The following is a 144,179-nucleotide window of genomic DNA, read 5'->3' as shown; positions in this document are numbered from 1 at the left end:
TGCTATCCTCAAATGTAGGCTTCTTGTCTTTTCCAAAGACTCTGGTTGGAACTGCTTCAAATACTTTGTAGTCCATAAGTGCCTGACACACTCTCACCACTTTGGCCCGAGGAATATCAACATCACCAAAGAATTTATTCTGAATTAAGTGAGAGTAAATAACGTCCACAGCTTCCGAGCCAACGAAGCAGTCATTGTGGCATTTTAAGTGGTGCCTCCGTTTCTTCACTTCCACTTGGGTTTGAAGGGCATTTATAATGCTGCTCCACACGTACGTGGCTCCAAAAGGCTTTTGGGCCACACTGAAACCTAAAAGGGGGAAAATCAGAGACTGTGCATCAGCAATCTGTCTGTTTGTAATGAATGTGGTGTAATTCTTAGAGAGAAGGTAGCAACTTCCAAAAGCCATATTAAAAGGAAATTAAAAGGGCATATTATTGAAATATTGTTATTGGTGGCAATTTATTTACAACTTTAGTGCCTGCAACATACCAAATGTTGTCCTATGTGGCAGACACAGAGGTGAACATAGAAAAGTCTGTTCTTGTGATTCAAACACTGTGGGCCGAGCCAAACAATATGTATGTGTTCCATCAGTGATGGAAAGAAAACAGTTGCTGGGCATGGCAGCTCATTTGTGACACCAGCACTCAGAAGGCTGAGGCAGAAGAATCAGGAGTGAGACTCTGTCAAGAGAAAGAGAGACAGAGAGAGAGAGAGAGAGAGAGAGAGAGAGAGAGAGAGAGAGAGACAGAGAGACAGAGACACACACACACACACACACACACACACACACCACACACACACGTAGGGGTAGAGAGGCAGCAACAGCTGAATAAGAGAATGCCATTTCATTACATTTATTGTGTGTGTGTGTATGTGTGTGTATGGGCTGTATTTGGGCACATGTGTGCCACAGCACTCACAGCGAGGTCAAAGGACAACTTGTAGGAACATGTTCTCTCCTTCAACCATGTGGGTCCTGGGGATCAAACTCAGGCCATTAGACTTGGCAGCAGCGTTTCTACATGCTGAGCCATCTTCATGGCCTGAGAATACTCTACATTTTTACTTCATGAGTGTTTTGCCTGTGTGGATGTATGTGCACCATGGACCGACTAGTGCCTGAGGAGGCCAGAAGAGGGTCTTGATCCTCTTGTGAGCTGCATGTGAGTGATGGGAAATGAACCTGGGTCCTTTTTGAGGGCAGTCAGTGCTCTTCACCACTGAGCTATTTCCACCCCCTGACAATGCTGCCTTTTTGCTTGGTTATTTGGTTGGTTTTCGAGACAGGGTTTCTCTATGTGACCTTGGCTGTCCTGAACAGGCTTTGTAGACCAGGCTGTCCTCCAACTCAGAGGTTTACCTGCCTCTGCCTCCTGAGTGCTGTGATTTAAGGCATGCACTACCACAGCCAGCTGAGAATGCCATTTTAAACGGAATGTCAGGAAAGGCTGGGGATTTAGCTCAGTGGGAGAATGTTTGCCTAGCAAGTGAAAGACCCTGGGTTCAGTCCTAAGCTCTGGAGACACAAAACCAGAAAGAACAAAGAATGAAAAACCATAGAAACTAGGAATCACTTTTCCAATAGTTATATCTAAATAGGGACTTGAGTAAAACAAGGAAGCGATCTGTACAGACACCAGGGGAAAGACAGAGAACAGAAAATCCAAAGGCCCAAGGGCATGCACTCTGCTGGAACCAGCAGAGCCAGAGTGGCATGTGGAGGGAGCCGCAGTAAGAAGTGAGATCAAGGGGCGGGTAGATCATCTGCCATCAGCTCCGATTATACAATTATCCAGTCTTCAGCAGCTAACCTGTGAGGCAGACAGCATCTTCAGTAAGAGATACAAAATGTATTCACAGGTTACAAGCCACTTCCAAGCATACTGAAAGTTTTTAAACTGACATCACAGGGGGGGGGGGGGGAGAGAGAGAGAGAGAGAGAGAGAGAGAGAGAGAGAGCTCGCACGTGAGAGAGAGCTGCAAAGCAAACTAAAGCTTCCTGTTTAGCAGGCTTTAACTTAAATACTTACTTAGTAATAAGCAGGGTAAAAGAACAGCAGGAGTTTATTAACTATTTCAAAAGATAAAGACAAACACAGAAACAAAGCAAAATTGTTTTGCCCCAACACACACACACACACACACACACACACACACACACACACACACGGGAAAATAAGCTCTGGCTGGGTGGTGTTGGCACAAGCCTTTAGTCTCAGCACTTGGGAGGCAGAGGCAGGCAGATCTCTGTGGTTCGAGGCCAGCCTGGTTTACAAAGTGAGTCCAGGACAGACAAGACTACACAGAGAAACCCTGTCTCAAAAAATAAAAAACAAAAAACAAAAAAACAAACAAAAAGAAAGAAAGAAAGAAAGAAAGAAAAAGAAAATAAGCTCTGACAACTTTCCTCTCAGGCTGGTGAGATGGCTCAGAGGGTAAAGACAATTGCTGCCAAACCTGATGACCTGGGTTCAATCCCCAGAACCAACATGGTGGAACAAGAAAGCTGACTTCTGAAAGCTGTCCTCTGACCTTTCTGTGTATGCTTTATAGGCATGAATTTTAAAAAACCTTTTTAATGTAAAAGAAAAAATTTCCAAGCCAGCAAGTGACTCAGCAAGTAAGGGTTTTTCCCTAAGCCTGACAACTGTGTTCAGTCCCAAAACCTACACAGGAGAAGGACAGACCTGACCCCCACAATTTGTCCTCTGACTTACATACACAGAAACACACAAAGTAAATTAAATTTTGAGAAAATTTCCCATGATATTTTTTTCCTTAAATAAAAGTGATTATTTGTCAAACGTACACATTAGAAAAGGAAAATCAAACGGGAAGGAAATAGGCCTTGGGTTTAATAGGGGGATGGAAGTGAACCGGCTTAGTTAAACTTATGCTCGGTGGCTGCGTCTGTTGCTCTCCCCCTCCCCCCCTTCTTTACGGAATCAGCATATGCTCTCTTATGAGCGACATTCTCAAGATCCTCTGACAATTCAGCAGGCCTATTTAAACCCCTGCTTTTGTTTAAAAAACAAAAAACAAAACAGAGGGAAAAAAACCTATTCCAGTTATGTGCAGGAGTCTCTTGGCAGAGAAGCGGGGAAGTTACTACCTCCTTTCAGAATCTGAATGTAAGGAATGGGGAGACTGAGCATTAAAGGAACCACTGCCTGAAAGGAGGGAAATGTAAAGGGTGTGTGTGTGTGTGTGTGTGTGTGTGTGTGTGTGTGTGTCTGCATGCGTGTGCACGCATACAAAGTCAGATGCAGAGGCAGGCACAGGATGCCTAAATTGCTATGTGAATGCTGGGGTCCACAGCCCAGCCCTCTGGACAGTGCAGCAAGAACTCCTGTTGCTAGGTCATCGTCCCAGCCCGTCTTCCCACACTTTTAGCAGAGAACACAACTCAAGACGACAGAAGACAACTCCTGAAGAACATTAAAGCTTTTTAAAAAAACATTCTGTAAGTGTGTGGTCATGTGCACGCTAAGGTACGTAAATGGAGGGAGGAGGAAAACTTGCAAAACTCCCTTGGTTCTCTGTCCAGTGTGTGGTTTCTGGGCTGTAACTCAGGTCACTAGGCCTGGTGGCAAGCACTTTTACTGCCTGAACCATCTCACTTACCTTAAAACTCATTTAAATGCAATGGCGACATTATTATATTCTGTTCTTTTTCTTCTGCACTGGGGTCTGAATTGAGTACTGCAGTGCGTGCCCAGCATGTGTTTTGCCATCAAGCTATACCCTACAGCCATGAATGTGGGACCTACCTTCTGTGCTGCAGTGTAAGGAGCATACTAAGTCATTGCACTACATTACTTAATGGCATGATTTTATAACTGAGCAACTGTAACATTTTTTTTTTTTCTGTGAAAATAGCACATATATAAAGCCCTTGGTTGTTTATTTGTAGGTTTTCAACACCAAAAGATGAATAATTTATTTCCTACTCTTTATTATGTTAGTTCAAAATGATCAGTGAGACTGTTTTCAATTTTAAAATTTAAGAATGAAGACAGCTGGTCATGGTGGTGCATGCCTTTAATCTCAGAAGCAGAGGCAGGTGGATCTATGTGAGTTGGAGGCCAGCTTGGTCTACACAGTTGAGTTCCAGCCAGCTAGGGCTACATAATGAGACCCTGTTTTAACAATACACGAGCCAGGTGTGGTGGCACAAGCCTTTAATCCCAGCACTAGGGAAGCAGATGCAGGTTGATTGCTGTGGGTTCCGGGTAGCCTGGTCTACACAGTGAGTACAGGACAGCCAAGGCTACACAGAAAAACCCTGTCTCAAAAAACCAAACCAAACAAAAATTAAGATACATTTTAATGTAGTGGAAAACAGGATAACTGTTGTCAGCCTCACAAGTATCAGGTGAGCAGTTTCAGGTGTCAGAGAATGGAGAATGTGAGGAACAGTCAGGTACCACACTGGCAGCAGTCTAGTGTTTCCTGCTCAGTAAAGCTGGAGGCGGTGTTGGGGGGACTCTTAGAATTGGTATCCAGAACTCAGGATTAGCTGCACTAACCCCAGCCACAAAGGGCTAATATCTGTTTCTCTCACCTCCTTCCTTTTCTGGGGGTGGGGGTGGAGCAGAGTCTCCCTACGTATCCCTGGCTGGTCTTGAACTCAGAGATCAGATCTACTTGCCTCTGCCTCCGGAGCACAGAGGCTAAAGGTGTGGCCACCAACCCAGGCCCAACAGCCCAAGTTCTTAATTTATCTAAAATACCAGAGATCACAATGAGTTAAGTTAACTTAATCTTGTCTTTCTAATCTTTCAAATGTTTTTTGTTTTTGAGACATCTTTTTTGTTGTTGTTGTTTTGAGACAGGGTCTCTCCGTATAACCCTGGTTGTCCTGGAGCTCATGCTGTAGACCAGGCTGGCCTCGAACTCGCAGAGATCTACCTGCCTCTGCCTCCTGAGTATTGGGATTAAAGGTGTGTGTCCCTGTCACCCAACTTGAGACAGTGTTTCAATGTAGCCCAGGCTGGCCTGGCTATTTCAGTGTAGTAGCTTGGCCTTGGCCGGATGATCCTCCTGCCTCTCAAAGTCTGAGACTGCAGGTGGGCTTCAAGTCTGCATGGTATCATTATCAGCAACACCTAACATTTGAGTACATCCAGTATGGCAAACTGTTTTCTCTAATTTAACCAGATACATGTGTCTAATCCTTCTATTTTAAAAACAAAACAAAACAAAAAACCCTGAGGTTCAATGTGTTAAACTTGCCCAAGTTACACAGATAGCAATTAAATACTAGCTTCTCCTAGTACTTAACGTATTTTTATTATAAGTTAGTTATTAGGTGCTGGGGATACAGCTCAGTTGGCAGAGTGCTTGCCTAGCAGGCACAAAACTCTGGGTTTGATGCCCAGCACTTTGGTGGTGCAGACCTATGTCCACAGCTCCTTAAGATTAAGTCCTAGAGCAATGGTTCTCCAGTTCCCCATGCTGTGGTGATGCCACCCAAACAACGGGTTTCCTTGCTGCCTCATGACTGCAAACAACTCAAAAGCCTCAAGAAGTGTCTGAAACCGGCCAGATGCACTTCCCAAGGTAATATAAGCACTAAGGACTTCTGAGGAGGCAGAGATCGCCTGAGCTGCATCAGGTGTGCAGTGCGCTCCTGAGCTTCTGTGAGCTGGGGTGGCCTTCTGGGGTTGCAGCTGCTTCCATCCTGCAAGTAACCCTAATAAATGCACAGGTGTCACACGGCAGCGGGTCAGCCCACACACTGACGGAGGCTAGAGCATCAGAAAATAAAGGTCACCTTTGGCTATGCATTAAGTTTAAGGACAATCTGGGCTACATGAGACTGTTTCAAGAAAAGCCAGTTACAGGATACAAGATTAGAATTCACCTTTCCTTGGAGATTCCAATAAAGTAAAACAATGAAATAACCAAGAGATTGGAAGAAACAAATTCAACAGTTTTAAGATGTATGAACCCTTTCCCAAAGTATTTATAAACACTGGGAAGCCACTTCTAAAATAAGGTAGAATATTGTGAATTCTGTAATATATACTATCCATAGGAGTAAGACAGGAAAATAAGATAAGCAAACCTGGAGAGATCAAGTTGGCTTTCTCATTAAGTGAAACAGACTTTAAGACCAGCAATTTTCTTTACTTTTTAAAGACAGAGCCTCGATATGTTGCCCAGGCGGGCCCAGTGCTCCTGGGTTCAAGTGATCGTTGTGAGCCAAGTGATTGCTTCTGTACAGGCACTGCTCTCACACCCAGCTGGGCTAGGGACAGCATTAAAGATACCAAAGTTAAGACACTTGAGCCACACAAAGTAGGCTACTACAGGAATCCTAAAAAGTAAGGCGAAGTCGCTAATTTTAAATTAATAAGACAACTGAAAGATGGGGAGAGGGAGGGGCAGGCAGTCCTAGCAGCACAGAAAAAGTTAAGTAAGATGTGAGGAGCAAATTTCCCCATATTAGCTTGCTACTAAAATGTGGGAAATCAGGAAGTTTTACAGGCTGGATAAGACTGTAGCAAAGATTAAGGAACAGGTTGGAGCAGGGCAGTCTGCACCTGTGTGCCACATGATGCGTCCAGAGCCCTCCAGGCATGGCAGAAGTCAGCCCTTTCAGGTCCCCGCTGTGCTGTTCTCACTGACCATTAATTCCCACACTACATTCCCGGATATTTCCCCTCAGGCATCACCACCCTCAGACCCAGAGCTCAAGTTCGCACAGATACAGCACTACACAATGTACCTTGGACTTGACACATTAATGTGGATAACCAGTTTTCTTAAGTGGTGACTTCACCAGTTGACTACAGACCCCCCAGTGCTGGTTAGGAAAGTTGCCTGTCACCCACCCAGACCTGGAACGACCTTTAGCAGAGTAAACCTGACTTGCTGTGCTTTGTAGACAGACATCAAGAGACGGAAAATATACCATGACTGTTTTGTAAGTCCAGCAGTCGTAATTGAAGCTTCGGTCTGTCCTCTAGCCTCTCCTAGCATTTGAGCCAGACAACTCATGAAAATCGTGTATCTTGAACCCAAGGATTGTGAACCCAAGGATTAAGTGTAACACTTGGTGGGCGGGGGCAGGGGCGGGGGCAGGGGTGGGGGTGGGGCAAGGGCAGGGGCAGGCTGATCTCTTGAGTTCTAGGCCAGCCAGAGAGCTACAGTAAAACCTTGCTTCAAAAATAAAATCAAATAAATCAAATAAATAAATAAATAAATAAAAGTCTACATCTTGAAGCTTTCTAACATTTGGTCAGCTGTGTTCTAAACCATCATGACTTGGGCTGGCTCGGTGGTTAAGAGCACTGGCTACTCTTCCAGGGGACCTGGGTTTGAGTAGCAAGACCTACATGGCAGCTCACAACCATCTATACCTCCTGTTCCGGGGGACCTGACAACCTTTTTTGGCTTCCATACACATAAGATGCAGCCATACATGCAGATAAAAAGACCCATACACATGAAATAAAAATTACTTTTAAACATTTTAAAACATCACAACCAAAGGAATATAAGAGTCTAAAGGTAAGCTTCAGTAACTCTGGTTAAGAGATTTAACTTCAAGCCGGGCATGGTAGAGCACGCCTGTAATCTCTCCAGTCAGGGAGGCAGAGGCAGGCGGATCTCTGAGATCTCTGAGTTTGAGGCCAGCCTGATCTACAAAGCGATTCCAGAGAGCCAAGGCTACACAGAGAAAACTTGTCTCAAAAAACAAAAACAAAACAAAGTAAAGAGATTTAACATCTCTAGTTAGTTCCATCACCAACTAGTGCAACAGGTGAATATATAGTTAGGTTTGTGTTCACTTATCTACACTGCTAATTATAAGAATGTAAAGACTGAGGTTGCACTTCCTTTAGATATTGACGCTGAATATCAAACAGAATGGGCTACAGGAAACAAATCACGCATGGAGACACACTGAACCTTGCTGGGTACAAAATGTGCTGGACTAACAAGAGAGGCTCAGGAATCGTTTTAAACTAGGTCTCTAGCATTATAGTCCCCTTTTTGTTCTTGTTGAGACACCGCCTTGCCATCCAGGTTGACCTCAAACTTGCTATGAAGCTGCGGCTAGCTTGAATCCCCTCCTGCCTTTATCTCCTCAGCAAAGTTCAGGCATGAACTGCCATCCCCGTGTTGCACATACCCAATTAAAGCTAGCCTACTGAGCATTTTTATTTGCTTGAAAACAACAACAGCTCTTTGGCAAGACTCATCTTTCACAGATAGGTGAATTCTAGCCCCAAAGTTTATTAACAATAAGTTACATTTTCAAGATCATCCCAACCTCTAGTCATTTATTTGAAGCACTGAGCATCATCATTTTTAATAATACATACTAATTAACAGAGTTCTGTTAAGAAACACTGTCTCAAAAAAAAAAAGCCAACTCATAAATCAACCATGGTAGGACAGTGGTACACTTACTCAGGAGCAACCATGAAAACAGCAGTTCATCCTTATGGTGAAAGCTAGCTAAAGGAAAAGCAGCTCTAATCACACAAGCTCCTACAATAGATCAGCACACATGTTCTATACCCAGATTGTGACAGAAGGGTGACGTGCACACAGAACTGTAAATGTGCTATGTCTTTGTTTCCTTTGCTCTTGAAATGGTCTCACTGTGCACCCCTGGCTAGCCTGAAACTCCTCACCACGTAGACCAGGCTGGCCTTGAACTCACAGAGATCTGCCTGCCTTGGCTTCCCAAGTTCTTCCAACATGTACTACTTATAAATAAGCATGTAATTACACTTCCATTCTGAGCTTTGGACTGAACTTTTTAAAAGGCATTGAAATAACTCATTTCTCCCTACCTCCCATAAAACCTTAAGAAATAGAGCTAGTGCATATTTTCAAGTTTTCTTACAGTTTTAGCGGCTTTATGGGCTATCTTGATGTTGCTTTACCACTGCTTAATGAACATTTGTTAGTGTAGACTATTGCTAGCTACTAAAAACCACTTGCAAAGGCTAACCCAACGGTTCTCAGGATCAGTTCATCACATGCTCATCAGACCTGTCAGGAGACAGTTTTTACTATCACAATGGGAAGGGGCTATTGGCATCTAGAAATGCTGCTAAAAGTCCTACAATGCACAGGATGGTTCCCACAACAAAGAAAGTGTCAGCAGTGCCTAGGCTAAGAAACGCTGGGCTGATGAAATACTGTTCAGCTATGGGACCTTGTGTAAAGGCATGGCACGCCGCTATATGCTACAGACACAGACTGAAACAGCATGGGAGTCACAGGGACCTGTGTTTCACTCTTCGGCCCATCCTTTATTAATGAAACCCAACCTCTAGCCAAGAGCCTCTCTTTTGTACAATCATATATGTTAATATGGCTACCTGTGTACAGCAAGGAGCGGAGTCCAGCTAGAACCAGAGAGGAAACAAACTATCAGTGTCTACAGGAGCCAAGGAGACCTGATGCCTTAATGCAATAGTTATGATATCCTCCATAGACTCATTGAAGAGAGATGAACAGAGAACACAGCTAAAGAAATCTGGGAGGGCTGGAGAGATGGCTCAGTGGTCCTGAGTTCAATGCCCAGCAACCACAAAGTGGTTCATAGCCATCTGTAATGTGATCTGATTCCCTCTTCTAGCCTACAGATATACATGCAGGCAGAGTACTATATACATAATAATAAATAAATCTTTTTAAAAATACACACACAAAAAGAAAAAAATCTGGATAAATCAGGACCTCTTTGGTTGACAATCATCTGTCAATAGGGATTTGTTCACCAAGGACCACATGCATGGAAGATATTCTTTCCACGTGGACAGTGATGTCAAGTTCCAAAAGACACGCAGCCAAAGGGTAAAAAGACTCGGAAAACGTAACAGAGGACTTAACTTTTTTTTTTTTTTTTTTGAGACAGGCTCTCACTATGTAGCCCTGACCAGTCTTGAACTCAGAGACCCACCTGCCTCTGCCTCCCTGGAGCCAAGACTAAAGGTATGCACCACCATTAAATCATTTAGGATTTGAGAGAAAACTTTTAGGAGATATAATACAGTCACCGAACATAACTGTACACACCTGCGATCTCAGCACACTCAGGAGGCTGAGCTAAGGGTATGTCCAACTTGAGGCAAGTTAGAGCTACAACAGACAATCCTGTCCATGTTCTCAAACAGCTAGAAGACCAGAGAGATGGCTCAGAAGTTAAAGCCCACTTGCTGCTCAAAGGACCTTAGTCCAGGTGCCAGCATCCACATGTGGTAGCTCACAACCACAGTGACTCCAGGGCCCAGAAGATCTGACAGCCTCTTCTGGCCTCTGTGGTCACCTGCTCTCATGCAGCACACACAAACTTAAACATACACATAATAATTCTTTCAGCCTCCCAAAATAAAAAGATCTGGGGGTGTAGTTCAGTGAAAGAACACTTGTATAGAGTTTTATCTTTATTTCTTCAATTTTATTTCATTATTTTATGTGTATAAGTGTTTGCATGAATGTATGCCTGTGCATCGTGCGCATGCCTGGTGCCCGCAGAGGCCAGAAGAGGAGGTCGGATCCTCCTGGAACTGGACACCCTTTAGGGGATGCTAAGAGTCAAACCAGAGTCCTCTGGAAGAGAAGCCAGTGCTCTTAAGCACTGAGTCATCTTGTAGCCCCTTGACAGCAGTTCTAAATACATTACTCAGGCTAGAGAGATGCTCAGCGGTTAAGAGCACTTGCTGCTCTTGCAGAGAACCCAGTTTCAGTTCCTGGAACCCACATGATGGCTACAACCATCTGTAACTCCAGTTCCAGAGGACCCTAGGCATCTTTTGCCCTTCTTGTGCACCAGGCAGACACTTGGTGTGCATACATCCAAACAGGCAAAACACTCACACACATAGAAAAGTGAAATAAATTACTCTTAAGTTACTCAGAAAAATGTTTAACAGATGATAACTGAAACTTCCTGAAAACAGTAAATGTCACAGAGGTTTGTGTTTCCACTGGGCAGCTGAGGCCAAGTGGGAAACTTTCTGATACCACAGAAACAGATAGTGCAACTTTTCCTGGATATTGCCCTCGACAGTCCAAAGTTTGCTTTCCTATTTGGCATCAGAGAGAGGCTGCCTCTCAGATGCCTCCACAAAGGCTGACTACAGGTACAGAATAAGGCTCTACTGACAAGAATGATTTTAACACATGCTAAAAGGAGCATCAACAAAAGCAGACATTGGCCCCCAATTTAATTCAGAGATTAATGAGAAAGCATATGGGACGTATTCCGAGCTCCCTGGAAACAGGACACCAGGCAAATTCAGAGACTTAGGTTACAGTATAAAGAGATAACAAGATAACATCCCACTTTCTTGTTGGCCTGTATTATACAGGTGTCTTAAGTTCTGGCTGAAGATTAGCACAAACCCCTTTTTCTTCCTCATAAATCAGGTTCCTGTTTGTGCTTATTGCTGGCTAAAAGTATAAAGAGTTACTAATCCCTGGAGAGGGGAAAGTACAAAGCTGCTTGCCAGAGCACAAGGAGAGGGAACGGCAGGGAACCAAAACCCTGGGCTCCCAGTTACCTTGCTCATAGACTATGACAAAGCAGCTTAGGGTGGAAGAGCCGTAAACAAACACTAGCAAATAGGAATTCCGGCCGCAAGAGACTGAGAACAGGCAGCAGACCCCTCAGCCCTATGTTCTTAGTGCAAAGGACCGTAAGCAGGCTTTTCCTTCAGTCAACACTTCCTTCTGAGGACTGTCATCTGAATGTTCTAGAATTCATTCCCTCTCTCCATCTAAAAGCCTGCTCACAAATATCCAAAGCCCAGAGCTGACGTTTCAGCTGTTAGAAAAGACCTTCAGGTTTAAGTAGGTGAACGCGGAAATCTCACTTAACCAGAGAGAGCCTAAAGATATCAGCAATATTCAGTATCATTTCAAGTGATATAATGATGGAAACCTTTTGGGTGAAAGCAGAATGTGGCCAGCTTTTCGTTTGCTTGTGTTTTGAGACAGTCTCATGTTGTAACTCTGTCTGGCTTGGAATGCAGAGACTGCCTGCCTCTGCCTCCCCAGTGCTGGGACTGAGGGCATGCACTGACGAGACTACAGCTGCACTGGGAAAGCACAAACGACAAGCGGTTTCCCAGCAAAAGCCATCATTAAGATTTCGGAGTTCACGTGGAGCATTTAACTACTAAGTCGAACACAACCGGCAGGCCACTGAGATACACTCATCTTACGACGACGTAGAGGAAGGAATCACTGTTTCACAAGTTGGCATTTTACAAACGAAAAGGTTTGGTAGAGAGCCAACGTCTTCAGCCCTTTACCCTGAAGCTCCAGAAAGGGTAAAAGGTGGCACCTTATCCAAACAAAGCCAAATATCCCAAGTCACTCTATTAGAGATGTGACAAGAGTCGGGATTTTAGAACGGGTTATCTGATTCCGTTCATGAAAGATCTTAAACCCGCGCTCAAAGATTCAAAAAAGTGTCTCCCTCCCAAACGCTCGCAACTATCAAAGGTGGGGAGGGGGATGGGGGAGATAAAACGGATTCACTGAGATACTGCTTGTACAGAAAGTGTTAAATTTACACAATATATACTTCATCTTCAGAGTCTCTGGTCCTACCAAGCCGTCAGAGTTCGTGCTCCAGACGCTCGCCAGGAAACTATCCAAAATTCCGCGCTTGTCACCAGTCAGGCTGTGGAGCCTAACAGGGGTTCCACTGCGAGCGAAGCTTGGGAAAGTTCCTAAAATGCCGGGCTCTGGCTGCCGCGGGGTCGGTGGGCCGCTGCCCACCCAAGGAGAGAAAGCGGATCCTCGCGGCCGCCCAGCCCCGCGGTGCGCACCGCCCGCCCACAGCCCGCGCCCGCCCCGCGCTGCCGCGGCCCTCCGACCCACCCGGAGGCCTCTGCGCGGGGCTGTGCAGAGCCGACAGGTTCAGCGCCGCCGCCTTCTCCCGAACCGTGGCCATGACGGCGGGCGGCTAAACTCCACTGCCCACGCCGCTGCTCCGCAGACTGCGCGCCCGCGCTCCAGCCTCCGGTTAACTGGCCCCGGGAGGCGGGGCTCCCGGGGGGCTCCGCCCCCAACGATCACGTGTTTCACTGGCCAGCTCCAATGCTGCCGCCTCTGCACTCCAAAACGCCCCAGGCCACTTAAGGCAGGCGGTGCCCAGGTGAAAAGAACTTGGCGGGGCGGGGCCTTTCGTGCTAGCCTGCACTACCTCGTGGCTAGACCCGCTGGGTCTAAAGTGTCCCCGGAGTCCGCCTTTGCCCCGGCGCGAGGTTTTGCTGCCAGTCTCAGTTCCCTCACCTGTGAGTATTAGTACCAGGCTGGCTGGGCATTTAAGTGAGGATTACCTGAACCGACACAAATGCTTCCACGTGTGTTGTGATACTAAGTACTTGGAGGTTTTTTTCCATCCCATTCCTCTGAAGAACAAACAAAGCCTTATCTGGCCCAGGAGAGCAATGTCTAGAGGTCAGAGGACTGCAGAGACGGAAGACCATGGGGCTGCCTGCCAAGGAAATCTGTGTTGGTTCTAAATTAACCCTGGTGAGCTTTGGGCCATGCTGCGGGTGCGGGAAGGGGAGAGTGAGGAAAGCAGGCTGGAGGGGGAGGAGGAGAGAGACGGTTTTTGCTAGAAGCGCCTCGGTTTCTTGGGTAGTTGAGGCACGGAAACCAGGTGCCCAATGCTGGGGTAATTTCGCAGGGTTGAATGGTGTAGGAAGTCATTAAGCCTATTGGGTTTTTGTTTTTGTTTGTTTGTTTGTTTTTCTTTTCCTTTCTAATTTTGAAGAAAGACAGAGTCTTGCTATATATCCTGGCCGGGCGTGACGGTCCTAGAATTTGCTCTGTAGACCACGCTGGCCACGAACTCGAAATTTTCTGCCTGCCTATGGTATGTATCCTGAGTGCTGGGAATAAAGGAATGCAATCACATCGCTGCCGGCTTCTCTAGTTTCCTACCTCTTTGAGGGCGGGGCTGGAGAGATGACTCAGCAGGATCAAAGTTCGGTTCCCAGTACCCATGTATCTGCTCGCAACCACGGGTCTGTAACTACAGCTCCAGAATTCTGGCTCCCTATTCTGGTCTCTGCAGACACCTCAACTCGGGTGATGGTTGCACGGCAAGTTCTCATAACCACTGAACTATTTCTCCATCCTGGAAAACAAATCTTGACAAATACTAACATTGGATCTATTGAAAAAGGCCCGTGAGCCTAGTGACCATTTTGATATTTTGTGTATTCCCGAGGCATTCCCCTCCCCCACGAGTTTGTGCTGTGTTTGTCTATACTAAGCAGAATGCGGGCATTTTGTGTCTTGAATGTACCCACCTTCTTCACTGCACAGATTTTTCCCTCTATTTGTAGCACTTACTAAACATTATTATTCATTTGTATATTTTGTTTTGAAGTAGAGTTTTGCTATGTGAATGTGTAGTTCAAGCTAGCTTCAAACTTACAACAGCCCCCCTGCCTCAGCCTCCCAAGTGCTGGGATTATAGGCATGCATCACCACAACCCAGTTCCCATTTGTACAGGTAAAATCTAATCATTTCAGCACACATATATCTTAATTGCCTACCATATTGGAAAATCACCCAGGTAACTGAGCATATTTCAGCCTCTCGGGTTTCACCCATCTGTGTAGTCTTAGGATTGGAGTAGATGCATTTCCACTAGGACAATCAAGCATCTACTCCAATCCTAAGACTACACATTAGTTTATGTTTGGAGGTTTCTCTTACACCCCCCCCCCACCCCCACCCCCCCCACCCCCCCCCACCCCCGCTCCACATGTAGCCCAGGCTGGCCTCAAACTTGAGACCCTCAGCCTCTCAATGCTAGGATTACAGGCACATTCCCACCCCGGGGCTGGCTCATGAGGACTGGTTTTTATTCCTTATACCGAACGCTTTAAAATCCCTTTCAGCGTTAGCTATTTCTCAAGCCGGTCAGTTGTGTTAGCCTAAGGGGGAGAACTTGACTTGATGTGAAGTGGCCTCAGAACAAGTCTGAACCAGTCAGGAGGTAGAAAACAGGGCAGAAAGTTTATGATTCATTCATCTATTCTGTTCTGGCACGAATATAAAAGGAGAAATCTTCTGTTTTCTCCAGGAGCGCAGAGCAGTCATGGAGGAGGGGCATTCCTTTGTAGTGTTGGTTTGTCTGGTTTTGCAGAGCTTGGGCTCCAACCCTAGGACTCAGGTGTTGACAATTCCCCAGCTTCAGGCAGGTTTTATCTTATAATTTCTTCTTCAATTTAAAGGTTTTCTGTTTTTACTTGTTTGCTTATTTTAGATAGGGTCTCACAATGTAGCTCTGGCTGACTAAGCACTTTCTTTTTTTTTGTTTGGTTTGGTTTTGTTTGGTTTGGTTTTTTGAAACAGGGTTTCTCTGTGTACCCTTGGCTGTCCTGGACTCGCTTTGTAGACCAGGCTGGCCTTGAACTCACATCGATCCGCCTGCCTTTACGTCCCGAGTGCTGGGATTAAAGGCGTGAACCGCCACGGCAAGCTAAGAACTTTCTTTTTTTTATTTTTTATTTTTTATTAATTTATTCTTGTTACATCTCAGTGGTTATCCCATCCCTTTTATCCTCCCATTCTTCCCTCCCTCCCATTTTCCCCTTATTCCTCTCCCCTATGACTGTTCCTGAGGGGGATTTCCTCCCCTGTATATGCTCATAGGGTATCAAGTCTCTTCTTGGTAACCTGCTATCCTTCCTCTGAGTGCCACCAGCTCTCCCCCTCCAGGGGACATGGTCAAATATGAGGCACCAGAGTTCGTGTGAAAGTCATATCCCACTCTCCACTCATCTGTGGAGAATGTTCTGTCCATTGGCTAGATCTGGGTAGGGGTTTAAAGTTTACTGCCTGTATTGTCCTTGGCTGGTGCCTTAGTTTGAGCGGGACCCCTGGGCCCAAATCTGCCTATCATAATGTTCTACTTGTAGGTTTCTAGGACCCTCTGGATCCTTCTATTTTGCTATTCTCCCATGCTTCTCTCATCTAGAGTCCCAATAGGATGTCCTCCCCTCTGTCCCAGTTTCTGTGTAGACCAGGTTAGCTATGAACTCACAGAGCTCTGCTTGCCTCTGCTGAGAGTGCTGAGTTTAAAGGCATGTATGTATAGGTTGGCTTTGAATTCCTGGGCTCAAACAATCCTTCTGCCTCAATCTACTCACTAGCTGGGACCTACAGGTACTTACTACCTTGAACACTCTCAATTGAAAAAAGGCATCTGTAAGATCCAGCTGTAGGCAAGCCTGTAGGACTTTTTTTTTTTTTTAAACATTTTCTTAATTAATGGTTGGTGTGGGAGGGCCCAGCTCATTGCGAGTGGGGACACCTCTGGGCTGGTGGTCCTGAGTTCTGTAAGAAAACAGGCTTGCCAGGCATGGTGGCACATGCCTATAATCCCAGTGCTTGGGAAGGCAGAGGCAGGAAGATCTCTGTGAGTTTCGAGGCCAGCCTTGGTCTACAAAGTGAGTCCAGGACAGACAAGAAACCCTGTCTCACGAAACAACAACAACCACCAACATAAAAAGAAAAACAGACAAACCAAAAACAAGAAAAAAAGAGCAAGCAAGCAAGCAGGCTGGGAAAACCATGAGGAGCAAGCCAGCAAGCAGCACCCTCCGTGGCCTCTGCGTCAATTCCTGGCTCCAGGTTCCAGCCTTGATTTCTCTTGGGTGACGGGCTATGAGATGAACTAAAATCTTTCTCCTCAAGTTGCTTTTGGTCATGGTGTTTCATCACAGCAATAGAAACTTTAACTAAGACAAGCTCCCCTCCCCTCCCCCCCCTTTTAAGTCAGAGTAATAGGATCTGGAAAGATAGCTCAGTGGTTTAAAGCACTGGCTGTTCTTCCAGAGGTCCTGGGTTCAATTCCCAGCATCCACATAGCAGCTCACAATTATCGGCAACTCCAGTTCCAGGGACTTCTAACCCCCTCACCCAGACATACAGGCAGGCAAACCACCCATACACATAAAATAATATTAATAAAATTTAAACCAGAGCAATATCCCAGGATGTCACATTTTCTGTTCATCTCTATGCTCCATCTCAGATCGCCCTCACCCCCCCTCACCACCCAACTTTGTATGTGCTTGAATGCGCTCTTGTGTGTGCACTTGCTCTCAGTCTCTTAAATCCATCAGGCCTAGTTTGGTTGACGTTGGATCTGCCCCCAGAGTGTGGTTCATATCCCAGGGATTGAACCTTTAAAGAAAACTGACTCTGTTTCTCCTAGCAGGTATCAACAGCCAATAGTCCTGGCCTGTTGGTGCTGGCTCGTACCTCTAATCCCAGCACTCGGCAGGTGACGGATTCAAAGCTAGCCTGGTCTACAGAGTGAGTTTCAGGACAGCCAGGGCTACACAGAGAAACCCTGTTTGGAAAAACACCAACAACCAAAGCAAAACGAACAAAGCTTCTCAGTTTGGAGTGGGACTTTGTGCCCACCTCCCTCCCTCCATCCTTTTTTTTTTCCTTTCTGTTTTTCTTTTTCTTTTTTGGCTTGAGTTTGGACAGGGTTTGTCTAGAAACCACAGTTGATTGTCATCCATGTGTCAATATATTCATTCTCTGTCTGTCTGTCTGTCTGTCTGTCTCTGTCTCCCTCACTGTATTTTGTTTGTTTATTTATTTGTTTTTTGAGATAGAGTTTCTCTGTGCAGCCCTGGCTGTCTTGGGACTTACTCTGTCGACGAGGCTAGCCTTAAACTCACAGAGATCCATCTGCCTCTGCCACCTGTGCGCCACCATGCCTGGCTATTTCTAATTCTTGATGCTTGTGAATAATGTTCCAGTGAATATGGATGTGCAAATATCTCTTCAAGAGTCTTATTTTTAGAGCTGAAGAAAGTTCACTACTAGAACAGTTGCTTAGTATGTATGAAAACAAATTCCCGCCCCAGCAACTCAAATATACACCCAAAGAGATTCTTTCTTTGGATGGTTATATACCCAGAAGTGAGATTTTTGGATCTTTCTATAATTTTCTTTAGGTTTTGTTTGTTTTGTTTTGTTTAAGATATATTTATTACATATACAGTGTTCTGCCTGCACATGTGCCCGCACACCAAAGAGAGCACCATATCTCATTATATAGGTGGTTGTGAGCTGCGATGTGGCTGCTGGGAATTGAACTCAGGACCTCTGGAAGAGCTGACAGTGCTCTTAACCTCTGAGCCATCTCTCCAGCCCTTATTTATGTTTTTGAGGAACTTCCTTTGTCTATCAGCAATGGTCATGCCATTTTACATTTCAACCAGCAATCTACCAGAGTTCAGGCTTTTCCACATCACTGACCTTTTTTTTTTGGATTTTGGTTTTTGCTTTTGTTTTTGTTTTTCCGAGACAAGGTTTCTCTGTGTAGCCTTGACTGTCTTGGACTCACTTTATAGACCAGGCTGGCCTAGAACTCACAGCGATCTGCCTGCCTCTGCCTCCCAAGTGCTGGGATTAAAGGCGTGTGCCACCACTGCCTGCCCCTGACATTTTAAAAAAGATTTATTTATATGTATGTATGTATGTGTGTATGTGTGTATGTATGTATGTTTATGTATGTATGTATACAGTGTTTTGCCTGCACGTATGCCTGCATGTATGCCTACAGGACAGAAGAGGGCACCAAATCTCATTATACATGGTTGTGAGCCACCATGCAGTTTCTGGGAATTGAACTCAGGACCTTTGGAAGAGCAGTCACTGCTCTTAACCTCTGAGCCATCTCTTCAGCCCCCATCACTGACATTTTAAGATTTGCAAGTCAGGCTGGAGGGGGATGGCTCAGAGGTTAAGATCATGGTCTGCTCTTCCAGATGACCTGAGTTCAATTCCCAGCAACCACATAGTGGCTCATAACCATCTATGATGAAATCAAATGCTCTCTTCTTGTGTGCAGGCACACATGCAGGCAGAATATTGTATACATAATCAATAAATCTTTAAAAAAAATATTTGCAAGTCTTTAGTGATTTAATGGTGCCAAGAATCTTTTCCTTTTCTTCCGGTGCTTGAGCTAGAATTCAAAGCCTTGTCATGATTAACAAGCACTGTGCCACCAAGTCATAGCCCCAGTCTTGTTTCAGCTTTGGCTTTTTTTTTTTTTTTTTTTTTTTTTTTTGGTTTTTTAAGACAGGGTTTCTCTGTGTAGCCTTGGTTGTCCTGGGCTCACTTTGTAGACCAGGCTGGCCTCGAACTCACAGTGATCCACCTGCTTCTACCTCCCAAGTGCTGGGATTAAAGGCGTGCACCACCACGCCACCAAAGCTCTCGGCTTTGTTTTGAGGTGGGGTCTTACTTACCACATACCACAGCTGGCTTCAAACTTGGGATCCTCCTGCTGTGACCTCCTGCATGGTGGGATTGCAGACATGATGTTGAGAATCATTTTGTGTATTTATTGGCCATTTTTATATCTCTTTGTGAGAACTGTATCTTTTGCTAATTTTTGAATTAGCTCACTTTTGTCATTTGTTTATTTTGTGTGGACGTTTTGCCATTGTGTATGTCTGTGCACCGTGTGAGGGCCTGGTGCCCCAGGCCATAAGAGAGTGTTGGATTCCTTGGAACTGGAGTTACAGTTGTGAGCTGCCATGTATGTTCTGGGAATTGAACGCAGGTCCTCTGCAAGAGCAGCCAGTGCTCTTCTTAACCAGTTTGTAAGCAGGGCCTCATATAGCCCAGGTTTGCCTGAAACTCAGTGTATTCTCAAGGACAACATTGATTTGCTTTTTGTTTTGGTTTGGTTTTTTTGAGACAGTGTTTCTCTGTGTAGCCTTGGCTGTCCTGGACTGGCTTTGTAGACCAGGCTGGCCTCGAACTCACAGTGATCCACCTGCCTCTGCCTCCCAGTACGCCACCATGCCCTGCTCAAGGACAACTTTGAACTTTTGTGCTTTCTGCTTCCTTCTCCTGGGTGCTGGGAGTAAGCACCAGGCTACCGATTGAGCTAATATACCTTGTTCCCTGTCACATATGCCATAGGCTTTAACTGTACCCACAAGGTTGATGTGTTGTTTCCACTGATGTGCAAGTGTCTTTACAGCCCATGTAAGTCCCTCTGGTTTTTTTTTTCCTTTTGTTTCCTGTGTTTTGGTTGTGTATGGCACAAGGTTTGGTGTAGGCCAGACTGGCCTCTTACTCCCTGCGGAGCTGAGGGTAACTTGCCTGTGCTTTTGTTTTATTTGTTTGTGATCGGGCTGGAAGCTCTGGCTGTTCTGAAACTCCCCATGTAGATCAGGCTGGCCTTCAACTCGCAGAGGTCTGTCTGTCTCCCCCTTCCAAGCGCTGGGATTAAAGGTGTATGACAGTACCTGGCTTCCCCGCACTGCTGTTGTCATATCTTCTAAGATGATTTCTAAGTCACTGCCAAGTAGAACATCATGAAACTATTCACTTATGTTTTCTTTGGGGAATTTTATAGTTTTAGGTCATAGATTTAGGTTGTTAATCCATCTTGAGTTAATTCTTGTGTATGATGTAAGGTAAGGAACCAGGTAACTCATTTTAAGATGGCTATTCACTTTACAAATGTTGTTTAAATGATAATAACTTTCCTGTAGTGGAGCCTTGGCATCCCTGTCCAAAATCATTAGACCGTATACTCAGGGTTATTTCTGAGCTATTTTGATCCACTGTTCTATCCCTAATGTGTTGATACGACAGTAATATGTTTGGAAGAGACAGCAGTTTTTTCTCTTTTGTTTTCCTGTTTTGAGACAGTATCTCCCCTCTGTAGGCTACCCTGGAGCTTGCTGTATAGACCAGGTTGGCCTACAACTCAGAGAGAGCCACTTAGATAGCAGTTTTGGAAAAGTTATTATTTCTCTTATTCAACGGATGATTTAATAGAAACCATTCAGGGATATTGCGATGACTCATAGGCTATTTCCCCCTACATTAAGAAAAATAGGCCAATTTAAGATATATTTTAGCCTGGTGCAGTGGTGCATGCCTGTAATCCTAGCACTCAGAGAGGCAGAGGCAGGCAATAAAACCAAAATAAAATATATTTTATGCTGGATGTGATGGGGCATGTCTTTAACCCCAGCACTTAGGAGGCAGAGACACTTGAATCTCTATGAGTTTGAGGCCAGCCTGGTCTAAATAGTGAGTTCTAGGCCCACCATGGCTATATAGTAAGACTTTGTCCCAAAGAAAGGAAGAAAGGACACCAAAACAAAAAACAAACAAAAACACTATAAACATACATATTTTTATTTGTTTGTTTGTTCATTTATTTATTTTTTTTTTTTTGAGATAGGGTTTCTCTGTGTAGCCTTGGCTGTCTTAGACTCACTTTGTAGACCAGGTTGGCCTCAAATTCACAGTAAGCCACCTGCCTCTGCCTCCCAAGTGCTGCAATTAAAGGCATACACCACCATGCCTGGCTGATTTTTTTTTTTTTAAGATTTATTAGTACTGGCATGATGGCACATGCCTTTAATCCCAGCACTTGGGAGGCAGGGGTAGGTGGATCTCTGTGAATTCGAGGCAGCCTGATCTACAAAAGAGAGTCCAGCCAGGCAGTGGTGGCACATGCATGTCTGGTGTGTGTGTGTGTGTGTGTGTGTGTGTGTGTGTGTGTGCATGCCCGTTCAAATGCGTGTGGACACGAATGCATGTGAGGCCTGAGACTGACACCAGGAACTCTCTTTTATGATCCCCCACCTTGTTCATGGAAACAGAGCCTGTCAGTCAATTCTAGAGCTCATGACCATGTCTAATCTGCTCAGGCACTTTGCTTGGGGATCACACACCTTTGCCTTTTGAGAGTTGAACCACAGGCAAGCCGCCACACCCTCCTTGCATTTTTACATGACTTCTTGGTGTAAAATTAAAAGTATGGGCTTTTCTAAGCCCACTCTAACTCCCAAATAATGATACAGAGAACTTTATTTATTTTTATTTATTTATTTTTGAGGCAGAGTTTCTCTTGGGTATCCTTGGCTGTCTTGGACCTGCTTTGTAGACCAGGTTGGCCTCAAGCTCACAGCAATCCACCAGCCTCTGCCCCTACTGGGATTACAGGCATGCACCACCGCACCCGGCTGATCTATTATAGTTATTCATAATAGCTTTTGGCACTATGGCTGGGCAGATAGTCATCTAGTCTAACCTGACTATGCTGGCTTGGCCTACTTCCCAGCCAGGTGCCTGTTACCTGCCACTGAAGTCTCTCCCTGGCTGTTCCTGCTCCATCCTGTTCTTCTTGGTGGCCTTCTCCTCTCCCTCTCTCCATCTGGAACCAGAAGTCCAACTTTAACTCTCATGCCCAGCCATAGGCTTTTCAGCTCTTTACTAAGCAATCAGAATGATTTTTATACAACACTGAGACAGGAGATGCTTCATAGAATGGACAGTGACAATGTCCAGCTGTAACCAGATCTCTGGGCACAGAAGTCAGCATTTGAGTCCACAGTGCACAGACCACCCCCTAACATCTTAGGATACAAACTCTGGTCAGGTCTTCTTGTTTGTGCAGCACTGTAACCACTGAGCTGTTTCCCTAGCTCCCTTGTTTTTGTTTTCTTGAGACAGGGGCATGCTATGTAGCCCTGACTGGCCTACACTAAAAATGTTCCTGTCTCAGCCTTCCAAGTACTGGCTAGGGCTGTAGGTGTAGGCCACTATGCCAAGTTTGTTAAGGCCACTTTACAGAACGCTTCGGCAGCTTGTCAGAAAACTTAGTTACCATACAGCTTAGACGGGCCAAGGTGTATGCTCAAGATAACAGAAGAAAGATGGCCACCGCGAGCTGTTACACGAATGTCCAAAGCAGTCCTGTCTGTAATAGCTAAAAAGTGGAAGCTCCCCAAGTGTTCATGATAATGAATGAGTGTGGCAAATCTATATGGGAGCATTTAGCCCAGAAATCGAATGAAGTACTAATGCAGGCTGCCACATGAATGAATCTTGAAACTATTATGTCAAGTGAAGGGGCACAGACGTAAAAGGCCAAATGGCCGATGTGTCAGTGTAATCATCTGAAATGTACAGATTCATAGAGAAGGCAGACAAGTAGCTCCTGAGAGGGTGATGGGAAGAAATACATTAATGAATATTAATAGATAGGGGATTTCCTTCTAGACTGATGAGGTTTTCTGGAATTAATGGTGACAGTTGCAAAATGTTATAAATCTACTAAAAGCAACTTATTGTATGTTTGTTTGTTGTTTGGTTTTTCAAGACAGAGTTCCTCTGTGTAGCCTTGGCAGTCCTGGACTTGTAGAGCAGGCTGGCCTTGGATATTCAGCGATCTGCCTGCCTCTGCCTCCCAAGTGCTGGCATTAAAGGTGTGCATATTCATATGCACATGTTCAGCTGTTTTATAGTATTTTAATATTTTTTGCCTTATTCCTTAAAAACGTAGCAACCATAGCATATAAAAACTAAAATGTGCAGCCTGGCCTACAAAGTGAGTCCAGGACAGTCAAGGCTACACAGAGAAACCCTGTCTCGAAAAACCAAAAAAAACCCAAAAACAAACAAACAAACAAACAAACAAACAAACAAAAAACTCTAAAATGTGTCTCGAAAAACCAAAAAAACAGAAAACAAAAACAAGCAAAAAACTAAAATGTGCTGAAAAGTGGTGGTACACATTTACTCCCAGCATCCTGTAGCCAGAGGCTGGCAGATCTCTCAATTTGAGGCCACCCTGGTCTACAGATCAATTTCCAGGACAGCCAGACTACACATAGAAATCCTATCTTCAAAAACTCAAAACAAGGTGGCTGGAGAGATGGCTCAGTGGTTAAGAGAACAAGCTGTTCTTTCAGAGGTCCTGAGTTCAATTCCCAGCAACCACATTATGGCTTATAACCATCTATAATAAGATCTGGTGCTCTCTTCAGGTGTACAGACATACATGCAGACAGAATTCTGTATATGTAATAAATAAATACATCTTTTAAAAATTTCAAAACAAAACAAAACCCTGAAGAAAAAAAAAACTCCTAAAATATGTACTCAATGCAGTGATATCTAAGAGATTTTGGGGGTAGTTATTCAGAGTTTTTTTTTTTAATCACTTTTGTTAAAAAATAAAAAGATTTGTAACTGGTTGTAGTGGCATACCTTTAATCCCCTTGGGGAAGCTGAGACAGGTGTATCATTGAGAGTTCGAGGCCAGCCTGGTCTACAAAGCTAGCCCAGGACAGCCAAGGCTACACAGAGAAACCCTGTCTCAAAAAGCCAAAAAAAAAAAAAATGTATAGATATAAAATATGAAGAGTTTGATAGTTGAAAGTATAACATTTCTCCAAAGATAGGTCTGTATTATTGCTAATAATATTCCCTGTCATACACTACAAAGCCCAATTTGAATTTTTCCACTGAATTTGTCCAACATTTAGTTAAAACTTTGAATTTATTACTGTTAAAAACCTGATGAGCAATAAATAAATAAATAAATAACAAAACAAAACAAAACAAAAAAACCTGATGAGCATGGCTGGGGAGCTAGGTGGCAGTTAGTAAAGTGCCTGCTGGGCAGGTATGAGTGTTACTGTGCAGGCGGTCCCACTAGCCTGCCTTTCACGGCCCCAGCAACTTCTTACACCATCACCTGTTGCTACCATCAGGTTTGTGCTGCCACCACCAAATGTGTGCCAAATAAAAGGTCACCTCTGCTCCCAGCTCCTCTCTCCGTCTGGGCCTCCCCCACCCCCCTAGCGAGCTCCCCCTTCCCCCCCCTCTCTCTGTGCCCTTCCCCCTCCCCCAACACGCCCTGTCTCCCCACTCCTCAGCTTTCTCTCGGTCTGTGCCTTCGCGCCCCCTCACCATCTCCCGTGCCTCACCAGCTCGGTCTGCACCCTCACCCCCTCACCTCTCTGGATCTCCCTGCTCTCCCTCTGGCTTCACATTTTCTCTCTTCTCTCTGTTCTGCCCTCATGGCTCTGTCTGCCTGCCTGCCTGCCTGCCTGCATGTCCACTCATCCACCCCCTAAATACTATCCCCTTCTGCTTCCCCAAATAAACTTTCTTGTACAAGATGTGTTGCGTGGCATAATTGTATACTATAACAGTGAGGACCTGCTTTGATTCCTAGGATCCTAAGTAAAAAACTGGCTGGAAGCCAGGCATGGTGGCACACGCCTTTGATCCCAGCACTTGGGAGGCAGAGACAGATGGATCAGCCTGGGCTACAACCCTATCTCAGAAGACCAAAAAAGCCAACTATACAAACAAACAAAAAAATCCCGCTGGGTGTGGTCGTGCACATCTTTGATCCCAGCACCGTGGAGGTAGAGGCAGGAGGATGTCTGTTAATTTGATGCCAAACTGCTCTGCATAGTGAGTGAGTTCCAAGGCAGACAGGACTACACAGTGAGGCTGTATCTCAAACCAACAAGTAAATAAAAACTGAATAGGATAATGCTCTTGGGTTTTGTTTCTTTGTTCTTCAGCAAATGCTTAATTCTCAATTGAAGGAGTTTTAATTGTTCTTGGAAAAATGTCATATCTTGTGAGATTTAACATTTATGTACTATATGTATATAAGGAAAACACTGAACATGAAAACAAAGTAAAAGATATATTTGTTATTTATATATAGCACCAAAAATCATAATATTGTTATTGCATGTGAGCTTATATTATTTATATTAGTTTATTCTTATTCATGGTTTGATCCTTATTATCACAAGATTATATATATATATATATATATATATATATATATATATATATATATACATACATGTATATAAAATTTATTGTGTGTGTCCACAAGTATGTACATTAGTGCCACAGAGAGAGAGTGGAGATCAGGGGAAGATGGCAGGAGTCCACTTTCTCCTTGTACACTGGGGATTGAACCTTACATTGCAGGGGTTGGCAGCAGGTATCTTTACCCACCAAGCCATCTTGCTGGCCCCCAAATCATCTTTCTCTTTTTGTTTTTATGAGACAGAGTATCTCTGTGTAGCCTGGCTATCCTGGAACTCACTCTATAGTCTAGGCTGATCTCAAATTTAGAGATCTGCTTGCTTCTGCCAAGTGCTGGGATTAAAGGTGTGGACCACCACTGCCCAGATTAAATTCACCTTTTGAAACAACTGTTTAAGGGAAAGGGTGGTTCAGCAGTTAAGAGTATCTACTGGTTTTCCTGAAGACCTGAGTTTCCAGCACAGTGTCAGACAGCTGAGAATTCCTAACTCAGGCCCAGGGGATCTGATGCCTCAGGCTTTCTTCTTTCTTTCTTTCTTTCTTTCTTTCTTTCTTTCTTTCTTTCTTTTGGTTTTTTGAGACAGGGTTTCTCTATGTAGCCTTGGGTGTCCTGGACTCTCTTTGGAGACCAGGCTGGCCTCAAACTCCCAGTGATCCGCCTGCCTCTGCCTCCGGAGTGCTGGGATTAAAGGCGCCACCACTGCCACCACTGCCCGGTGCCTCAGGCTTTCTAGGGCACCTATATTTATGTACACATACCCACATATGGACACTCCCACATATACTTAATTAAAAATAAATGTTAAGAAATATACCTAACCAGCCAGGTAGTAGTGGTGCACGCCTTTGATCCCAGCATTCAGGACACAGAGACAGGTGAATTTCTATGAGTTCAAGGCCAGCCAGGACTACACAGAAAAACCCTGTGTAGGGGCAGAGGAGGGTGACAAAAAGATAAAAACTAAAAGAAATAGAGCTGGAGAGATGGCCCAAAGTTAAGAGCAGAGGCTGCTCTTCGAGAAGTCCTGAGTTCAATTCCTAGCAACCACATGGTGGCTCACAGCCATCTATATAGTGAGATTTGGTGCCTTCTGGCCTGCACGTGTACATGCTGACACAATATTGTATACATAAGACTGGGTATGGTGGTGCACAGCTTTAATCCCAGCACTCGGGAGGCAGAAGCATGCAGATCGCTGTGAGTTCGAGGCCAGCCAGGCCTACAAAGCGAGTCCAGGACAGCCAAGGCTACACAGAGAAACCCTGTCTCAAAAAACAAAAAACAACAAAACAAAAACAAGAGTTGCTGTGGTCATGGCGTCCCTTCACGGCAATGGAACCCTGACTGAGACAGACTACTCAGTCTCCAAAAGCCAAAACAACAGTAACAAAAATTAACCTTTTCTAAAGGAACTGATCTTCCGTGCAACCAGAGAGCAAAGAACCAAGCCTCTCACAAGACACAAAACAGCAGTGTGGTTGCATAGAGAGCACACTGAGAGGAGAAGACAGTGCACTCAGAACAAAGTTGTTTTTTTTTTTAAACTTTTTATTGATACTTTGTGAATTTCACATCATACACCCAATCCTATTCATCTCCCTCTCCCTTCATATCCACCCTCTGCCCTTGCAACACCCACCAAAAGGAAATAAAAAACAAACAAAACACCACCCCCACCCCCACAACAACAACAAAAAGAAAAATCTCATTGTGGAAGCTGTAGTGTGTCAGTCACAGTGTCCCACAGTATACCCTATTGTCCACATTTCTTGGACAGTTTTTCTTATAAAAGACCTGCCTTAGAAGCAGACCATCACAGTTTGGCTCCCAAGTCCACTCTGTCCCTAGGCATGGTCAGTCTCGAGGTGTGGTGTTTTAATAAACCATCAGCATCTCGCTGAGTGGTTTGTGTGGCAGTTCTTACACCACAATACCCAGTGCGGTTACGGGCTTCCCAAAGAAGGGTCACTTTATTTACTTTACTACGTTTAGGATTCAGGTGGGTTTTGAAATCACTGTCTTCAAACAGTTGCTAAGGAATTTAATTGGTTCTTGAGGCATGTCTGACAGGATACAATTAATAGGTTAAGAAGTCTAGCTTTCGCTGGATGTGGTGGCGGATCACTGTGAGTTCGAGGCCAGCCTAGTCTACAAAGTGAGTGCAGGACAGCCAAGGACACAGAGAAACCCTATCTTGAAATAAGCACAAAAATTTAGTTCTCAGTCATTTGGGACTGGAGATCTTCATTTGAAAATCAAGTAGTCTTGTGTGGTTCCTAGCAGAATGTCCTAAGGCCACAGGTGGGCACATAGACTTTAAGTGTATTGCTGCCATTTTAACATCTTACAGATTTATTTGTATTTTTGTTGTGTGTAAAGGTGAACAGGGTGGTGTTTGTTCATGTCTGTGGGTATCTGTGGAGCCTAGAGTTGGTCCATCTCTTGGAGCTGGAGTTAACAGCCATTGTGAGCCTCTTGACATGGGTACTGGGAACTGACTCAGGTCATCTGCAAAGCACCGGATGCACTGGGAACTCTACTACCACCATTACTATGGGATTTGTTATCCACCCTTATTTAATTTTTGTTTTGATTTTGTTTTTAGAGACAGGGTTTCTCTGTATAGCTCTGGCTGTCGTGGAACTCACTCTGTAGACCAGACTGGCCTTAAACTCAGACAGATCTGCCTGTTTCCATCCCTCCCCCACCACGCCCCCCCCCCTCCAGTGCTGGGATTATAGGCATGTGCCATCACGCCCAGCTGAGGGAAGAAATCTTAAAGAGGGCCGGGAAAAAGTGATGGAATGCATGTGGTGTGAAAACAGAAGACAGGACTATCTGAAAAGGGGACTAGCAAAAGAGAGGAGGGAGATGAGAGAGGGCAGTGGGTTAGGAGGATGAATAGGATCAAAATATTATATAATATATATATATCCTATAATGAAACAAGTTACTTTGTATGCTACTTTTAAACTTTAAAAAGAGGTGGGGAACTAGAGAAGGCTCAGTGGTTAAGATAACATTCTGCTTAGTTTCAGTCCCTAGCACCTTCATATGTGGTGGCTTACAGCTGCAAGTCTGGCTGTAGGAGATCCAGAGGTCTTCTAGCCTCCTCAGACACCAGGCACAAAGTGCACGTACATATATACAAACAGCCCCATACACATCTTTTTTAAAAAGAGGTGGTCAAAAGTAACAAAGGGTTGTGAAGGCAGTGGGAAGTGAACTGATTTTTGTCATTTTCTTGTCCTAAATACATCTAGAAGCCAAATTAAATAATAATCTCTTTAGGTAAAAACAAGTCACCTCCCCAAGCAACACAACTATGTGTAAAACGCGTAACAAGGCAATTTCTTGACTCCTGATTAACATCGGAAAATAGATAAGGTTTAGCAGACCAAAAGGTAATTGTACCTTCCCGTCATTTGAAACCACTCAGCACTGAATTATTCATCATAGCTGAAGAGGAGATATATACATAACTAGAAATAAGCAATCACCTAGCTAGGCTTCATTTTGGAGTATGCCTTTCCTTTTTCTTATTTATTTATTATGTATACAGTGCTCTACCTGCATGCACACCTGCAGGCCAGAAGAGGGCATCATATCACATTATAGATGGTTATGTGGTTGCTGGGAATTGAACTCAGGACATCAGGAAGAGTAGTCAGTACTCTTAACCGGAGTATGCTTTTCATTTTAACGTGGCTGTTTTTGAAACTGACGCTTTAATTAAAGCTGAGCCACAGAACAGAGTAATCCACAGTGCCAAGCCTTGTGACTCCCCATGTTGGGAACTAAAGGCATCTTAGGCCTTTTGTCAACTCTGTGGAGGAACATTATCTACTCTTCCCCCACACTGACTGCTTCCTTTGATTTCATTAAAAACAAAGCAATAGGGTTCTTTTTTCTAATAAAATATTTCTATCTTTAAGACAAAAATGTAGATGTATTGTTTTTTTAATGTTGTGTATGATGGGGTACAGGGTGCAGACATGTCAAGGAGCACGTGTGGAGATCTGCGGACAGTTTTGTGGCGTCTGTCCTTCCTACAGCTTTACATGGGCTCTAGGGATCAAACTCAGATCACCAGCTGTGCAAGGAATGTATTTTAGCGGCTGAGCCACCTTACAGGCCCAGAAATATTATCAAGAACAGGGTTAAAAATAGAGCTCAGAGAACTTCTCTGATACTCAAAGTAAGTTTTAATAAAATGCTAGAACCAGACAGTAATGAAACAACAGAACAATGGTCTAAGCTACCCTTTAGCTTTGCAATACAAATCATCTTTTTTAGTGTTCGGTGTGTGTGTGTGTGCTCCTTGTGTGTGCCTGGTGCTGGTGGAGGTAAGACAAGCACGTTAGAGCCTCTGGAGTTATGGATGCTTGTGAGTAGCTGCCTGGGGGGAACTGGGAGAGAAGCTGGGTCCTCTGAGAGCAGCAGGGCTCTCTCCAGGCCACAAATGACTATTTCTAAAGTATTATGTGGAAAATACTAGAATAAGCAGCGTTTTCAGAGCTAGTAAAGTAAAGTATAGGCTGTTTACAGGATCTTGAAATACTTTGGCAGGTAACTGATTTTTTTTTTAATTTGATGTATTTGAGTGTTTGTCTACATGTGTGTTTGTGTATGTCTTGCATACCTGGAGCTTGTGGAGGTCAGAAAAGGGTATCAGAGCCTCTGGAAATGGAGTTATAGATGGGTGTAAGCTGCCATGTGGGTGTTGGTAATCAAACCCCTGCAAGAACAAGTGCTCTTAACGGCTAAGCCACCTATCTGTCTAGCACTTGTAAGACCCTCTCTGTGTAAAGGGATGAAGAGCCAGTGTTGTAAATAATAGCCTACCCTAGTTACAAGAAACTACACATTGACAATAATGTCACTTGAAATAACAGCGTTTGGGGTTTGAGATAGGGTCTCACTATGGAGCCTTAGCTGGCCTTCAACTCAAGATGTGTCTGCCTCTGCCTTTCAAGTGCTGGCTCTATATAGCCTAGTCTGGTAATACTTTATGCATTCCCTAAGAAAAACATGATGTATAACTTTTAGTTCTACAATACCTGCTGCTTTTAATTCTTAAAACAAAAGCGTAAAATAAACCAAACACATTCTGGTTTTGTTTAAAAAACTGTTTTCACTTTAATGATCTGCGTTAGTAACAAATGTACAAAATTGTCTTTCACATTTCCATACATTAGGTATAATGGACCAACTGAAAATTCTGGACTACAAATGCAGGTTTCTTTGTATCCTTAGCCTTAGTTGTTTTTTATAGAGGTGATTTTCAAAAACATGCATTTGTGAACACAGATGTCAAAAGCTGGGCCCCTGAGTTAATGCACAGACAGGAGTTACATATTATCATCCATGTGTGCAGGTGTGTCAAAGATGCCTGACACAGGAGCAGCTGTCCTACGCTACTTCACTGTATTTGAAAAGCATTTTTGTGAAACAAAACATTAAAAAAAAAATGCATCTGCAAATACATTAAGACTTGTTATCTGCACATCTGAAACAAAGCTATATTAGTAACCAAGTGCTGATGTCATTAGGGAATCCGTGAGACTCCCTGCGTAGAGACCGCACGCTAAGGAAAATGCAAAGGGGACCCTTTCTTTAGCCACTCGTCTGAGCCACTCATTGTGTGTAATGGATGCCAACACACAAAACAAAAACAACTTTATGGGTGTATCTTTAGAGCCATAGGTTGGAATTTATCTGCTTCAAGAAAAGTAAATAGTAAATTAATAGAAATTTTTGTTTAAAAATGCAAAGCTTTGAAAATAGCCCTAATGTGTAAACCCATCTATAGATTTTCAAGTTTTAGAAATTTAAATTTAGAGCTTTCAAAATTGTAGAAAAATTTATTAAACATTTAAAAACATGATTAATTCATACCTTTCCAATATTTTCAACTTGGCAAAAATCATAGCAAAATGAAGTTTCCAGTTCACCATAAACTTAGACTTATTAGGGAGCAGGTAACGGCTAGGACGTGTCAATGGCAAGGAGGCAGGCCCCTTTGGCAACCACTTGTCTAGTAACAATTATCAACACAGAATACCTTTTACATGGAATTGCTCCAGATGTCTGTGTGTGCTTGAGGGCAGGGGCCGGGGAAGGAGCCCAGGGCCTCAGACATGCCAAGTGCTCTGCACCGAGTTACATCCCCAGCCCTCCAGATTCTACAGCTAGACTCCAATCTTTCTTAACATTTTCCTGGCTTACGGCAACCTGTGCTTCACCTCTTTTTCTATAACCTAAAGGTTTTCCTATATCATACATTTCAAATTCCCTGGCAAACACTAACCAACTAAGTATTTATTTAGCTTCCTACAGAGAAAGGACTGGTGTACGGTTGTAATATAGTCCTACTTTTCTCTAAGGCCTGAGGTTGATGTTTTCCTATGCTATATAGAATAAATGAGGGGTGACAATGCATCTAAATAACAGGGTCTCTGAGGGAGGATCATAGGACTTGGCCTTCTACATTGTGAAATGTGTTTTACTAATGGGAATACAACTGTAAACAGGTTGAGGGCAACTGCAGTTCAAAAGGAAATGGAAATTAGACTAGTGGCTCACGCCTATGATTGCAGCATTCTGGAGGCTAAAGCCGTGAATTTGGAGCTAACATGGACTAGACAGTGAGTTCTAGACCAGCATGGGCTAGGGTGTGAGACCTTGCTTTAAACAAGAAAAACAAAAAAGTAAAGGGTATTTCTGTAGTAAGATTTACCTTAAAAGATTTATTCATAAAAATGAAGTGCAAACATGTACCTTATACTTTAATTCAAGATAAAGGTAAAGGTGTATAGTCATATCAGCTCCATGGTGGAAAGATGCTGTGTCCAGGGTCAATACTGTCAGAATGGGATATGGCTGCTTCCTGCTTTCCTCCGCTTGTAAATGAATCCCATGATCCTCCTGCCAATGGCATCGCCCATATGAGTTATATAAAACAGGCCTAATAGGTGTTTTTGTTCTCAAAATAAGCTTTGTAAAACTTTCAGAATGGAACATTTGACCCTGGAAAGAAATTCCCCACTTAGTACTGCAGAGTCCACCAGCAGGTGCCAATGTTAAGGGTATTGCTTAATAAGGTAATTACCAGAAATAAACATGTAAGCCTAACTGATACTCATCTTCACCCAGTGTTAACAGGGTTTGATTCTCAAATCAAGTGGCATGTCAACTTCAATTCCTGTAGTTTACTGAAGTTTCAAGTGTAAGAATTGCCTGTTCTCAAAACCAAGATAACAGGTTTGTCCACATAAGTACGTGTTATTTAAGCATTGAACAGTAACACTGCTTTCTATATAGCGAGTAAGGCACTAAATGGTGGTAAAATAAACAAAGGTATGATGATTTACAACTTCTTTAGAATCCTAAAAAAGGCGATCGCTTAGAATGACACTATTAAGTCTTCTTCATAAACAAGGCATCCTGTTGGCAACAAAAATAAACACAAGGTCACGAACCTAATACATTCACTGTATCAGCTAAACCACTTGAAATGCTATCAAACTTAAGAAAGCTACACTAGTGTGTGTAAGGGTTAAAGGCACCAAAAGAGAAGTCCACTTCCAGTTCTGAGAGCTACGAGAGCTGTGTGTAACACTGCATACCACCTGTGTGTGTGTGTGTGTGTGTGTGTGTGTGTGTGTGTGCGCGCGCGCGCGCGTGCACACATAGGCACACGTGCACATCTCCACGTGCATGTACATAACTTCTGCAGAAGTTGGCTCTCTTCTTCCACAGTATGGGTCTTGGAAATCAACTCAGGTTGTCGGGCTTGGGTGCACATGCCTTTACCCACTGGGCCATCAAAATGTAGTAGTAGTTAATTTTTTTTTCTTGGGAGAGGGGGAAACAAGGTCTCAGTATGTAGTCCTGGCTGGCCTTGAGCTCACAGAGATCTATCTGCCTGCCTCTGCCTCCCAAGTGCTGGGATCAAAGGCATGTGCTACTACGCCCGGCAATAGTTAGTTTTTACTTTGACAAATCAGTATAAATCAAGTGCTAGTTTGGTAAGAAATTTATTTTATGAAGTATGAAATTAAATGCAGTGTTTCACACAGTCCTATTTATAAAGCTAAACTAATTCTAGCACCGAATGAATATTCTGAGTAACACTAGGGCAAAACTGTATGAACAAAAATGGTCAATTCAAGACAGAATCTCCAATGCTAATGACATGTACCTACGGAGGGTTTACTGAAAACAATGAAGTACAGAGAGAACAATTAAAACCTCATTTTCTTTGTGAAAAATACAACTATTAGTAAAATAAAATGTACAATTGAAAACTCTCCAAAGGAAAAACACTATTAAAAAAAATACTTTTCTTTGAAACGGGGAAAATAGTACATACGTCACTTTCTCATCACAATTCAACTTGACACAAAAAGCAGTCACAGGATTGCACAGTTCCACACCCAGTTTCCTGGCCATGTTAAAGGAGTCCATGGAGCAGAGCACGGCTTCTGAGTTTCACGTTTTACACTGAGGACATTGTCCTACGGGATGCCACAGCACACTAGATCCTTTACACAGCGCACAACGCTCTCTGCATTGTGGCCAGACACCAACGCTTTATGCCACTGTTCATTCTGATACCAGTCACAGGGCAAAGTCCAGTCACTTCAATCTTATTTCTCTAGCAATAAAATTATACTTAGTGCATGCTTTATCATTTGCCAAAAGATGTTTCTGAAAATAAAAACTCAATCACCCCACAGCTTTGAAAGTAGAAAAACCATTCATTAGGATAAAAGGACTGGCTTCCATGGCAGCACCACTGTCCTCACCAGAGGTCTGGTCCAAGTTCCCCATGCAGGGGGGATGCTGAAAGAGGCCACTGCGGGAGGCCTGATTATCTGTGACACTATCCCTCCACATTTCATTAGTGCTGTAAAAGGTGGGATTTTGTGGAAATGTTAGGAACACTTCTGTTGTACATGATTTAGAAGTTCTCCAAATTTTTCAAATAGGTCCTCCACCCACTTTACATTTTTCATACAAAGCTGAACAATTTCTTCCTGTCCTAAATCTTCATTTTTTTTCTGCACAGATGATATCTAAAATAAATAAATAGTTGCATTAGTTTATGCATATCACTTGAAACGTAAATCCTTTCTAAGGCCTTACAAACATACCACAGGTACTATCTTCGTTTTGTTTTGCTTTGTTTTGTTTAAATGAGACAGAAGGACAGGAGAAATGGCTCAGAGGTTAAGAGCACTGACTGTTCTTCCAGAGGTCCTGAGTTCAATTCCCAACAACCACATGGCGGCTCACAACCATCTATAATGAGATCTGGTGCTCTCTTCTGTCGTGCAAGTGTACATGCAGGCAAAATATTGTATCCATAATAAATAAATCTTAAATAAATAAATGAGACAGGGCCTCATTATGTAGTCTGTGCTGGTCCAGAACCCACTATACAGACCAGTGTTTGAACTCACAGCGATCCTCTTGCCTCTGCCTCCTGAGAGCTAGGATTAAAGGCGTGAACCTACTTTTGGACTGATCATTTTCATGCACCCTAATTCCCAGCCACAGCAAATGATTTTTTTCTGATAAATTTAGATGAGATCAATTCCTGTTATTTTGGCTACAAAGGGCAGAATAAAAGTCTTAGAGAAGTACTTCATGCTCTTTTTTCTTTTGGTTTTTTAAGACAGGTGTCTCTGTGAGCCCTGGCTATCTTGGAACTAGCTCTGTAAACCTGGTTGTCCTCAAACTCACAGAGATCCTCCTACTTCTGCCTGGGATTAAAGGTGTGAGCCACCACTGCCCAGCTACTTCATGCTTTCTTAATTCCTTCCAAATTTATTAAAGGACAATGACAAATACTACTTTATATAAATGAGTGTTTTGCCTGCATACAACTATATGCATTTATGTGCTTATAATGTCTACAGAAGCCGTAGGAGGATGTCAGAGTTCTTGGAATTGGAGTTATACATGGTTGACATATGGGTGCTAGAGAACTCAGGTCTCTAAACCTCTGGGCTATGTCTCTAGCACTCCCAAATGACAAATGCTGACGTCATCTCTATCTCAGGGCACTATAAAAATAGGTAATATCGTTTGCATCTCCTTTAGATTTAAGAGCTTCTTTCTATTCAAGGTTGTTACCTAATATATCAGGTACAGCTCTGTGTTAATGTAATCTGATAATTATTAAACTCAGTCCTATGAAGCTGGAGAGGGCTCAGCAGTTAAGAGCAGTTGTTGCTCTCAAAAACTTGAGTTTGGTTCCCAGAGGATCACAACTGTTTGTCCTCTAGTTCTGTAGGATCTAATGCCCTCTTCTGACCTCTGAAAACACATTGCATGCACACAGGCATATATACAGGCAAAACACTTAAACACGTAGAATAAAATTAAATCTTAAAAAAACAACAACAAAAAAACCTTATAGTACTGATTAGAATAGGTTTTACTGAGGCAGGCAGTGGTGGTACAAACCTTTAATCCCAGCGCTGGAGACAGAGGCAGGCAGATCTCTGTGAGTTTTAGGCTAACATGGTCTAGAGAGTGAGTTTCAGGGCAGCCACACAGGGTTCTCTACACAGAGAAACCCTGTCTCAAACAAACAAACAAACAAACAAAAATTCAACAACAAACCCAAACAATGAAAATTCAGAAAAACATGTTACTTCATTTTAAACAAATAAAAAATTACCTCATTCTTACATATCAGATAAACATGGTATTTATAATGATGGAGTGAATGATATAACGAATATAACTGTATTTTCTCTGGATCAACAGCAAACTCCTAAAAAAGAAAGAAGTTTACAGGTACTTTTCATGCAACATCAGAGCTAAGAATACTAGATCCAAAGTTGAATGACAACCTGGAAAATGTCTTATATGGCTAGGACTGAGGCTGTATTAATATACACAGGAACTTAAATTAATTTTAACTCATCTATTATATACGCTATTTGAAAAACAAGCTAGCATTATAAGACAATTTAAATAGAAACATTTCAGATAACAGAAGAAAGAAGCTACCTCCTCCTGCTGTTGCATCAGGCCTGGGACTCAGATCCACCTGCCTCTGTGAGGATCTCTGTCTCCTTAAAACAGCCATGAAGCCTGGTGTGGTGGCGCATGCCTTTAATCCTAGCACTTGGGAGGAAGAGGCAGGTGGGTCTCTATGAGTTCGAGGCCAGCCTGGTCTACAAAGAGAAACCCTGTCTCAAAAAACTTTAAAAAGTCACGAGAGGTTGAGGCTGGACTTGAACTCCTAATCCTCCTGCCATTTGCCTCCCAAGTACTTAGATTATTAAGAATGTAATTGCAACCAGGAACTATCATTCCAGGTGCAGAGTAAAAGACTTTTCTTATGGCTTTAGAGATAAATGTGGCCGATGGCATGTTACACAGCCTTTCCTCTTTTCCTCTAGGCTAGGTTTAAATATATACATTTAAGTAACATTAATTTTCTGACAAGAAAGGAATCACTCAGTACAAACTGACCCACAACATCCACTTCACACTAGTTCTAACATATTTTTTACCTACCTACAATCTGGTTAATTTTGTGATTATTGAACATATATCATTCTATCCTTATCCCCTAAATAGAAATTATATTAAAGCATGTATTTTTTTTTACTAGCTTTTACTATGGTACCCCTAGTGCTTTGGATTTATTATTTTTGATTATGTATAAAACTGTGACTGAGCCATCTCTCTAGTCCCCCAGTACTTAGAACTGTATTTGACACACTATAAATACACAAAGTATTTTGTTGTAGTTGTCTGAGAGACAATCAATGGGTCTATTCTTCTTTGAATAAATTAAATAATTTTGAAACAAGGATGGTATATAGCATATGAATCCCAGCACTCCAGAAGCGTATCTGTGAATTTTTTTTTTAAAGATTTATTTATTTATTATATATACAGTGGTACACATATACACCTGCAGGCCAGAAGGGGGCAACAGGCTACATTATAGATGGTTGTGAGCCACCTTGTGGTTGCTGGGAATTGAGCTCAGGACCTCTGGAAGAGCAGTCCATGCTCTTAACCTCTGCGCCATCTCTCCAGCCCCCCTACCTGTGAATTTTAAAGCCAGCCTGGTTTACACAGCAAGTTCCAGGCTAGCATCTTAAGACCTTGTCTCAAACAAAAGAAAAATAATAAATACCACAGTTTTGTTTTGTTTTCTGAGATAGGGTCTCTCTACATAGCCCTGGCCTGTCTTAGATAGAACTCACAGAGATCCCACGGTCTCTCTCTGGAATTAAAGGTGTGACACCAGGTCTGGCCCTCTGGATCTTTTTTATTTTGGCCACCCTGTTTACTTTATTGAGTCCACAGTAGACAGATGCGTGAGGGTAACATTTGCAAATGTGTATGGTCAAGGTCTGAAGCTAAGGATAGGGCCAGATGTGGACAGTGGAGCGCGGGACAGGATCAGAATCCAGAATGTGGTTTCTTTGTGAAAAAGCTTGAAAGCCTGCCACAGAGGTGGTGAGGACAATCACGTTGCAGACAACGATGCCGAAGATTAGGGAGCTGATGTTCAGGCACTTGGCAGTGGAGGCATAAGCCTGGGCTCCATTCGCGTTGTCCACATCCTCCTATCTCTGGACTTCACAGATAGGACAGACAATGAAACCCAGGCAGCAGAAGTTCAAGAAGAGTGCACTGAACAGGCCCAGACTACACAGTCAGGCACAGAGACCTCTCTGGATATGTTGATCACGGTGGGTCTCACAACAGCTGAGTTGTGGGGTTCCCCCAGCTCAGTCACCCCATGCTCTCTGATTGTCTCAGAGCTTGGACAAAGTTCAGCATTGGGGGTCAAGAAGGCTCATGGTAAAAACTCTGGAACCTGGATTGTTGTCCATATAAACTATTTTGCAGTAACTACATACCTTTTGCATTTGTAAATGTATTTCTAAAGAAAATAGGGGTTTTTGTTGTTGTTGGGTTTTTGTTTTGTTTTGTTTTGAGACAGGATCTCATATAGCCAAGGCTACTCTTGAAATTATTACATTGCTGAGGCCATCGTCAAACTCCTGGTCTTTCTGTTTCCAGCTACCAAGTGCTGGGATTCAGGCATGCACCACCATGCCTGGCTTACAGAATATTCATTTTATTGCTGTTCATTTTTCTATTTTGAGACAGGGTTTCTTTGTATAGCCCTGGCTGCCCTGGAACTTGCTCTGTAGACCAGGCTGGTCTCTAACTCAGAGATCCACCCACCTTTGCATCCTGAGTGCTGGGATTAAAGATGTGCCCCACCACCAACCAGCCCTGAATAAATTTTTTATACTTCAAAACATGTTACACAAATATTTTTAATAAATTAAAAATATTTTAAAACTATACAAACACCTAACCTTCAACATGGGATACTTTTGCTGGCAGTCACAATTTGCCAGGTACAGTTCCGGGCATACCCAGAACAGAAAACAACAGTGTGCCTGTTCCTCACACCACAACTGCTTATTCCTGCCTCACTGACTTGACCCTTCATAGTAACATATTTATTTGTTTCAGTGGGTTCATAGGGCTGTGTTAAGTGGAAAAGGTATACATTCATTAAGCAGTATATTCTTTCTTACCTGTGCAGACTTAGTGGTTGTTTTAGAAGTCCTTAGAGTTTTCTTATTATAAGTTTTGCCATTCATTTTGATTTTAGAAATAGCAGATCCTCCACTTTTTGCTTTAGAGTCTCGAGTAATAATTGTTAGTTCAGGAAAACTTTCCAAAGCATTCTTTAAAATAATGAAGGATAACAGACATCAGAAGAAATTGAACCTGAATTTCTAGCCAATCACAATTTATGTACACACAAGCACACGCATATACACATGTGGATGGTTACAGCCGGGAGGCAGTTACAAATTCACTGTGCCTTCTCCCACAGGGTGTGGATTCTGTCTCCCCACTCCTTGAATCTGGACTAATTACATGGCCTGATTCATTAAACAACAATAGCATAGCATGCTGAAGAGCTCATGAGTTATTGCTAATAATGCCTCTCTGACTGGAAACTAGGGAAACCAGGGGCATTCACATTTCTTCAAAGCACACACCACTTAAGCCATGACTAGCACCCTGAACCACAGGCAAATTAAGCTACAGTGAAATCATCGGATTCTAAATGAGGATGAGGAGAGAAGACAGTGAGACTAAGGCTGTATTTTTCCTGCATCGCTTTTCTTGCTTCCATGGGCTGCACAGAAAGCACTTGTGAGGTAAGATCCTGAACCAGAATTTGATGGTGTTATGTCCACTGCCAGGGAGCCACCACTAATATACAGTGGCCACATGGCAGAACCAGTCTTGGTCTATTCTTTAAAACCCACTGACATTTATGCCCTTACCTGCTGGGTAAATCAGTGTGACCTGAAAAACTGTACATAACAACAGAATAATCCCTGCAGACAATTGTGGCCACTTTGGTCAATTTTCTAAGAGTCCAGTTAGTTAGCAGCAGTAACGGGTTACACGTGCTGTTGTTATACTTAAATCACAATGCAAATTAACTTCCACTGTTCTCTTCCAGACTGACACTATCTATAAACTAATATTGTGAACCTGAAAACAGTACTTTTTTTATTTGTTTGTTTGTTTTTTGTTTTTCGAGACAGGGTTTCTCTGTGTAGCCTTGGCTGTCCTGGACTCACTTTGTAGACCAGGCTGGTCTCGAACTCACAGCGAACCACCTACCTCTGCCTCCCAAGTGCTGGATTAAAGGCGTGCAAAAACAGTATATTTTAAAAACAAAAATATTTCTTAGGTCTAAGTGTAACTGGGAAATGTTATTTGAAAAACATAAAACTTTTGATATCTACTAAAGTGCTATCATCAGTTTTCTACCTCATTCCTTTCTCACGTTACTTGTGCTCTTTGTTAAAAAACAAAAACAAAAAACCCTGATTAAGGCAGGCATGGTGGCACATGTCTTTAATCCCAGCACTTGGAGGTAGAAACAGAAAGATCCCTGAGTTCAAGGCTAGTCTGGTCTACAGAGTGAGTTCCAGGCTAGCCAGGGATACACAGAGAAACCATGTCTTGAAAAACGAAAAAACTAACAAAATAACAGAAATAAAAACAAGTCAAAAGCAAACAAACCAAAAAACAGACTATAAATTTGAAACCTATTGACAATAGGCCATTGGAGACAAAAGGAGAAAACTTACATTTTCCAACGAGGATAAGATGCTTAAGATCCTAAAGGGTGAAGACAGAGCACTACTAACTCTAGAAGATGCTTAAGATCCTGAAGGGTGAAGACAGAGCACCACTAACTCTAGAAGATGCTTAGGATCCTGAAGGGTGAAGACAGAGCACCACTAACTCTAGAAGATGCTTAGGATCCTGAAGGGTGAAGACAGAGCACCACTAACTCTAGAAGATGCTTAGGATCCTGAAGGGTGAAGACAGAGCACCACTAACTCTAGAAGATGCTTAAGATCCTGAAGGGTGAAGACAGAGCACCACTAACTCTAGAAGATGCTTAAGATCCTGAAGGGTGAAGACAGAGCACCACTAACTCTAGAAGCTTTAGGACATACTTTTAAAGTTACAACCTTGGCACTAGAAAGGTGTCAGTGGTTAAACACTACTTGCACAGAGGACCAGGATTGGTTCCTAGCTTACACATGGATGCTTGCAACTGTTTGTAATTACAAGGGAGATCAAACACTGTACTCTGACCTCTGAGGGCACTGCATGTCTGTGGTGCACTTATATGCATGTAAAGTAAAACACTCAGAAACATAACAGATAAATAAATCTATATTGAAAAGGCACCAAGTTTATCACAGCAAGTGGTGCTAATATTTTACTTTTCTTTTCTTTCCTTTATTTGGGAGTTGTATAGAGCACTGAACCTGGAACCTAATGTGTTTTAGGCAAATATTCCACTAAACTATATACCCTACTCTATTCTACACATTCCTTTAGTTTGTTTGTTTACTTCTTAAAGATAACGATTATGGAGGCCACTCAGGCCTGGAAGCCATGGTCATGCTCCTGCCTCAGCCTCTGGAATGCTGGACTTACAGCTGTGATCCAACATGTTCTCATGATGCTAATTATTTCTCTTTTTTTTTTATAATTTTATTTAATTTTTAATGTGCATTGGTGTGTTAAATTTTTTTTAATAATTTTATGATGCTAATTATTTCTAAAGAAAATGTTTCTTAATTTTCTATCTGAAGCATTTCAAGATTAACTTTTCTTACAAATGAATGTAATTACCACCAATGGAGACAATAACAAGCCTTTGCCTAAGTAGATATATGCAGATAGTTTATGGTGTTGTTACACATGAAAAAGAAAACCTGCCAAGTTTTCTGGACTGAGTAGCTTTTATGATAAAATTTAAGAGTTCAGATTATCTTTCATTTCTGTATTTCAGGTAACAAAAATAGCAACTTATGTTGCTAATATACTTTAATAGTAAAAACTAGAATTCCTCATCTTCCTGCTTCCACCTTACAAGTGTTGGGATTATAGGTATGTTTCCACAACCCAGTTAATCTTTAATTACAGATATGGTGTTAAGTTTTAAATTTCTTAAACTTATTTTTAAGATTTTACTTTTACTATTTTATGTATTTGAGTATTTTGCCTGAATGTATATCTGTGTATCATGTGTATGGCAGAAGAGAGTATTGGATCTCCTGAGACTGGAGTTAGAGATGGCTGTGAGCCACCATGTGGGTGCTGGAAATCCAGCCCGGGACCTCTGGAAGAGCAATGGGTGCTCTTATATGCTGAATCATCTCTCTAGCCCAAAATATTGTTTTTAGAAATTTTATGAGAATTGCACATACATTTTGCAGAAAGTACTTGTAAGCAAAACACCAATCCATACACAGAAAATAAAAATATGTCTTTGGAAAAAAAAGATATAAAAGGAATACAAGACTTGAATTAAGAGAATTACTTTTGGGAAACATGAAAATATTTTATATTACATTACAAATAAATGACTGAAAAATGAATTTAAACATAACATACACACAAAAAGCTAAAAATGAGCTAAACAGACCCATTATGAATAAATAGCATATCTTGTTACATTAAAAAAAAATTGCAGGGAGCTGGAAACATGGCTCAGCGGTTAAGAGCACTGGCTACTCTACAGAGGTCCTGAGTTCAGTTCCAAGCACCCACATGATAGCTCACGAACATCTATACTGGGATTTGATGCTCTCTTCTGTCATTCAAACACACATGCAAAGAGGGCACACATATGCATAAATTACATAAACCTTTTTAAAAATGCAGAAATGAGAATGACTTTATAGTCAATTTATCTTTCTATTTGTTTGGGACTGACTGCCCTGAGGTTTGGTAATGCATCATCAAGTGGAGGTACCTTGAATGACTGGTCCAAATGAAGATTCACAAGAAGTCTTTTCCGGTTATCATTCAGCATTCCATCTATTTTTTTCATATGTGGTAAAAGTAGTTCATCTGAAATGTCAATTTAATAAGATAAACTATCAACATAAAAATGTGCTAACACCCTCTTTTCCCCCTTCAAACCGTATGTATCTTAGAAGACACTACACTTGTTGGCTTATGTAAAATACAGCTTTTAAGACACAGGCATTTAGCTGGGTGGTGGTGGCGCATGCCTTTAATCCCAGGACTTGGAAGAGGCAGGAGATTTTCTGTGAGTTCGAGGCCTGCCTGGTCTATAGAGTTCCAGGACAGCTAGAGCTATACAGAGAAACCCAGTCTTGACTAACCCACTAGCCCTCAAACGAAACAGGCACTTAATTAAGCTGGAGGTGGTGGCATAGGCCTTCAATAGCATGCTGGAGGCAGAGGCAGGCAGATCTGTGAGCTTGAAGTCAGCCTGGTCTACAGAGTGAGTTCCAGGGCAGCCAGAGCCATACTGAGAAACCCTGTCTCCAAAAAACAAAACAAAAGGCTTTCAGAGCAAAGGTCAGCCTGCAAAGTAGGTTTATTAAAGCAACGAGAAAGCAACTCTGCACAATAGTGGCCCTGTGGCCAAAGTCCTGCTTTTTACTTCTTTTTGGGGGGGACAAGTCCTCATTCTGTAGCTGGCGGGCACAGAATATGCTATATAGACCAGATTAGCTCCCATCTATCTGCTTCTTCCTCTCAAGTGCTGGGATTAAATTTGTACACCACCACACCTGACGCTTTTGCTCACTTAATATATATATGGGGAGAGAGGAGACAGAGGGGAGAGAGCGGGGGAGAGAGCGGGGGAGAAATAGAGAGGGGAGAAATGGGAGGGAGAGGGGAGGAGAGAAGCAGGAGAGGAGAGAGAAGAGAGGGGGAGGAAGAGGGGGGAGAGAGAAGAGAGGGGGGAGAAATGGGAGGGAGAGGGGAAGAGAGAGAAGGGGAGAGGAGAGAAGATGGGGGAAGAGAGAGAGGAAAGAGAGAGAAAGAGAGAGGGGGGTGTGGGGAGAGAGGGAGACCACTAAGGTGATGATTAATTTCTCTAAACCTCATTTATGATCTAATAATAGCACTGCTACAAAATACAAACAAAGTAAAATTCTGTAAAACACTGAGTATGAACAAGACTTGTTCTTCTGGCTAATACTAGAGACGGAGGCAGGGCCTTGACATACTAGTTAGTTAAGTGCCTTGCTATTCCTTAACTACAATCCCACTCAAAGACTTCATTTGTTGTTTGAGACCGGGTCTCACTATGTAATTCCAACCAGCCTAGAACTCACAGAGATAACCTGTCTCTGACTCCTGAATGCTGTGACTAAAGGTGTGTACCACCACACCCAGCTGAGATAGTCTTAGTTCATTCTAATTTCGGGCAAAGACAAAGGAGGGGAAGAAAAATAAGTATAACCCATTGTCAAAAATGAGTCAAAAAAAATGTTAGAAAAGGGGAGAGTAAAAATGACAGTAACAAATTACTCATTTTTGATAATGTATTAAATACCTGCAGTTATTAGACTGTTAATTTACTGGTACAGTGCTGGCATATATTACATATACCATATACATATAATTAAGTAACAGGCAAGCATTAGGGGGAAATGTCAAGCATGCTGGCATACACAATACTTAGCACTTGGGAGGCAGAGACATGGGGATCTCTGAGTTCAAGGCCAGCCTTGTCTACACACGAGACACTTTTCCAAAACAAACTTAAAAAAAAAAAAAAGAATAAATAACAACACAAAAGAGACAATAGTGAGAAAATTCAATTAACAAACAAAGAAGTTTTAAGTATGCTTCTCAACAGGCCATACCATTGCTCTTCTCTAGGGCTTGCATGGTGTCAGGATCCAGAGCAATGCTAACAAGCAATTCCATGTAACTTTTGAAAGTTTCCTTCATAGCTCTTGTGTTCAGAAATCGAGTGACAAAGGGAGCTGGAGGATCAAATTCTAGGATGAATAAGAGATAAGATACTAAATTTTTCCTTCTGTGTTGTGCTTAATTTACAACTATGGTCTAATAAATGTTTATTATTAGGGTAATTATTGTCAGGGCAGTATTTTCTAACCCACTATCAATCAAGGAAAACACAGACACCTGATGTATTTGAGAACCAGCCTTTACCAGCAAGGCAGACGCTACCTCCTAAGCCGTCCTCCAGTAACTCCCAGTCTCCATCCCATTCCATCTGCTTCTAATGATTTCTATTCGAGCTACCTCCCACCCAGAATCCCAAAATACTTGCTAATGTTCTGCATCTCTTTCCATGTGGAGCTTCAGAGTCCCTTCTCTGGGCCACGCGGCTCTATTCTGGTCCCATGGCAATTCTCCTCCATCCTCTTCCTCTGTCCTGTCTCTCCTCTCTCAAGATTCTCTCTGTCCAAAGAACCTTTACTCTGTATCCTTCTTTTGCCTTGCCCAGGTATAGTTATTCAGCCAATCAGGAGGCAAGGTTCCAGGCAGTAACAAGATCTTAGGGGCCAGCAAATAGCATCAGAGTACATCAGACCAATCTCCAACACTTCTTGACAATTTTAATATTATTTTTCTTTATATTTATATTAGTAGCCTGAAGACAAGACTGAAGACATGATTTCTCCTAAAGTTGAGCCTTCCTGATTCTTTGTGTAGAGATAACCGAGGCAGGGTTGGGAGATGGCTCAGTCAGTAAAGTGTTGTCCGTGAGGCATGAAGATCTAAATTCAGATCCCCAGTTACTCACATTAAAAAGACAAGGGTAATGGCACACACTTTTAATCCTAGTGCTGGGAAGATGAAGACAGGAAGATCCTTGGAAGTTTGCTAGCCAGCCAGTCTTGCCCAATCATTAGGTTCCAGGTTCAATGGAAGTCATAAAAAATAAGGAGACACCAACCTCTGGTCTGCACATGCACATCAACATGCACATGAATATTCAAACACAGAGACAAACACATCACAGATGAACTGAATTGTGGTGGTGCACACCTGCAATCCCAGCACTTAGTAGGTAAGGCAGGAAGATCAGGAGTTCAAGGTCATCAACAGTGACTTACCAAGTTTAAGGCTAGCCTGGTATATATAACACATTCACTGCAGGGCTTGTTTTGTTCTGTGCACTCAGCAGTCTTCAAAAACATCAACCTCCCAAGTGCTGAGATTATAGGTTTGTGTCATCAGGCAGCACTGTGGAGCTTGTAATACAGAACAAAGCCCAGACTGGTAGCTTTCAGAAAAGGAGCATTGGTAGTGGTGGAGTTAAGAATGGTGTTAAAGCTTATCCATATAAAAAGCTTCCCAGGTGACTGAGGCCTGGCACCACTGTAGCATCTGACACAGGCCAGGTGAGAGCCATTTTCTCTTCTGACCTGTCTCACCACAGACACCTGGCTGTAGTCTCAATGACTTGTCTAGTACAGAATCCAAGAGTGGACATGGTGATGGGAGGCAGAGGCAGGAAGAGTTCTATAAATCCAAGGCCAACCTGGTTTGCATGAGCTCCGGCCAGCTAAGACGCTTGTTTCAAGAAACCAAACAAACAAAACACTACCAGCCACCCACAAACAAAGATATTTCTTCTTTATTTCTACACTTAAAATTATTACAGAATCCTAGTGACATGTATAGCCTATTCATATATAAATTCCATGGCAAAACTTCAGGGTTAAATGGGATTGGTGGTGCATGACTATAGTCCAGCACTCAGGAGGCCTCTAGAGACACGAGGATTAAGAGTCCAATAAAGGCCAGAACTGGAGATGGCTCCGCGGTTAAGGGCACTGGATGCTCTTCCAGAGGATCTGGCTGAAACTGGAATTCTAAGAGAGCCAATGTCCTCTTCTCACCTCTGTGGGCAGGAGGCCTGAATGGTGTGCATATAAATAAATGCAAGCAAAACAGTCATATATATAAAATTAAAATAAATCGTAAAACAAGACAAAAACTAGTACAGGAAAGATAGATCAGCATATACTGTTCCTGGAGAGCATGCAATTTTGGTTCATAACACCCATGGTGAGCAGGTCACAACTGCCTGTGACTCCAGTTCCAAGGGATTCAATGCACCCTTTTGACCTCTGCAAGCACAGTATATTCAAATGCACAAACCCATATTCGGACACCAGCCAATTATGGAACACACACACACACACACACACACACACACACACAGCAGTGAAGTTCATTATAATACTGATATATATGCTTTTACCTTTAATATTTAATTTGCACTTGTTGTAACATATATGTGCTGATTGGGGGACAACTAAAAATAACACCACCACAAACATACTTAATCCCAGCATTCAGGAGGCAAAGGCAGAAGGATCTCTGTGAGTTCCAAGACAGCCTGGTTTACATAGTAAGCTCCATGACAACCAGAGCTACTTAGAGAGACTCTGTTGCAAAACAAAACATTTAAAGTAGATTTCAACACAGAGGATTTTTTTTTCCCCACAGAGGATTTTATATATATTATGGCTCTAATTCTAATCAAGTATCTTCCATGAATAGCTCTCAGACAAACCATTCTAGATATCAACTCTACCTATGTCCCCAACAACCAATGAACTCCTCATCTAAGAGCTAGAAGAGCACGCCCTCAGTTTCAGTTGTCTCCTCTTCCATTCTGTTTTCACTACGTAGGTTCTGGTACCATTTATGCCTGAAACTAGGTCTAATAATTAAATTTCAAATTTCATCATGTTGCTTTCTACTTGAGTTCCTCCAAAAAGTCTTCTTTATTTATAAAGATCCTAAACTTCTCAGCTTTAGTATGACTTGAATGGCCTTTCACTTTCCCTTCATCTTTCTTCACTATTATGATTTAGAGGAATAAAAGTAAAATTTCCTGTAGTGGATACTTTTTGTGTTTTTCTGGTCAAATGGTCTCTGTAACAGCAACTCAAAGCTGCAACTATATAAAATCATGTATTTCCAAATAGTGTCTGTGAGGCTGTATTCCAATAAAATTATTCATGAAAGTTGGGTAACAATCAGACATGCCTGCAAACCAGTCTGCCAACTTCTGTCCTCTGCTGAACTGTCTGAAATTTCTTATTTATACTATATTCCTTGTTTTGGTAGCTAATGGAATGTGTGCTGTGTATTTTTGCATTGTACATGTTTTAAACTCTAATATAGCAAATATTGATAGATATGCTTAATATATCATGCTATCATATTATATTAGTTAATTATAGTTTGGATTGTTTCATCCTAGATTTGTTTGCTTTTTTCTTTTAGCATAAACACAGATAGAGAATTTAGGGACTAAGGATTTCTTTCTTTTTGTAAAGATTTATTTGTTTATTATATATACAGTGTTTGGCCTGCATTTACACATCCCTGCCAGAAGAGGGCAACAGATCTCACTATAGATGGTTGTGAGCTAGCATGTGGTTGATAGGAACTGAAATCGGGGACCTTTGGAAGAGCACCTGGTGCTCATAACCTCTGAGCCATCTCTCTAGCCCAAGGATTTTTAAAAATTTATTTCTTTTTGCTTATGTGCATATATATGTGCCTCCATGAGTTTATGTGCACCATGTGTGTGCAGGAATTGGAGTTATAGCTGTTGTGAGTTGCCTTGATATGGGTGCTGGGAACTCGCAGCTCCTCTTGGCCACTGAGCCATCTCATCAGTATGAGGACCAGATAATTCTTAGTAATCCCCAGACACAGAAGACAATTGGCATTCCTCAAGCTAGAGCACACCAAGGTGAATTCTGCCTTTCTTACTTTACAGAGCTACATGTGTAAGCCAAATGTGTTCTGTAGGGTGTGATTTGTATAAAGCATAAGGAACTGTACAATAGCATTAATTTGCTAGTAACAAATCTGATCTGAACTGTCACCATCATTGTCTCCCTCCGTTCCTACACATTGTCTGAAAGTCTCAAAATAATAATTTCTTGGGGAACTCACCCTCATCCTCACTATTGATAGAACGGACCTCAGGAGATGATTCAGATTGTGATGATGAAAATTCTTCTTTCCATTTCTTCCTTTTCTTTGGTGGTGGCTCAGCCTTTATTTTGAGCTGTTTAACTTTGGGTTTTGTGGAAGGGGTTTTTGTAGTTGTTTTTGATACTGGTGGGTCAGAAGTTTTACTGATACTACTTGGCTTAGACAGAACATTTCTGCAATGTTAAAACAAATTTCAATTAACATCATTAAACCTTTTGAAGACTTGAAATAAGAAAAGTGACTTTTATGATTAATAAGAAAAGATTAAACATACTCAGACCAACACTTCTAAGATAAAATCCAAGTAACTCCCATAGTATTTTCATGAAATAGATCGGCACCAACACTCTATGTTCAGTTATTAAGGGGCTATTAACTCAATCTTTACCCCGCCAAACGCCTTATCAATTGACTTTCCAGAGAATCTGAAGTATGGAAGGGCAAATCTAGCTGTCTGGTGTACTAAGTTTTGATGTAGAAAAGCAAATGCATCTGTCTGAGAACTCCTGAAGATTTGTCCTATGCTGAATTAAAAAATTTATGTGGTTAAAATCTACCATGACAACCGGGCCAGCAGCTTGAAAACAGGTGATGGTCTTAGTTAAACTAACCAGATAACACTGGATTGATTCTTGAGAGGATGTAGGGTCATGCCCAAGCACACTGATCTGTGATAGGAATTCTACTGTGTGCTGACCTAGTAACGCACAGGTCTGTGTGTGCCTCAACCCCCAGTTAATTACCCTGCTGTAAACAACATTCATTTATTACTTTCACTTTATGGATGGAAAAGAGGGCTTCAGAGAGGTTCTGTCACAAAGAACTAGATTCAAAACAATTTTGCACCTTCTGTTGTTTCCATTTACTACAGGGACACCAGATAAAATGACTAGCTTTACAACGCCCACCTATCCTTTGAAAAGCATTCACTTACTACAATAGGTACTGCAGCATTCTCAGTCTCTTCAACTGATGACATCATTTAAACTATAACAATACCCAAATAAGTTCATCAATGACATAAGAAAACAATACCTGATAGTTTGTGAAGGCTTATTTCTTGGCTTTTTGGAACATACTCTGACATACTCCTTTTTGTTTGCATTTTCAATGAACTTCACATAGATCCGTTTGTATTTAGTTTTTGCATCTCCAAAATACCCAAGGTACTAAAGAAAGAAGCAGCTGATTATACAATTACATAATCTACACATACATCTTACTTTGTTGACCTCATTGCCAGCTATGCTTCACATTTTACAAAACAGAACATAACCCTAACCTGGTTTTATCCTGATTTTGGGAAGGGGCAGGTGGAGGGAGGGAGGGAGAGAGAGAGAAAGTGTGTGTGTGTGTGTGTGTGTGTGTGTGTGTGTGTGTGTGTGTGTGTGTGTGTGAGGGGGGGCGGGAAACACGAGAAAGGTCATGTGCAAATGAGTGCAGGTACCTGAAGAGGAGCTGGAGTTACAGGCAGTTGTGAGCAACATCATTTTGTCCCTGAGGGTTGGTTTAGAAAGGCTGATAGAATCAAGCATTTTACTTACACTATTTGTAGCTGCAAATTCTCTTTGCCCATCTCGAATTTCAGGAACAAATTTCTGTAACAAAGCTTTCTGGACTTTCCAAATAGCTGGGGGCTCTTTTCCCATATTTAAAGCTTCCTATAATAGGCAAAATTAAATACATTTATGAAAATACCAACATGCTTATATTAATAGAATGATACTGTGGGGAGGAATCTTGAAGGCCTACCTTAACTCAACATTTCATTCTTCTTACTGGGGTGGGGGGCTGGGGGATGGGGTGGAGGAAGAGTCTCTATGTAGCCCTGGCTGGGCTAGAATTTGTATGTAGACCAGGCTGACTTCAAACCTACAGAGATGACCTGCTTCTGCCTGCTGAGTGCTGGTATTAAGGGTTTATTTTATTTTTTAAATATTTTATTTAATTTTAATTTATGTGCGCTGGTGTGAGGGTGTCAGATCTTGGAGTTACAGATAGTTGTGAGCTGCCACGTGGGTGCTGGGAATTGAACCCAGGTCCTTTGGAAGAGCAAGTAATGCTCTTAACCACTGAGCCATCTCTCCAGCCCCCTGTATTAAGGGTTTATATCACCACATAACTTTTCAATTTTTATCTTCTATGTCTGAGTTTCTACAATAATCAACCATCCACTACACCTACACACACATACTCTCTCTGTCTGTCTGTCTGTTTCTCTCTCTCTCTCTCTCTCTCTCTCTCTCTCTCTCTCTCTCTCTCTCTCTCTCTCTCTCTCTCTCTCCCTCTCTCTAGAGGTATAAAACCCACGGACTTGATTAAACATGCTAAAGGGGAGGGTGCCATATAGCTAAACACAACCCCTAAAAGTTCAGTCTCTGTTTCAAGTTTTCCTAAGAAAAAGGAGTTCACTGACACGAATCCCATTGCCTTTTTACTAACTAAAATGACTGTGCTAATAGTATTATCTTGTCATTTATAGAGTTTTACAATAGCCCAAAGAAATATGCTACAGCTGTAACAGGAGTTAAGTGTGAATAGTAGGCTCATTGACAGTTAAAATGTTACAGACTTCCTTGTTCTATCTAATCCCATTGCTTTCCATCACAATTTAAAAACAGTATCAGCAGAAACAAATGAACAAAATTCCAAAGACTTGTAAATATGGCTATCTGTGCATGGTGGCTCAACCTGTTATCCCAAACTTGGAAGGCTGAGTCAGAGGCAGTAGTTCAGGCTCTCTGGACTGCACAGGGCAAGGCTCAGCTGACTCTGTGACCTGAGCCTACCTCACTAACCCAAACAAGTGTGGCTTAGATCGCTCTGCGTTAATCGTGCCATTCGTGGCACTACAACCTAAATTACGAAATTAAATCTAATTTCATGTTTATGTTAGTTCTGCTATTTTCTTTAAATTATATAAACATTTTCTTATACTCCCTAATAATATTTTCATTCGGATGTCTTGAAAAAAAATTACCAAAAGTGCTGAAATTTGGACTTGAGATGTAGCTGAGTTGGTAAAGTGATTGCCTGGCACATACAAAGCCCTGATCAGTCCTAAGGGCTACATAAAACTATGTAAAGGAGCATGTGCCTATAATCCCAGCATTTCAGTGGTGGAGGCTAAAGTTCAAGGTCATCCTCAGCTTCATGGCATGTCCATGGCCAGCCTGAACTATGTGAGACCCCATCTCGAAAACTAAATATCAGCTGCTTGTGACAACCCCTGCCACAGTGCCAACCTTTGCTACAGAGTAAGGGGCTAAATTAATTAATTAATTAAAGTATAAATACATCCATTCTGACTTTATCAAACACAGTAACAGGATACTCATAAAAAAGTTTGTAGGGCATTACAGGTGTGCTATGAAAGCCATCATGAAAACACAAGAGCTCCAACTACACTAGACCCTTTAAACCTGGGAACAGTCACTCACCTTAAATGTTTCTATGTCTTCTATCTTTACTACAAATTCATCACGTTCTCTGTATTGACCTTCTCCTCCACTGTCAATATTTTCATCATCTGTAAAACCTTCTATTGCAACTGTGTCCTGTCCTTTCGCCAGCTGGTCTGAAGAAAGACTATCAAGTCCGATGGATATGGGGGGTTCTGTGGAGTTTGCATTTTCCAGGGTGTTTCCAGCTGATGAAGTCAGATGAAGGTCTTGTTTAACTGCACCAACATTGGAGGAAGTGGGAGCAGCACCAGCAGTCTCGGAAGATGCAGCAGGATTTGTTACAGATAGAGCTTCTGAAATTAAACCACACAAATATACCAGTACAAATATTTAAACAGTTACATGTTTGAAGTAAAGTCTGAAACATTTACATAAGTTATTTTTGCAATCAATTGCTAGGAAACAACTCCATGGAAAGAAACTAAGCATTGGTTACTTTTCCAGATGACCCTGTTTAGATTTCCAGTCCCTATAGGGCAACTCAGTGCTGTCTCTAATTCCAGTTCCAGAAGCTCTGACACCCTATCTGGTATCCATGGGCACTGGGTATGCACATGGTGCAGACTTAGTACAGCTAACTCCAACCTCCATAACATACACACTCACAAAAGCCAAACAAATACTTTAAAACAGCACCAGAAACCTCTAAAATAAACTTCAAAAATAATAAATAGGTCCAACTCACTTTATTAGGACACAGTATCACTATAATCTAGACTGGCCTTGAACTCGGAGATCTACTTCCTCTGCCTCCAGAGTACTGAAATTAAAAAGCATGAGCCACAGGCTGGAGAGATGGCTCAGCAATTAAAAATCACTATCTGCTCTTCCAGAGGTCCTCAGTTCAATTCCCAGCAACCACATGGTGGCTGACAACCCTCTATAGCCTCTAATGCCCTCTGTTGGCGTGTAGGTAGAGCACTCATATACATAAAATAAATAAATAAAACCTTAAAAAAAAAAGCATGAGCCACTATGCCTAGCAAATACAATCTTAGTCTAATAACAAAAGCAGACAACGTAATAATAGTGATAATAATGAGAAAACTACAGGGATATATCCCTAATGATATGAACAAAAAAGTCTTCAACAAAATCCAGTAAGTACATCAACATGCAAAGAGTTATACCAGGGTAGTTGTGGCTCAGTGGTAGAGTCCATTCCATCAGGCACAAGCCAGAGTGTCAATCCATAGCACAAAAATAAATAAATAGCAAGAACAAATAAATACACATGTCAAAGTGTACATTGTATTTGTTTGTTTCTGTTTTTTGAGACAGGGTTTCTCTGTCCTTGAACTCAGAGATCTGCCTGCTTCTGCCTCCAAGTGCTAGGATTAAAGGTGTGTGCCAACAATGCTAATTATTATTTATTACATTTATTTTAGGAATATAATTCACATAATATACTATATTGGCAGTACAATGGGAGAAAAAAAGAGAATCACAGGACCATCAAGAGTACTTTTTCATGCTAAAAAAATCATCATCACCTTAAAATAGAAGTTCGCCAACTGCAAAGGATATTTATAAAAACGCACAGCTAACATTATACCTAATGAAAAAATCTGGATATTGTTGTTTTTTAATTATCTTTATGACCTATTATTATTACATCAGTATAACCCGCTGGCAATCAATCAAGACACAGACACCTGTTATATTTTTAAATAGCCTTATTTAACCTGGGGCAGGGCAGACATTAATCCTCTAAACTCTTCCCATAGTGGAGCAGGTATGGGATCCCTGCCCCAATCCCAAGCCAACTATTTTTTTTTTTTTGAAACAGGGTTTCTCTGTGTAGCCTTGGCTGTCCTGGACTCCCTTGGTAGACCAGGCTGGCCTTGAACTCACAGCGATCCAACTGCCTCTGCCTCCCAAGTACTGGGATTAAAAGCATGTGCCTCTACGCCTGGCTCCTTTGTCCATTTTTTTTTTAAGGCCCGAAGACTTTGGAGCTGGAATTACAGGGGTTTGTGATTGTGCTGTACCCAATGAGGGTATTGGAATTTGTCCTCTGGTAGAGCAGTAAGTACCCTTAATCACTAAACCACCTCTTTAGCTCCCTTTGCTCATTTTAAAAACTGATTAATTCATTTGCTTAAAATGGAACTGTAAGTGTTCTATTTGACTGGTGACAGCAGTTACCACAGAAGTATTACATATTTAATGGAGTCTTGTTCATTTTTCTCTGATACCAAGGGCTCTTGGTGGTATGTTAAAGTCATGAACTAACTTAGATCGTAAGATACAGGTGGTTATTAGTTGCTCTGATACCATTTGTTGAAAAGACACATCTTTTGCCAGTAAATGATTTGTCATTTTGTTGAAAGTAATTTGGTCACAAATATAGGGATGTGCCCAGTGTGGTGGTGCACACTTTTAATCCCAGCACACAGGAGGCATAGACAGGTGGATCTCTGTGAGCTGAAAGCCAGCCTGGTCTATAAAGTGAGTCCAGGACAGCCAGGGCTCTGTTATACACAGAGAAACTCTGTCTTGAAAAGCCAGGTGTGCCGGGCGGTGGTGGCACACACGCACTTGGGAGGCAGAGGCAGGCGGATCGCTGTGAGTTCGAGGCCAGCCTAGTCTACAAAATAAGTCTAGGACAGTCAAGGCTACACAAAGAAACCCTGTGTTGAAAAACTAAAAAAGAAAGAAAAAAAAAAAGCCAAAAATATCAAACCAAAACAAAACCCAAAAGAACAATATAGGGATGTTTGCTAGGAAGGAGGCAAAGGCAGTCAGATTTCTGTGAGTTCAAAGTCAGCTTGGTCTACACAGTAAATTCCAGGACAGCCAGGATTATGTAGAGAAACTCTATCTCAAAATAAATAAATACCAACAAACACACAAAAGCTCACTCAACACAAATGAGAAAATGCATTCAGAAGGTGGAGGCAGCAAGATCAGTAGTAGGGTCAAGGTCATCTTCTGCTATACAGTAAGTTACAGGTCAGTCTAGGATACTGAAGGCCCCATCTCAAAACAAAGTAAGGATGTAAATAAATCAATCTCTCTCTGTCTTTGTCTCTGTCTCTCTCTTTGAGACAGGATCTATTCAACCCTATGTAGATCAGCCTTGAACTCAAGAGATTCACATGCCTGTGCCTCAATAAAGTTCTGAGATCAAAGCACCTGTCACCATACCTGCCTGGATCCCAAAACAATTCTTAAAAGAATATGTAACTACCAAATAAGTAAGCAGAAAAAAAGGTAGCAATAATAATGTGGTACTAGGGATAATTAAAGATGAAATCTTAATGTTAAGTACAGTGTATCTACATGGATAACTTACTAAGTATTTGCTTTCTAGAGAATAGCATTTAATCTGAACATTTTTCTTGTTAAATTTACATTCTACCCACTTTCTGTTGCTTTCAGTGCTTCTCTGTCTGTTTCAAGTCCACTCAGTTTTAGTTTCTGTTTTAAGCAAAGAACTATTTAGGAAGGTGAGGGTCTTGTTCCTTTCCTTGTTAAACTAGCTTATGAAATTGCTACACGGTGTTCAGAAAATATGGTTAGCTTTTTATAAAAAACTCACTGAGTACTTTGTTCTGCATATTTGAATATTTCCATATATGATTTATGCTGCATGGGAAAAATATTCCAAAAAATGGAAAAATAAATTTTAAAATGCTAGAAATAGAATGGCAATGTTAGAAACAAAAATCATGAAAATGTGAGAAAGAGAGATTTTATATGGAAAAGAAAACCTTGAATAGGAAGGAACATTTTATGCATCTGGGCTGGGCATGGTGAAAAACAGCTTCAATCCCGGCACCGGGTAGGCAGACAAGTGGATGCTGAAGGGCTCGAGCAGACCCAAGCATAGCAAACATAGCATGGCAGGTAATGCCCTTCATCTTCATCTTGCCTCTCCCTGTTGCTAATGACCATTAGATTACATTTCTAAAGCTACCTACCAAGGTCTGTTTGTTTATTTGGCCATTTCTTCTTCCTACGGCTGGACACCAAGCTCCAGCTATTAAAGTATTGAAGTCCAGCAATTAAAAGCCATTTGACTAATATGTCCAATAAAAATTAAACACTTCATCCTAATACAGTATTTTTCCTTGTCCCTTTATGAATTTACTTCTGCCTATGTCTCTTTCCTCTCTATCCAGAAGCAGTACACTGTCTGAGGCAAATACATCTCCTTTGTGCTGAGAACTTGGTCTTGGTGTGTCCTGTGCCGACTCTGGTCCTTTCAGATCCCTGAGTTTGAGGCCAGTCAGGGCGCCATAGTAAGACTTTGTCTCAAAATAACAATAATAGGGCTGGAGAGATGGCTAAGCAGTTAAGAGCACTGTCTGCTCTTCCAGAGGTCCTGAGTTCAATTCCCAGCAACAACCACATGGTGGCTCACAATAATCTATAATGAGATCTGATGCCCTCTTCTAGTGTATATGCAGGCAGAGCACTGTATATATAATAGTAAATAAATAAACCTTAAAAAATAATGAATAATTAAAATGGAAAAATATATAATTATAATCTCAAAAGAAAAAATATGCACCCAATCACACAAGTTCAAAATATATCAAGTAGTAGGCAGTGGTGATGCACACCTTTAATCCCAGCACTCAGGAGGCAGAGGCAGACAATCTCTGTGAGTTCAAAGCCAGTCTGGTCTATAGAGCAAGTTTAGGACAGCCAGGGCTATTATACAGAGAAACCCAGTCTTGGGGAAAACACAAACAAAGAAAAAAATCACACATATTTTGACACACCACCTGTTTTAACTACCCACTTTCATAGTTCCTGAAGTATTTACATTTCTTTTACCTTTACTGACTTGTGTATTGTTTTGTGTGGTGTGTATGCGCCCCCCCCCCACACACACACAAACATGGTACAGGGCTTCTTTGGAGGAGTCAGTTCTTTCCTTCCACCTTTACATGACATCTGAGTTCCAGGATTGAACTCAAATAGTCACACTTCTTGGTAAGTCTGAGCCTTATTCACTGAACTATTTCATCTGACCTCATGGGAAATTCTAGGTGGAATGTTTTCCTCCAAGGATATACATTTATTTTCTTTCCTCTGAAATTTTCTATTTATTTTTCCCCCAAGATAAGGGGTGGTGGTATCTCACTATATACAGCTCCGGCTGTCATGGACCTGACTATGTAGGTCAGGCTGGCTGCAAACTCAGATATCTGCCTGCCTCTGTCTCCCAAGATATGGAATTAAAGATATGCACCACAACATCCGCTGAATTCTTTAGAAAAAATTTAAAAGATATATAAAAGATCTGAGTAATAATATCAAGTAATATTTGCTTGTACTTTGTATACATGGAATATATACCAAGCCACTTACAAAATTCATAAAATTTTAAAGGATGTGGCATTGTATATCTTTGATCCTAGCACTTGGGAGACAGAGACAGGTAGATCTCTGTGAATTCAAGGCCAGCTTAGTCTATATAGTGAGTTCCAGAGAGTCAGGGCTACATAGTGAAACCTTGTCTCAAAAGAAAATTTTTCAAACATTTTTTTAAAAGATTTATTTATGTATTATTATATATGCAGTGTTCTGCCTGCATATACACCACCTGTAGGCCAGAAGAGGGCATCAGATCACATTACAGATGGTTGTGAATCACCATGTGGTTGCTGGAACTTGAACTCAGGACCTTTGGAAGAGCAGGTGATGCTCTTAACCACTGAGCCGTCTTTTCAGCCCTTTACAACATTCTTGTTTTGTTTTGTTTCTTGAGACAGGGTCTCTCTGTGTATCCTTGGCTATCCTGGATTTGCTTTGTAGACCAGGCTGCCCTTGAACTCACAGTGATCTGCCTCCCTCTGCCTCCCAAGTGCTAGGACTAAAGAGGCACGCACCACCATGCTCACCTCCTTCACAACATTCTTATGTGTACATTTGAGCTTAAACTAGATAAAACAGAACCGTATTTTTTTTTAAATGGTACTACTTAATAAAAAAACAATGTTGTACCACTACTCACAGCTCTCTGGTTAAAAAGGAAACCAATGAAGCTAGAAAGATGCTTCTGTGGGTACCAGCCATGCAAGTAGCACACAGACATACACACAAGCAAAACACCCATACATACAGAATTTAAAAACAAACAAACAAACCTCAACTGAATTAACAAATCACTTAAAAACAGATTATTATAAATAAAATTAATGGGATATGGCCAGAGTATGGTATAAAGAAATGTAAAAGCAGGCTGGAGAGATGGCTCAGTGGTTAAGAGTACTGTCTACTCCTCCAAAGGTCCTGAGTTCAATTCCCAGCAGCCACATGATGGCTCACAACCATCTACAATATGATCTGATGCCCTCTTCTGGCATATAGGTATACATGCAGATAGGGCACTCATAAACATTAAAAAAAAAAAAAGGAAATGTAAAAGCTTAAGTATCATTCAGTAAACAAAAAATATAATAACTAAGTACTAAAGTAAAAAACCAAAAAGGAGAATATAATACCAACAGAAGACAAGAGAAAGAATTAATATTTTGATATTAAGAAAACAGGACAAAAACCCAGTTTCAAGCTGGGTGTGGTGGCGAACACTTTTAATCCCAGCACTAAGGGAGGCAGAGGCAGGCTGTGAGTTAGGCCAGCCTGGTGTACAAAGTGAGTCCATGACAGAGAAGCCCTGTCTCAAAAAGCCAAACCAAACAAACAAACAAAAATTAAAAAAAAAACAAAAAACCAGTTTGATATGGTCACCATCAACAATTCCAAAGATCTACCTGAGGACATACTGGGTTGGTAGAGTGCTTACTTAGCTTGTACAAAAATCGTGTGTTTCATTGTCAACACTGCATGGGGGGTGGGGTGCCTATAATTCCTACACTCAGGAAGTAGAAGCAGGGAGACCAGAAGTTCAAGGTCATCTTCAAATACACGGCAAATTTTACAAAGACCATTGTAAAATACAAGAGGCCTCATCTAAAACAAAAACAAGACCCCCAAAACATTAAAAGAAATAAAAACAGAAACCCCTGAAATCCATACAGAGCACAAGGAACCCCAAAAGCAAAAGAATGCCTGAGCATAAGAAGCAATGCTAGAAATAACACCATCCACGATCTCAGCTCACACGACTAACAAAAACAAGGCTATTGCACAATTAGACTCAGCCCACACAGCCAGAGTGAATTCAACAAAGGTGCTAGAAACATTCAATGGAGAACAGACAGCTTCTTCAAGAAATGGTGCTGGAAAAATTGGATATCCACATTTGGAAGAAAAACTACATCATTACCTTTTTACCCTATCAAAAATGAATTCATGGCAGACAAAAGAGTTTAACAGAAAACAAGAAACTTTGAAATCATTACAGGGAAAAAACAATCAAACAAAGAAAATACATGAAAGGCAGGTGAGATCACTTAGAAGCGAAGTCACTTGCCAAGCCCAAGAACCTGAGTTCAATCCCTGAGGGAGAAAACAACTCCCACAAGTTGTCCCCTGACTTCCAACAACATGGCATCTGTATATTCCCTCCCAATATGAACACACAAAAGAAATGTAATGAAAGAAAGAAGAGAAAGAGAGGGAGTGAGAGAGAGAAAGAGAGAGAGAGAGAAAGAGAGAGAGAGAGAGAGAGAGAGAGAGAGAGAGAGCGCACACTTCAACACACAGAACAGAAACACATAGAAACAGATAAGGATTGTCAATAATACAGGGTAAGAATGGGAAGAAATGACAAGTAGGATTGCACAGAATTAAGAGTCTTCAGTACAGCAAAGTAAACAACTACCAGAGCGAAGAGAAAACCTAAAGAATGAGAGAACAGGGTGGGAAAGACAATTCAGCAGTTAAGAGCAGTGAATGCTTTTCCAGAGGACCAATTTCATCACCCAGGTCAAGTGGTTCACAATTGTCCATAACTCCAGCTCCCAAAGAATCAATGTCCTGTTCTGGCTTCTATGAGCATCAGGCATACACATGGTAGAGTGCACATATATACATTTAGACAAAACATTCATACATTTAAGATAAACAAAAAGAATGGGTCTTTAGCAGTTATTCATCCCTATAACCCATGGAGGGAATAATATGTAGAATATAAAAATAACTCCACGAATTTTTAAATTTTACTTTATTGTATGTTCTGTGTGTGAGTGCTTTTCTGTATATATGTTTGGGTACCATGTACATTCCTGGTACCCCTGGAAGTCAAAAGAGGGCAGTAGATCCTCTGAGTGAAGTTACAGGTGGTTGTCAGTTAGGAATTGAATCCCAGTCCTCTGCAAGAGCAGCCAGTTATCTTAACCACCCCCTCCAAGATTTATTTAAATGGTAAAAATTAATTAAATTTAAAATTCAAGCAATAAATGAAAGAATGAACCAGATAGTTCTGAAAAGTATAAACCCATATATGAAAAAAATAAATGTTCAAAATCCTTAGTCATCAAGGAAATGCAAACTAAAACCACACAGAGACTGTCTTACCAGTCAGAATATCTACAAGCATCAAGAAACTAAAGAAGGCAAGTGTGGTTAGGTACAACTGTAACCCTACTTGGTGGTCTGAAGTACAAGTTTGTAGGCCAGCCTAGGTGAGTGATTTCCAGGTCATACCCTGTCTCAATAACTAAGAGAGAGGCAAAGGGGGTTAGGATAAGGAGAGAGACATAAGAACGGATGGACAGAGACACACACAGGCACATATGCACATGCATGTACACACACACACACACACAGAGAAAGAGGGGGGGAGGGAGGGAAGGAGGGAGGGAGGGAGGGAGGGAGGGGGAGAGGGAGGGGGAGAATATGATCGAGATCACATGGGAAGATTTACAATGGAAGTTAGGAATAGCATACACTGTGCTTGCTATTGGGAATATAGTAGTGTTAATAAAACCACTAAGGAAATTAAGATCCATGTTCCTCAAAAACCGTCTATGTAACTAAACTAGAACTGTGAGATCCTACTATATCATTCCCAGATGTCTGCCTGCAAGTACTCGGTCAGTACATAACAGGTGTCGGCGCTCAGGCCCACTGCAGCACTATTCACTGTAAGCAAGAGATGAAAGCAGAGTACACGTCTACCAGGAGACGGCAGTGTGCTAGTGTCACCTGAGTTTAGTTCCAGCAATCTGGAGGCAGAGACAGGCAAATTACTGTGAGTTCAAAGCCAGCCTGATCCACAGAGCTAGTTCTAGGACAGCCAAAGCTACTCAAAGAAACTGCTTTGAAAAACAAAAACAAAACAGTAACAACAACCCCACCCCCTAAAAAGGAGGAAGAGGAGAGAGAAGCAGATGAAGCAAATGTGGTGTATACAATGGGGTTTTCCCTATGAGGAGATGAGATGGAGAGAGATTTATGTTTATACCAGAGATTACAAAAGGTTTGCTCTATAAAACTAAGAAGAAACAGAATAGTAAACTACAAAGCATTCTGAATTAAGCGGGGCTTAAAGCTGGGCGTGGTGGCCCATGCCTTTAATCCCAGCAGAAGCAGGTAGATCGCTGTGAGTTTGACCCAGCCTGGTCTACAAAGTGAGTCTAGGCCAGCCAAGAGTCGAGACCCTGTCTGGGGGGGAAGGGAGGGGGAGGGGGAGGGGGAGGGGGGCTTACAACCTTACTAGGATTGGACACATCCTCAGCAATACCTTTAAATCTAAATACTGCCTAACTTCATGCTAAATTTTCCTGTGCATAAAATTTTCCTGTGCATAAAATTTTCCTGTGCTTTTTGTTTGTTTGTGTAATGGAAGTTTTGGTTTCTTTGTAAACTCAGTAAATTTTTTATTTTGTTTTTTTGAAACAGGGCTTCTCTGTACAACAGCCCTGGCTGTCCTGGACTCACTCTGTAGACCAGGCTGGACTTGAACTCACAGAGATCTGCCTGCCTCTACCTCCCTAGAGTGCTAGGATTAAAGGTGTGCTCCACCATGCCCTGCGGTTTTCGTTTTAATCCCAAGTGTGGGATTTTAATTTACCTTCTGTTGAGCAAGTGGTCTTTGCCAGCTGGTAATGGGCCTGCCTCCTGCACCATGGAGAGGGGCATGGTCTAGGATTCTGAGGAAAATAAATAAGAGAGCCTGGGGAGAGAACATGTGGCATGCAGTGGTAGCATGTGGCACCAGAGACAGGTCGTGGTAGATTGGAAATAGATGGAAACACAGCAGCTTGGAGGAGACTGCTTGTTGCGTTTGCTGTTAACAGAGAGTGGTATTGCCCCCCCCCCCCACCACCACCAAAAACCCAACTGACCATAGACAGCTGGGAGAAGTGAAGAGGTCTGTGTCCCCTCTCTCCACTAACCTTCTTTCTCTCTTACCCAGGGTTAAGGGATTGGTGGAAGGGAGGTAAAGACTTCAATACCCTAAATAAAATAGAGTTTAAAAATGAGCATCACCAGTTTGTCTTTGTTTTTTTGAGACAGTCTCACACCGAGCAGCCCTGGCTAGTCTGGAACTCACTATGTAGACCAGGCTGACCTTGAATTCACAGATATCCTCCTGACTCTGCCTCCTAAATGCTGAGACTAAAGGTATGAACCACCACACAAGGCTTGTTTTGGTTTCTGAGAGTCTCATACACTTCCAAGTGAGAATCCTTTAGATATATTTAGTATCACACATTTATGTTAACTATGTAGGATACCAGTTATTTCATATCACCTTAATGAAGACAGCCTCGAGTCTAGACACTGAGAAGCATATTACAAAAGTCTTAAAACTCCTGCTTACAAAAGAGCTTAGCGGGAATAGAGGCTCTAAACTCAGACAAACTAGGTTCAGATGCCACCCTGTCACATACTAGTCATTAGTCTCATGGGTTTCAGTAGTTTACTTACCAGTAAGCACCCAACCTTGTGTGTACATCTCCTAACCCTTGTTCCTGGCACAGAGGTAGCTGCTATATAAACTTTTTTTTTTTCCTTAAAATAGTAAACTTTGGCTGGATTGATAGCTTATACCTTTAATCTCAGCACAGAGTTCAAAGTCCGTCTGGTCCATATACTGAGACCCAACTCAAACACAAATAAAAAAAAAAAGAAGTGTACTAACCTGTCAACTGTTTACTGAAGGTGGTGCTTCTCAAAATCTTTCTTTTGCTAACTGAAAGAAAAAGTGAAGTCTCTATCCCAAGATTTGGGACTACAGTTAGGAGCCAGCACAGAATTCTGAAGGTCTCTTTTTGCCAGATTCATCTGCATTTTTTATGTAATCACACCTAATATTAAAATGTTAATCTTTGGGTAATACTGGCAAACAAGAGGACCTACCTATTTTATAATGCTTCCTATTCCAAAACTGACTTAAAATGTCTATGCTTAGAGAAATGCAGACAGCAAATGGTGTAAGATGATTCTTTGTGGCATAACCAAAATCCCACATGCAAAGAAATGTCAAAAAGCAAATCCCTGCCAGGTGTGGTGGCGCATGCCTTTAATCCCAGCACTCTGGAGGCAGAGGCAGGCAGATAGCTGTGAGTTCAAGGCCAGCCTGGTCTACAAAGTGAGTCCAGGACAGCCAAGGCTACACAGAGAGACCCTGTCTCAAAAAACCAAAAAAGAAAACAAAACAAAACAAAGCCCAAGACATCTTCTTGTCCATAAGATGTATTTGTATAACTACATAGTAAGAAAACTAATGGTAGAATGTGGTAGCTGTAAATCTGTTTAAAACTTACCCGTTTTCTTCGTTTTATCAGAAGTAGCATCCAATGTAGTTAAGGGAGCAGAGATGTTCTTATAGATATCATGGCCACCCATGCCAGGATCTTCCTCATCAGAAGAAAATGAAGATAATGGTTCTAAATTTTTAAGTTCACTGTCAACTTTTTCTGATGGACTGACCACTGCAGTCTCAGGCACTAATAGCGTAGGTGTTGCAGGTGACGCCTTTGCAAGTGGGTGAGGACAGAAGGTACGGGTGACCTGGGTTCCTGATCGTCTGGTCCTATTAGGTATTCGAACAGCAAGGGTAGAAAACTGCTGCTTGGGCCCACACTTTAGGAAATCTAAAAAAGAAGCAATAAATCCTGTTTTGACCTCTGGTTGCTTTTCTTCTACTTCTTTAATCTTCCGCCTCATCTTTTCTTGGTGCTGGTAACCTTCATCACAGCCTTCCGAGGAAGGGGGAGTATATGGTAAATATATGTCTGTCCCCCTGGGGTTCTGGCGCTTGCCTTGGGAAGACTTTTTCGGTTGTTTTTGACTGTCCTCTTCCTCTTTACCTTGTCCACTTCCTTTAGCTTTTTTCTTTGGAAGGTTAAAATATGTTACATCTTGCTTTTCATCTTCAGTCTTCCCACTGGCTGCATCTGCAGGCTGGCCCGTGGTCAGCAGTGCAAGTGTGCTCCTTCTATGGTTCACTGACATTCCACTGTCATCACCCACGAGGGTAAAATCACTCTCAGATGCTGCGTTCTCTCCACTCACGCTCTGACTATTAGAGACAAAGTCTTGATGTCTGTTATTACTCAATGCACTGTCAACAGCAACTCTACCATCGTCTTTAGCCTCATGATTTATAGCCAGCTGTTTCTTGAATAGATCAGAACTTTGCTCCTGGACTTCGTGACCTGGCCCAACTGTGGTTGATGGTACTTTAGTTGGCATATGTTGACTAGGTGTTTCCACGTGCTGTTGACCAAGCGCTGTTTTTGACTGAAGGGTGGGTACTGACGAAAGGTTTACAGTAACCTGATTTCCATTTAAGGAAATGTCATTAATATTCTGTGGCTTTCCTACGGTAGCTGTGATAGAGTTAAAATCTGAATTCACATGCCTGACATCTAATGACTGCTGAAAATGAGACTTAGAATCACTACCTTCAACAGCCTGCATGGTTTCATTTGAAGCTGACTTGGAAAAGTCGGAAGGTGTAACCCCACAGGCTGCTGCTGTAGCTGCTAAGATGTCATCTACATTTGACAAAATATTTCTTTCGTCACTAAGAAGCATTGCCTCTGGGAAGCATATTGATCCCAAAGAAACAAACTGATTCTTTGAATCGTGTTGATTGGTTTCACCAAAAGGGCCCTTTGCTGTTAGCTGTTGCAAAGGTTTTGAAGGTTCAGGGAGGTCTAGAGAATTCTGAGGATGGAGCTGCTGCTGAGGATGTTCCCCATTGCTCTGTATGATAGGACCATCCAGCTGAAGAAAAGGGTGGACTATCTGTTGAGGACTCTGAACACGCTGCTGTACTTGTAAGGATGCCTTTGCTTGTCCCAGGCTGGCCTGTAGAATCCCAGCCTGCTGAAGAATCTGTAAGTCACAGGCAGAATCTAAAAGGACTGGTGGATTAGCAAGAGCCTGGTGACTGTGCCCTAAAGCATGGTTTGGAATCTGTATCTGAGATGAGGCACCAATTATTTGATCATGCTGTTCCTGAAGCTTCGCTTCATGCATCTTGTGTAAGAGAGAATGCTGCTGGTTGAGGTCTTTAGTATTCAAACGTATCTGTGGAGTTTGCATTACATTAGCTGCCTTCTTAAGATCGGGGGCTACTGCGTTACTGGGCTGGCCACTTTGCTGGGTAAGCTGTGTCACGGAACCAACCATGTTTTCTTCTTGTTTTGAACCCTGGAGAGCAACTCCTACCACTTGATCTTCAAGGTGGGAGTTACTTCTGGTTACACTCTGAGAATAGCGATCATCTGCCTTTGCCTTTGATGTCTTATAAAGTGACTCCTGAGCATTTACTTCCCCATCAGGTAACCTTTGGCTTGATGATTCAAGAGATGGTTGTGACTGCAATGCTTGTAATTTTTGCATTGGGAAATCATCTTGCTTTGAAGATGTATACACATTTGAGTCAAGTTTTCTCTCAGCATAAGACGTCGGATCAGGGGAAGGTATGCTATTCTGTAATGGCTGACCATGAGTAGAGGATACAAAAGACGACTGTACAGTACGCAAAAACTTTTGGGGCTGAGGAGGTGATGATCCTTGGGTTTGAGCATCTGGGGATGAATGCACAGAAATATAATTTGGTGTTGCACTAGAATCTGGCAAGCTCTGACCCCGAGAGGCAGAAGAATAAGAAAGAGAAGGGGCTGTTAATGTCAGAGACTGTCCCGACGCATAGCTTTCTGAAGGGCTAACAACAGATAAAACTTGTGATTGAGATGAATAACTGTCCGGTGTTTGGCTAACTGGTGATAAATCCTGAGAGTGACCAGATGAATAATTTTGAGACTGACTGACTGATGACAGGTCTCTTGTTTGAGCAGGGTAATTCTCATTTGGAACTAAAGATAATACTTCTTGCTGATTGGATGAATAACTAAGTGTCTGATTTTCAGAGGTTACAGGCTGTGATGACCCAGAAAAAGTCAATGTTTTGTATAAGGATGGCAATTTCTCAACCCTGTTGGACCTATAAACCTGTGAATGAACAATCGATGGCACATTATGTGGCTGTACTAAACCATAATTTTGGGATTGGCTGACTGATAAAAGGCTTGGTAACTGTGCTGTAGAATAAATTTGTGCTTGACCTGATATCACAGAACTCTGGTTATGTAAAGGTTTAGAATAGTTTAGTGTTTGCACAGGAGGAATTACACTTTGAGACTTCGGAATTGTAGTTGACGTTAGTGGTTGTTTTGTAGAACAGCCATCTACTTTTGTAGCAGAAGGAACATACCCTGATGATGGAATTACAGATGAGTAAGACTGAGCAAGTTCTGCTGAGACAAGAGGGGTCTTCTGCTGCAATACACCATTGCTCACCTGAGTAGAATCTCGAATTGAGCTACAGGATAAAGATGACTGCCTCGATGTTTCCTGAAAATTACCAATACTTGCACTTGATAGGTAACTATGTAAGGGATGCTGTGAACCAGTCAGTTGTGCTTGAATAGACTGGGTAACTGAAGGCCGCTGGTGGTGTTTAATAACGCTACATTCTCGAAGAAGGGCTCTTTCAATGGAAGCAGCAGAACTAGTAAACAGAGCTGAACTGTAGGCTTGAGGGGTTTGCTGGGCTCCCCCAAGTGTTGAAGGCAACAAACTAAATTGAGGTTGTAAGAGATGGGGTGCTGACTCTTGAGCTGAGCGATATGTTGAAGACTGAGGTGGGATGCTATTACTTAGTGCAGAACTGCCCAGGCGTTCAAATGCCAAAGCAGTTGGAACAGTTCCCTGCGAAGTCTTAATTTGTAGCAAAGGATCATGAGGGTTTAAAATTCCATTTGATGTAGTGTTAAAAGATGATTCCTGAAGCACCAAAGGTGAGGTGGTCACAAAATTTCTATTGCTAAAGGTAGCTGGATGTTGATAAGCGGACAGGGTAGGTGGTGGAAGTGTTCCAGTGGTCGGCAAGGGTCCTGTAACAAACAGCTCGGTTGCTGCTGAGGAATGCATGCCTATAAAGAGAACACACAAAAATCCTTATGTAATTATAGCACAGATATTTAAATAAATGTTGTCATAATAGTGACACACTCTCAGCACATTGAAATGTCTATCTATGGGCTAAAAAGCCTACAAATTGTGATCTGTATGTAAAATTTTAAAATTATATTTAAAATCAGTTTGCTTTCTTAAAGCAAAATCAAAGTTCTGAAAGATGCAGCAGTTTATGTCTGTAACATTTAAAAATAGATGTTGCGGGATGGTCTGATGGCGGCGTGGATGGAGAATCCGGCCCAGATGAAGAACATGAGCAAGTATATGGGATTATAGATGGGAGGTAGCTTGATAGAAGTTATTAGAAGCAGACGGCATGGGATTGAGACAAGGATCCCATGCCGGAGGCCCTACTATGAAAAGTAGTTTAAAGGATTAATATCTGCCCTGCCCCAGGTTAACTAAGGCTATTTTAAAATACAACAAGTGTCTGTGTCTTGATTGATTATTAGCCGGGCCTATTGGTAATACAGATAATTTAAAAAAAACAATAAATAGGTAAGTTTGCATATGGAATTAGGCAAATGCCGTGAAAACTAAGAAGCCGGTAATAGCCTCTGGCATTAATTTACTCAAAATTCTTAAAACAAAATAAAGTAAAATGTACAAAACATCAAAATTAAAACACTAAATATTGCCTATATCTAACATAATAAATAAAAAATAAAAAATAAAACAGGGATGTTAACTCTGTAAGGTTTTCTTCTGTTTTGTTTTGTTTTTTAACCAAACCAACTGACTTTTCATAAACTATCCAACCACAAAGGTTATAACTGTTATGAAAAATCGAAAGATTATTAATAAGATGTCAAGAAGAGGCACATTTCAGGACAGCATTCTTTTCTCTTTAAGATGTTTTTATTAGTTTTAATTATTTATAGGTGTGTGTCTGTGTGCATGCATATGTGTGCATGTGCCAAATGAGGCCAGAAACATCAGATCCCTTGGAGCTGGAATTACAGATAGCTGTGAGCCACTTGATGTGTGCTAAATTTCTTGGGAAAAACAGAAAGTTTTCTCAACTGCTAAGGCGTACTATTACCAATTTACCCATGAAGACATTAAAATAAAGCTTAATTTCTGTTCCTGTCAAACTGACAAGTAGCTACTTTAAGTATAAAATATAAACTGAGTTTATCTTTCATAATTATCAAACATTCAGTATGAACTTGTTAGGTTTTTCTGTTTGTTTGGTTTGGTTTTTGAAGACAGGGTTTCTCTGTGTGTAGCTTTAGCTGTGCTTGAACTCACTCTGTAGACCAGACTAGCCTTAACTTAGAGATCTACCTACATGCCTCTGCCTCCCATGTACTGGGATTAAAAGTGTGAACCACCACTGCCTGGCAAACTTGTTAGTTTCTTTCTCCCTGAGACAGGGTTTGTCTGTGTAACCTTGGCGGTCCTGTACTCATTTTGTAGACCAGGCTGGCCTCGAACTCACAGAGATGTGCCTGCCTCTGCCTCTGGAGTGCTAGGATTAAAGGTGCATGCCACCACGCTTGGCCTAAACTTTGTTAGATTTTAATCAATGTGAAAAAGAATTTCTAAGCTGGGTGTGATGATTCCTGCAAGTCATTGAAGGCAGGAAAATCATCAATTGAAAGCTAAAAACTGAGACCTGTAACAATTAATAAAAAAAACTTAAGTTCATCTATTAATAAATTCTTTCATTTTCTTAAAATTATCACAAGTTCTAGACATTAATGTGCATTAGAAAACCAACAGTTAATATCCCTCACAGTCACACTACTATGTCACAAGCCTGTAAAAGCATCTAAAAAAACCATCAGTGTTATTTAGATGATTTAAAAATTCTGAAAGTGGGGAGTTAAAACAAAAACAAAAACAAAAACAAACCCCGTCTGCCATGATGGAGCCCTGAATTGTGGTAAAGAGCTCCTGATGAAGCGGCCTGAGCACACTGGGACTAAACAGAGGAGAGAAAATCCATCAGGGAAGAGTCTTTAGTCTAAGTGCTAGCGCTGCTTGCACTAGTATCAAGTGTTCCCAAAAGACCTAAGATAGAGCAAGGTATCTCCAAGTAAAAATGCTCACTGGTCCTGGTCTTATTTTAAGAAGTAATCTCTGAAAAGCCGGGCTAGAAGTTCCATATACCAAGTCTATTTAATTTTGAAACAGCAAACAAATACTTTATTGGCTGTGGGTGGGTGTTTGTTGCTATTTTCCAACAGCAACAGTACAGAGCCACTATGTAGCTCTGGCTGTCCTGGAACTCATAATCTAGACCAGGGTGGCTTTGAACTCAGATTTATCTGCCTCTGCCTCTTGAGTACTGAGATTAAAGCTGTGTGCCACTAGCCTGGCTGTAACTAGATATATTTTAAACTTCCAAAGGTGCAAGAAAGAAAAATGTGTCTGTTATTAGTTACATAGATGCTGTTCTCATTAAAGCCAAACTTTATTTCATTTTCATTTTAACATTCCCATGCATAGATGTCTTATACATTATACATCAAAATATGAAAGCTGACTTTCCTTCTTATTCACTCATTATACCCAGAACCACAATATATTGAACAAAAGACCTATTACCAGTTGCTTGAGGCGTGGAGGCGTATCCAGGAAGCTGATGGGAGGATGTGAACGTCTGTCTTTGAAGGATATCTGATTCAGATTGTGAAGCATGTCCATCTTCATAGCTTAAATGAGAAAGGACAGTATTTAAAAAAAATAAAACCAAAACATAGCCCAAATGAGATAATCAAAATATTTACAGGGGAGCAACTAGCAGTTGCAAGTTGCTTTACCCAAAGAACACATGGAACTAGCAAAAACCAAAAGCATAAAACAGAAATAAACTTCACAGGCAGGAATGGAGGTACAACTCTGAGTAAGGCCCTAAGTTGGACCTGAGCACTAAAAATAAGTTTATTATGGTTTATAATTAAGGAACAGGTTCACTGAGTGTGATAATATGCTAGTCTAATAAGCACAATGCAACTTAATCATTATGTAGACAGCACCAAAACAAAGATGTTTTAAAATTAGTATTTCAGTTAAACAGAACAATGCTTCGCACTTCCATTTTCACTGGGGTCCCACCTCTCTCCAACCTAGGTGTTACCTTCCTCTTTGAAAATAGTCCCATACCATGCCTTATACTTTTCTGAATACACTGAATTTAAGCTGCTGAACTACTGTAGAGAATGGTTTCACAATAACATTTCTGTACATGTATAGTATGTACTTATATCACATCTTCATTACCCACGCATCCACTGTGAGGCTACTGTGAATACTGACCGTCTAAATGAGATACCAAACACTTCCGGGATCTCTGCTCTATGCTGACGTTGATACCATAGAGTTCACCACCCAGGCGTAGTACAGAATAACAGGATGACATGTAGTTTAGTTACTTGAGGAATCTCAATAATGACTTCCACACCACAGGTACTAATGCATATTCCCACAAACAGATATGTAGTTCTCGTCCCCTTCTACCAAGCCCCTCTGTGTGCATTTCATTTTCTAGATGATAGCCTGGGTAAGAGACGGTCTCAGAATCAGGCATGGTGGCGCACGCCTGTAATCCCAGCACTTGGGAGGCAGAGGCAAGCAGATCACTGCGTGGTCTATAAAGAGAGTCCAGGACAGCCAGGGTGACATAGAGAAACCTTGTCTCAAGGGGGGGGCGGGGTGGAGATACAGTTTCAGTGTGGTTTTGATGGCTAAGGATATTAGAAATGTTTAAAGCATTGGTATTCATTGATTGAGTTATCTCTTAAGGTGTAGTTTTAGAGTTATCATTTTTATGTGTAGCTACCTATGCCTGTGCTAATCTATGTGTTTTGGGTACATATAGGAGCTCTAGGAAGCTAGTATGGAGTGTGGAATCCCCTAGACCTGGAATTAAAGACAGTTGGGAAGTATCATGTTGGTGCTGGAAACAACGCTGGTCCTCTGTAAGAACAGTAGGTGCTCTTAAAGTCTGAGCTATCTCTCCAGACCTAGTGTAGGGTAGTATTTAATTTTTTGATATTTTAATATAATCTGGTTATATGCATAAATAAGGACTTTCTGAATGGGTCTCAAATAGCTCAGGAAAGAATAGACAGCTTATGAAGCAGGAGACACACATCTGGCAGAGTAGACATCCAGAGACTATAAAAAGTAAAGTCTCACCCAAGTCTTTTGACCTTGGTGGCATGGTGGTGTACACCTTCAACCCCAGAATTGGCAGAAGCAGGAAGATCTTTCTAAGTTTTAGGCCAGCAAGGGCTAAAGTGAGTTTCTGTCTCAACAAGAACAAAACACAAAATTGCCCACTCTTATTTGAGTTGTTTGGCAGTTTCATGTTCTTGGGTTTCACTTACGCACAGTCAACCTTAGCTAAATGGAAAATCCTCAGAAATAAATTGCTCATGTTTTTTAAAATGTATTAGAATATATTAATTGTACAAAATAAGGGATTTTGTGATAATTTTCTAGTCTATAATATACCTACCTATTCCTCCACCTCACTCTTTGAGATACAATGTCTTGCTATATAGGCCTGACTGGCCTGGAACTCTCTATGTTGACTGGGCGAGCCTCAAACTCACAGAAATCCACTTGCTTCCGAGCTTACACACACACACACACACACACACACGCGCGCGCACACGCGCTCACAACTACACATTCCCCACATACTTGCTGGGTAATTCTAGTTGATTTACAGTGATACCTCATTATATGTAATAATTAACAATGTTGAACACCTTCCTCATCTGGCATGAAGAAATTTCTAGCCATGTTTTTTTTTTTTTTTTTTTTTTTTTTGGTTTTTCAAGACAGGGTCTCTCTGTGTAGCCTTGGCTGTCCTGGACTCACTTTGTAGACCACGCTGGCTTCGAACTCACAGTGATCCACCTGCCTCTGCCTCCCGAGTGCTGGGACTAAAGGCGTGCACCACCACGCCCGGCTCTCTAGCCATGTTTTACTCAAAGCTTTTGCCCAATTTTATTTGTGCTGTTTTCTTATTAAAGCTTACATATTCTAGAATCATCTCCTTAGAGAGATATAAATATTTTCTCCTAATCCATAGCTTTCATTGTTCTAAAAACATCTTCAAAAGAGCAGTATTTATTTTTAATCCAATTTTAATTTATTGAATACAGTTTGTCATTTTGGCTATAATAAAAATTGTTGTCTAACCCAATGTCTCAAAGAATTTTTTTTCCCTAGAGTTTTCTTCTGGAAATTTTAGAGTACAATTGGAAAGCCCATCAGCATCTAACATCAGGGATTAAGGATGTAGCAGATAGTGTATTTAACATGTATGAGGCCCTTTATTCAATTCCTGAAAGAAAAAAGAAAGTGAAAAGATAAAGACTCAGAGTTTCTTTTATTGCTGTGATAAAATACCCTGAGAGACAGAGGTGGGACTATTTCGGCTGGGACTATGAGGAAGATGTATGTATGAAACCGAGGAGAGGCAATCAGCAATGTGGCACACATAGTTAAGGACAAACAGGTAATTTAAGTTATGAGTTTGTCGAAGAATGAGACAAAGCTTATGGCCTAGGCATTTATTCATAAATACTACAGTCTCAAAGTCGATATTTTGTGAACTGGGGTATAGGAGGAAAACCTCTAGAATAAAAGTGGCATACCAAACCTGGGTCAAGAACGTATACAGAATCCAAGCTTAGACACTAGATTCTGGCATTAGGCCAAGAGTAGACACAGGACCTGGACCAGAAAACCCTAACAGCTGCATGCTGCCCAAAGCTGGGACTAGTGGAGTAGCTGAGGTCTGCCCAGAGATAGCAGTAGAGGTAAGGAACTGGAGCACGGCTGCTTTAAAAATCCCCTACAGTGCAGCACTTGAGAGACAGTCTGTGAGCAGGAAGGCTGGGGCAAGGCCAGCAACTTCCCAGAACTGGGGCGGAAAAGGGTGGCTCTTTTCAGAGACTGGTGAGCTAACTCAGTTGGTGGATGCCATACTGGAGCCTCAATACTGTGGCTTCTCCCAAGTGCAGTACAGTTCTAGAGAAGGTTTGGAGAAGGTGCTAGAAAATGTAGCAGCCCAGTCTGGGCCCCCTGTGTCCCCAGAAAGGTTCCCAGTGCCTGTTAAGAGGTGCCAGCCTGGCCCAGCCCAGCCCAGCATGGGAGGGCACATAGGCCTAAGACTACAGGCCAATACCCACGGGGAAGGATTGGAAAGGCACAGCAGCATGGCAGGTTGAGAGGTTGGCCAAGGCCGGCAGAAGGGGCAGCCGCCAGTGCAAGGTGCTAGCTGTACAGCAGGAGGAGCTCCAGAAACACCACAAGGAAGAATCCCCAGCCCAAACATGAGCCTCTGATCAGGTTTTTGTTGTTGTTGTTTTTGATTTTTCGAGACAGAGTTTCTCTGTGTAGCCTTGGCTGTCCTGGACTTGCTTTGTAGACCAGGCTGGCCTCGAACTCACAGTAATCCACCTGTCTCTGCCTCCCAAGTGCTGGGATTAAAGGCATGTGCCACCATATCTGACTGCTGATCAGGTATTTTTGAAATTGTGCTAAATGCTAAAGAAAAAAAGAGCTGGATATGAAAATTCAGCTAGATATAAATAATTTAAGTTGATAAATTTAAAGAAATAGACACAAGAAGATGAAAGATTCAATAACAGAATTTTTGGACCTTAAATAATGCTATTTTAAACAGATTAAAGATAGAAACAAGAGAGAAAGATAAATAACCTGAGATGGACACATTAACAGTTATGATTGTTATCATGCTGGTAATAGTTGTCTTGGTAATCATAATGGCTTCTATGCCTTCTTAAAGATAAAAGCTCTAGAGATACAAGAAAAACAAAATAATAAAAATGGGAGGCAAACTTTAGAAAAATTAGAAGATACTAGAACACTAGAGAGACAAGAAAAAGAAAGAATGAAAGTTGGAGACAAACCTTAAGAAAGTTACATGCCCTTTTTGGCGGTGACGACCTCCCTATGAGAACATGCCTCTCAGGAAGGAGCTCCTCCTTCATCCCTCTCCAGAAGAGGAGAAGAGGAAACACAAGAAAAAGCGCCTGGTGCAGAGCCCCAATTCCTACTATATGGATGTGAAGTGCCCAGGATGCTATAAAATCACCACGGTCTTTAGCCATGCACAAACGGTAGTCTTGTGTATTGGTTGCTCCACTGTTCTCTGTCAGCCTACAGGAGGAAAAGCAAGGCTGACAGAAGGATGCTCTTTCAGGAGGAAGCAGCACTGAAAGTACCTAATTCAAGATGAGAGGGAAACCACCCCCAATAAACACATTTTGGATTTAAAAAAAGAAAGAAAATTACATGCAAACAGACACCTACATGGTACACGCACGCACACACATATAATACATAAAACTTTATTTATTTATTTATTTTTCTTGGTTTTTTGAGATACAGTTTCTCTGTTTAGCATTGGCTGTTGTGGACTCACCTTTTTGGTTTCTCTGTTATTCTTGGCTGTCCTGGACTCGCATTGTAGACCAGGCTGGCCTCAAACTCACAGGGATCCACCTGCCTCTGCCTCCCAAGTGCTAGGATTAAAGGCGTGCGCCATCAACGCCCGGCCTAAAACCATTTTCTTAATTTAAAAAGACGGGTGTTAAGACTCAGCTGTCAAAAGAGAGTACTGTTCTTGCATAGGATCTGAGTTTAGATCCAGCCCCCATTCCAGTTAGCTCAAAACTGCCCATAACTCCAGCTCCAGAGACTCTGATTCTGACTTCCTCTTCTAAACTCTTATGGGCACCTGCACTTAAACATACATAGGCGCGCACACACACACACACACACACACACACACAGGTGCGCGTGCACACACACACACAAAATAAATATATTTTTTAAAAGTCTGTACAAAAATCAATACTGGCCAGGCAAGGTCACACACACCTTTAATCCCAGCCCTTGGAAGGCAGAGGTAGGCGGATCTCTGTGAGTTCGAGGCCAGCCTGGTCTACAGAGTGTACTAAAGTTACACAGAGAAACCCTGTTTTGAAAAATCACAGCCCAAACCAACAAACCAAAACAAACCAAAACCCAACCAAACAAACAAAAAACCCAACACTAAATCCAATGAATTAACCTGGTATTTGTACTCTAGAATGACCTTAACACTTAAAACCCAAAGATTCTAGAGAATTCTATTTTGGCTAACCATAATCTGAGACTTAAAATCATTCATAAGCCCTATAGTTTATGAATAATTATTTATTAAAATTTGAAAAAATTAACTAAATATTCTTTGAAACAATTTTTTATTCATTTATTTTATATACATTGGTGTTTTGCCTACATGCATGTCTGAATTCCCTGAAACTGGAGTCACAGACAGTTGTGGGCTACCATGTAGGCCCTATAGAAGAGTAGCCAGTGATCTCACTGCAGAACCATCTCCCCAATCCCTTGTTTTTGTTTTTTAATGTCCAGGCTCTGAAATTAAACTGCAGGACATAAACTCAGTTCTTATGAATTCTGTGACTTGAGGCCAACCACAGAAGCTTTAGTTTCCTCAACTATAAAACATGGGCAGTAACAACACCTGCCCCTGCCAGGCTGTTGTGACAGTAAACTGATGGAGCACATGAGCAGCATTTTCCACATCACTACATAGAGATGTTTCTGGACAGCCTGGGCTACACAGAGAAACTGTCTTTTAAAAAAATCATGAGGGGCAGCCGGGCGTGGTGGCGCATGCCTGTAATCCCAGCACTCGGGAGGCAGAGGCAGGTGGATCTCTGTGAGTTCAAGGCCAGCCTGGTCTACAAAGTGAGTCCAGGACAGCCAAGGCTACACAGAGAAACCTTGTCTCGAAAAACCAAAAAAAAAAAAAAAAAAAAAAAAATCATGAGGGGCTGGAGAGATAGCTCAGCAGTTAAGAGCACTGACTGCTCTTCCAAAGGACTCGAGTTCAATTCCCAGCACCCACATGGCAGCTCACAACTGTCTGTAACTCCAAGATAATCTGACACCCTCACACAGACACACATGCAGGCAAAAACACCAATGCACATTACAAAAAAAAATAAATTATGAAAAAAAATCATGAAAATATGTAAGCATTAGAACTAAAGGGACAGGTCTATTCAATTTAAAGAAAGCAAGCCACCATTTATAGTTCGTGTTTTTACAATCAATCACGTTAAATGCAGATTTAAGGAAGAGACGGAGAATGAACCTACGAGGAAAATGAGAAAGCAGAACTAAAACTTGGAAGAAAAACTGGGGATTAGTGCCTCAAAAAATATCTTCTACACTGAGCTCAGACACAAAGAGGAAGTGCAGAGAGAGTAATCATAACCAAAATATGTATGTATTACCCATGCTACATAGCTCCTCTTCACCCTCCTGAGAGGACAAAGAGCAATCTACCAGAGCAAGAAACAAAATGAAGGTATAAAGGATGAAGGGAAAGGTGAGAGCAGTCAGGAAGAGTGTAAAATGTTAATTGATGGTCTATATCTAAGTGCCTTTTTTGTTTTAAATTCTATTTAGCTTTGATTTTAAATTTGTTTAAAAACTCTTACGAGGCCAGAGCAAGATAACTCAGTGTGTAAATACACCTGCCAGTTTGATCCCTGAGACTTAAATAGTTGAATCAAAGAACTAACTCCCACAAGTTGTTCCTGACTTCTACACACACACACACACACACACACACACACACACACACACACACACACACAACTATATATATATATATTTTTTAATATATATATATTAAAAAGGGCTGAAGAGGAGCTGGAAAGATAGTTCAGCAGTTAAGAGCATTTGACATTCTTGTAGACTATCTGAGTTCAATACCTAGCACTCAGGTGACCCCCAGATTTATCTAACTAATTTCCAGGATCATCTGGTGACTTTTGTCTTCTGTGGGCACTGCACACTTGTGGTACACACACAAACAAGTATGCACACACGCTCACTCATGCAAATTACAATCTGAAAACCAAATTACAGTGGGAAGTGGAGGCTCAAGAGATGAGCCAGTGGTTAAGAGTGTATACTGCTCTTAGAAAGAACCTGGTGGGGGCTGGAGAGATGGCTCAGAGGTTAAGGGCACTGTCTGCTCCTCCAGAGGTCCTGAGTTCAATTCCCAGCAACCACATGGTGGTTTACAACCATCTATAATGTGATCTAATGCCCTCTTCTGGCATGCAGGTGTACATGCAGGCAGAGCACCATACACACGATAATAAATCAGTAATAAATCTTTTTAAAAAAAGAAAGAACCGGGAAAAGATGCAGCTCCCATGTCAGGTGGTTTGTAATCACCTGTAACTCCAGTTCCAGGTAACACCCTCTTCTAGCCTTCGAGAGTACAAATGTATTACATATGTACACACACAAGTAAGTATACTAAAAGCCTTAAAAATGTATTCACAAACCTCCTTCCTATATTGGAAGTACAGCTCTAAATTATTTCTTATGTACCCATTTAGCTTTTTTTTTTTTTTTTTTTTTTTTAGTTTTTTTCCCAAGGGAAAATTTCAGCTCAAGTGCCTATGCACTTACTCAGTATGTATGTATGTATGTACTAGTGTAAGGCATACACAAGATTTCTGTCATATAATACAGGGGAAATAGACAACATACATCAGTGTAGTCTATAAGATATAATGAAACAAGTACTAGTAGAAAAGGATAAATTTATTTATTTTTTTATTTTGTGTTTTTTTTTTCCAATAGGGTTTCTCTGTGTAGCCCTGGCTTTCCTAGACTCGCTTTGTAGACCAGACTGGCCTCGAACTCACAACAATCTGCTTGCTTCTGCCTCCTGAGTGCTGGGATTAAAGGTGTGTGTTACCATGCCCAGTTAATTTATTTCTTTGTTCAACAATATATGCTATTACAAGGTACGGGAGAAATAACAGAAAAAGATAAGTCAAGGTCAGAGAGACAGTTCAGCAAGAACCACCTCTCATAATTTGTCCTCTGATCACACAAGTACTGTGGTATAGACACCCATGCATATATGTATAAAAAATATTTTAAGCTGAGTGTGGGAGTGTGTGCCTTTAATCCAGCACTTGGAAAGCAGAGGTGGGAGGATCTTTATGGGTTCAAGGCCACCCAGGGGTACACATCTCAATACCAGCATCAGTACATCTGCACCACCTGCATGGGACGTCAGAAGATCTGAGACTAGAGATATGGATACTTGTGAGCAGATATGTGAGTGCTGGGAACCAAACCTGAGTCCTCTTCAAGAGCAGCAAGCACCTATCAACTGTGGAGCCTTCTTTCCAGCCCCTAGGACTGGTTCTGATTGTCCATGGGAGGAAGCCTTATAGAAGTCAGGTCACTGGAGTTGTGCTCGTTGAAGGGCATAATGGAACTCAACCTTTTCCCCCTCCAGTCTCTTTGCTTTCTAGCAATGAAGTAGTGCCTCTGATCTACCACATGCTCCTACCATGATATTCTGTGGCACCACAGGCCCGAAGTGAAAGTTTAAACTACCGTGGACTGAAACCATAAGCCAAAATAAACTCTTTCTCATTATTAACTAATAATATGCTCAGGCATTCTGCCACAGAGATCGATAGCTAACACATACCTTCACAGAGTTATAGTTTAGTTGCAGGATCTGCTTTTTTCCTTGATGGGTTTTGGTCTTGCTTTAATCCATTATTAAATCATTATTTCTTCTTCTTCATAACATGTAATTTATTTTTATGCTTACTAATGTTTTACGTGCATTGTATATATGTCTGTGTGAGGTTGTCAAATTCCCTGGTATTGGAGCTACAGACAACTGTGAGCTGGTTCTGGGAATTGAACCAGGACCCTTTAGAAGAGCAGCCAGTGCTCTTAACTGCTGAGTCATCTCTCCAGCCCTAATCCAATCATTCCTCACTGTGCCCTGTTCTTCCTTTTTGGAGTGAGAATGTTTACTGTGTCATTGCATATTTAAAGAGTCTAACTTTTTTTTTTAAGCTCATAGGCACTCACAGTTATGAGGGTGCCTTCAGTCAAAGAAGATTTGAACTCTGGACTTTTAAACAATGTTGAAACTGCCAAATACTATGTGCATTTTTGGAGTTGGACTGAATACATTTTTTCAATGAGATGGCAATGAGCCTGTGGGGACAGAGAGTGGGAAAGTCATAGCTTAAAGTGATGTTTGAGTGCCAGGTTGACAAGGGATAAAATTGTAATGGTCCACTTCATTGTCAATTTGATGAGATTTTTAAAGCAAGATTTATTTATTTATTATGTATACAGTGTTCTGTCTACAGGCCAGAAGAGAGCACCAGATATCATTATAGATGGTTGTGAGCCACCATGTGGTTGCTGGGAATTGAACTCAGGACCTCTGAAAGAGCAGCCAGTGCTCTTAACCTCTAAGCCATCTCTCCAGCCCCTTGATAAGATTTTTTAATCAAATCAAATTTGAAACAAATTTCTAGGCATGTCAGTAAGAAATTATCTAGATTAATTACGATAGGAGGACTTACCTCATCTGAGTGGTCCTTTCTATAGGGTGGGGTCTTAGAACAAATTCCTGACTGTGGATGCAAGTACTAGCCTCCCCTGCTTCTGCCACCAACTCTTCCCAGACACAGTGGACTGACCACAATCCAAAACAAACTTTTTCTTAAGACAGATAAATGTTTCTTTTCTTTCTTTCTTTCCTTCCCCAAACAGGGTTTCTCTGTATAATAGCCCTGGTTGTCCTAGAACTCTCTGCAGACCAGACTGTCCTCAAACTCAGTGATCAGCCTGCCTCTGTCTCCTGAGTGTTGGGATTAAAGGCATGTACTACCATGCCTAGCATTAAGATGAAATTTTCAAGTATTTTTACACAGGAACGAAACAAGTAATTAACACACAGTGAAAAATTGGTATGTCCACTCAAGATGAGAAGATCAGGTAGAATTTGTGGACATGGTTCCATAAAAAATCAAAAGCAGGAACTGAAGAGATGGCTCAGGGGTTAAGAGCACTGTCTGCTCTTCCAGAGGTCCTGAGTTCAATTCCCAGCAACCACATGATGGCTCATAACCATCTATAATGAGATCTGATGCCCTATTCTGGTGTGCAGGTACAACACTATATATGTAATAAATAAACAAATCTTTAAAAAAAGAAATTAAAGGCAAATTTAAAAAGCTATATATGGAACAGGACTTTAAATACGAGGTACTTAGTAAACACTTCTGAATTTTCCAGATACTATGACAGATTGTTCAATCTGGTACAAAGCCATGGCCTTGTCTCTAAAAAGTTTTATCAAAAGTATGCTGTAGGAAAAACAACCCCAATTCTTTTGAACAAAGAGGAGCCTAGCCTCTCAGTTAAGTCCCAAAGACCTAATATAGCCTTCTTCAGTCTTCTATCCTTAACTTTCCTTTTCACATCATTTAACAGTTCTGCTTTCTCCTATATCCTCAAAAGCACAAAAGGAATTTTCCTAAAACACCTTGTGATATTCTCCCACATCACATTTTCAGAGTTCAAATACTGCCTCAGCCACGTACAGCCTTATGGTCTTAGGGAAACTCACCTCTCTATGCTTCGGTTTTATTATAAGTTGGTTAACAACAATATCTACTACAGTTAGTCAGTGGAACTGAAATTATACAACAAAAATTATTAGAGCAGTGCACTGAGTAACCACTGTAGTTCTCAGGCAAAGGCTGAGAATAAATATATCACTCACTAAAACCTTCATCTCTGAGCATCCTTTACTGTCTCTATATAGACCCCTAAACTCACTTCTTGGGCTTTTTAGCTAAGAGCACATACTTGAAAGTAATTAAGGGTTTTATTTAAATTGGGGGAAGGGTGCTGGAGAGGTAGTTTGGAGGTAAATAATAACTGGTTTTTCAGAGGAGCCAAGGAGCACTCATATCAGGAGGATCACAAATTGGGGGTTTATTTGTTTTTGGTTTTTTGAGACAGGGTTTCTTTGTGTAGCATTGGCTGTCCTGGAACTCCTTCTGTAGACCAGGCTGGCCTCAAACTCAGAGATCTGCCTGCCTTTGTTTCCTGAGTGCTGTAATTGAAATTGTGTGCCAACAACAACAAAAGGTGGGGGGGGGGGGGGCAGAGGAGGAGGAGAAGGAGGAGAAGAAGAGAGAAAAGGTGTGTGCCAGTACCATCCAAAAAGGATGGCAACTTTTTCTAACTCCAGCTCCAAGGGTTTGACATCTCTTATAGCATCTGCAATCACATTTGCACATGCAGACACCTACACATAATTAAAAATAAATTTAGTGGTCAGGAAAGCTCTGTGAAGAGGTAGTTCTAACTTAAACAAGCTGCCAAGAGAGATAAGATCCACATCAGTTTCTCAGTGTGGTCCTTAAACAAGCAGCAATAGAAATCACTTAGGAACTTGTTAGAAATGCAAATTATAGGGCTGTATCCCAGATGTACTGATTCAGAAACTCTGGATCTGGGCCAGCAACCAGTGGGGGGGTGGGGGGTGGTTTGTTTGTTTTTGTTTTTCAGCAAGTCCTCCAGGTGACTATGCAGGAGCATTAAGATTGTATCAGGGAAGGTAACTGTCAAACTCCTTGCCTCAGGACATTTGCACATGCTGCTTCCTTAGCTACTTCCTCAAAGAGGAAATGTTCTTACTTAACTGCTCCTCTGCCTCCCTAATGGCTAGGGAGTTAAGCTCAACAAAGACAAAGACTTCTGCCAGACACATGGTAACACACATATGTGTGATCCCAACACTTATGAAGTAGGAGGATCATTCTCAAGGCCATTCTCAGCTACACAGACAGATCGAGGCAAGCTTGACCTAAATGACTCTACACCTCAAACTAAACAAACAAACAAACAAAAACCCCATAGAACTTTCACTTTGTTCTTTAAGACAGGGTCTTCCCACATTGGTCAGCTATCCTGGAACTTAAAACCCTTCTACCTGAGCCTAAGCATGCTAGACTTATAAGAACAAAGATGTTTTTTTCTACATTAATTGCCATTGGATCTTTAATGCCTACAAGAGTTGTACAGCATTTACTGACAAAAGTGAACCAGCATTTGTTTATGCAATGTATACATAGATCAAAACAGATTGGAGGGTAGGGAGATGGCTCAGCTAGTAAAGTACTTGGTATGCAATCATGAGAAACTGAATTGAGATACCCAGCACCCACAAAAAAGCTAAGCATGAGTGACTAAAGAGATGGCTCAGTGGTTAAGAGCACTGGCTGTTCTTCCAGGAGACCTGGGTTCAATTCTCAACACCCACATGGCCATCTGTAGCTTTAGTTCCAGGGGATCCTACACTCTGGCATAGACATACATGCAGGCAAAACACCAACGCATATAAAATAAAAATAAATAAGTCTTTGAAGAAAAAAAGTAAAAAAGCCAAGCATGGTGGCATACGTCTTTTACCACAGCATTTTGAGAGGAAGGAACAGGCAGATCGTTAGGCTCATTAGGCAGACAGATAGTTCAACAATGAGCTCCAGGTACAGTGACAGACTCTGTCACAAAAACTAAGGTAGAGAGTAGTAAAAGTACCATTTACCTCTGGCCTCCATGTACATATACATGTGCACAATGACATGAATACATTTTATAACACACACACACACTCATGTTGACAAACCTATAAACAATTTCTGCCACTTAAAAGACAATGATGGATGGGGGCTGGAGAGATGGCTCAGAGGTTAAGAACACCATCTGCTCTTCCAGAGGTCCTGAGTTCAATTCCCATGAATTGAACCATGTGAGCAACCACATGGTGGCTCACAACCACATGGTGGCTCACAACCATCTATAATGTGATCTGATGCCCTCTTCTGGCACAGGCAAAGCACTGTAACGTGATAATAAATAAATATTAAAATAACAACAATGGTGGTGGGGGTGGGAAGATGGTTTAGTATTAAAAGTACAGACTGCTATTCCAGATGACCCAGGTTTGACCCCTGGTATCCATATGGCAGCTAACAACAGTCTATGACTCCAGTTCTGGGTGATGCCCTCTTTGGCTCAACAAGCAGTGCATACATATGCTACTCAAACAAAACACCCACACACAATAAAAATAAATATGCCTTTAGAAAAAGAAAAGTGACACATGCCTTTAATCCCAGCAATTGGGAGGCAGAAGTAGGTGGATCTCTGTGAGTAGAGGCCAGTTGGTTTGTGTAGAGAATTCCAGAGTAGCCGTCAGACTATATAGTAAGACTCTACCTCAAAATATAAGAGTTGAGGGGAAAGGTGCATGAGTATGATCAAAATACAGTGTGAGAAATTCTCAAACTAATCCAAATGTAACTTTCTCTTATCCTTTAATATGTATGCTACCAACAACCCTGGTATTGTTATCTTTTTGTTTATTCATTCATTGAGACCCTCCTTTTTACTGTAGAAGGGGCACACAAGGTGGTCAGTGAACATCTTAATGGAGTCAGTTCTCTCTTGCCCCCATTACAGTTCTGGGGATTGAATTCAGGTCACCAGGCTTACAAGCATCTTTACAGATTGAGCCACCTCACCAACCTATGGCCCCATCCTTTCTATGCCAGCATCACCATAAAACTCTACCGCCTCCCTCTTGTCTGATGTGTTACACTGCTTCTCATCTCACAATTTGTTTCCTACTTCTGCTAATTCTAGACAGTTCTAACCAATTCTGTAGTTAACTGCCAAGTTAATCTTATTAAACCAATTCACAGGTGTTAAAGAATCTTATTAAACCAATTCCCAGGTGTTAAAGAATGGTGGTTAAGAATACTCCCTGTTCTTCCAAAGGATACAGGTTCAATTCCCCATACCCAAATGGCAGCTCACAACCATCTGTGACTCCAGTTGGTGGGGATCCAACACCCTCTTCAGGCCTCTGAGGGTATCACATGGTGCACAGACATACATGTAAGAAACACCCATGCTAAAATTATTAGGCCAGTGCACTGACATCTGTCACTTAATAAAGACTACAGTTTTCACAATATCATCCTTCTGTAAGATCCTTTCAAATTCCCTAATCTGGTATTCACTCTGTGGTGCTATAACTCTGGTGAGTCCCCACAATGAAAACATACCCTGGTACAGTCTCCCTCCCATAATGACTGCACTCACCCAGAGACTGCACAGACTGACAAACTGTGACAGAACTGATGCTATACCAGTTCAAAGGCCGGCCCTAAACAAGCAGAGGGAGCAGAGTCCATGTCCTTCCTCTTGGACTCTTGTTCCTGGAAGCTCCTCCTTTGTGTTAATCCTTTCTATTAGGTAACACTAACAATATAAGTCAGTTTGTGTGCAATCTAATTGACAAACGCTTCATGATCATTGTAACTAGAAAGCCTTATTTGTACCTCTCCCAAAAAGAAACAGTGTGTTCCTGGAGCAGTTATTATTCCATTCCCTGAATGTTTGCCAGCAATACATGCTGCAGTGTGCTCTAGTCTATATACCAACATGGCTCTAGATGGTTTTCTAAGCCAGGCGGTGGTGGCGCACGCCTCTAATACCAGCACTCGGAAGGCAGAGGCAAGTGGATCGCTGTAAATTCGAGGCCAGCCTGGTCTACAAAGCGGAGTCCAGGACTGTCAAGGCTACACAGAGAAACCCTGTCTCAAAAAAACAAAAATAAATACATAAATAAATAAATTAAAAGTCAAAATACAAAACCAAACATTCTTACTCTTTAGTTTATGCTATCAATTACTAAATGAATCCTAGTCTCATGAAAGAGTAGCAATACTAGCTGGGAAATAGTGGCGCACGCCTTTAATCCCAGCACTTGAGAGGCAGAGGGAGGTGGAGTTCGAGGCCAGCCTGGTCTACAAAACGAGTCCAGGACAGCCAAGCCTGCACAGAGAAACCCTGTCTTGGGAAAAAAAAAAAAGTAGTAATACTAAAACGTTACAAGAAAATCAGCAGAATTAATTCAAAGATGATGATGCTGTGATGGATAAACTACATTCTGATAGTGATGAGCACTACTGATTCTGAGACCCTCCATCAGGAAAACATCTGGGAAAGAGTAGAAATGCCCAGAAAGAGCAAAGCAAAGACAACTCCAGGTGAAAAGAACAGTCTGCACAGACATTATAAACTCAGCATGTTTCTGGAGAAAAAGCCAATCTGACTGCAAGGATAGTGCAATGCGAGAGACAAGATTTCAGAGTTACTTGAGGCTCAGCCAACAGAGAGCCTCATAGGCCAACAAGGATCTGACTCTGACTGTGAGTAACACTGGAAGTTTTTAATCAAGATAATGCACCACCTGGTTTGAGTTCTGAAAAGTTAACTCTGCCCAATCTATACCTAATAAAATAGGGGGGGGGTGTCTGCACACGTAGCTCAGAGGTTCAAAGCACTGGCTGCTCTCGCAGAGCCTGGGTTTGAATCCCAGTACCCATACGGTGGCTCACAATCACCTGTAACTCCAGTTCCAAGGCCCTCTTCTCACCTCTAACAGCACTGAATGGATGTGAGGCACACACATCAATGCAGGCAAAACATTTATACACACAAAATATAAATAAAGCAAAATCTAGAGGGGCTAAAATAGAAGCATTTTATTCTTCTATTTTAGAAGAATACAATGCTATTTAGAAGAAGCAACAAAAAACAGCTACAATAATTCCTATGAGGATTATGGTAAACAGTGGCAGCACTTACTAAGATGGAGAAGATAATCATGTTTTAGAATTACTACGTTTGAAACATGGATTCAATAGCAGGCACTAGATGTAAAAATAAAGATATAAATTTGAATGTCACCTCATTTGTATCAAGTTCAGCTAGAGAACTTGAGAAGAGAGATGAAAAGGATGAAACTCTAAGCCCAGCTCATGTCAGCATTTAGAAGCCAAGCAGAGAAGTAACAAGTATATTAATTATCCTGTCACCCTTGTAGATCACCTTTAAAGAGGCAGGACAGTGTCTTTCCTATTTCTGCAGTACCCCGCAGAACTTGGCCTAGTATCAGGAGCTCAGATGCTCAGTACATTCTAATGAGTGAATGAATGCAAATCATTACATTTCTTGAGCTTTCACTGAAGAAATATATTTAAAGATAAAGGCAACATTCCCTCACATCTATCGGGTACTGAGATACCGGTTTAATGAAAAAAAAAAAAGAAGAACCTGTGCTGGGCATGGGGGGGCGCATACCTTTAATCCCAGCACTTGGGAGGCAGAGGCAGGCAGATCGCTGTGAGTTCAAAGCTAGCCAACTCTACAAAGTGAGTCCAAAACAGCCACAGCTATACAGAGAAGCCCTGTCTCGAAAAACAAAAACAAACAAACAGCAAACAATTTATAAGTAAAGACAATCCCAAATTAGCAAAAGATTATTTCAACCAAACGAAACAGTAGTGCTGCTGTAGCTAGAATTTATTTAATGAGCTAATTTTTACTAGCCACTGTTTTAAGTCACATTTAATAATTTATTTTTTACAAAAAATCCTTTGCAATAAGTGATTCTAAAACAGTTTTATCTGTACCAGTGTTTTACCTGCATATATATGCATATATGCAAATACGTGTGTTCGTGCACGCATTGTGTGTATGCATGGTGCCCTCAGAGGAGAGCATCAAATCTGGAACTGGAGATTTGTGTGGTGCTATGTGGGTGGTAGGAACCGAGTCAAGCCTGGGTCCCCTGCAAGAGCAAGAAATGCTCATAACTGCTGAGCCATCTCTCCAGCCCTACAGTAGGTATTCTTTCTATGTTTCATCTATGGGTGAGGAAACTGAGGCACAGACATATTAAGCAACACATCTGCAGCTACAAAGCTTCTAGGTCACTTGGGCATTGTTAGTCTTGAACCTCTCTGTTTAGCCATTATACTGCACTGCTGAATGTCACCCACATGACAGTTAAATAAGCGCTCATGATTTGGCCTAGAAACAACATCAATATCCTATTTCAGTGTCCTTTAAATTACTACAGACAAACATTCTTCTTTCAACCAAACTAAACTTTCCTGGTTCTCCTTCACCATCTCTGGCCCACAGCTTTTCCTTGTTCTTGACCAGCTTTTAATTCCTCTTCTAACTAATCCCCCATGTTTACTCAAAGCTTGGGATTGATGTGTTTTTAAATGCCATCTCAAAGGAGATGACCTTACTTGTTTTCAGTTCAAACCTCCTTTGAGTACCTAGTCACATATTCCACTATCTCTCTGACCTTTTACTTGAGTATGTAAAGGTCATTTAATGATGAGCTCATATTTTTACACGCATCTCACCTCTATTTCTCCTATAGATTCATCTCTATCCACACCTCTAGTCATCTAGTTGCTCAGTTGAGAAACCTGAGAGTTCAGTGTTGTCATCAAGCCTTACTTGCCTTTTATAGGGCTGAGACGCTGTAAACCAGGTTGGCCTTGAACTCAAAAGCTACCCTCCTCTATACAGGGATTATAGGTGCAAGTTTCCATGCCTATCTAGCCTGCTACTGTTAAATATATCTCCTCCTCCTCCTCCTTCTTTTTCTTCTTCTTGGTTTTTTTTTCCCCCATTTTGAATGGATACAGTTCCCATTATTTGTCACTTACAAGATTTATAAAGCTCCCATAACCTTTTTGTTTGTTTGTTTGTTTTTGTTTTATTGCTCAAAACAGGGTATCTCTGTGTAGCCTTGGCTGTCCTGGACTCGATCTGTAGACCAGACTGGCCTTGAACTCAGAGATCTGCCTGCCTCTGCCTCCTAGAGTGCTGGAATTCTAGGCATGAATCCCTTCAGTTTATTCCCTCTTATAGCATCCATATTGAAAACACAAAAGCAAACAACCTCCTAAAAGGTCATGACGATGTGTAAAGTGTATGATCAATTTGCTTCTAAAACTGAGGTACACAAACAAGTAGAAATGTACAAGACCAGTTCCTAGCCTGAAACTACACAAGTAACTACCAAATGCTATTTTAGGAACACTCAGGGTCCAAAATCCTCTCCATAAATCCTTTTTAGAGAAGACAAGCAAACAAACTGGAGTTTCTCATCATTCCCCAACCGTTAAAACAATCAAATATGGCCACATTTAATCCCAACACTTGGGAGACAGAGACAGGCAAGATCTCTGTGAGTTTGAGGCTAGCCTGGTCTACATAGTAAGTTCCAGGACAGCCCTGTCTTGAAAAAAACAAAACAACAACAACAACAACAAAACCCCAATCAACCATCCAAAACAAACAAATAATCTAACAGCTGATGGAGCTGTTGTATCAAAGAAAATACTGTTTCAAATTCATGATTTACCAGGCACCTCCCTGTTGAGTGATGAAAAGGCATCTTAGGAGCAAGCAAAGACATAAAGTAGAATGTTAAATCCCATGTCAGTAACAAGTGAATGCCATTACCATCTGTCAGTTTCTGAATAAGTTACAGGAAATAAGGTGGCAGACAAGCTAATTCTTTATGGATAAATATCCATATTACATCATCACGGCCAGTGTTCATTTGCACATTCAGAAGAAACTGCCACAAAAGGGAAACAAAAACATTCAACCAATAACAAATTATGAAATAGCTTTTTAAAAATATTGTAAAAATATGATTAAGCTTCTGAAATGCCTGATATTTAAGGACTCTGAAAGTCCATTCCAGATACAATAGTTCTGATGTCACTGAAATCAAAGAGGACAATTTGCCTGGTTTGAAGAAAAGTACAGTACAATTAAGAAGTGTGAGCAGCCCTGTACAGATGGCCTGATCCTAGCACAACACGTTAACAAAGCAGGTTTTGTGGGGGAGGGGGAAAGCCTGCATTTTCTATGCTATAATTTGGCTGGCCACACCCCTCCAAAATGTTTTAAAAGCAATGGGGAGGGAGTGTTTGCATTTAAGTACCAGTAACATACAAGAAACAATAACAAAAATCTTTTAAACTTGTTTTCAAACATGCTTCAGGAGCATTCTGTGTTACTCTGATAAAATGTGGAAAATATGACCAGCCAGTTCTTGTTTCTTGCTTCAGAGGTATTCCATTCAAAGAAATAACAGACAATAACTAGGCAGCATTTCAGTGTCATTCACCCAATAAAACATTTTTACTTAAGATTTAAGAAATGAAAAAAAAAAAGAGATATAAGAAATGCTGCAATTACCTATCATTGCTGCTCACAGAAGAGAAAATTAATTTGTAAATTATCATAGATAATGCAACTGTGCTCTGTAAAATGATAGTTAAACTATCACCAAAATTAACCAAGGATGGGTCAAATAATATCCTTCCTAAAATTCTTTAAAATGGCTTACTTACAATATCACAAAACTATAGCTATTTCTGAAAGACCTCAGCATCTCACCAGTTAGCTCTAAACTGGAAAAATCGCTTAAAAAAAAAAATCCCAGCTCTTTTCAACAAACAGGCCAAGATTTTCTAAGATTTGTTATTACCCTTTTGTTGAAGCATTATTTCTTTCATTCCTTCAAAATAATTCCAAGGTACACTCTAAGACAAAGACCAGTTACTCTTTACACATCTACTCCAAATCATGAAAGCGGCACTTTCACAAAAACAAAGGTAATTAGAATACCGTAATGTGGAAAGTGAATTGAAAAGTTCACTTGCCATTAAAATCATTTTATAAACCTGGTGAGATCACAGAGGCACGAAGCTTCCTGTTGGTAGCAGAGGATGAAGTCATTAGCAAGCCAGGATTTCCCTGTTCTTGGGTCAGAAGCTGTACCTACCAGATTCAGTATTGTTCAGGGGAGGTGGCTTTAAAAATAGCCCGATCCCAAAGCCTCCAAAACCAAACCACGCCTTCCAGTTATTCGAATGGGACCGTTTCAAAAACTGCTACACGTTTCCCGCGAGCTTAAGTATCAAACAGAGCGCACATTTTGTGGTCCTTTGGCCATGCTGGAGCAAAGATGAACTCTCGAAGCCCAGCACTATAGAATTGAAGCCGAGATGGAGAAACATGCTTTGGGTCTTCGACACTGAGAGCCTTCTTTGACCACCAGCCCTCAATGCTTCCCAACACTCAGTCACCCCCAGGCACAGAGAGCAAAGAGGGATTCTTGACTTCCTGTCGTTGTTAACGGAGAGGAAACCTAAGAGCAACTTTGAACGCGTGGAACAGAGCCACCACTGCAAACATATGTCACCCAGCCCCTGCTCTGCATTCGCGTCCCACCCTGGAGCGGGGGGGGGGGTCCCTTGTAGCCCAGCCATCCCAGGTCCACCGTCCCCCCCCAGCGTCAGCGACATGGCCCCGCTCCTCATCCCCTGTCACCGCCCCCCACCTTCACACTGCCGAGGCCCCCAAACACCACATTGTCGGCCACCCAGGCTCCAATACAATGGAATGTCACTGCCCCGGACTCTGCGGCGCGCCGCTAGGCCTTCTCCGGGAGTCGGTCACGGTTCCCCAGATACCGACTTCAGCCTGGAAGCCTAAACTTCACCATGTGGGACTCCAGTACCGAGAAGCGGCTGCGCCCGGCCATCCCGCCCAACCATCCCTTCAACCGCGCGCCCCGACTCGTCCCGGGCGCGGATCCCGCACCACGCGCCCCCCGCCCACCCCCCACCCCCCGCTTCCCAGCCCGGACCACCCTCCAGGAGTTGTCCACCGCCTCTCACCCGAGAGAGATGAAGGGCGCCCCCAAGGCTCCCTACCCGGTCCAGGCCCCCCAAGAAGGGCGGCACAGGCCCCAGCGCATCCGCGGCCTTTCCTGGCCCAGTGAGACCCCGCGCCCACCCCTCCCTACCTGGCCTTGAGGCTGGGGCTGCTGCCGCGGCCGCTACCGCTGCAGCTCGGGCTGGAGGCGGCGGCCGGGACCCGGGCTTCGTAGGCCCAGGCGGGGGCAGCGGGCTGCGTGGAGACGCTGGCGGGGGGCGCGGGAGGCTCGGCGAAGCCCGCGGGCGCGTAGTGCGCGTCCATGGCGGGGGCTGAAGCGGCGGGGGCGGACGGGCGGGAGGCGCGGGGAGGAAGAGGCGGCGGCGGCGGCGGGAGCGGCCCCCTCACATGGCGTGGCCGTGGGGCGGGGGCGCCAGGGGAAGGCTGGGCGGAGGAACCCGGGTGCAGCGGGCGGGCCTCGGCTCGGACGTCAGGCGAGCGGAGGCGCCTGCGGCCGGGACTCTCGGCGGCCACAGCGCCCGCAGCCCCGTCGCCCCATGTTGTAGGATTTCCCAGGATGCACCTCCCGCTCCCTCCGCCCGTCCATCGCCCCGCCCCCTCGGCGCCCCGCGCTTGGGGGCTGCGGATTCAGGCGCGGAGGCTGCTCGGCTGGCACCCTGGCGGAGGAGACGAGGCCTGCGCGCCTGAGCACCCCACTTGGGTGCGGGGTGGGGATGGCTTGCCCCACGCTACGCCTTGGAGTTCGTTACTCAGCCCTCCCGGGATCTTTGAAGAGACTCAGACACCCAGCCGGTGCTTTCTTTCTCTGCGCCCCAAACCGCAGACAAGGGGCTGCTTGCTTTACAGTCCTTGCTTCCTGCCCAAAGTTTGCTCGGCTTAGAGGATCTGGTTCCTGCTTCCTGGGGGAGATTTCTATTCAAATTGATTCAAATTCAAACGATTTTTTTTCAGCCTTCGCTGAATAGGTCTTTCCCAGGGGCGCTTATTAACTCTCCCCACCCCCCACCTTGGGGATTTTCTCACTCTGGAGTTCGGAATCCTCTATCTCTAGACAAATACTGCCTCATCATTGATTAATCCAGCTACCATCTGGATGACTTTAATTACAATACATTTGAACTCACTAGGCACTCTGTGTTGGAGCTTTCTGCTAGAGATTTGTAATCTCTGCAGGACTCTACCCAAACACTGCCTTATCTGACTTCCAAGCTGTGTGGTGTGTGTAATTTAATGACTTGGAGGCTATGCCTATCCGAACCGTTTCTCCTTACGAGTTATGAAATTCAGGGATCATAGGAGTCGTTTGGGTCGTGAGCCATAAATTGAAAGTTAAATTTTAAGTAACCGGGAAGCTTAGACTTAATGACTACCTCCCTTAAAAAAAAAAAAGTCAATATTGGTTTAACACCTATCACGTGCTTAGCAAAGAGATCTATCCCTCAAGATAAAGACCAACACAAAAGTTTAAGCCAATCAGACACGCGTAAGTGGAAGACCTAATAAAATTGATACACTTGGTGAGTAAATTTCTGTAATAACTGGTATTAGATCTGCTATCCCTTCCAAGACTGATTTTGTTCTGGGAAACTATGTTTTGCTCCTGTCTCCCACATCCTTTTGTTTCTATGCAGTCTTTAGTTTAAGCCTTTCTGCACCTGTGCGGGAGCCTAGCCCCTGAGTGAGGAAGCAAAGAAAAGTAGAGGTTATTTACAAATGAATTCGAAGGTGTGGACACAAGTGATCTTTCCAGTTTTATGTTAATCCCAGAAAACACTTACAAAGGATGTCTTTGGAAAGTGGTTTTCCTTGGGGAAGAAATTTGCCAAATCTCAGAGCCCTCTGAGAAGTACCTCAACTATCCTCTACAACAATTTTCTTCCAGCAGACAAGAGAGATCCAGAATCTAAATGAAACAAGTTTTCACAACTAGCTATTATATTTATAAGCACTTTTATGAGCACTAACTTTTTGTCTCTGTGCAAAGTGTAGGAAACGGGAGTGGCATGCTGTAAATGTTTTATGAAACTTAGTTTGAGATACCCACAACTGGTACTCAGGGTGATTTTTACAGGCAAAACTCAAACAAGTGCCAATAAAAACCTTTACAGTCTCTCACACCGTTATGTAGTTTGTTTATGTCACATAAATCAGAAAACAGATATTAAGGAAAAATTTTAGTATTTTAAAATAATACAACTCCTATCACCATATGTCCCTTTGCCTGCTGAATATAAATTTGTTTAACCTAAAACCAATACAAGCATATTCTAACTGTTAAATGTCTATAACTATCACCATTAAATTTTTTACTTATTTATTTATTTTATTTATTTATATTTTGGCTTTTTTTCAAGACAGGGTTTCTCTGTGTAGCCTTGGCTGTCCTGGACTCACTTTGTAGACCAGGCTAGCCTTGAGCTCCCAGTGAGCCACCTGCCTCTGCCTCTCAAGTGCTGGGATTAAAGGCATGTGCCGCCACCACCTGGCTCACCATTAGTTTTTTGTTGTTTTTTTTTTTTTTTAAGACAGGGTTTACCATTAAATATTTTAATATAACAAATACATACATTTATAGAGCACAATGTGGTGCTCTGACATAGGTAAGCAAATATTTTAAAATTGTAAAGCCATGTGCAATTGACTTCTGAACTCATTCTGAATGAATGAGGATCTTCAGAAGGATGTCCCAGCGCTACAAACCTTTCATGTCTATGTCAAGTTGTGCCGAACCAAGCTATTTCAAGCCTTCTCCAGGACCAAGAATTTAGAATGAGCATTGTTGTCCTTGTTTTAAATAAGATATCCATGGCCACCACCACCCGGTTTGAGGCAGGAGGATCTTTCTTGTGAGTATGTAGGCTAGCCTGGTCTACAGAGCAAGTTCCAGGACAGCCAAAGTGAGAAATCAATCAATCAATAAAAATAAGGCTTTTATTTTAGTATGTGGATGGGTGTTTTGTACGCCTGTGTACAATGTGCATGCCAGGTGCCAGAAGAGGCCAGAAGGTGGCATCCAATTGCCTGGAACTAGAGTTACAAGCAATTCCGAGCTGCTATGTGGGTGCCAGGAGTCGAACCCAGGTCCTCTGGAAGAGCAGCCAGTGCTCTTAACCTCCATAACCTTGAAAAGTAGATTTCTTTTTAAATCCATATTTTCTTTACTATAAAAATATCTATCCAGGGGCTGGAGAGATGGCTCAGAGGTTAAGAGCACTGGCTGCTCTCCCAGAGGTCCTGAGTTCAATTTCCAACAATCATATGGTGGCTCACGACCATCTATAATGAGATCTGGTGCCCTCTTCTGGCCTGCAGATGTACTTGCAGGAGAATACTAAATACTCGAGAGGCAGAGGCAGGCATATCACTGTGAGTTCGAAGCCAGCCTGGTCGACAAAGCTAGTCCAGGACAGCCAAGGCTAACACAGAGAGACCCTGTCTCGAAAAATAAATAAATAAATAAAAATAAAAAATATAAATAAATATACCTACTCATTAATTAACTTCTTAAAGACTCATTTGAAATGATAAACCTTACATGATGGTTTCCCCAACTCCTCCAGGAAAAGTCAGTTGCTTAAATTTCAGTTGTGTCATGACGCTTTATTTTTAATTTCTACTACATCTTGTTGATTTATTGGTTGGCTGGTTTTGTTGACAAACATTTCACTATGCTTCCCAAACTAGCCTGGAACTCACTATGTATTCTAACTCTCAATGTTGAAATAAAAGAAGATATGACTACTCCTAAAGTATGGGGAAGATTTTTATTGTAGATATAAAAGAGAAAGCAGGCAGAGGGACGAGTCCAGGCTGAACATGGCTGACAGAGTAAACTAGACCAGGAGAGGAGAAAGGGATAGATAGGGAGAGCAAGAGAGGCGCCTCTGACTAAGAAAGGCAGCAGGGGTCAAGACACCAAAAGGCCTTGCAAAGCCAAAATGTCTGAGTTATATAGAGGTGGGAGGGGGAGGGGGAGTAGGGGAATCCCAGCCTCCAGGAGGGAGAGGTTTAGGGGAGGGGGAGGGGTGAGAAGTGCTGGGAGGGGCCATAGGTACCGAGTGACTGGGGAGAGCTGGCCAGTGTTCACTTTGATATGTTAATGAGCACCTCAGCCATTTGTGTGGGAGTGGGGTGGGGTGGGGTGGGGGTGGGGGTCCTGTGACCCAATAAGCTCCTGACAACCTTGCCTGTGTCTTTTCAAGTGCTAGAGTTACTGGTGTAATCCGCCTCATGGCTCTAATTTCTACTATAGTTAGCACTAGCACTGAATTGCAGCGGGTTGTCTAGCCACCCACCCTTTCCCCCACAGATCTTGGGTTCCATCAAAGCAAGGGTTATGTGGTGGTTCGAATAGAAATGCTCCCCCTGCCCACCACAGGCTGATGATATATGTTTGAATGCTTGGTCATCGAGGAGTGGCACTATCTGGGAAGAGCTCCGAGGAGTAGCCTTGTTGGGGTAGGTGGGACTTTGTTGGAGAAAGCATGTAATTGGGGCGGGGGGGGGGGGGGGAGGGGGGCAGCCTTTGAGGGTTCAGAAGCCCAAGCCAGACCCTGTGTATCTCTCTTCCTGCTGTCTGCCAATCTGGATGTAGAACTCTCAGCTGCCTCTCCAGGACACTGTCTGCCTGCCCACTGCCATGCTTCCTGACGTGATGACAATGGACTAAACCTCAGAACTGTAAGCCAGCCTCAGTGAAATGCTTTCCTTTGTAAGAGTTGCTGTGGTCGAGACAGGCATAGTGGTGTACACCTTTAACCTCAACATTCAGGAGGCAGAGGCAGGCGGATCACTGTCAGTTCAAGGCCAACCTGGTCTTCAAAGGGAGTCCAGGACAGCCAAGTCTACACAGAGAAACCCTGTCTCAAAAAACAAAAAACAACAACAAAACAAAAACAAGAGTTGCTGTGGTCATGGCGTCCCTTCACGGCACTGGAACCCTGACTGAGACAGACTACTTTTAATTCACTGTACCTGTAGCACTAAGCTTTCTCTAGCCCCTTCTGTGGGCTAACACCTGAAATTTTGGGGAGCCCTACCTGGGTTGTCATATGTATCCTAGGAAATTGGGGGTTCTTTGTAGAGTTCTGATTCATGATAATAAAAGAACTTGAGAAGAAAAAAAAAAGAACTCGAGAACAGAATTGGAAGCTTGAAAACAATTTTAATAATATTTAAAGCAACCCCCAGGAGGTTAGGCTAGCTCTAACTCTCAGCAGCTGCCTGAAGGAGAGAAAGAGAGAGAACCATGCAGTTTGTAAGGAGCCACATTACAGGTTGGAAGTGGGGAGTGGGAACAACTTCAGTGAGAAAAATCGGAGTATTTGGGACAGTGTGCCGGAGTTGTAAACCAGCCTGTGAGGGGAAGGGGCAGGGAGTGGAGTGGGGAGAGACAGAGAGAGAGAGAGAGAGAGAGAGAGAGAGAGAGAGAGAGAGAGAGAGAGAGAGAGAATGTTTATAATTTTCAGAGTTAGGATGCAGCAAAGTCGGCAGACCTTAGCAGAGCCAAATGTTTATAGATGGATAATTAACTACGCTAGAGCCAGGGTTGGGAATGAAACGTACATTATCCATGTAAAGGGATAATTCCTCCTCCTATCTCTTTCACAGAGCATAAAGTGAGTCAGGCAGGATCTCCTGGCCAGGTGACTGACAGGTCTAGCTGGAACTCTTATGATTTTAGTAGCTTGAAATGTTAGGTCATATATTTGAATGCTTGGTCAGTTAGTGGACCTGTCTAGGAAGGATTAGAAGGTGCCTTGTTGGAAGAAGTGTGGCGCTTGAGGGTGGGCTTTAAGGTTTCAAAAGCCCATGTCAATCATAATTAGTGCGCTCTCTCTCTCTCTCTCTCTCTCTCTCTCTCTCTCTCTCTCTCTCTCTCTCTCTCTCTCTCTGCCTTGTGGTTTTTGTAACAACACACAAACTGTCAGCTACTGTTCCGTCAGCATGCCTTGCTCCCATGTTGTGGGCTCTAATGATCATGGACTCACCCTCTTAAACTGTAAGCAAGCCCCCAATAAACTCTTTCTGTTATAAGTTGCCTTAATCATGGTATCTATTCACAGCAATAGAAAGGTAACTAATACACTTGTGAGGAATTAAAAAGCTCCAAACTTCCACATTTTCAATGTATGAAGAAAATAAGTGGGCTAGAGAGATGGCTCAGTGGTTAAGAGCCCCCGTCTGCTCTTTCAAAGGACCCTGGTTCAATTCCCAGCATCCACATGGCAGCTCACAACTGTCTGTAACTCCAAGATCTGACACCCTTACACCAATGCACATAAATTAAAACTAAATAAAGAAAATAAACGCAGAACATTGACAGACTGTGACATTTTAACGCTGTCCTCATGCATTTTGATGATATCTCTCCGGTCAGTAGATAACTCTCTTTAAACGTGTGTGGCATACAAGTGATGGGATAACAATTGAGTTGTAATCTGAAAAAATTAATAAAAAAATTAAAAAATGGACAGCAGCAGCCTACAGACCCAGGGATGGAATGGCCATTGCTGAGGAAGGAACCACAAGATCAGCACTGCACTATTGGCTGCAAACGACCAACTAGGAAAGCAAAATGAAAATCTTGATTTTCTGCAATTCATGGTGCACCTGCCATGATACGGCTATATTGTCATCAAAGTGGAAACCCACTAGCTGCCAGATAAATGGCAAAGATACCCGGTCATAAGATGCATGGATGGACATGGCAAAACTTAACAAAGACATCAAATTTGTACGTAGCTCATACAGGCACAGGAGAAAAAGGTCTGAAAATACTGAAATAGTGGACAAATCGGCATCATGTTCAATTAAGACTAGAATATTAAAATTTGCCAGGGAACGAATTCATAATAAATCAGTAAGAATGAAAGATCACACATTCAAAAATTTGGAAGTTTACCCCTAACACTAAAAAATAAGGGGAAATGGAAAACCAGATTAAATCAGGACAACCCTATGAGAATAACTATTATAAAGAGTCTATAGCCAGGCAGTGGTTCACACCTTTAATCCCAACACTTGGGGGGCAGAGGCAGGCACATAAGAATTACAGTGATTGTTTTGTTTTATGTTTGAGACAGGGTTTCTCTGTGTGTAGCTCTGGCTGTTCTGGTCTTGCTTTGTAGACCAGGCTGGCCTGGAACTCATAGAGATCCACCTGCCTCTGCCTCTTAAGTGCTGGGATTAAAGGCATGCACCACCATACCTGGCAAGAATTACAGTGATGCCGGGCGTGGTGGCGCACGCCTTTAATCCCAGCACTCGGGATGCAGAGGCAGGCGGACAGCTGTGAGTTCGAGGCCAGCCTGGTCTACAAAGCTAGTCCAGGACAGCCAAGGCTACATAGAGAAACCCTGTCTCGGAAAAAAAAAAAAAAAAAAGAATTACAGTGATTTGGACTGGAGAGATGGCTCAGAGGTTAAGAACACTGGCTGTTCTTCCAGAGGTCCTGAGTTCAAGTTCCAGCAGCCACATGGTGGCTCACAACCATCTATAATGAGACCTGGTGCCCTCTTCTGGCATTCATGCTTATATGTAGGCAGAACACTGTATAAATAATAAATAAATAAATCTTTAGCTGGACGCGGTGCCTCATAGCACTCTCAGATCTCTGGGAATTTGAGGCTGGCCTGGTCTATAAAGTGAGTCCAGGACAGCCAAGGCTGCACAGAGATATCCTGTCTCAAAAAAATCAAAACTAACCAACCAACAACATTTTGCCCTAGGAAATACATAACCTGTTAAAGAAAAGAAAAGAACCCTAGGGGCTGGAGAGGTAGCTCAGAGGTTAAGAGCACTAACTGCTTTTCTAGAGGTCCTGAGTTCAATACCCATGGGGGCTCACAACCATCTATAATGTGATCTGATGCCCTCTTCTCGCCTGCAAGTGTACATGCAGGCAGAACACTATATACATAATAAATAAATAAATAAATCTTTTAAAGTATTATTTTTTAAAAAAGGAACCCCACAGAGTTAGGGTTGGGGCAGCGTTTTGCTTTTATCTTTCCAGAAGAATAAAAGCAGCTGGGCATGGTGGCACACACCTGTAATCCCAGCATTCTGCGAGACAGAGGCAGGATCTGGGAGTTAGAGGGCAGACTGGTTCCCAAAGCAAGTCCAGGACAGCCAAGGCTACACAGAGAAACCCTGTCTCAAAAAAAAAAATAGTAAAAAGAATAAAAGCATCCAGCTAAGGAATCTGTAGACTACTGGACAAATATACATTTGAAGACAATACATCAAGAGGAAAATGTCCCAAGAAAAAGTAACTTGGCCAAATGGTGTCCTCTACTCGCAGCTTGTCTCTGCTGCCCTCTACAGACATAAATGGCAAATGGCCTGCATGGGGTTCCAATTCAATTGAAAATGAAAGCTGGAGCTGGGCTTGTTGGTCCACACCTTTAATTCCAGCACTCAGAAGGCAGAGGCTGGAGGATCGCTGTGAGTTCGAGGCCAGCCTGGTCTACAAAGTGAGTCCAGGACATCCAAGGCTACACAGAGAAACCCTGTCTCGAAAAAAGTAAAAAAAAAAAAAAAAAAAAAAAAAGAAAGAAAGCAAGCTGGTTTTGGGGTTGAAGTATGGCTCTCTCCTCTAAAACCCACGCACACTTGCTTGTTAAAGGAAAATCACGGCGGTTCCTAACAGTAACCTTTGAGGTCTCCAAGAAGATGATGGGGCCCGGCAATAACAAATCCTCCTAGACTGTGGTAATGCTAACTGAAAGGACCAGACAAACTCCATTTTGAAAAAGAAACTCCATTTTGTGTTAAACCTAGCGGAGGGCTGAAGCCAGATTCCAGAAAAAACACAAACTAGTCTAAACAGAAAAATATTCCCTAGCAACACAATCAGCTCACCTGGGGAAAGCCCAAATATACTCTCTGCTGGTCAAGCTGACCAGCAGGTGGTCTGGCACATAGCAACAACCAATTAGGAGAAGCCAGGCCAAAGTTCCTAACGCCCCTGTGACTGCTTCAACCAATCTTTTCTGTAGACCAACTTGCCCCTACACCTATTACCCAACCACGAAACGCCAAGGTTTGTAACTCCATGCTTACAGCTTTTCTGCCCAAATTCCATCCAATCATATACTGTAAAACTCATTTCTTTGTCTAAAACCTATAAAAACCCCTCTCAACTGAGACACGAGGCCACTTCCCTGCATCTGCTGTGCCAGTGCATGGGGGGGGGGGGTGGCCCGGGTTCGAACCTGCAATGACGATTTCCTTGCCGTTGCATTTGGACTCGGCACTTGGGTGGGCTGTTCGGGGAGACACTTGGGCATAACCCTAACTATGCCAGCAGCGCATCTTCTGCCACCAGGTTCCATGTAAACAGTGGACACCTTTGGGTTGACTGCTGCATTCTACATAGGATTGCCACTAAGCTGACAAATATTGCCCAAAGATCAGCTTTGGACTACAAACTGCTCAGAACGTTCAAATTGCTGAGTTCATAGGAGACTGATGTGAACATTTTACAGAATTCTGAACTTTAAAAAACTGCCAAACAACCAAGCTGGACATTATGTGTTAGAGTTAAAAATCTTTCCTTTTGGAGCCGGGCGTGGCGGCGCACGCCTTCCATCCCAGAACTTGGGAGGCAGAGGCAGGTGGATCGAAGCGAGTTCAAGGCCAGTCTGGTCTACAAAGTGAGTCCAGGACAGCCATGGCTACACAGAGAAATCCTGTCTCAGAAAAAACAAAACAAAACAAACAAAATCTTTCCTTTTTATTTAGACAAAAAGGGAGGGAAATGTTGCAGGATATTCGATCACACTTTGAACCCCAAGGTTGTGTTGTTAACAGGGAAAACCTGTTTCTAGTTGTGGTGTGGCTCCACCCTAGCACATTACCACTAATTCAAGAGCTTTCTGCTTGAATATTGTAAATAGCATTAAATCAAGTCAACCATACGCCAAGAGGCAGGGCAAGCAACCAGTCGACAGGAAGTAACATTGGAAAAAACATAGAGCGGAAGAGGAAGTCAGGAGGACAGACAGAGAGGTGCACAGGAAGTAGGAGGGACATTGAGTTTGAGGGGACGTTGGCTGAGGAGGAAGGTCAGCTGGTTCTTTCTCTGCCTCTCTGAGCTAGCAAGCTTTCACCCCAGTATTTTAATCCCAAGTCTTTATTGGTAAAATTGAATGATTGAAATTCTGTTAAAAATAGGCTGGAGAGATGGCTTAGAGGTTAAGAGCACTGGCTGTTCTTCCAGAGGTCCTGAGTTCAATTTCCAGCAGCCACATGGTGGCTCATATCCATCTGTGCTGTAATCTGATGCCCTCTTCTGACACGCAAGTGTACATGCAGATAGAGCACTCATAGGCATAAAAGAATTAAATCTTTATTTTAAAACATGTTGTGTAAAACAACAAACCACCTCATGTGCTCTCTGATGGGACACATTGAGTGAAGGTGTGTCTCTGTATATTCAATTGTTGGTTGCTAAACCAGCAGACAGCTAAGTACTAGCCAGATTTTAGTACAGTTATTTCTTTTTCTTTTCTTATTTTATTTTGTTTTTCAAGACAAGATTTCACTGTGTAGCTTTGGCTGTCTTAGACTCCCTTTGTAGACCAAGCTGGCCTTGAACTCACAGCGACTTGGCTGCCTCTGCCTCCTGAATGCTGGGATTAAAGACGTGTGCCATCATGCCTGGCCCATCACCGTTCTTTTTATATTTTGTAAGTATTTATCCGTCCTCGGTTGTCTACTGGTTGTAATAAAGAGCTGACAGCCAATAGCTGGGCAAGAGGTGGAGCACAGAACTTCCAAGAGAGAAGGGCGCTGGGAGAAAGAAAGTAAAGGCAGGAGATTCGCCAGTGGGCATGGGAGTGAATGCACGGAAGGACCAGCGCGGAGCAGAGACGTGGAGTTACCACGTGGCAGGAGGTAGTTGAGTCAAGCAAGTTAGCTGGCTGGGAGACTGCCCCAGCTAAAAGGCCTAAGCTTTAAATATCAGGTTTCGCCGGGCGCGGTGGCGCACGCCTTTAATCCCAGCACTCGGGAGGCAGAGGCAGGCGGATCGCTGTGAGTTCGAGGCCAGCTTGGTCTAAAAAGTGAGCCCAGGACAACCGAGGCTACACAGAGAAACCCTGTCTTGAAAAACAAAAAACAAACAAACAAAAAAAATCAGGTCTCTGTCATTTACACGGCTAGCAGGTCCAAATGTCCTGCTAAAGCTCTCAACCATGTCTTTCCCGCCAGGATGAACTGAGGCGGGGTGGGGTGGAGGGGGGAAAGGAGGTGGGGGGGGCAGCAAATAAACATTTCCCTCCTTAAATTGCTTTAGCTGGGTATTTTGTTTCAACGGGGAGAAAAGTAATGGATACAGATAACTAAACTGGTATACTGAGACAATACTTTTATTTATTTATTTTAAACAAGGTCTCTCTACATTGCTCTGGCTGTCCTGGAACTCACTATATAGGCCAGGCAGGCCAAACAAAAGACTATTATTTAATGCTCTTTACTTTGAGAGCACAACAGCAGTTGTTGGCCAGGTTGTTAAGTCATGAGTACACTTATTTTCTACAAATGGCTATTTATAGTGTCTTTATTTACAGTTTCCGCACCTGAAAGCAAGTGTGATGTTCTTCAGAGTGTTAATGTGTCCATCCAGACCAAGGAGGTATTATTCAGCCACAAGGAGAGCTGACTCTTAAGCCTAGAGAGAGGAAGAAGTGTGTTTGGTTTGGGGCTGAGTTAAGGGTCAAATGCAGGCTTTTGCTCATGCTAGGCCACATCCCAGCACACATAGGAGTAGTTTCTTTGCCTCAAACGGTATATTAAACATTAAAACTTTATTAAACAATAACACTCATACAACTACAGCTCAGTTGTTTAAACAGGATGCTGGCCCAGCCAAATGAAAGATACATATGCTAGAAACATTATTTTGAAAACATGCAATTAGTTGTTTAGGCCTAACCTGCATTAATATCATATGTGAGTCATTATAAAATAAGCAATAAATATCACTTAGTATAAAGTTTATTTGCATGTATAAAAAGTCACTGTAAGAAGAGGTTCATAAAATAAAACACAGTTATGTTTTAGGAAGGCTATACATTAGAAAATGGGTTGCTTTTTCCAGATATTACAAATACTGACACATTTGTACTGGTTAACCTCAAACTGTTATGGAAATGTTTGTAAATGCAAAACATGGAAGAAACACAATCCATCAGACCAAAGGCATCAACATATATCATACATGTTCCAGATGATCACAGACAATATCTACAAAAGGTAACGGTTTTTATTTTTATCTTTATTTTGTTTTTTAAAATTTACTTTATTTTTATTTTATTTTATTTTTTTGGTTTTTATTTTCAAAACAGGGTTTGTTTGTTTGTTTATTTATTTATTTATTTATTTATTTGCGCTGGCTGTCCTAGACTCACTTTGTAGACCAGGCTGGCCTCGAACTCATATCCATCCACTTGCTTCTGCCTCCCAAGTGCTGGGATTAAAGGAGCTTGTGCTTTTTTTTTTTTGCCCCCCCCCACCAAAGGCTGAGTTTTATAACTGTGTCTTTGTCTCTTTCAAATCTAATTAGAGCCATATTCTATTCATTTCCTAATTGTAACGGAAAGAAAAACTGGTCTAGTCGTTTTTTTAAAAACCTACATGAAAACAGATTTATGTTCAGCACCCATCCCTTGAGGAGAAGCAAAAACAAAACAACAAACTAAAAAGCCCAAGCCGGGCTCTGTTACAACACAGAGAAACCTCGTCTGGAAAACAACGACAAACAGAACTAAGAAGCCCAACAGTAATGACACAAATCAACTCAGTGCCCAACACACCACAGGAGAAAAACAAGGCAAGTAGGACAGAAACCAGTGTCGGGGCTGTAGGCTGAGATGCCCCCCTCCGGCTTCCAGGTGCCTGTAGTGATGCTCCTACTACATTTCCCTTTCAGTATTCAGAGTGTCGTGACGTCAGCACTGGATGCTCTAGAAACACCCGTGACTTCACAGTTTCAGTGGTGAATACGAGATGCCCTCCAAGTTAGGGCAGATGACAAATGAAAGGCTCCTAGTAGGACCACGAGGGGCTGTCACAGGTCCTGAAGTGATTAGACTTAGGGAGGTTAACAGAACATTTCAAATTAGGATTCAGTAAAAGAGATGGGGTATGGAGGTGTGTGTAGCTCAGGGATAGAACTTTTCCCTACCCTGAGCAAGGTTGTGAGCTCTGGTCCCCAGCACTGTAAGTTTACAAGACATACATTATATTTATTGTTTAAAAAAATGATATATCTTAAAGCCAGGTGTAGTGGTACACACCTTAAATGTTAGAACTTAGAAGGCAGAGGCAGGCAGATCTCTGAGTTTGAGGCCTGTCTGGTCTACAGAGCAAGCTCCAAGACAGTCAAGGCTATACAGAGAAACTCTGTTTCAAAAAACTAAAATAAAAAATAAAAATAAAAAATTAAAAAATATATTTTTTATTTATATGTATGTGTGCATGCATGTCTGTCAGTGCATGCCATAAGACTGCAGTACCGTCAAAGACCAGAAGAGGGAACTAGATCCCCGGGAGATGGTGTTGGTGGTTGTGCTTGGATCCAAACTTGGGTCCCCTGGAAGCGCAGCAAATGCTCTTAACCACTGAACAATCTTTCCATTCTTCCCATGTTTTTATATCTCTACTCATCCAAAGTATAATTCTGTAAATTATGAGATGGAACTCGATAAGTGGGTTCACTCATTGCAAACCCAGCTCTCACCAACCTACTAGATTTCAGGCAAGCAGTGCCTTAAACAGGACGTGGCAAAAGGGCATTTTCTTCTTAACTTCAAGGAAACGGAGTTGAAGCTTCTTACCAAGATGACAGTGATCCAGTTCAGGTCTGAGCTGGAAGCAGAACAACGGTGAAGTCTATTCCGTCGGCATTGCTCTTTATTCCTTGAGGTTTGTCATAAAAAGGTGAGCAGTCAAATCTTCTTTGCTTCAGGGAGAACAAGCTCTCCAAACCACACGAGTGAATGTCTCACAGCAAGGCAGCACACTGGGCTTAGTGAGATGGGAGCGACATGGACTTTTTAAATACCCTAAATCCTTTTGCTGGTCCAGGATATGGAGGTGGTGGCGAGACACTGTGTTTTCTGGTCAGTGCTACTGCCTGTTCATAGGAAGGCAGTCCTGCATCCTCTGATGATGATGGAGGAGACAACACGGCCTCATCATGGGTTCTGAAAATGATGGAGGGTGTGTGTCTGGCCCTTCTTGTGTAGGCAGCTGAAGACCTAAACAGAGAGAAACATTTAGGTTTAAGAGAGGTGAACTTCTGGGTTCACATAGCGACTCTGAGAAATTCTAGGACAGTCTGGCAGTGGTGATGCAAGCCTGTAATCTCAGCACTTGCGAGGCAGAGGCAGGTGGATCTCTGTGATTTCGAGGCCAGCCTGGTCTGCAAAGTGAGTCCAGGACAGCCAAGTCTACACAGAGAAACCCCATCTGGAAAAAGAAACAAATATTCTAGAAGCTCAAGTGAATTCATAAATAAATAAATTATTTTTTAAAACATTCTAGAAGCCAGGCTGTGGTGGCACACACTTTTAATCTGAGTTCAAGGCCAGTCTGGTCTACAGAGTGAGTTCAGGACAGCCAGGACTACACAGAGAAACCCTGTCTGGATAAATAAATAATTAAAAACTCTAAACTTCCACTGGGTATGGTGGCAAACCACTCTGGAGGCAGAGGCAGGTATATCTCTGTGAGTTCAAGGCCAACTTGGTCTACTGAGTTCCAGGGAAAACAGTGCCACACAGAGAAAGCCTATCTCAAGTTTAAAAAAAAAAAGAAAGAAAAAAAGAAAGAAAAAAAAATGCAGCTCACCATTTGAGCTAGGTTGTAGCCAGGATCCAAGTGCCTCTATCTCTTCAGCACAGTAACAAACATCAGCACATGCTCAGCTTTTTGAATGTATTTATTTATATTTTTATGGGTGTGACTGTCTAACTTGCACATGTGTATGTGCAACACTGGAATCCATGTGCTCTCATAGCAAGCATCTCATCTACTGTCTTCTCAGGCCCAGCTCATAATTTGTTTGCTCTCTACAGAGCCCTGGTTCTCCTGGAACTCCCAATGTGGTCCAGGCTGGTCCTGAACTCAAGGATATCCGTCTGCCCTTGCCTCCCAAGTCCTGGGATCAAAGGCATATTCCACCAAGCCCATTTTTAGCAAGAGACCCTGTCTCAAAAAAAAAAAAAAAAAAAAAAAAGGCAGAGAAGCAATTGAGAAAAACATCTGATGTTGACCTCTGGCCTCCACACATACCCATATATGAGAGTGAACCAACACATGTGCACACATCCATGTAACACACACACACACACACACACATACATGCACGCACATGGGAGAGGAGGAACAATCCTAAGCTAGAGATAGTAGCTCATTTCTAAAATCAAAATGTCCAGCCTGGTTTACAAAGTGAGTCCAGGACAGCCAAGGCTAACACAGAGAGACCCTGTCTCAACCCCCCCCCCCAAAAAAAAACCCAAACCAAACAAAACCCCCAAACCAAACCAAACCAAACAAGCAAACAAACAAAACCCAAAAAACAACCCCCCCCAAACCCCAATAAATAAATAAATAAAATAAAATCATACACTTGGGAGGTACAAGCAGGAGGGCCAGGAGTTTAAAGCCATCCTTGGCTACATAGCAAATTCAATCCAACCTGGTATCCATGAGGCCTTGTCTTTAAAAAAAAAAAAATTCCAGTTTGGCATTTTGATAAAAACCTTTAATCCCAGCACTCAGAAGGCAGGAGGATCTCTGAGTTTGAGGCCACCCTGGTCTACAGAGTAGTGAGTTCCAGGACAGCCAGGGCTACAGAGAAATGCTATCTTGAAAAACAAACAAACAAAAACGCCAACTATTTTTGATAAGTGTACAACCCATTTCATTATAGCAAGTTTACTTTACACATGGAGGCCCAAAGTAGCTTTCTATTACTTGGCATAGTAGAAACAATAACAGCTTTGAAGTCTTTCTTGGGTCAGATGTGGGTCTGAAACTATACCCTGTCATCCCATGATCAAAGTCAAGCTCCCTGACTCAGTTTCCTCCTTTCTAAAATGGGGATAATAGAGGTGCCTCCACCGAGTTGCTGGTGTGGACTGAGTGGGCATTTGCTGTAAGGCTCCCAGCAGAGTGAATCCCTCTTTTTCCCATTGAGGTGTACACTTGGTCTGGAGGCTAGGTTTTAAAAAGCATAAACAGCACATGGGAAAATAGGAACACTCTTTCTCAAACTTTTGGAACCACCTAGGTTCACAAATGAATGATCACAACAAAAGCTAATATGGATTCCGTAATATATGCAGAGCACTTAGTGATCTGGGCCGCCCTATGGAACAATACCAAAAGGCACCATTCACATGTATCTGCGTAAACATTGATCCCATGGGACTACAGCATGGTGGCTTTGATGTACATGTAAGTAACATGTCCAAGGACAAATGCCTAGTCAGTTGTGTACTCAAGATCTGAGCATTGGCATCCCAGCTCCCATGCTGTATTACTTCCTGTTTAGGACGGGAATAGTACACTTTGGTCTCTTTCAGAAACAAATTCTGGTCTAAGACTACTGCTATTTTGGGACGGATTCACATCTTAGAGTAATACACCAGAATATGTAAATAAAGGTGAATGCAAATTTACAAGGAGGTACTCAGTGCTTTGGAGATACTGCACCAGACTAACCAGTCAGACTGATACTGTGTGATTCCACGTGTGTGAGGTCAGAGTAGTAAAATTCACAGAGGTGAAAGGCAGGATGGCAGTGAGCAGGGGCTGGGCACTTGAGCAGAAGAGGAGAGGCAGGGAGTGGCTGAGTTCATAGGCATGGAGCAGGAGGCCATTGTAAAGTCATGGGACTGAGATGGATTCTGAACTTGTACAACCTACTTACAAATAAAGAGGATAGATCTTATCTTATGTAAACTACTATTCTGGAAATGCATTTAAATTACAATATTTTAAATACAAAAATTAAGTTGCAAATGGAACATATAGTATGCATACCAAATCCATAGTAGTAATTTCTTTCTTTTTCTTTTTTTCTTTTTCTTTTCTTTTTTTTTTTTTTTAAGACAGGGTTTCTCTCTTAGCCTTGGCTGTCTTGGACTCTAGACCAGGCTGGCATCGAAGTCACAGGGATCCATCTGTGTCTGCCTAGTAATTTTCTTTTTAAAGTCTTCTCTCTCTCTCTCTCTATCACACACAAATGTGCATCACATGTATATATGGAGGGCAGAGGACAATTTAGGGGGTTATTCCTCAGGAGCCGTCCATTTGGGGGAGTTTTTGTTTGTTTAAGACAGGGTCTCTCTGTGTAGCCCTGGCTATCCTAGAACTCTGTATGTACATGGACAGAGGTCCATCTTGTCTTTTGAGACAGATCTCTCACTGAGATCACGTCTCACCAGTTAGGCTAGGCTGGGTGGCCAGAGGGCTCCAAGCAGCCCCCTGTGTCTCTGCGAGGTACTGGGACTGCACACACTCACACCACGGCCTGGTGTTTTGCATGGGTGCTGGGGTCCAATTCAGACTCTCTTGCTCGTATAACAAGCACATTACTGACTGAGTTATCTCGCCAGCTCAGTGGTTATTTCTAAAGCAGGAAGATTCTGAGACTTTAAAAAAAGTTTTTATTTATTTACTTACTTGTGGCAGAGTCTCACAACCATTTATAGTGAGATCTGGTGCCCTCTTCTGGCCTGCAGGTGTATGTGCAGGCAGAGTACTGTTTTTGTTTTTGTTTTTTTTAAATGACATTACTCTGTGTGTGTGTGTGTGTGTGTGTGTGTGTGTGTGTGTGTGTGTGTGTGTGTGTGTCAGGGGTCAACACCAGCGTTTTTCTCAAGTACTCTACACTGTAGTTTTTGAGACAGGGCCTCTCACTGAACTGGAACTTGCTGATTAAGCCAGCCTGGCAAGCTTGGGGAGCCTCTGTCCCCACCTCCCCAAAGCTGGATTGCAGAACTGAGGTCGGAGGTTTGTGCAGAAAGGACTTTGCTGACTGAGCCATGTCTCTGGCACCATCTCTTAATTTTGACAAAGCTGCCATGGCAACATGGTAGTGGGAAAAACTGAGTAAAGGGTGCAGGAAAATTCTTTGTATACTATGTTTGCAATCTTTGTGATTATCTAAGATTATTGTAAATGCCTAAAAACAAAAAGGTATCAGTTTGATCCACATAAAAATAACAATACAGAATGCACACTAATGAAGCTAATATTTTGACTTACCCCGGGTATGGCTGCCTATTACACTTGGTGATACACAGATAGTAACCAAGTAAGCCAAAAACAACCAAGAGTACTCCAGCAGCAATTAATCCAGTCAGAAGGCCCATAACATCAATTTTCTCTTTGTTAACATCTTTTAAAAAATTAAAATTAATTATTAGTATGACTGAAAAGCATCATCCATAATATCAATACATTTAACACATTATTAAGAATCTCATCATTAGCCGGGCGTGGTGGCACATGCCTTTAATCCCAACATTCAAAGAGGCAGAGGCAGGTGATCTTTGTGAGTTTGGGGCCAGCCTGCTCTACAAAGTGAGTTCAGGACAGCCAACACTACACAGAGAAAACCCTGTTTCAAAAAAACAAAAAACAAACAAACAAACAAAAATCTCATCATTGCTAAATCATTTATCTTTTTTCTTTTGTGTTAATGAATCTACCTGAAAAATATGATATTTGTTTTAAAAATTTTTATTTTTTAAAAGATTTTATTTATTTATTATGTATACAATGTTTTGCCTGAATGTACACCTGCAAGCCAGAAGAGGGCACCAGATTTCATTATAGATGGTTGTGAGCCACCATGTGGTTGCTGGGAATTGAACTCAGGACCTTTGGAAGAGCAGGCAGTGCTCTTGAACTTTGAATCATCTCTCCAGCCCTAAAATTTGTATTTCTTTAGAAAAGTTATTTATTTATTGTGTGTGTGAGGGGGGGTTGCCAAGACACATATATGGAAGTCTAAGAACAGTTTTTTAAAAAATATATTTATTTATTATTTATGTAGTTTTCTGCCCGCCACAAGAGGACACTGGGTCTCATTGCAGATGGTCATGAACCACTATGTGGTTGCTGGGTATTGTTTTTAAATTATCTGTATTATCTGCCTTATCAGTATGCCCGGCTAGCAATCAATTAAGACACTGACACTTGTTATATTTTAAAATAGCCTTAGATAACCTGGGGCAGGGCAGACATTAATCCTCTAAACTACTTCCCATAGTGGGGTGGGTATCGGATCCTTGCCCCAATCGCATGCCATCTGCTTCTAATAACCTCTATCAAGCTACCTCCATCCATAATCCCATATACTTACTAATGTTCTTCATCTGGACCGCATCCTCCATCCATGTGCTCCTCCTCTATCTAACCCACAGTGGCCTTCTTCTCCTCTCTCCTCCCCGATCTCTCTCTTCTTCCTTGTGGCGGGCTTTCTTCTTCCCAGAATTCCCTTCTCTCCCCCCCCCCCCCAGGGAATCTTAGCCACGCCTCTATCTCCTCTGCCCTGCCTAGGTGGAATGGCTTTTTATTAATCAAAAGGTGGGTCAGAGACAGCAAGCAGTAATTAGCATCAAAATACATCAGACCATCCCCTCAACACCTAGGAATTGAACCTTTGGAAGAATAGATGATACTCTTAACCTCTGAGCCATCTCTCCAGCCCCTGAGAACATTTGTGAGAGCTGGTTTTTCTCCTTCTACCATGCAAGCCCTGAGAGTTGAACTTAGGTTCGATGGCAAGCATCTTTACTCACTGAGCCATCTTGCCAGCTCTTAAATAGTATTTCTTAGACACTTAACTATGTTTATTATCTTATTTATTTAAGTAGGCCATTATGAATAGTATCTAACAGGACGTGGAATAGACATGTACTTTGCACTGTGAGAAACATTTTGGTTCATTTTTCAGGCAACCTTGTAACAGTCTCCTACGGGAGGAGCCTATCTATGACTGAATGAAAGAACGGAGGGCAAGACTAATTAAACAAATGACCAAAATGCAGCTAGAAGGGGAAACAGGTGGAAAGGATTAAAAAGGAATTGGCTGAGCAGGAACCAAATGACAATCAGAACCAGTAGGTTCACTGTTCTGTAGCACTCTGGGATAGCCATTGCTAATACTTTAATGGATATTTCAAGATAGAAGATTTTGTATATTATCACCTCAAATGACAAAGGTTTGATGCGATAGATATGCTAATTGCCCTGATTTGATTACCGCACATTGAATATAGGTGTTAAAATACCACACTGTAGTCTGTAAATGGGTACAATTATTATGTATCAAATTATTAAAAAGGAAAGAAAGCAGCTTGAGATGACTAACACAGGCAAGACAAAGGCTTTTCCTTCTCCAGAAGTTACTTATTTCTAATATTCTCCTCTTTTTGTTTTTTGTTTTTTGTTTTTGTTTGTTTGTTTGTTTTTGTTTCTTGAGACAGGGTTTCTCTGTGTAGCCTTGGCTGTCCACCTGTCTCTGCCTCCCAAGTGCTGGGATTAAAGGTGTGCCCTACCATACCCAGCTCTCCTCCTCCCCCCACCACTGGAGATTGAACCCAGACTTTAGTACATGCATTCTGTGTATCTTTAGTCATTCTCTTCTTCCTGCTCCCAGACTGTTGTGTGGTCTCCGAGAGCTGGCCTGGGATTCACTATGTAGCTGTGGAAGGTGACCAATGAGATTACAGCTGTACACCACCATACTCGGTTTTTATGCTATGCTGAGGCTCAAACCCGAGGCTTCAGGCAAGCACTCTACCTTCAGCTGTGTGTGTGTGTGTGTGTGTGTGTGTATGTGTGTGTGTGTGTGTTGCCGGGAATCCAGCCGAGGGGTGTGAGCTTGCTAGGTAAACACTCCATAACTTAAACTGCAGCTCCAGCCCTTACCTAGCAAGCTCATTTACCTACCATAGGTGTCCTGCTGACTTGAAATGGCAAAAGAAAAAAACGTTATGCTAATGTATAAGTTGGAGCTAACAAAGTCCTACTTTTGTGCAAGTTTCCACTCTGCTGAGCTGCTTAAAACACCTTTAGACCCATTACCTCATTTCCCTAATATCTTGCCAAACTTGATTTTCAGTATGGAAACAGGTGAAGGGAGCCTTCTGTCTCCCACAGCCCAGCGTATAATTGAGAAACCATCCTTGGTATGCTCATTGAGCAATAGCCAAACTCAGACATCAAAACCGAACGGTGCTACAACGGCCAGAGGCGAGGAAAGCATCACATGCCGGCAAGTCTCCACCTCACCTGATCTTGTGGTTGGTCCTTTAATTGAATAATCCTTCCAAAATGTAATCTAAGGAAAAGAAAGAAAAAAAAAAAGATGAAACATTTCAAGTTTATGTAATTTATTATCATTTCACTTGTTCCCAGTGGCCTAGATTGGAGGTGGTAAGCTCTTGGCACTTGACACAGGTAGGACACCAGTTCATTCAAGCTCAAGAGAGTGACTCATCTTGCTGTTTCTGCTGTCTGGCTAGCTGGTGAAGGGATTGCTGCCAGTCCCCAGCTCTCCATACCACGCCCTGTTAGTCTCCCTTACCCAGCCGAGACAGTAGGGACTGCCACATTTGAGAGGCAGCAAGAGTACCAAAAGGAGAAGTTAAGGTCGGTCATCTTTGAAAAGCAGCCTCGCTTTCTGCCCTGGGGGTGTCTCTAGGAGAGTTGAGGTTACCGACTTGCAGTTGGTATTCTATGTGCTTTGGATGAATAGAAGAATCAGAATTTTTTAATGATGAGAAACATGACCGAATCCCAACAGGCACATCTACAAAGTATATTCTTTGCTTTTCCCACCTTAATACATGGTGTAAATATTTGCAAGAAATGAGGGCCTGGGAAGGACCGTGGGAGAATGAATAACTAGGTTTCCTCACTAGGACTGAAGGGTCCCTGGGGAGCTTCGTGTTCAGCAAAAGTGAAGAAGGATGCTTGAGAAAACAGCAGGAGCTGACACTGTTTACATACAGAGCAAAGAAGCACTAGCATTCCCCCAGAAGGTCCCATATTACACCTGTCTGTGCTCTCTATTCCTAGGTTAACAGGCAGGATTTAATTATATTTAAATAGAGAATTTTAAAAACCCTGGGGGCTGGAGAGATGGCTCAGTGGCTTAAGAGCACTGGATGCTCTTGCAGAAGACCCAGGTTCAGTTCCCAGCAGCCACATGGCTCACGATCATCCGTAACTCCAGTTCTGGAGGACTGGAAGCCTTCCTCTGACCTCCTCCGGCACCAGCAAGCATGTGATGCACAGACAAACATGCAGACAAAACACTCATACCTGTAAAAAAATAGGGAACTAAGCCAGGCGTGGTGGCACACTCTTTTAATCCCAGCACTCAGGGAGGGGGAGGCAGGTGGATCTCTGTGAGTTCGAGGCCAGCCTGGTCTACAGAGGGAGTCCAGGACAGCCAAGGATACACAGAGAAACCCTGACTCAAAAAACAAAACAACAAAACAAAACAAAACAAAAAAAGGAAGTAATTTATGAAATAATAGTTTTTCTTCCTTAGGCCAGATATAGTGGTGCATGCTTTTAACTCCAGCACTCAGGAGGCTAAGGCAAGAAGATCTCCACTCACTGAGACCCCTCAACTCAAAAAAATTCCTCCCTTAAATTACATAGACAAATCAATGAGATCTTAAACACCAGAGGCCACTTTACATCCTCAATGCCAGCAGCCTAGAGAGATGGCTCAGTGGTTGAGAGAGCTTGCTGTGCAATCATGAGGACCAGAATTCAGACCCCAGTACTCAGACAATAAACAGTACATCCCCTAAACACCTTTAACTCCACCTCCATGGAATCTGACACTTTCTTCTGGCCATGTGTACACAGGCATGTGTACATATGTGCATGGGTACACGTACTCATACAGACACATATGTACATAAAAATAAGTAAAATATCCTTCAAAAAACCCCAGATAATATCCTCAGTGCCTGGCACATAGGAGAGTGTCAATAAATAGCTGAAATATAGATAGAGGCAATAAAAAAAAAGGTAAGGTCACTGAGAGGAAAATTTGTGCTGCCTTAAATGATTGATGCTCAAGGCAAAGCAACACTCTGTGAGTGGTGTTGCTGGGGGTGGAACCCAATGGCTTGTATTTTCTAGTCCTGTGGCCTCTGAGCCACCTCCAAATAACACATTGACTTAACATCCACCTGCTCTGAAACTATTTTTGAATATAATAAACATTGAAAACATGGTCAGGCATGGTAGCACAGCACTTGAGAGGCTGAGGCAGGAGGAGCTCTGTGAGTTTGAGTCCAGCCTGGTCTACATAGGAAGTTCTAAGAGACCCAGGTTTATACAAAGAGGCCACGCCTCAACACAAACCAACAAACAAACAAACAAACAAAGTTAAACACAAAACCACAGCATAGCCCATAATTTGATAATCACTATAAACCCAGTTAATTAAGCACGGAACCAACTTTAAAGAGGCTTACTTAGCATTTTAAGAAGAGGAAAGAGGTACCAGGCGTACAGTCTTGATTTTCTTTAAAGCACACAGGTCTGTAATGTATTTAGTGCCACTTTTTCAAAGTATAATGAAGTAACTTCCCAGGTGATTGACCTCACTAAACAAGTTACCGTTTTTTCGTCATCCCCGAAAATCTCTCTGGCTTCTTCATAATTACAGAACTCCTCGTAGCATTCTCTCTCCAGGTCCCCGGGAGTGAAGAGTTCTAAATCGAACCTATTGTACAGGAGGCGGCGGTGCATAAAGATGGTTGCTGCTTCTTTTGATGCAAAAACTAATGAAGAAATTAAAAAAAAAAGATTTCAAACACAATAAAGAGAAGGCAGAAACTTCCTGTTCAAACTGGAGAGAGAGAAAAAAAACCATTTTCTTGATGCGGGTAAACTGTACCAGCCTCTCCTGAGTGACTTTCACATTGGCCCTTACAAGTGGCAGCTTTAGGGGGAAATGTTGGCAGTTTCAGATAATACTGGAAATGCTTATGCCTCAAATTATTAACATAAATAAATATTATTAAAGTTTCAGTTATCCTTCCAGGCGATTTTCTTTTCCTGTAAATAGATAGGAAAAATCCTTTTCCAAAATGTTTCCTTATTAATTTTCCTTCCTTCCTTTTCTTCTTTATAGCGCTAGGATCCAACCTAGGACCTTAATGATGTTACTATGGGTTTTTTGGTGTGTGTGTGTGTGTGTTTGTGTGAAATGTGTGTGCTTCTGTGTTGGTATATCGACCCATTTGGAGGCCAGAAAAGAATGTTAATCTCCATTGTATTCTTTGAGGCAGAGTCTCTCACTGACCCTGAAATGCATAACTTTGCCTATCCTGGCTGCCCAGCAAACTCCCAGACTCCACGTGTCTCCACTTCCAGTGCTGGGATTTACTGGTGTAAGGATGGCCATTCTTGGCTATTACGTGAGGGAAGTTGTCAGGCTTGCATAACAAGAGCTCTTACCCACTAAGCTGTCTCCCAGCCCCACATTAACATTTCTATATTGGAGATTTTATGCACGCTTATACTAAAAGAATTCTAAACTCCTAAGTTTATAAAATTATAGGCTAATTAGAAGATTAATTTAGAGCCAGGTGGTGGTAGCATACGCCTTTAATCCCAGCACTAGGGAGGCAGAGGCAGGCCTGGTCTACAGAGCTAGTTCCAGGACAGCCAAGGCTAACACAGAAACCTTGTCTCAAAAAACCAAAAAACCAACAACAAAAACAAACAAAGATGATGAACTTAAAGCCATTCAGTCCATACCAAAGGAATAGTTCATTTCACCCATTCATCCTACCCTCCCTGCATTGTGGGATTTCTTCCACATTTATTAAAAAATCGATGAGAAATATAATAAGGTGAAGCATGTGATAGCAAAAAAATGAGAGAGGGGGCAGGAGTATAATTTGTGAGTTTTGTAACCTCTGGTTGGCTACTGTTATTATTGTTGTTGTTGTTGTTGTTCTTAGTTTTTTAGAGACAGGGTTTCTCTGTATAGCCTTTCTATCTATCTATCTATCTATCTATCTATCTATCTATCTATCTATCTACCTATCTATCGTGTGTGTGTGTGTGTGTGTGTGTGTGTGTGTGTGAATGTGAGAGAGAGAGAGAGAGAGAGAGAGAGAGAGAGAGAGAGAGAGACAGACAGACAGACAGACAGAGATAGACATAGAATGCAGAATGCACCACATATGTGTATGAATACAAATGCGTAGAGGCCAGAAGGGGGCACCTAGTGTCCTTTCTGTCTCTTAGCCTATTTCTTTGAAGCAAGGTTTGGCCCTGAACCCAGGGGATTCATATTTTTTCTGCTGGGCCTAAAGCCAGAGGCTTCAGCTGTCCTCCTGCCTGCCCAACTCAGGGCAGGGGTGTAGAGTTACTGGCTTGTTATTGTGGGTGTTAGGATCTGAACTTGGGTCCACATGACTGTACGGCAAGTGCTCGTCACCATCTCCCCAGCCTTTACCCTTGGACCTAAGTTCTCCAGGTAGAAGCGATTCATAGGAAAAGCTTGTGTTAAAGAGGAAGCAGCTCCGAGCCTGCCCAGCTGAGCTGCGTGAGCCTGTTGTGTGTTGCTGCTTCTCACATGAGCTCAGATCTTTACATTTTCCTGGCTAGGGAAACAGTGCCAAGCAGCCATGGTGGGTCACACCTCAATCTCAGCACTGGAAAGGCTGAGGCCAGGATTGGTTACCATGCATGTGACATAGCCTGGGTTATAGAGTGAGATCATAGCTTACTTTCCAAAGCAAAGAAAAAGAACCACTGCCAACTTTCTCATAGATAGCCCATCATCTGATTCCTGAATACCCGTCCAGCTTACCCTGAGACCCAATAAAGCTACTTTTTTGAATAAGATGTTTCTATATATCCCAGCCTGGCCTGGAACTTACTATGTAGCCAAGGCTGGCTTTGAAGCCACAAAGATCCTCCTAAGTGCTGGGATTATAGGTGTGTGTGCCACCATACCAGGCTATTAAAACTACTTTTAATTAAGAGACAAAAGAAAAAGAGCTACAAACATTTTTACTTTTCCTGAAATGATGCTTAGGACAATGTCATAAATATGACCTATGATTAATGACACTGCAATTGAACTTCACTTAAGTGTGCCTTCCTAGATCTGCAGCCTGCCTCTCTCTCTGACCTCAGGAGAAACACTGTTGAGTTTTCTTCTATTTAGAAAGCAGAAAATGTCCCTGGTGCACCCAGGGCTTCCAGTGGGAGCTGCTACCTTCCTTTCCCTGGACTACTGTGTGTGTATGGGGGTGGGGGGCAGGGACTGGCTTTTGAGCCTGTGCTTTTCTTGTCCTGAATCCTCTGAAGAGGTTGGCTGTCCATGCAGTCCACTGTTACAGTTCTGCCACTCAGATACTCCATTCCATCCTTTTCTTCTCTTCTGTTTCCTAAATAAGATCCGTCCGTTTCGACAGTGTCCCCTTCCCCACCCCCAGTTTCAGTAGTACTTACTTCCAAATTCATAATCTCACTTTCTATAGTTTCAGCTCAACCAATGTCTAAAAAAAAAATATGGAATGGAAAAACTGCTCGGCATTCTGATGAAATCTCCTGTCCTTTCATTTAGTTTTGCCCAGAATATGAATCATCTCTTTGTTCACAGTATCCACGGTATATGCACTACCTGCCCATTAGTCAGCTAGTAGCCATTGGAACAGTGTGCTAATATGCCCAGACCTAGCCACAGGTTTCAGGCATCCACTGGGGCTTTTGGAATGGACCCACTGAAGATGGAGGGAGGGATACTGTGCCTTTAACAGCTCCACTTATTTTGTGTCACTTGCAGATGGGAAGCTTTGCCCGTGTCTCATTGCTCTCCCAGTGCGAGCCTCTACCTCTGTTACTGAGTTTTCTGCAGAGTGTCTGTTTACCCCGCCTCAGCCAGCACAGCAAGAGTTCCTCTGAGACAAGAATGATGACAGCCCTCTCTCCATCTCTAGCAGCCCAACACACAGTGGCTCCTGACTCATTTTCATTCCCGGCAAACATCTGTAGCCTTCTGCACTTGGGTCTGACTTTGGTGTTTGTGGCAGTAACCCCAGTGCCTGCTGTGTGGATGAAAGCAGTCACCCTCATCCCAGAGGGTAGTGTCTGTGTCTTACTGAGCTCGGACCATCACCACAGGTGGTCTTAGGGATAGTGGGTGGCCTGGAAAGCACATAACCTCTATCTCTTTCAAATCTGTCTATCCAATTGCCTAGAATTTGAGTACTGGAATAACCAGAATTTGATTTCTTTAGGCTAAAGTACTGTCCTTACCTAACACACACACACACACACACACACACACACACACACACACACACATGGTGTAGGGGGTACACTTCATTAATCATTAATAAGCCTATTAAGAGTATTATAACAGATCCTACACAAGTGAAAATGAACAGAGAACTGGATCTGATAAAAAGGGATAAGACAGCCAGGCGTGGTGGCGCACACCTTTAATCCCAGCGCTCGGGAGGCAGAGGCAGGAGGATCGCTGTGAGTTTGAGGCCAGCCTGGTCTACAAAGCGAGTTTAGGACAGCTAAGGCTACACAGAGAAACTCTGTCTTGAAAAACAAAACAACAACAACAACAACAACAAAAAGGGATAAGGGACAGGAATGTGTGAGTAAATTCAAAAGTGCTGTTGCTGGTGGCAAAACACCACAGCTAAGTAGGGGGAAGGACGGGGAGAGCCTAGGGCCCTTTCCTCCCTTTCCGGTTTTGCTAGGTTGGGCTTTTAAAATGGAAGCAGGAACCAATCTGTTTGTGACCTGTAACCGAAAATTCTGGGCTAGCAAGCCACACGCTTAATCTCCTACCCATCTGCTTTTATCTTGACCTTTGGAAAACTCACCAGAAGGGACACTAGGCCGCCTTATCCCATCATTCTACAGAGGAAGCAGGTCAAGACTACCAGGGTAGAGTTCCTGGCTCAGGGTCTCACAAGTCCAGACTAGCGGACAGGATGTCGATCAGTGGCAGAGCACTTGTCAGTTGAGGTGGTGGTGGCGGCAGCGGCGCTGGGGTTGGGGGAGGGCCGCCGATTCCCAGCGGTGCCACAAACAAGTCCTGACAAGAATTTGGCCTCCCTGTCAGTCTTTTCAAGAAGCAGCCCGGCTCATTACAACTAACAAACACACAGTTTCATCTAGGAAAAGGCAACTCATTGAATTTCGGACTTCGAAATAGGCTTTCATTTTAGTTAACCACAAACTAGGGGTTAACCATGTTTACCAAGGTTAACTCCGAGACGCGTTTGTACTTACTGTAGTTAAAAACCCACGGGCCTAAACCAGAAAGCCACAAGTTAAAACAAAGGATATGCTGTTGCTCGGCGGTTCACCGAGGCGTGTAGGTCCCCCTACTATACTTTGCCTTGAGATCTATACAGTAGACCGCTTCTGGTTTCCAGAAGGGTTGTTCTCCCAATAGGCAGCCGTACCGACTTACCTTCTTCTGGGGCATGTTCGGAATCCTTTAGGCTTCTTGAACAATGAGGAACCGCGAGAGTAAGTGTGGGCAGCTGGCTGAGTAGGAGGAGCAGGAGTAGAAACATAGTCTAGCAACTGTCAAACGAACTAAAACAAAAGTAACAAAGACACATCAAAAGAAGAAGAAAAAGAAGCCCCTGTCTCATCCGGATGCTTTTGAGTCGAAACTGAGTCAACTACCTGTTGTACTCAAAGCCACCGTGCCACTGAGCCCCACGCGCGGGTTTTAATCTATCGGACCCAAGGCGCTCCGGACAGGTGGCACCCCCGGAGCGCCTGGGAACAAAAGCTGCTCCCCGGAATCTGCGGAGGAGAGGTAGGACACTGGCCCTGGCAGAGGCGACTCTCGCCCGCGCAGGCGGGCAGCTAGGTGCTGGAATGCCACCTCCGAGGTCTAATCTCCCAGTGAACTCCCGTCCTTCCTCCCCGCTCCGCCTCGCCTCTCTGTGCTACACCTGAGTCTCCCGGCACATGTTCCAGCAGCCCCTGGGCGGGAGCCGAGATGTCTGTTTGTCCCCGAGGCAGCCCGGCCCTGCCTTGGTGACGCGTCTGGATCTCGGCGACAGTCGGAGCCTGGCCCTTCGCTGCGCCCGGGTGACACCAGTGCGCAGAGGAGGCGCCTAGGATCCGCGTAGGGGCGCTCGGGGAACGTGCGCCTCACGGGGCCCAGCTTGTGTCCCTGGGGCCGCGCCCACCGCTGCGGGACAGGGAGGAGAGGCGGGCCTTCGGCGGTCACCTGGCCGCGTCCTCCTCCCCAACCTTCTCCACCCCCGCCACCCCCCCTTAGCGACCAGGACGCTCTCAGTTTGGCGGCTAAATAGATCGCCCTAGGCACAACAGGCAGTTTTGCTAATTTAGAAGGGAAGCTTGGGATCCTGAGGTTACCTTCGGTCAGCTGCTCTCACAGGGGGGTCCCGGGGTGAGAACACAGTATTCATCTGGGGAAAACAAACTTTGTTCGTGAGTTGCACTGTCACACGTGACCAAAAATTAATCAATTACTTTAGTTCTCAGATGTGTTTTTATAACAGATCTGGGATGTCTACAAAATCCTTTCAAGATGTCTCGAGTTAAAAGTGTTTTCACAATAACGATGTAGGGTTTCACCTCTTTTACTTTCATTTTCCCCTCGAGTTTATAGTGGAAATTTCCAGAAGCTATGTAATGTACATGCTATGACATGTAATGAGATCATCACTCTGCTAACTAATAAAACACCAATGGATGAACACTTGTGATGTTTAAAAGTATCTTCCACACTACTAGAGTAGTCGGTATGTAAATTTAAACAGAATTTAAGAAATTGTACTTGTTCTCAGTATATTTCTGCTTTTATTAGGTTATCTTTGGTCATAACTACCTGGACAGCTAATAACTTCATGATAACTTCATAATCTTAGATCTTGAACTTTTCGTTGAGTTTTTTCCCCCCTAGAAACAGAAAGAACAATAAGCAAACTTCATTTTCATGAGACGAAATAAAGTTTTGGAAATGTCTCTATTTAAAAATGTTATGTGAGAGATATAATTAGGAATAATTCAAAAGGCCCTGAGCTCACAGTTTGAGAATGAAGATAGGAAAACAGTGTATTCCCACATCCTTTATGTCCAAACAATATGCTCTCTGTCTCTTGGCAATGATATTTTAAGTTCTGTTCTTTGGACAGAGTAGCCTGGAACTTAGTACAGTTGGATCAACAAAATTAAATACCATTTTTTGACTCCTTTCTAGTCTTCAGTTAATTCACTTTTCACCAAATTCATTTTCCTTCCCTACAAGTCTATTATCTGTTTTATTGTGATTAACAGGGTAAAGTAAAATTTTCCAGATTATCCTGCAGACATTGTTTTTGTTTCCCTTTAAACAGTAACCATGCCCCACACCCTTGCCCTTTCCATCTTGAGGGTTAAGCCTTTTGGATAATAGAGTCTGCTCCAGCCCCTTATCTAGTCTTCGAGATGAGATGGTGGGGAAGCTAGAAATACCTTCCTGTGGAGCACGGGAACCAGAAATATCCAGAACACCCATTCTTCTGCTCACACATTTAGTCAAGTTACTGCTGGAAGCCCTGGGAATAGAGGGCTAAACACAAGTTTCCTTCTGGGCGAACTGGGTCTTCTGAGATCTGTATCTAAGAATGCAGACTTCTCCTGTCACCGTGCTCAGAAAAGGGCCCTCGAGTGTATCTCCATAGGTGTCAGGCATTTATTGTCAGGAACAAGTGCCTCACATTGTTTTTATTATTTCCTTATTTACTTTGGCAGGGGGAGGGTGTTTAAGACAGGGTTTCACTGTATAGTCCTGCCTGTCCTGGACCTCACTTTGTAGACCAGGTTATCCTGGAACTCAGAGACCTGCCTGCCTCTCTGCCTCCTGAGTGCTGGGATTAAAGGCGTGCACTACCACCACCTGGCCACACATTATTTTTTTTGATTTTTAAAAAATTTGACTATTTAAAAAAATATATTTGTACACTGGTGTCAGAGGATCAGATCCCCTGGAACTGGAGCTACAGACAGTCGTGAGCTGCCATGTAGGTGGTAGGAACTGAACCCAGGTCCTCTGGAAGAGCTCTTAACCCCTACGCCATCTCGCTAGCTACCCTTGCCTTTAAATTTTTTTCATGCTATTTTCACATATTTTATTAATTCTTTGAGAATTTCATACAGTGCATTTTGATCATATGCACATATGGGGACCCCCAACCCCCTCCCACATCTACCCTCACCTTTCTACCCACCCAACTTTGAGCTACCACCCCAAGTCTAATCCAGTTTATGCTGTCCAACTACTCCTGGAAGTAGCGTTTTCCTGCCCTATCAGGAGTCACAAGTCATTAAAGAGAGCTGACAAATGCCCCTTTGCTTCTCAGCCAGTGTTGGGTTTTGGAAGGAAGGGCTTGTGCTTGCTGTCAGCTTCACACTATTTTAGGGAGAGGCAACCAGTGAGAAGCTTCCTGCTGTGAGGTCAGCGGATGGGAATCTGAGAGTGCTCGGTGGTGGGAGAGTGAGTCCACCCACGTCAGCTGAAAATTTGGGCTCAAACAAATGAGGCTTTGTGCTCACTCACATCAAACACCAGCACTTATGGACTGGCTGTGAGGGGAGCCAGAAAGGACTGTTTCTCAGTGGTGAGTTACAGGCTACATGTTTCCTTCGTGATATGGGCTCAACCACTATGGAACGGAAAGATATTCTGAGGTTAGGAGAGAGAGAGAGAGAGAGAGAGAGAGAGAGAGAGAGAGAGAGAGAGAGAGAGAGATACTAACTGACTCTTATTTTCTTCTGTTGTTTACTTTCTGTATTTGATTTCTTGTTTTATAATGACAACATTCATACACTTTTTCCCCCCCCTAAAGTATTTTAAGCTCTCTCCTAGATAGCATTTCTCTGGTCATCTGTGGAGTTGGGCCAGATCCTCTGAGTCTCATTTCACACAGAGGGATGGATACTGAAGCACGGCAAAGCGAACGCAAAGGAGCCAGGCTCTTGACCCCGTCCAGTGCTGTCTTTGAATTATTAAGCAATGAAGGGCAATGGGTAAAGAATTATTTAATTTCAAAGTGAATAAGAAGAAAAAAAAATCAGAGCAATGAGATGCTGGAGTTGGAAGATGTGTTAACGCGTCTCCGGGTTTGAGCACATCCGTACCCACCCACTTACCTATGTGAATTCAAGAATGAAATGGAAACTAGTTCCTGTGTGGGCATGAGGATGGACTCAAGGTCTGTGACAGAAAATGGTTAAGTCATAGCCATGAAGCTCTTCTGTGTAAGGTCACATTCTTGTCCTTAGAGACACACGGCTGGTTGTAGCACTGCAGTGCTTGGAACAGGAGAGGAACTGCACTAATGTTTCTGTGACATTTAGCCTTGACATTTCAATAGCAATTGGCTGCTGTTTTAATTTATCCCTGTAAAATCAGGAAGCAGAAACAAAATGACTCCTACTCCTCGATGTTAATTATGTATCCGTGTGCAGGTATTTTTCCGTTATTGCATATTGCATAGAGGTTAAAGACCCTCTGTTGTTGTTGTTGTTTTTTTTTTTTCCCCAAGACGGGATTGCTCTGTGTAAACTTGGCTGTCCTGGACTCATTTTGTAGACCAGGCTGGCCTCGAACTCACAATGGTCCACCTGCCTCTGCCTCCCAAGTGCTGGGATTAAAAGCATGAGCCACCACACCTGGCTAGACTCTCTGTCTTAAACATTTGTGGGGAGCCTCTTGAGAAACTTTTGACAAAGTTTAGATTTAATTTCATTGTTGATGAACAGTGATTATTCATAGCAAAATAATTCAATAAAATCAAGAACCCTGGGAAATGTCATTTGTTTCCTCTCATGGGCCAAGATGAGAACAATATGTTCTGACAAAAAAAAAAAAAAAAGGTGTGGTTCTGAGCTGCCCCTAGGGCCCTGTGACAAGGACTTTTGTCACAGTTTGTCATAGAGCTGTTATGTGTGTGTGGACCTTGCATTTTTACAGCTGTAATCTGTTCATTGCTCATCACACATTTGTTACCATAACCTTACTGACTACAAAAGATTTTTCTTTCTGTTTGTTGTTTGTTGTGTGCTTGTTTTTTTTTTTTTTTTTTTTTTTACTGTGTCTCACTGTGTAGCCCTGGCTGGCCTTCTGTTCCAATCTTGTTCCTCCTCCCTTAACCTCTCAAATTGATTACAGGTGTTTACCACTCACTGCTGCTGCCACACAACTATTCTGGCCTCTTTTGTAAACTCATATCCAAGTAATCGTAGTATTCCACATGAGATGATTTTCTTCCCATGCAGATCTATGCAGGATAACTTGCAAAACCATACTTCCATATATGACTGGTATAGGAAATGAAATAAACCACACATTTCTACCTATAACTCATAGCACTGATGAGTTAGCGTGGGAGAGAAAGGCAGCTCACTAGGAGATCATGTCTCTTCCTTCTGAAATGTGCTGAGTTCTATTTTTAGCACCAATAGGGTGAGGAAGAAAGAACATAGCAAGCACCTACAATCTCAGTCGATCTGGAAGCTGAGGCAGGAAGATCATGAGCTTTAAGTCGTCCTGGGCAACATAGCTGCACAACACAATAATGCAGTGGCCATGGAGCTGCTACTGATACACACACACACCCCACACATACACACAGATAGACACATACACATATACACACAGACACACATATACACAGAAACATACACATAGCCAGGAGTGGTGGCACACGCCTTTAATCCCAGCACTCGGAAGGCAGAGGCAGGCAGATCGATGTGAGTTCGAGGCCAGCCTGGTCTATAAAGTGAGTCCAGGACAGCCAAGGCTACACAGAGAAACCCTGTCTCAAAAAACAAAAAACAAACCAAAATAGAAACACACACATACACAGACAGACACACAGACATACATACATATACACAAACACACATACACAGACACAGTCATACACACAGACACACACACACACACACAGAATAGAAAGCACATGTAATGTGGCAGTGCTTCCAGGAAATACACAAACAGGATTCCCTTTGTTCTCTTTGACTTAGTCCTATGTTATTTCACCTAACATCTTGCTTCTAAGCTCTCAAATGTTGAAATATAGAGTAGAGATTTTTAAAAAGTAATTTGTTAATTATTTTTCTCAGTCTACATACTCTAGAATTACCAACTTTGTGTGTGTGTGTGTAATTTTGGGATTTTTTTGGTGGTTGGTTTTTGCTTTTGACAAGATTTTACTTCAAACCCTAAACTAGCCTTGAATGCTAAAGGAGATGAACACTGGGATTATAGGCAGGCACCACCACACGAGGCATCATTAAGAATTTCTACTATTTTTAGCTGGTTGAATTCCTCTTTTTTTTTCAAGACAGGGTATAAACCCAATTTTTAAAATTTAAATTTTAGTTTTGTTTTATTTTTCAAAACAGGCTTTAAATTTTTGTTTGTTTTATTTTTCAAGACAGGGTTTCTCTGTGTAACTCTGCCTATCCTGGAACTCACTCTGTGGACCAGGTTGGCCTCCAACTCACAGAGATTGGCCTGCCTCTGCCTCCTGAGTGCTGTGCTTAAAGGCCTGTGCCACCACCACCTGGTTTAAATTTAAGACTTTTATGTGGTGCCAGACATGGTATAGTGCAGGCCTTTAAGCCCAGCACTCAGGGAGGCAGACGCAGGTGGATCACTGTGAAATCGTGGCCAGCCTGGTCTACAAAGCAAGTCTAGGACAGCCAAGACTACTCAGAGAAATCCTACCTCAAAAAAGAAAAGGAAGGAAAGAAAGAAAGAAAGAAAGAAAGAAAGAAAGAAAAAGAAAAAAGCTGGGTGTGGTTGGTGCATGTCTTTAATCCCAGCACTTGGGAGGCAGAGGCAGACAGATCGCTGTGAGTTCGAGTCCAGCCTGATCTACAAAGAGAGTCCAGGACAGCCAGGGCTATTACACAGAGAAACCCTGTCTCAAAAAACCATTGGGGAAAAAAAAAAAAAAGAAGAAGAAAAAGAAAAAAAAAGTTATGTGTATGAATGGTTTGCCTGTGTATATGTCTTTGCACCGCACACGTGCCTGGTGTTTGAGATACTGGAAGAGGGTGTCTGGATGCCCTGAACTGGAGGTAGACAGTTATAAGCTGCCATGTGAGTACTGGGAATCAAACACACAGGTCCTCTGGAAAAACAGTCGGTGCTTTTTTTTCTTTTTTCTTTTCTTTCTTTTCTTTTTTTTTTTTTTTCCGAGACAGAGTTTTTCTGTGTAGTCTTGGCTGTCCTAGACTTGCTTTGTAGACCAGGCTGGCCTCGAACTCACAGAGATGCGCCTACCTCTGCCTTCCGAGTGCTGGGATTAAAGGCGTGCGTCACCACTGCCTGGCCTACAGCCAGTGTGCTTTTAACCATTGTGCCATCGCTCCATTTTACTTACTTAATATCCCCTTCTCTTTTTGTTTTTTGTTATTCCTTTTCCTCTCTTCCCAATTTTATCTTTTTCTTTCTTTTTTCCTTTGAATCTCTTTAAGGTTGCCCTTGTAAACTTTTTTTTTTTTTTTTTTTTTTGGTTTTTCGAGACAAGGTTTCTCTGTGTAGCCTTGGCTGTCCTGGACCCACCTTGTAGACCAGGCTGGCCTGAAACTCACAGCAATCCACCTGCCCCTGCCTCCTGAGTGCTGGGATTATAGGCCTGCACCACCATGCCCAGCTCCTTGTAAACACTTTTATGATTGTAATTTTTTCCTCTCTGCTTGCTTGCCTGGCTGCTTGTTGGTTTTGATGTTGGGGTTCACTCCAGGGCTCCATGCATGCTACTATGCTCTACCACAAATCTGCACCCCAGCATCTGAATCCTTTTTCTTTCATTCTTTCCCTTTCTAAGGATCTGTGTAACTTTCTTAGGTTGAACTCTCTGAAATTACTGCTTTTTGTACATTCAACGTAAAAACCCGAACACGACAGTCAAATGTTTGTAATTTCACACAGTTTAGCCTAAGAGTTTTCCTCAGCACTCAGTATTCGCTGAGTGATGACTCAGCAAAGCCTTCTCTGTTCTAGGAAATTTGTATTTCAGAGCCTGAGGGTCTCTAGATTAAATTAGAGAATTTTGTATCGACTGTGAACTCAGAGTTGTGTTTTTGTTTTTTGTTTTCATCAAGTATTACAGGCTCTCCTCAAACTTGTGATCATTCTGCTTTTACCTCCAGAATTCTGGGGTTAAAACAACAACAACAACAACAACAACAACAACAACAACAACCCCAAACAAACAGAATTCTGGGGTTGTAAGCATGTGCCACCACAGCTGGATGCAGAGTCTGCAACCACAGACAGTTAAAATACATTTTCTTTCTCCTTCTTCTTCTTCTTCTTCTTCTTCTTCTTCTTCTTCTTCTTCTTCTTCTTCTTCTTCTTCTTCTTCTTCTTCGTTTTTTCAAGACAGGGTTTCTCTGTGTAGCCTTGGCTGTCCTAGACTCGCTTTGTAGACCAGGCTGTCCTCGAACTCACATCGATCCTCCTGCCTCCTGAGTGCTGGGATTAAAGGCTCCACCACGCCCGACTATAATACATTTTCTGATTCCTTCGTCTCATCACCGTTACATTAGTGAGCTGCAGGAAAGGCTCAGGATCGCCTTGCGGTTTCCTGCATCAGGATTATTCTCTGCATATTTGAATGGTGGTGAACAAAGTTACACACATACATCCTCTCGTGCGCATCTATAAATGCACACATACACAGACTAGCATCTCACAAAAGCTGAACTATTAGAGAAGGGATTAAAAAAAAAAGGCTTGCTTATATATCACAGGCGGTGGAAGGAAGGAATTCGGGTTCTAAAAACGAATTATCGCTCCAGTCTCATTAGCAGTAATTTGGCATATCTGAGCTTCGCAAACCATTCCCTCCGGCATTCTGCTATCCTCAGCGGGCCTCAGAGCATCGAAATAACAGCGGCGGTGGCTTGAAAAGGAGACTTCCTAATTAGGGAAAACATCGAAGTCACCCGTGTTGGTGAGGGTTGCCGACCCTGTCTGTGGAGATTTTGACTACAAGATGCTTTTAGTAGTCTAAGATGGTTACTCATAAACTCAAGGCTTCTAACGAACCGAATGAGAGCTTTGTTTAACGCACTGGCAACAGGTGCAGAAATTGTGAGCGATTAGTTTAAGGAAACTGGGCAAGTGAGTTCAGAGGGACAATGAAACCAGGGTTTCTGGTTTCTACCCCAGCAGGATTTCGACTTCACCCCCTTGGCATTTGAATTCTACTTAATCAGTCAGTAATTGCTCTTGTGATTCATGCCCTATGAATCATGAAGAGAGGCTTTTGTTCCCTGTCAGTCACAAAAAGGTGAAATTTAAGCTTAGCTCTGACATGGGCATCACCCTCTCATGCAATGAAGGGCATACTTTATATTTTCATTTTAAAAAGAAAATCCCAAGTATTTGATATCAAAGCCACTGTACATTTCAAGAGATATGAAATAATATAGAAGGACTGTTAAAAGGATACTTTTCCTAAAATGAAACTATTAAAGTAAGTTTTGTAAAACATACTTCTGTTTAGATTTATTTATTTTAGGTCTGCGGTTGTTTTGCCTGCATGTGTGTATGTACCACAAGCATGTCTAATGCCCACAGAGGGTGCTGGATCCCCATGAACCGGAAGTCTGAACAGATGGAATTGTGAGCCATCCATGTGAGCGCTGGGAACTGGACCCGAGGTATCTATACCTTGGAACAAGTGCTCTTAATGGCTGAACCATCTCTCCAGCCCTAAAGGAAAAAAATGTGCAAAGCTCACACCTTTTAAAACAAACTCTGAAAAACTAGTATGTTTTGTTTTGTTGGGTTTTTGAGACAGGGACTCACTATGTAGCTCTGGCTGGCCTGGAATTTCCTATGCAGACCAGGCTGGCCTCCAACTCAGAGATCTACCAGCCTCTGCTTCCTGAAGTGCTGGCTTTAAAGGCTTGCATTGCCAGGCCTGGCTGAGGAAGGGTTAAAATGGCTATATTATAGGAAAATTTGCTCTGTGATCTCTTGGACAGACTTCATATTGTAATTATTTTCTTTGTATAGCATCTGTTGTGATGCAAAAGGCTCTAAGTGTCTATAGGTTTGTTTATTTTTAAAAATATTTCATTTTTGTTACATTTCAAACCTGGGACAAATGGCTGAGGTGCCTATTTAACATACCAAAGAAGACCTGGCCACCAGGTTCTCCCAGCATCCTTCAGTCCTTATTTATTACAGGGTATGGCTTGCACACCCCACCCTCTGCACTGAACTCTCTAGCCTAAGGGGTGGCTGCTTTTTCCCCAGAGGCTCTTCCCTATAGCATCCAGCCCTTTTGTGCCCTTGGCCTCCTGGCTGCTGCCCCTGGTTTCCCTCTCTACTCTTCCCCTCCCCCCTCTCCCCACAGGGCCCAGCTCGGCTTGGTCACGTCCACTCTGGGATCTCCCAGATATCTCTGATTCTGGCTATGTTCTCCCTTCTATCTGTAATAAACTTTCCCCACCATACCTAGAAGAAATCCTGTCCTTTCCTTTCCTTTTATCTTTTTTTTTTTTCCCATTCAATTTTATGTGAATAGATGTTTTGCCTTCATGTTGTCTGCGTACCTCTTTGTGCCTGGTGCTGGGGCCAGAAATGGTGTTGGATCCCCTGGAACTGGAGGTACAGATGGTTGTGAGCTGCCATGTAAGTGCTGGGACTTGAACTCAGGTCCTTTGGAAAATTAAAAAAAGCCTCTTCTTACCTACTGAACTGTCTCTCCAGCCCTTCTCAATGTGTTTTAAGACACATTTTTAGTGGCTACTCCAAAATAAATTAATTCCAGATGGTTTTAAGAATTGAACAAATAAATGAAATTTTTAAAAATTGGAGAGTAAATGAAACACTAGGAGAAACGTATCTATGACTATCCTCTGAGTGTGCTTATAAAAGGATGATCCCACCTGGCCTTTTTGACTATTTCTATTCCCTTATAGAGTGGTGGTGGTGGGGAGGGTCACAAGACTCTTGTCTGAGTATCTAGCCACTCCCTACCATCTGTTGTGTGTAACTTTGCTATAATTGCATGAGGCCTCAGGGAGGGACTGCAGTAGATAGGCCCGAGGGGCTAGGGGACAGGGTCTGTCTGGGCAGTTACACAGAAGCTCTCATCTCTCCTGTGTAAAGGGCTTTCCAGGTGTGGCCTCTTGGAGGAGGAGCACCCATACCTTTATAAGTCATCCTTCTAAGCTCTGCAGGTAAGCCCAATAAACTCATCGGGTTTCCCAAGTAAACTTTGGTGCAATTGTGCTTGGGTTCGGGACCCTGGGGAAAGGGGTAGATGTTGTTACATCTCTCCCAAGGAAAGAATTTCAGCAGCAAAAATGCAAGTCATGAATATTATTCATGTACAGAGAAGAAAAACTCTGATAATAAAAATCGTAAGAAAATTATCAAGGAAAGTAATAATGGGTTTTACCTCATGAGAGTCAAATATGCGGGATGGAGAGATGGCTCAGAGGTTAAGAGCACTGCCTGTTCTTCCAGAGGTCCTGAGTTCAATTTCCAGGAACCATGTGGTGGCTCATAACCATCTATAATGAGATCTGGTGCCTTCTTCTGGTGTGCAGGCATAAATGCAGGCAGAACACTGTATGTATAATATGTAATAAATAAATAAATAAATAAATCTAAAAAAGAGAGTCAAATATACTTAGGTTTTATAATAAGCCACTAAAACAAATGACAAGTAGAAAACTATTAGCATCGTATATGAGAAATGGAGGGTTAAGCCCGTTACTCTTAAAGTCCAGAACCAACAAGTGGTTAAGAGAGCTTGCTACTCCTGCCGAGGACCAAGATTTCCATCCCCAGCACATCCTAGCACCTCACCACAGCCTGGAGCTCTAACTCCAGGGCAGGGTCTTTTCTGGCCTCTATGGGCACCCATACACACATGTCATATACATACAAATAATTAAATTATAAAATAAATCTCAAAACAAATAACAAGCCAGGCATTGTGACAGATGCCCTTAATCCCAGCATTTAGGAGGTACAGGTAGAGGGGTCTCTGTGAGTTTGAGGTCAGTCTGGTCTACATTTCAAGTTCCAGGCTTACAAACAAATAGACAACTCATAAAAGAATAAATAGAAACGGTCAATAATCTTAGGGAATCATTAGGAAATATTTTTATAATTATATAAGTTTATTTCCTAAGTTTCTCAGAGCAAACTTCGGTGGAAGTTTATGTACACGTTTAGGTAAATGCCCTCATTCACGCTCATTCAAGTAGGCCTGGGAAGCTTAGGAATTTATTAGAAAATTATAATCTTTTGTAGTAACAAAGGAGCTAAACATTAAGACCCATTTTTGCCGCTTTGATTGGCACTGAAAAGAGTGAGCAGGGGAGGGTGTGGCTAGAGGGCACTCTCAGTTCACTCTGGTGTAACCACTTCAGAGGCAGCTGTGCACTTCAGCAGCTGTAGCGATTTTGCTCTTAGACACCTCAGCATTGCCTCACCCGTTCCCGTGAACAACCACTGCAGTTTTGTGATGATTTCCTTGGGCAGCTCATGAGTCATTGTTTAATTACAGACCCAGTGCCTCATCGCTTCGTTCTGTATTTTACATCTTTATTTTCTAGGCATAAAATCGAGCAGAGGAGGAGGGTTCTGCAGAGACTGATGCACCAACCAAGGACTGTGAATGATGTGGACCTAGACTCTTTGCTCAGACGTAGGCAGCACAGTCTCCTTGGTGGGTCCCACAATATGGGGCCCCCACATGTTGATCACTTCCCCTTGGTGGGGCAGCCTTGCCAGGCCACAGAGGAAGAGGATGCAGGCAGTCCAGATGAGGCTTGATAGGCTGAGGTCAGGTGTTAGGGGAGGAAGGCTCCCTTTATGAGGACTAGGAGAGAAAAGAGGTTTGTGGGAACAGGAGAAGTAGACCTCTTTAGACTCAGTTCCTTGGATCGATTCCACTGGCGTAGTTTGCCGGACTCCAGCAGACCTGTTAACCAGCAAACCAACAATTCAGCAAAGGAGACTGCAACCGTGGCAGCCGGAACCTGGAGCAGCAGCCAGAACTTCATAGCGTTCGCCGCAATGGTTCTCTCTGGGAGCATCTCAAAGGGGAGCAATGAACAGCCAAGTAATAGGAAATGATGCCAAGTCCAAAAAACCCCCAGTCTTTTGTTTTGGGCTCATATATATTTATCTCCTCTCAGAGTTCATACTAGGATGTTTAATTTATATAAAATTTACATATTGAAAAACATTATTTTATTACTATTATTTTTTTGTTTTGTTTTTCGAGACAAGGTCTCTCTGTTAGTCTTGGCTGTCCTGGACTTGCTTTGTAGACCAGGCTGGCCTCAAACTCACAGTGATCTGCCTGCCTCTGCCTCCCGAAGTGCTGGGATTAAAGGCATGTGCCATCACGCCCGACCATTTTATCATTTTAAATGTACAGTTCACAAGCGTTTGGTCTGTTCACAATACTATCTCCATGATCTGGAGCATTTTACTTTCCCTAAGGAGAAGGCCCATAGCCATTACTCAGCCAAGCCCCACTACTCATCTTGACAGCTCCTAACTACTGATTTACTTTCTATAAGGATTTGCCTTTTCTGCATATTTCATTTGAATGGAATCATGTAATATGTGGTCTTTTTTGTTTGTTTATTTTTTATTTTTTGAGACAGGGTTTCTCTGTGTAGCCTTGGCTGTCCTATAGACCAAGCTGGCTTTGAATTCACAGAGATTCTTCTGCCTCTGCCTCCCTGAATGCTCGGGGATTACAGCTGTGTGCCACCTCGCCCCACTGTAATATGTGGTCTTAATAACTTATTTTGCTTGACGTTCATTGCAAAGTTCACATGTGCTCTAGCATGTGTCGGTACTTTCTTTTTAAGTACTGGGGACAGAACTGAGGGCCTTGAGCATGTGAGGCAGGCGCCCTACCACTGAGCTACACCCCAGACCACATATTCCTTGTTATGCTCCAGTTTTCTCTTTTTTTCCCACCATTTTTAATTTATTAATTCATTCATATCACATCTCAATTGTTATTCCACCCCTTCTATCCTCCCATTCTTCCCTCCCTCCCACTTTCGCCCTACTCCCCTCCCCTATGACCGTGACTGAGGGGAACCTCCTCCCCCTGTATATGCTCACAGGGGAGTTTTCTTACATGAATTGTCATACTTTATCTGTTAACCACCTGATGGACATTTGGGCCTTTAAAAAAAAAAATCAATAATGTGAGTATAAATACTCATGTACAAGTTCTTGTGTGAACATGTGTTTTAATTTTTCTTGGTATACATTTAGAACTGAATTGCTGGGTTGTATGGTAGTCTTATGATTAAGTTCTTGAGAAATATGTGGTGCTGAATTCATGGCTGTTGGGAACTGAACTCAGCTCCTGTGTGAGGCAGCTAGTGCTCAACCTCAGAGCCTTTTTCCAGGCCCTATTTTAATTTGTATCTGTCTGTCAGTTGGCCTGCCTATCATCTATCTATCTATCTATCTATCTATCTATCTATCTATCTATTTATCTATCCCTATGTTATATAGCTCTGGCTACCCTGGAACTTGCTATGTAGGCCAGGCTGATGTCAAACTCACAGCGATCCACCTGCTTCTTCCTCCCAAGTGCTGGGAATAAAGGTGTTTGCCACCATGGTGGGCCCCTATTTTTATTTTTAAGTGTGTGTGTTTCTGTATGTGTGTGTGTGTGTGTACACATACACGAGTATAGGTGCTTGCAGTGGCCAGAAGAGGGTGTCAGATCCCTGGAGCTGGAGTTACAAGTGGTTGTGAGCTGATTGATTCAGGTGCTAGCAACCAAACTAGGGTCCTCTGCAAGTGTAGTTCACACTTATAAACCCTGAGCCAGCTTTCCATCTCCAAATATGTAACTTTTTTTTTCTGGGATAGGTTTTACTATGTAATCCTGGATGACCTGAAACTTGCTGTGGAGACTAGCCTGGTCTTTGAACTCATAGAGACCTGCCTGCCTCTGCTTCTCTAGGTAACATTCTTGACTCTGTGTGTGTGTATGTGTGTGTGTGTGTGTGTGTGTGTGTGTGTGTGTGTGTGTGTGTGTGTTTTACTTGGGTAATCATTTGACCTGCATTTTTTTTTTCACCAAATGAAGGAGAGAGAAACCTGTTTTTTGTTTAGATCATAAATGGGGGATGAGAAAAAGACTTGTGAGAGAGCAGGTGATGTTTATCCCCTTAGAAGTCGAACCACCATGTGAGGGAGATTGGTTGTTAACTAACTGAAACACATCCTTAAACAAATTCTGAGACAAGGTATAAATGTGAGCCAAAAACAAGAGGCGGGGCCTTGGGAGACTTGGGATAGTTTTAGCTGTTCATTGCTCCACTTTGGGATGGTCCTAGAGAGAACCGCTCAAGGGAAGGCTTTGGGCCTTGGGGCTCCGGGTTCCATCAGAATAAATCCTGCTGATTACACCAGGAGAATCATTCCTCTGAACTGATAGATATCCTTATGGTTTCATTATTGTATTCTTTAATCTTCTTTTCCTATTGTTTAGGTTAGTTGGGTTATAAGTGAGGTACTCTCAGTTAATAAGTTCGTAATAAAATATATTTGTTAAGAAAATTGAGCCTACAACCAAATCCTCACGACTTTGTGCAGTAAGTCTCATTCTTCCGTCATTGTACATAGGAAGATTCTGATGTTCACAGACGTTAAGCTACTTACTTGTTCAGGAGCCCTCAGCTGGTTGACAGATCCAGCGTCAGCCTCATGTAATCTGGCTCCAGAATCCGAGAATGCTACCATTCTTACTGTTTTAAGATACACATGAGATAGCACAGTTTTTAATTTGTTCAAAGGCGCAGTAATATCAGAAGTACAGGAGCTGGATTGTGGTGTTTAGAGAATTGGAGGTGGAGAGCGGAGAATGAAGAGGAGGGAGCGTTTGAAATGACTCTCCATCAACACATTCCAGAAGAGGAGCCAGGGCGAATGCCAAATACCTGGGAAGTTAGTTTCACTTCAAGTGCTCCTTTCAGTTCATCAGTAGCCACCGCCTGTGCCTTTACCGTAAGACATTGTATCCCTGCTCAGTGGGAAAGGCCCGGATGATTAATTGGCAGTGAGGGAGGGGAGGTGTGTCATGCAGGTGACGGGAGTTTTCATCACTGGCTGATGGCAAAGAGGTGAGAAAGGATGGATCATGCTTTAGGAGAGAATGATGAGCCTGTGACCTGGACTAAGCCCTACAGTATGTGTAGGAAGGTGGAAGCTGAGGTGAGGAATTGGCAACGAGGACACGCTGCGGGGCATTACATAACAGGCTAACGTGTTCATACTCGGTTCACAGACAGTGAACTGAAACTTTCTGAGCAGGATCTAAGACCACAGGAGCCCTGATGTAGAACTGATGGGGGGCATGCAAGATAAAGTGATATGGAGAAAGAGTAAAAACAAGGGGAAAATGCTATGTAGGGCAACATTAAACAAACTTAGCAGTTGGGAATAAAGCCCCATGAAAAGAGGGAACTACCATTTACCTGATAGGTTTGATAGAGGTTAAAATATAGATATGAGAAATGAATAGTGAGTATTCTCCTAGTAATACATTGGTTTAACTTTTCCCAAGGGAAACTTAGAAACACGTATACAAAGCCTTTAAAACTATCTAGTCCTGTTAGGGGTGGTGACCCATGCCTGTTATGTGGTGGCGCATGCTTGTAATTCCATCATCTGGGAGGCTGATGGAATTACAGCCACAAATCCAACCAGTTTGGCTTCTACATAGTAAGTTCAAAACCAACTCACATTGCAGAATTTTATAGGGGAGATGGAAGAAAAACTTTTTTCAAAATGTTGGGGCTACACATGCTGCTTAGTTGTAGAGTGAAAGTTTAGTATATAGATGAAATCTCAGTACTACAAGGAGCAAATGGAAGAATAAATATGAAAAAGCTAATATGCAGCTTGAGGTTTTCTCTTTGTCCATCCTTCTGTGCTGGAATCAACATTCCTGTGACTCTGTTCTGTACACCCACTGGCTTCTAGTCTCTCTCTCTCTCTCTCTCTCTCTCTCTCTCTCTCTCTGGTTTCTCTGTGTAGCCCTGTAAACCAGGCTGGCCTCAGAGTCTCAGAGATCTGCCTGCCTCTGCCTCCCAACTTCTGGGATTAAAGGCGTGTGACATCACCACCCGGCTCATTATCTTTCTCTATTTTTCCAAGACAGGGCCTCTCTATGTTAGCCTTAGCTGTTCTGGACTCTCTTTGTAGACCACACTGGCCTTGAACTCACAGCAATTTCCCTGCTTCTGTCTCCCTAGCGCTAGGATTAAAGGCATGCACCACCACGCCTGGCATTCATTATTTCTTTTAGTTTAAGGATTTTCATTTTTTCCATTTGAGTTTGGATATAAAGTCTAGTCTTAGCAGGACTCTTTAAAAAGTTGGTTTCAGGTGGTAATGCATGCCTTTTATCTCAGCACTCGAGAGACAGAGGCAGGAGGTTCAAGGCCAGTCTGGTCTGCAGAGTGAGTTTCAGGACAACCAAGGCTATACAGAGAAACCCTCTCTTGAAACAAATGAACAAAATGTTGGTTCCTCTTGAGAAAACTGTTATAAATATTTGTACAATATGTAAAAAGTAATCAAAAAAGACACAAGGACAGTGGATTGGCGCATACAGCTATTACCTTTGAATTTGGGTGTTTGAAGCAGAAGTTTTAGAAGTTTAAGGCTGACATAAGTCATGTAGTAAAACTGTCTCAAGTAAAACAAAGGAGTGGTGGAAATAAGAGGAGTTGTATAAAACCTTGGAACATCTACAAGCTTAACAAAACAAAGCAAAACAATTGTACTGGGAATAGTGGTGCATGCTTGTAATTCCTAAATTTGAGAGGGGAAGGCAGGAGGATCAGAAATGCAAAGTCAGGAGCAATGCCATGGGTCAGTTGTCCTGTGAGCATGAAGACCCAGGTTCAACCCCCAGCACTTGTGAAAAAGCCAGGAGCAGCAACTTACACCTGCCATCTCAGCACTGAGGAGGCAGAGTCCTGGTGGCCAGCTAGTGTAGCTGAGTTGGCAAACTTTGGATTCACAATGAAAGACTCTGGCTCAAAGAAAGAAAAAAAGCACTCACTGTCAACCCCTGATTCCCCTCCACATATTTACACATATGCAAATTCATTCATACATACACATGTATTTGTATACAGTTATGCATACATATATAGCGTGAGCACACACACACACACACACACACACACACACACACACACACACACACACAGGAAGTTAAAATTCAAGGCCATTCTTGGCTATAATGCAAGTTCAAAAAAAGTTCAGTCTGGAGTTTGAGGCCATCCTGGAATTCATAAGGCTCTGTTAAGAAAAAGAAAGAAAGAAAGAGGAAGGAAGAAAGAAAGAGGAAAAAAAGAGGGTGTTAGTGGTAATGAGATCCTGTCTCAAATAATCTAAAACTGAATGGAGAAATAATGAAATGAGAGATTTGTTAAGCAAAATCCAAAGGAATTTGTTACAGCTTGTACTTACTGAGGTTTCATGGACAAGTTTTCCTTTCTAGTCACTCTCTCTCTCTCTCTCTCTCTCTCTCTCTCTCTCTCTCTCTCTCTCTCCCCCTATCTTCTATCTTGTTAAATTTGAGGCAGGGTCCCACTCTTCCTCAAATTGACCTTAAACTTTCCATCCTCCTGCCTCAGCCTCTTAAATGCTAGAATTACTAGGCCTAGCTTCATTTTCATGTTTTTTTTTTGGGGGGGGGGAGTTGTTTTGTTCTTTTCTAGACAGGTTTTCTCTATGTAGCCCTGACTCTCCTGGACTCACTTTGTAGACCAGGCTGCCTCAAACTGACAGATATCTGCCTGTCTCTGCCTCCTGAGTGCTGGGATTAAAGGCATGTACCACCATGCCTGGCCAATTTTCATGGGTTATATGTGTATGGGTGTTTTGTCTGCATGTATGTCTGTGCACCTCATGCTTGTCTGGCACCTCCAGAGGCCATAAGAGAGTATTGGAAGTAACTAAAACCCAGAACCTCAGCAGGAACCGGAGCCCCAAAGCCTTTCCTTGAGCGGTTCTCTCTAGGAGCGTCTTGAAGTGCAGCCATGAACAACCAAAACTATTCCACATCTCCACAAAGCCCCTCCTCCAGTTCTGGGCTCATTTATATAGCTCCTCCCAGAGTCTGTTCATGGGATCTTTTCAGCTGGCAACAATTGGATCCCCTGGAACTGGAGTTACAGACAATTACCAGTAATGTGGGTGCTGAAGATTGAACCTCAGTCCTCTGGAAGATCAGCTAGTGCTCTTAACCAGTAAGCTATAGCTACTGCCCCACTTTCCATAGTTTTAAATATGTCTTCTGTACTGACAACTCCTAGCTTTAGTCTTCTAGTGCATGTCTTTCCTGTGTCACCAAGTTTGTCTGTCAATGCTGGATATTGACGTCTTAGACCCATGGCATTGTACCTGGTCTTCTCCAACCCTGTGTTCCAACACTCAGAAAATGACAGTACCATCTACAAAATAACTATGATCAGAAACTTAGTAACCCTCCTTAACTCTTTCTCTATCAATCTACTAACAAGCCTATTAGTGTCCCCCAAATATACTTTTCAATTTCTCCCTGCATCCCCAGTCCAGAAGGGTTCATCTGGATGATCAGAGATGATCAGGCACAAAGGCACAAAGACCTAAGATGGTCAGGTTGTCTGAGGAACAGCCAGTGGATAAGAGCAGTAGATGTAGTTTTGAGGAGATGAGAGTAGAAAGAAGGTACCCAGGGAGGCTGGAGAGGATGGTGTTGAAGATAAAAGGTAGCAGGCTTGGGTGAAATGAGGAAGAAAAAACAGGTCTCTTCATAGAAATTTCAGTGAGTCAAGTATGGCAGATGCCTTTAATCCCAGCACTTGGGAGACAGAGGCAGGCAGATCTCTGTGAGTTCAAAGCCAGGGCAGTTTTTTGTTTTTGAAAAACAAAAAACAAAACAAACAAACAAAAATTGCAGTAAAGGAGAGAGCATATGGATTTGAGGAAATGCAAGGCACATATAGCCAGACTGGAGGCTACCTTATTGGGTTATTTTTCCTACCTCCCTACAGCATTCTTATCTCTTCCAAACCCCCAACATTAGATAGGAGAGAAGGAAGGTTAGAGGGGAAAGGGAGCATCAATATCATTACACACTTCCTACAGATTGGAAGTGTCAAGTTCTTTTGGGGCAAATTTGATTTTCACTGTCAGAATATGTCCAACTACCCTAGAAATCCAGAAAACAGCAACTAGGAGCAGCAGCAGGAGCAGCAAGAACAGCAGCAGCAGCAGCAGCAGCAGGAGCAGCAGCAGGAGCAGCAGCAGGAGCAGCAAGAACAGCAAGAACAGCAGCAACAGCAGCAGGAGCAGCAGCAGCAGCAGCAGCAGGAGCTATATAAAGCTGCTCCTGCTGCTGTTGCCTCTCTTGGAGCTCTGACATTTTTCTGCCTTCTGAAGAGTCCCCAGATTTTGAAACATAAACTATCCTCAGATGGCAAAATCACACCCCTACTAGAGCATGAGGCAAATCATAGTCAGCTGCTCTGAAGCAACCCTATATGCCTCACCTGGGATTAAAACAAAAACATATTTACATAACATTTTTGTGTTTTAAAAAAACCCAAAATTCTCAGCTGGGTGATGTTGGCACATGCCTTTAATCCCAGCACTCAGGAGGCAGAGGCAGGTGGACCACTGTGAGTTTGAGGCCAGCCTGGTCTATAAAGTAAGTCCAGAACAGCCAAGGTTACACAGAGAAACCCTGTCTCGAAAAACCAACCCCCCAAACAAACAAATGAACAAACAAAAAAAAAAAACCAAACAAAACCTAAACCAAAAAACAAACCCAAAATTCTCACCACAGGCACAGACTTTTCGTTGTTTGTGACAAGGGCAAGCTAGCCTCTCACTTTCAATTCTCCTGTCTCAGGATGCTTAGATTATAGACATACCCTATTATGTTCAGTTTCATACACACACACACACACACACACACACACACACACACACACACATAGAGGGGAGAAGGAGAGAGAGGGAGAGAGAGGAACAGAGAAGGAAAAGGGGAAGGACCTAGGTTTGGTTCCCAGCACCCACATAGCACGTCACAATCATCTGTAATTGAAGTTCTAGGGGATCTGACACTATCTTCTGGTCTCCTCAGGACTGACACACACACACACACACACTCACTGCATTCAGGTAAAATACCAATACACATAAAATAGATTTTATTTATTTTTTTAAAGATTTATATATTTTTATGTATATGAGTACACTGACTTCATGCACACCAGAAGAGGGGCGTCAGATCCTATTACAGATGCTTGTGAGCCACCATGCGGTTGCTGGGGATTGAACTTAGGACCTCTGGAAGAACAGCCAATTCTCTTAACCACTGAGCCATCTCTCCAGCCCATAAAATACATTTTAAAAATTAAAAATTAAAGATAGGCTAGAGAGAAGCCTCAGTGGCTAAAAGCATTGATGTGGGTTCAATTCTTAGCACCCACATGGAGGTTCACAATCATCTGTAACTCCAGTTCCAAGGGATCTGATACCATCTTCTGACCTCCAAAGGTACCAAGCACACGTGCGGTATGTGTACATATATGCAGGCAAAACACTCACACATAACATAAAATGAATAGATCAAATTAAGATTTTTTAAAAGACTCATTAACTTAATTTATTTGTGTATGTGTCTCAGTGGGTTAATGTTCACATGTATGTGCAGACATGTACACCTATGTGTACACGGGTGATAGGAAGAAGGTGCCTGTACCCTCCTCGATCATTTTCTTCCTATTCCTTTGAGGCAGGGTCTCTCTCTGACCCTGGAGCTTATGTTTTTCTTGGCTGCGCTGGAAGCCAAAACATCTCTCAGTCCTGTCTCCATCTTCCTTCAAGCTGTGGCTCCAAGCATGTGAGGGATGCCTTCGTACATGCTCCAGGGTCTGAACTCCAGTTCTCGAAACTGCACAGCAAGTGCTCTTAACTGCTTGGCTATCTGTCCAGGTCCCTCAGTGCCAGACTTTTGTGAAGTGAAAAGATGACTGGTTGTTTCCATATCTTTTTTTTTTTTTTAAAGACTTTTTATTATTTATAGAGTGGTTTACGTGTACATCTGCAGGCCAGAAGAGGGCATCAGGTTACGTTATAGATGGTTGTGAGCCACCACATGGTTGCTGGGAATTGAACTCAGGACCTCTGGAAGAGCAGTCAGTGCTCTTAACCTCTGAGCCATCTCTCCAGCCCTTGTTTCCATATCTTTTGAGAACATGGGTCTTGCTAAATTTACATGACTCAAGGTGTTTCTGTTAAAAGCACTTTATTAGAGAAGCAGAAACTCTTGGGCTGGAGAGATGGCTCAGCAGTCAAAAACACTTCCTACTCTTTCACAGGACTAGAGTTCAGTTCCGAACATTCAAGTTGGGTGACTCATAATGGCCTGTAAATCCACTCAGCAGGAAGCTTCTGGAGACATTGGACTCTTATGTTCCAAACCACTCAAAGGCACATATATACACACAATTAAATAATAAAGAAAATCTTCAAAGGAAGAAAAGCAAGAATCCAGTCACAGATGGTCACTTTGAGGCATAGGAGAATGTATTTTATGTTCAAGTTAAAAGTAGATTACACCGGCAGAATTAAACTTCGAGAGGACACCTATTATAATATATCAGTGCATATTTGCTTCTATGTGAACCTTTGTAGTCGAGATGATCAGTGAGTAAAGGCACTTGCTGCTGTACCTGACAACTTGAGTTCAGGTTCTAAGACTTAGACAGTGGAAGGAGAAAACAGACTCTTCCAAGTTGCACTCTGACCCTATGTGCACCACGGCATGCTGGCACTTACACACAAATGCACACGCAAATATAATTTAAAATTTTTAATTAAGATAGCATTTACACATCACAAAACTAAACTTTTTAGTATTTACAACTCAGCGGTCTTGGTATTTTCACAGAGTTTTGAAACTACTGAACTATCTCTTTCCAGGGTATTTTTAGCTCTCTCAGATGAACCCCTCTTTTAGCCACAACTCTCTCCAGTTCCCACGGACTACTAACCGACTTCCTGTCTCTATTATGCACGTGCTCTGGATTTGCTGTGTAACTGGGATCCTACAGCTAGCCTAACTGCACAGAACTGTCAACCTAGCCACGTGTGGTGGCCCACGCCCGTAATCTCAGCCCTAGGGAGGCAAGAGGCAGGCAGATCTCTGTGAGTTCGGAGAGCGAGTCCAGGACGGCCAAGACTGCACAGAGAAACCCTGTCTTGAAAAACCAACCAACCAGACAAACAAAAAAACCTGCCAAACTATTTTCCAAAGTGACAGAACCAATGTATATTCCCACCCGAAACTTCTCCATACACTTGTCTGCACAGTTATCTATTCTTTGCAGTTGCTGACAAAGCAATGTCTTCTTCCTTCTCTGATATCTGTCCTCCTACCTCACTTGCTGGCCATAACCTGTTGTTTTTCTTCCTTCCCTCCAATTTCTCCCTTCTTTCCTCCTTTCTGCTTTTTTTTTTTTTTTTTTTCTGGCAACTGGACCTAGGAACTCCCACACAATAGGCAATTACTCTCACCAAGTCTGCCTACAGCCTTCTTTTTTATTTTTTATTTTGAAAGACAGCCCTGGGAGTTACCCAGGCTAGCCTTGAAATCACTTTGTAGCTTAAGCAGGCCTTGAACATGTAATTCCCTAGCCTCCGTATCTCAGGTAATGAGTCACTGGTATTACAGGTTGTGCCACTAGGCAAGTTGTATTTCATTTTCCATTGTTTATTTCAGATCATCTGTAGGTGATTGAAACTAGCAACCTACACAATGTTTTAAAAGTCAGAACATTTCTAATTAGCCTGACATATTGGAGGCGCTTGAAACAATAATAATTGCTTAGTGATAGGCAGAGGCCTTCAACACTCGTTTGCTTCTGTCTTACTCCTGGGCTGCTGTGTTAGGTTGCTGTGATAAACACTATGACCCAAAGCAACTTGGGAAGGAAAGGGTTTGTTTCATTGTACAGTGTACAGTCCGTCGTGATGAGAATTCAGGGCAGAAACTCAAGCAAGGCAGAGGCCAGGAGAGAATGCCGCTTCCCAGCTTTTTCCCCGTGGCTCATTCAGTTTGCTTTCTTATACAATCCAGACCACCTGCCCAGAGGTGGCACTGCCAACGCTGGGCTGGGCCCTTTTATGTCATCAATTACCAAGAAGGTATTCACAGACTGGCCTAAGGGATCCTAAAGCCCAGTCTGATGGAGGCAAATTCAGTCTTACAAGTCTAGCTTGTGTCAATTCAACAGCAACAATAACAACAACAACAACAACAACTGCAGCAGCAAACAGCAAAATAACCAACACAGCTTTCTTTTGTATTTATTTTTAAGATTTTTTTTTCAAGACAGGGTTTCTCTGTGTAGCCTTGGCTGTCTTGGACTCAATTTGTAGACCAGGCTGGCCTTGAACTCACAGTGATCCACCTGCCTCTGTCTCCGGATTGCTGGGATTAAAGGTGTGTGCCACTACCACCTGGCTATCTTTAAGATTTTTTTTAAAAAATTTATTTCATGTATACTCTATCTGCATATAGAGCCTGCAGTCCAGAAGAGGTTATCAGATCACATTATAGATGGTTGTGAGCCACCATGTGGTTGCAGGGAATTAAACTCAGGACCTTTGGACAAGCAGCCAGAG

The 144,179-nt window shown here is 42.5% G+C and overlaps 4 protein-coding genes across 9 annotated transcripts in view; 1 reads left to right on the top strand and 3 right to left on the bottom strand.

The window, feature by feature from the left end:
- The window catches only part of DEPDC7 (DEP domain containing 7), a 21,467-nt gene extending 8,421 nt beyond the window's left edge, over nt 1-13,046 (bottom strand). For 2 of the 3 annotated variants that reach the window (XM_084776616.1, XM_084776617.1), the window contains exons 1-2: nt 12,868-13,046; nt 1-309 (exon numbers count right to left, since the gene is read on the bottom strand). The exon at nt 1-309 is cut by the window's left edge and continues 82 nt beyond it. In XM_084776616.1, the coding sequence (XP_084632742.1) occupies nt 1-309; nt 12,868-12,940 (382 nt within the window). In that variant the 5' untranslated portion in view covers nt 12,941-13,046. Of the gene's footprint in view, nt 310-12,594; nt 12,758-12,867 lie in introns of those variants that run through there. The other variant, XM_084776618.1, reaches the window with a different exon arrangement.
- A 17,729-nt stretch (nt 13,047-30,775) lies between these two features.
- On the bottom strand, nt 30,776-91,937 carry QSER1 (glutamine and serine rich 1). Of its 2 annotated transcripts, XM_084775589.1 has the most exons (12): nt 91,506-91,937; nt 70,424-70,530; nt 64,144-67,827; nt 52,484-52,800; nt 50,588-50,704; nt 50,079-50,212; nt 49,002-49,216; nt 44,909-45,046; nt 43,033-43,130; nt 39,260-39,412; nt 36,355-36,450; nt 30,776-34,741 (listed from the first exon to the last, which is right to left on the bottom strand). In XM_084775589.1, exons 1-12 carry the CDS (start codon nt 91,676-91,678, stop codon nt 34,601-34,603), a joined length of 5,373 nt encoding a protein of 1,790 aa, XP_084631715.1. In that variant the 5' UTR covers nt 91,679-91,937; the 3' UTR covers nt 30,776-34,600. The 2 variants fall into 2 exon arrangements, with proteins under 2 accessions (XP_084631715.1, XP_084631716.1); XM_084775590.1 differs by lacking the exons at nt 30,776-34,741; nt 36,355-36,450; nt 39,260-39,412; nt 43,033-43,130; nt 44,909-45,046 and adding an exon at nt 46,642-46,938.
- LOC311594140 (small ribosomal subunit protein eS27-like) lies at nt 74,579-76,659 on the top strand. The gene has a single exon (XM_084775612.1). It carries the CDS (start codon nt 74,821-74,823, stop codon nt 75,076-75,078), a length of 258 nt encoding a protein of 85 aa, XP_084631738.1. The 5' UTR covers nt 74,579-74,820; the 3' UTR covers nt 75,079-76,659.
- An 11,231-nt stretch (nt 91,938-103,168) lies between the features above and the next one.
- PRRG4 (proline rich and Gla domain 4) lies at nt 103,169-120,879 on the bottom strand. Of its 3 annotated transcripts, none has more exons than XM_084775608.1 (6): nt 120,821-120,879; nt 119,895-120,022; nt 115,052-115,215; nt 112,697-112,745; nt 109,661-109,793; nt 103,169-105,642 (listed from the first exon to the last, which is right to left on the bottom strand). In XM_084775608.1, the coding sequence occupies exons 2-6, from the start codon at nt 119,998-120,000 to the stop codon at nt 105,411-105,413; spliced, it is 684 nt and encodes a 227-aa protein (XP_084631734.1). In that variant the 5' UTR covers nt 120,001-120,022; nt 120,821-120,879; the 3' UTR covers nt 103,169-105,410. The 3 variants fall into 3 exon arrangements, with proteins under 3 accessions (XP_084631734.1, XP_084631732.1, XP_084631733.1); XM_084775606.1 differs by lacking the exon at nt 120,821-120,879 and adding an exon at nt 120,391-120,647; XM_084775607.1 differs by lacking the exon at nt 120,821-120,879 and adding an exon at nt 120,116-120,379.
- Between the last annotated feature and the right edge of the window lie 23,300 nt (nt 120,880-144,179).

The sequence above is a fragment of the Acomys minous genome (genome assembly GCF_964271855.1).
Source record: "Acomys minous genome assembly, chromosome: 3".
NCBI classification, from domain to species: Eukaryota; Metazoa; Chordata; class Mammalia; order Rodentia; family Muridae; genus Acomys; species Acomys minous.
The sequence above is the reverse complement of the archived record's forward strand: the minus strand, read 5'-3'. Positions and strand labels throughout refer to the sequence as shown.

What these genes read in the sequence shown, in the direction of transcription:
- QSER1 (XM_084775589.1), bottom strand. Translation starts at nt 91,678, where the DNA reads ATGGACGCGCACTACGCGCCCGCGGGCTTCGCCGAGCCTCCCGCGCCC. An exon ending in AATTTGCAGCTACAAATAGT is followed by an intron (nt 50,213 to 50,587) that starts GTAAGTAAAATG and finishes TTCTTTCTTTAG; the next exon opens with TACCTTGGGTATTTTGGAGA. An exon ending in ATCTGATATGTAAGAATGAG is followed by an intron (nt 34,742 to 36,354) that starts GTAATTTTTTAT and finishes TATTTATTTTAG; the next exon opens with ATATCATCTGTGCAGAAAAA.
- LOC311594140 (XM_084775612.1), top strand. Translation starts at nt 74,821, where the DNA reads ATGCCTCTCAGGAAGGAGCTCCTCCTTCATCCCTCTCCAGAAGAGGAG.
- PRRG4 (XM_084775608.1), bottom strand. Translation starts at nt 120,000, where the DNA reads ATGTTTCTACTCCTGCTCCTCCTACTCAGCCAGCTGCCCACACTTACT. An exon ending in TCGGGGATGACGAAAAAACG is followed by an intron (nt 112,746 to 115,051) that starts GTAACTTGTTTA and finishes TCTTTTCCTTAG; the next exon opens with ATTACATTTTGGAAGGATTA. An exon ending in AATAGGCAGCCATACCCGGG is followed by an intron (nt 105,643 to 109,660) that starts GTAAGTCAAAAT and finishes CTCTCTGTTTAG; the next exon opens with GTCTTCAGCTGCCTACACAA.